This window comes from Oncorhynchus mykiss, chromosome 30 (genome assembly GCF_057628025.1).
Source record: "Oncorhynchus mykiss isolate SJ-2025 chromosome 30, ASM5762802v1, whole genome shotgun sequence".
Taxonomy (NCBI): Eukaryota; Metazoa; Chordata; class Actinopteri; order Salmoniformes; family Salmonidae; genus Oncorhynchus; species Oncorhynchus mykiss.
In genome coordinates this window covers 31,517,251-31,661,429 of record NC_143051.1, presented here as the reverse complement: position 1 = coordinate 31,661,429, position 144,179 = coordinate 31,517,251, and the positions used below count along the sequence as shown (strand labels likewise).

The 144,179-nt window shown below is 43.5% G+C and overlaps 5 protein-coding genes and 1 long non-coding RNA gene across 12 annotated transcripts; 4 read left to right on the top strand and 2 right to left on the bottom strand.

The window, feature by feature from the left end:
- Nucleotides 1-15,354: 15,354 nt before the first annotated feature.
- Nucleotides 15,355-24,166, top strand: crdh (cone RDH). Of its 6 annotated transcripts, XM_090228393.1 has the most exons (9): nucleotides 15,866-16,076; nucleotides 16,367-16,391; nucleotides 17,078-17,212; nucleotides 17,511-17,702; nucleotides 18,103-18,264; nucleotides 18,356-18,475; nucleotides 19,954-20,010; nucleotides 21,816-22,020; nucleotides 22,278-24,166. In XM_090228393.1, the coding sequence occupies exons 2-9, from the start codon at nucleotides 16,379-16,381 to the stop codon at nucleotides 22,381-22,383; spliced, it is 990 nt and encodes a 329-aa protein (XP_090084519.1). In that variant the 5' UTR covers nucleotides 15,866-16,076; nucleotides 16,367-16,378; the 3' UTR covers nucleotides 22,384-24,166. The 6 variants fall into 6 exon arrangements, with proteins under 6 accessions (XP_090084518.1, XP_021416141.1, XP_021416140.1 ...); XM_090228392.1 differs by lacking the exon at nucleotides 16,367-16,391 and having other exon boundaries at nucleotides 15,355-16,076; XM_090228394.1 differs by lacking the exon at nucleotides 19,954-20,010 and having other exon boundaries at nucleotides 15,859-16,076.
- Nucleotides 24,167-24,350: 184 nt separating this feature from the next.
- Nucleotides 24,351-45,869, top strand: LOC110488294 (vacuolar protein sorting-associated protein 45). Its single transcript, XM_021560464.3, has 15 exons — nucleotides 24,351-24,650; nucleotides 25,102-25,236; nucleotides 25,786-25,846; nucleotides 27,998-28,077; nucleotides 28,350-28,418; nucleotides 28,603-28,740; nucleotides 28,817-28,927; nucleotides 29,533-29,667; nucleotides 34,078-34,191; nucleotides 34,433-34,600; nucleotides 36,752-36,910; nucleotides 37,272-37,379; nucleotides 37,500-37,621; nucleotides 37,834-37,965; nucleotides 45,128-45,869. Exons 1-15 carry the CDS (start codon nucleotides 24,558-24,560, stop codon nucleotides 45,210-45,212), a joined length of 1,710 nt encoding a protein of 569 aa, XP_021416139.1. The 5' UTR covers nucleotides 24,351-24,557; the 3' UTR covers nucleotides 45,213-45,869.
- Nucleotides 45,870-49,464: 3,595 nt separating this feature from the next.
- Nucleotides 49,465-74,626, top strand: plekho1a (pleckstrin homology domain containing O1a). Its single transcript, XM_036971632.2, has 6 exons — nucleotides 49,465-49,741; nucleotides 50,372-50,518; nucleotides 58,533-58,673; nucleotides 68,836-68,940; nucleotides 69,593-69,694; nucleotides 69,845-74,626. Exons 1-6 carry the CDS (start codon nucleotides 49,673-49,675, stop codon nucleotides 71,141-71,143), a joined length of 1,863 nt encoding a protein of 620 aa, XP_036827527.2. The 5' UTR covers nucleotides 49,465-49,672; the 3' UTR covers nucleotides 71,144-74,626.
- Nucleotides 74,627-86,847: 12,221 nt separating this feature from the next.
- Nucleotides 86,848-97,787, bottom strand: LOC110488287 (acidic leucine-rich nuclear phosphoprotein 32 family member E). Its single transcript, XM_021560455.3, has 7 exons — nucleotides 97,502-97,787; nucleotides 92,094-92,243; nucleotides 91,797-91,919; nucleotides 90,844-91,006; nucleotides 90,625-90,758; nucleotides 90,470-90,515; nucleotides 86,848-88,724 (listed from the first exon to the last, which is right to left on the bottom strand). Exons 1-7 carry the CDS (start codon nucleotides 97,553-97,555, stop codon nucleotides 88,633-88,635), a joined length of 762 nt encoding a protein of 253 aa, XP_021416130.2. The 5' UTR covers nucleotides 97,556-97,787; the 3' UTR covers nucleotides 86,848-88,632.
- Nucleotides 97,788-106,173: 8,386 nt separating this feature from the next.
- LOC149970264 (uncharacterized) lies at nucleotides 106,174-140,343 on the bottom strand. The gene is made up of 2 exons (XR_016493712.1): nucleotides 140,101-140,343; nucleotides 106,174-106,973 (listed from the first exon to the last, which is right to left on the bottom strand). It is a non-coding gene; the product is annotated as an uncharacterized LOC149970264 (long non-coding RNA).
- Nucleotides 125,141-143,544, top strand: LOC149970263 (uncharacterized). 2 transcript variants are annotated; one of them, XM_090228385.1, is made up of 5 exons: nucleotides 125,141-125,300; nucleotides 139,423-139,506; nucleotides 139,653-139,789; nucleotides 141,643-141,764; nucleotides 142,418-143,544. In XM_090228385.1, exons 1-4 carry the CDS (start codon nucleotides 125,228-125,230, stop codon nucleotides 141,715-141,717), a joined length of 369 nt encoding a protein of 122 aa, XP_090084511.1. In that variant the 5' UTR covers nucleotides 125,141-125,227; the 3' UTR covers nucleotides 141,718-141,764; nucleotides 142,418-143,544. The 2 variants fall into 2 exon arrangements, with proteins under 2 accessions (XP_090084511.1, XP_090084512.1); XM_090228386.1 differs by having other exon boundaries at nucleotides 125,143-125,300; nucleotides 141,643-141,720.
- The last annotated feature ends 635 nt before the right edge of the window (nucleotides 143,545-144,179 follow it).

The window sequence follows — 144,179 nt, the reverse complement described above, 5'->3', positions numbered from 1 at the left end:
TTGTTTGTTCTTAGTCCTTCCTCTATTTCTGATGTCCATCCAGTTTGATTTCTATTTGTAACTATGCTAAGACAGCAAGTTTAGTTTACTTGAGTGGCCTGGTCAGTCCTTGGACCTCAACCCAATAGGGGTGAGATGGATGGAATGGGTTGCTCGCAGCATGAATATACCGCCGTCCAATCTGCAGTGATGCCATCTCGTCAGCATGGACCAACATCCCTGTGGAACATTTCCGACACCTTGCATAATTATCCAAAAAGTTCAGGCTGTTCTGGAGGCAAATGGGGGTTTGACCTAGTACTACATGGGTGTACCTAATGAACTGGTCGGAGAGTGTATATGGACTTAGAGACAGTATAAATAATGAACAAGGGGCCGATTCCGATCAGAGTTAAGTGCGCTTAAATGGAAGGCAATTCCTTTATGCACTTTTCTCTAAGGGTTTTATGACCATGAACTTAAAGGAAAACTCTACCAATTTTTTTGTTTTTTTTGTTTCAGTAAACCATTTTTGATATAGTCCCAAAATGTTTTGCATGTCAGCAATCACATTTTGAAGATCTATAACTTGCAAAATACAGAAATAACCCGGTATAACGCATTTTGCTGCATTTCGCATGATATATATTATATTGAGTCTGCAGAGAATTCTAATTTTATTTAAAGGGATGGCTTTTGATAAATGTACTGAAATCCCTATTGAATGAAAAATGGTTGGCCAGCAAGTGGGAGTGTTTTTAGCAGTTTAATCAAATTTAAGCCACAACCAACAAAGCCCGTTACACACCTGCATATGGTAAGTCTGAATACCAACTACTGAAAAGTGCTTCAATCAAAATGCGCAAAAAAGGAACAGATTTCCTACGTCTGAATCGGGCCCCAAGTGGGCACTGTTTACCTGGCAAATGTAGGGCATCTCTCCCGGTTTGTGGGTGTTCTTCATGTGCTGCAGGAAGGCAAGCTCGCTCTCGTATGCCCACTCGCAGATCTTACACTTAGCTGTGATAAACAGAAAAAAGGCCAGAGAGTCTGTGCTCAGTCCTCTTGTTGTATGCACGTATTGAAAGTCACTGAATAAGAGTGACTGCTTACTAGAGTGGCAATGAAATTCTAAACTCTTACATGAACTTGTTTTAAGATGGTCATGCCAAGGATCATTTAACTATTTGGTTTTTAATTTTAAGACCCCTTAAGGTATCAAAAAAGAACATGAAACATTGAATTTGCATTACTGCTATTAACCAATAGAAACGTATTGAATAACAGATTCACTACATGGAAGAACAGATAGTCCAACAAAAAATCTAAAGGAAGTTTGTTCTGAAGTGACGGTCCTAATATCTGAGAGATAAGAAAGATCAGGAAACAATTGTTTCTTTTTTTACATGTATTTTAGGCACTAAACTATCTCCATATACACTTCCATTCATTTTTTAAACCGGGAACCTTGAGACAAGTCTTGTGAGCGACCTGGAGCATGTTCACGAGAGTCTCAGCTTTCAACAGAGGGGTCATATTAGTGTGTAGCCAAAATCATTCGGACGCTACATACGATTTCGTAACAAGACAGATTATCGGGATGTCTCATGGTCTGACATTCACCGCAGATATATCAGTGAATACGGTGGATAGAGCTGCAGCCCATGCAAAAAACAAACAACAAAAAAATGGATATTTCGAGTTTAAACAGACGGATTTTGATGGGGATTTATGTTCATTTGATTTCTGCGGTGGGCGTGACCATCATAGGCAAAGGGTTCAATTCACCCAATTCCCAACAAGGCAATATATCAGCATCTAGTGCTGATAATGTGCTCTGACTACGTGGGAGAATTTTGGTGGGACGGCAATTGCCGATAGATTCACTTTGTTTTAGCGACAGTGACTGTATGTGGTATGACTGAATGGTTGGTGGGCGAGTGGGGAGCTAGCTAGTCCTTACTGGTGGACTCCAACTGGCTGTGGACGCTCTCCACGTGGCACTGCAAGCGGAAGGGCGTGGCCAAGTTGCGGAAGCAGTGCTGGCAGGCGGTGTGCGTGTCCACCTCGCCGTTCTGCTGCGCCGTCATCTCCACGTGGTGACGCATGTGGTTCATCAGCCTGGAAGAGAGTGAGGAGTAGAAGATGGAGGACAAAGCGGGTGAGAGGGTAAGATTTCAGTCAATTCAGTAAAACGTGAACATGAATTCCTGTTTCCCCACACTACATCCACTCACTTGATGTTAGTCTTCAGGGTCTTTTCACAGTGGACGCACTTGAAGACGCCCGGCGGCTTCTCCACTGGTGCACCACTCAGGTTGCGGCCCTTGTCCACGCCGTAGTAGAAGTCTTCCACCAGCATGATGAGCTTGCCCTGCTGGTCGGTCTCCACGACGGAGCTGCCACCCTCGGGCACACACACCGGTCGCACCGGCGTGGTGATTGGCTCCTTGGAGGTCTTGGAGAAGGACAAAGAGGAGGAGGAGGGAGAGGAGGCGGTGGATTTGGAGGACTTGGAAGATTTGGAGGAAAGTGTGGCATTGATAGCATCCAGGCTCAGGGCGATCTGCTTGCTGCAGAGCTAGAAGAGGGACCAGCATGGTAAATATCAATATTCACACTTCTCTATCTATTACCATTATCAGTGTTTAACACTTCACAGGACGCTTCTAGAGAAAATGACATAATAGCAGAGGATTTTGCCACATAAGGACGAGCTTTCCACAACAGTCCTTCACGGTCGGGCCTGGGCTAATAATATCTATATGAACGTCAACATCCACTAAAAAGTTATATCCATTTCCCAAAGAGAGTACAAAAAGTCTACCTAAGGCACACTTACACACATGAAGCCCCGGAGGGCGTTGACCAATTTGTACTCTGATCCACAGCGCTTGCACATCTTGGGGCTGGCGGGGGCTGGTGCAATCACTGCAAAACAAACACCAGTACACTGGGTATGAAAACTATTTAATGTGCCAAATCACAGTACACAATGGGGGGCTTGGTCAGTAGTAAATTACCTTTGACTTCAATAGGATATTCTATTAGTATAGACAATGTCTTGTTTGGAGTGGTGAAACAGCAACAGGCTACACAGTAGTAATATCTGAACGATGTATGCAGTACACCATCCTATTTCTGTTAGCTGTTACAGGAAAGCTGTGTGTTCCTGGAGACTACTAACCTCTGAGGGGTGCACTAGGCGAGGGAGCCGTGCTCGGACCACTGGTAGCAGGGTTAGTGCTGGGAGCTGGTTGCGGGGTCGGATGCTGTTGTGCTCTGGGTGAGATTGTGAGGGGTCTCACAGCATGGCTTCCTGCTGCACCTGAAAAACTGGCTGAAACAATCCCCCCCCCCCCCCACACACACACACACCAGGATTAGTGTCCAAGACAATGATCCATAACAGAAATCAGAAGGTGGCTTTTTTTTAACAATAAAGTTTACCCTTTGAGATTAGACTTAAATTCATACTGACAATAATTGGTTTGCTAAGACTGTAATTTAACTTACAATCCCTGTGTTCAACTTGTGGAGAGACTGATGGCCCACAAGGAATAGAGCCTTCCTTACCTGTGACAGATGGAGCGGTGGTGTGGAGGGTCGTGGGGGAGGATGAGAGGGTGACCCCGGCGGAGGCCAGAGTGCTGATGGTTTGGACTCTGTTAGTGGTGCGGATGGTGAGGGTGACGGGGATCCGCACTGTGGTGAAGCCGCTGGTGGACGGTCTGCCCCTGGGCTGAGACGGGACCTGCTGGGGCGCTAGCTGCAGCTGGGTTCCCTGGCCTGGAGGAAAAACAGTAGTGAGTCGCTCACAATAGGAAGGTTTATTTGACAAAAGCAATGTCGCATAAAAACATAACATTGCGACGGAAGCTACAGGAGAAATGTTCTTAATGGTCGACAACATTTTTATCTGTGCGACAGAGGTGGATTTTTACTTTTGTCAAACTGAATAAATTATTATTGCCAAATCATTTTGATGGCATGCGGGGGTACGTGATGTTATCTATAAAGCTCTACTCCACATTTAATTTGAAATGCTGACTGTTTGCATGACAAGGATTGTCCTGACTTTCAAGAATGCCTAAAATTGCTACGCTTTGTTTTTCTGCTTGGCTGGATGCAAGTTTCACCATCAAATGATGTCAGATCTACAGGAGTGCAAGTCTCACCATGGCGCGGACCGTTAGGATATGTTGGCATATAACAATTATTAGAATATGGCAAATATTAGTCAATTCTTGCATTCTACCCATGCTGGCTTTTGCAGCCTACCTAAGACATGAAACGGATGGGTGGGAGGGCATGCAGCCGGTTGCCAATTTATGAACCACTTACATTTCTATTTGACACAAGGTTTTTGCGAGGTGTGACATTATTACATCCAGCCGTTTTTAAATCGACACAAGACAGTTTAATGGAAATGCACTGTAGCAGGCAATTGTAGCATCTATTTCTATGCAAACTTGTAGACAAAAAAATGTAGACAAAAAAAAAAAATGTATCACTGGAATAATAATGGAAATATAGCTATTGTCTATTTGCACTTTACAAAACACTTCCCACTGGAAAAAATATATCCATTCTTTTATGACCCAAAGTTTGCATGACACAATTACAGAACACAAAACACTCCCTATCACATTTCTCTGGATCCCACTAAAAAGGTGGTTACTTCTAGGTTTCCGGTGGGCAGTGAAATACTTGGGTTATCTATCAGGACATTGATAAGATAACAAGAACAGACATGTCTAATGGTTAGCTACTTACCACCAGGCAGCACGGTGATGGGCTGGCCATTCAGGATATATCCTACCGGTTCGGCACTTATGGTCTGTGTCCCCCCTTGAATGTTCTGCACCACAGAAAGACAAAAGATCCTAGCAATGACTTAACCTCATTATTCCTATAGAAAAACAAATCTGTGAAGCGCAGCCTGGCCCACTGTCATCAACCTAAACGTTCGCTGCTCAGCAGTAATCTAATTGAGAACAATCAGGGCAGGGTTCAGTTAGAAATATATGATATAGGCCTCCCGGGTGGCGCAGTGGTTAAGGGCGCTGTACTGCAGCGCCAGCTGTGCCATCAGAGTCCTGGGTTCGCGCCCAGGCTCTGTCGTAACCGGCCGCGACCGGGAGGTCCGTGGGGCGACGCACAATTGGCCTAGCGTCGCCCGGGTTAGGGAGGGCTTGGTCGGTAGGGGTGTCCTTGTCTCATCGCGCACCAGCGACTCCTGTGGCGGGCTGGGCGCAGTGTACGCTAACCAAGGTGGCCAGGTGCACGGTGTTTCCTCCGGCGCATCCAACCCGGCTGGCTTCCGGGTTGGATGTGCGCTGTGTTAAAGAAGCAGCGGCTTGGTTGGTTGTGTATCGGAGGACGCATGACTTTCAACCTTCGTCTCTCCCGAGCCCGTATGGGAGTTGTAGCGATGAGACAAGATAGTAGCTACTACAACAATTGGATACTACGAAATTGGGGAGAAAAAGGGGTAAAATTCAAAAAAAATTAAAAAAAGAAAAAAAAGAAATATATGATATAGAACGAACACTTCTGAAATTCAGAAGAAGCAATCACGTCTGCTCGATTCAGGATATACCCCGCTGGTTTGACACAAAAATGACACCGCAATCAGTACGTTTACATGCACACTAATAATTCAATATTAAACTTATTATGGAAATAGGCCAAATAGGCCACAGAGGTCGATCGATTATGATTTTGCAATGCCGATACCGATTATTAAAAAAAGCCGATACCGATTAATCGGACGATTTTAAAAAATATATATATATAAAAATTGTCATTATTACAAAGAATATATATTTTTGTAATAATGACAATGAACACTTATTTAACTTAATATAATACATAAAATCTATTTAGTCTCAAATAAAGAATGAAACATGCTCAATTTGGTTTAAATAATGCAAAAACTAAGTGTTGAAGAAAGTAAATATGTGCCATGTAAGAGAGCTAACGTTTAAGTTCCTTGCTCTGAACATATGAGAGCTGGTGGTTCCTTTTAACATGACCTTCAATATTCACAGTTAAGAAGTTTTAGATTGTAGGAATTATAGGACTATTTCTCTCTATACCATTTGTATTTCATATACCTTTGACTATTGGATGATCTTATAGGCACTATAGTATTGCCAGCCTAATCTCGGGAGTTGATAGGCTTGAAGTCATAAACAGCACAATGCTTGAAGCACAGCGAAGAGCTGCTGGTAAATGCAGGAAAGTGCTGTTTGAATGAATGCTTACGAGCCTGCTGCTACCTACTACCGCTCAGTCAGACTGCTCTATCAAATCATATACTTAATTATAATATAATAAACACACAGAAGTACAAGCCTTAGGTCATTAATATAGTCAAATCCGGAAACTATCATTTAGAAAACAAAACGCTTATTCTTTCAGTGATATGGAACCGCTCCGTATTTTATCTAGTTAAAAGAAATTCATGTTTGCAGGCGATATTAACTAAATATGCAGGTTTAAAAATATATACTTGTGTATTGATTTTAAGAAAGGCATTGATGTTTATGGTTAGGCACATTGGTGCAACGACAGTGCTTTTTTCGCGAATGCGCTTGTTAAATCATCACCCGTTTGACGAGGTAGGCTGTGATTCGATGTTAAATTACCATGCACCGCAGGACAATCAAGGTAACTACACATGGTTGATGATATTACTAGTTTAACTAGTGATTATGTTATTAAGATTGATTGGCTTTTATAAGATAAGTTTAATGCTAGCTAACTTATCTTGGCTCCTTGCTGCACTCGCGTAACAAGTGGTCAGTCAGCCTGCCACGCAGTCTCCCTGTGGAGTGCAATGTAATCGGCGTCCAAAAATGCAGATTACCGATTGTTATGAAAACTTTAAATCAGTCGACCTCTACTCTGCATATCTTAAATTGGCGTACGGTCATAATCAAAGTAAGCATACGCTGATTAAAACAACTGGTTTTCTGAGCAATCTTTTGAAATTTTAGGACAAGCAAACGCCTTAAATCAGCATTCTAGATTTGCATTTGATCTGCACATAGGCTTGCACGAGTGTCAAGCCCTGACCATAGAGAGCGTTTTATTCTCTGTTGGTTAGGTCGGGGTGTGACTAGGGTGGGTCATCTAGGTGATTATATTTCTATGTTGGCCTGGTATGGTTCCCAATCAGAGGCAGCTGTTTATCGTTGTCTCTGATTGGGGGGGAAAAAATCATATTTAGGCAGCCATTTCCCCTTTGTGGGATCTTGACTATGTTAGCACTATTGTTAGCTTCACGTTTCATTTAGAGAATTATTGTTTTGCTGTTAGTTTCACCTAGTAATATATGTGGAACCCAGATCACGCTGTGCTTTGGTCCACTCATTATAACGATCGTGACAATGAGCTTCCTTCTTTTGCGCGAGTGAAGTTAGTTCAGAAAAACTAAAATGTGTATCTTTGAAATACAGACTGTACAAAACATTAGGAACACGACAGACTGACCAGGTGTATCCAGGTGAAAGCTGTGATCCCTTATTGATGTCACCTGTTAAATTCACTTCAATCAGTGGTTCCCAAACTTTTTAATAGTCCTGTACCCCTTCAAACATTCAACCTCCAGCTGTGTACTCCCTCCAGCACCAGGGTCAGCGCACTCTCAAATGTTGTTTTTTGCCCTCATTGTAAGCCTGCCACACACACACTATATGATACATTTATTAAACATAAGAGTGTGAGTTGTCGTCACAACCCGGCTCGTGGGAAGTGACAAAGAGCTCTTATAGGACCAGGGCACAAATAATAATGTTGCTCTTTATTTAGCCATCTTACATATAAAACCTTATTTGTTCATCAAAAAATGATAATAACTCACCACATGTTAATGACAAGTGTGTGCTTGAAAGAATACACATAACTCTGCAGTGTTGGGTTGTATTGGAGAGTCTCAGTCTTTAATCATTTTCCACACACAGTCTGTGCCTGTATTTAGTTTTCATGCTAGTGAGGGCCGAGAATCCACTCTCACTTAGGTACGTGGCTGAAAAGGGCATCAGAGTCTTAACAGAGCAATTTGCCAAGGCAGGATGCTCAGAGCGCAGACCAATCCAGAAATCTGTCTGTGGCTTCTGATTACATTTTCACAGAACCGCTTGTTGCAATTTCGATGAGGCTCTCTTGTTCAGATATTGGTAAATGGACTGGAGGCAGGGCATAAAAGGGATAACAAATCCAGTTGTTTGTGTCATCCGTTTCGGGAATGTACCTGCGTAATTACGCACCCAACTGACTCAGGTGCTTCGCTATATCACATTTGACATTGTCCGTAAGCTTGAGTTAATTTGCACAACAAACAAAAAAAATCATACAATGATGGAAAGACCGGTGTGTTGTCCTTGTTAATGCAGACAGAGAAGAGCTCCAACTTCTTAATCATAGCCTCATTTTTGTCCCACACATCAAATATAGTTGCGGAGAGTCCCTGTAATCCTAGATTAAGATAATTCAGGCGAGAAAAAACATCACCCAGATAGGCCAGTCGTGTGAGTAACGTATCATGCACGCGGTCTGACAAGTGAAAATGACGGTCAGTAAAGAACTAAGCTCGTCTCTCAATTTTTTTAAACGTGTCAATACTTAGCCCCCCCCTCTGAATTTTTTTGGAAAAAATAAATACATTTAAAAAAACTCACCCAAATGTATAGCCCCGTTGGAAAACATAAATGGACTGTTAATTTGGCGTACCCAGACAGTATTGCGCATACCCCCTTACCCCAGTTTGGGAATACCTGGTGTAGATGAAGGGGCGAAGACAGTTAAAGAAGGATTTTTTAGCTGTGAGACAATTGAGAAATGGATTGTGTATGTGTGCCATTGAGGATGAATGGGCAAAATCTGACATTTTCTGCATTTATCAAAGTCCTATCCCGAACCCTGATTTCAGATGTGTCAACCAGAAACGTGCTGCTGCTCATCAGCAATCTACTAAGAACAATCCCTCCATCACTAGTTCATATATACATTTTTGATGTAGAAACATGATTTTTGATGTACAAACATGATTCTGAATGTCAGAGAAGCATGTCTGTGTACCTGTGTGGTGAATATGATGTTCTTCCCAGTGGTGCTGCTTGTGCTAGGCAGCATAGTGGCCGGCATCTGCAGCACCTGAGGCATGGAGGTCTGAAGAGGCTGCAGCACTTGAGTCAGGGCCACTGGTTTGGGTAGTAATGGTGCTGCAGAGATGGGCAAAAGTCAATATACTCCCTATGAGGCTTAAACATGTTGGTTGCATGTGTCCATTGAAACATGTTTTATGCTACAGGTCAGTAAGTCAACAAAAAATAAAGTAAGTCAAAACAGTTGCCAAGCGTATATGTGTAACTGCCAAAATAATGGAAACACTTGAGTAACTGAGGGATACAGAGTATACTGTTAAAAAATGTAAACGCAACATGCACAATTTCAAAGATTTTACTGAGTTACAGTTTATATAAGGAAATTAGTTGATTGAAATAAATTCATTAGGCCCTAATCTATGGATTTCACATGACTAGGCAAGGGCGCAGCCATGGGGGGGGGCCAGGCCCATCTACTGGAAAACAAAAACCAGCCAATCAGATAGAGTTTTTCCCAACAAAAGGGCGTTATTAGAGACAGAAATATTCCTCAGCACCCCCTCAGACAATCCCACAGGTGAAGAAGCTCGATGTGGAGGTCCTGAGCTGGCGTGATTCCACACAGTCTGCTGTTTTGAGACTGGTTGGACATACTGCCATATTCTCTAAAAAAAATGTTGGAGGCTTATGGTAGAGAAATTAACATTCCTGCAGTCAGCATGCTAATTGCACGCTCCCTCAAAACTTGAGACATCTATGGTATTGTGTGACAAAACTGCATATTTTAGAGTAGCCTTTTATTGTCTCCAGCACAAGGTGCACCTGTACATTTATCATGCTGTTTAATCAACTTCTTGATATGCAACACCTGTCAGGTGGATGGATTATCTTGGCAAATGAGGAATTCTCACTAACAGGGATGTAAACAAATTTGCACAAAATTTGAGAGAAATTTGCTTTTTGTGCACATGGAACATATCTGGGAACTTTTATTTCAGCTCATGAAACACCACTTTACATGTTGCATTTATATTTTTGTTCAGTATATATTGAAGGCAGGTGCTTCCACACAGGTGTGGTTCCTGAGCTAATTAAGCAATGAACATCCCACAATGCTTAGGGTCATGCATAAAAAGGCAGCCAATATTTAGGCTACCATGGCTACGCCCCCATAGGATGACAATGGACCCACCCACAGGTCACTGAATGGTTAGATGATTATGAAAACAATGTAAACCATATGCCATGGCCGTCTCAGTCACCAGATCTCAACCCAATTGAACACATATGGGAGATTCTGGAGCAGTGCCCAAGATAGTATTTTCCACCACTATCACAAAATGCTGGAATATCTTGTGGAAGAATGGTCGCATCCCTCCAATAGAGTTCCAGACCCTTGTATAATCTATGCCAAATTGCATTAAAGCCATTCTGGCTTGTGTTGGCCCAACACCCTATTAGGACAACGTAGTTTTCCTTCATTTGCCAGTTACCTGTATGTTCCTAAAAAAAATAAAAATAATATCATGCCAGAGCACTCCCCAAGGGCAGGCATGGGTTTGGTTGTGATGTTACTGCGGAGGATTAGGTGCATCACCGAAGTGTCATCGGGAGGTACTGGGAAGGCAATTTAAAGAACCGTGAACTGACGAAGATAGAATGATACTGATGAAACTGTTGCTATTGAGTCCCAAAACATACAGAATGACATGACCGGGGGAAGCAGGTTACACTGAGTCTGCACACAGCACGCTCACCTTTACTGGGTCCCTTGCTTGTTTCTTCCATTTCCTCATCTGGGTGCTGTTGCCACGGTGTCAGATCCTCCTCCACACACTCCATGTGGAGCTCCGAGTCTGTGGCGTTGACCTCAGAGTCTGTCATATTGACGTCTGAGTCCGCCATGCTCATTACTGTAGATTAGTTGATATAATATGGATGTTATGATGATATCTATGATCATGTTTTAGAATATTGGCACATGACCTGGACAAGGCATTGTGGCAATCATGCAAAGTCAGAAAGTGGAGCATCAGCTCTTGCTCCTTGTGTATTTTATTCACTGCATATATGTTGTCCAGTTAAGGGGGAAGCTGGTGTGGTTGTAGTTAGAGGAAGAGAAAATGTATGTTATTTTTATTGCCTTTACCTAATTTTGTGCATGAACTGTGTGTATAAATGCCATTAAAGATGCACTATACAGAAATCACTGTTCCATTTCCTGGATGCTAAAATTCTAATAGTTTGCTTAATTTCAGTTTGTGACAAAACAAGAATAGTGTAGAGAATCATTGTACCATCTAAACCGCTATGAAATATATTTTCCATAACCAACAATATTTTATTTTCAGCTGGTGTACAAAACTGAAAGTAAAAGATGCAAAAACGAAACTTAAGAACGGAAACATAGACATGCTTTCAAAGCGAATGACAGATCTATAAAAAACATTTCTGTCAATTTGGTCTGGTCGCCCAAAAAGGTGTGAAGAGAAAATGCTGCTCATGAACACTGGTCCAAGATCAGTTTCCAGTCTTCTAATCTTCACATTTCCTACAACTAGCAATACAAACTAACTTGTCCTGGATCAGTAGTGACATTCGGATAGTGCAGTGTGCATGGCTTCCTGCAGCCCACTCTGCAACGACTCCATGCAAACAGCAAGACTTGAGCTAGCACCACTGCTAACTAGCTAGCAAGCTAACTGAGTTCAACAACTGGCAACATCTACATCTATTCACGAAGCATGCAAATTACTTACCTTGTTCACTCTTTTGCCGAAGTTAAATAAAAAGTACAACAAACCGCGGAGAAGTGAAGTGGAAAACAAATATATGTAGATGGTGACTGCTATCGTTTTTCCCTTTTTGGCTCGCGTAGGAAGGCGCAAGAAAATCTCTACGTCACTTCCAGTTTTGATGTAGACGCTCTGATTGGCTACGATCTTAAAACAAGGGCGGGGTGACCATCTCCATCATGAAAAGCACACGATTACAACTTTTATAATGTTTCCATCTTCCAAAAATGTACTTTGTTCAACTCCTAATACACGCGCAGATATATTTTGATAAATTTGTGGATGTTGTATGACTATCTCCACATCATGCATATTCAAATTCGATGCGTTTCTCCATGGTACAAGTTGTCAGGCATTTTGTTATAATGTTGCAGCCATGCATGTGAATGTCAAAATAATCAAATGTAAAAGGCTCACTCACCACTTTTGCTTTCAAAGAGTAGTTTTATATGTAGCTCTATTTACCTAACTACGATTACCAGAAGCAATAGTAGTATGCTAATATGCCATATAGTTAACATTCATTTTGTCAATCTGCCATTTCTACATGTTTTGAAAAAGTGTCTGTAAACTGCACGATCATGTGCAAGTAATACCGACGTTGCTCTCAAACGCCAACCCGCTATTTAAGGCCCACAACCGAACTACATAGCTAGTTGATATTTCTGAATGTCTTTCTTAATTTTGGGGGGGATTTGTGTATTGTTAGGTATAACGTCACTGTTGGAGCTAGAAACATAAGCATTTCGCTACGCCTGCGATAACATCTGCAAAATGTATATAATGTAAGCAACCAATAACATTTGATTTGACCTAGGCCAAACCATTAAACAAAAAGTAGCTAGCTCGTGCGTGGGACAGGTGTTGGCTAGATAGCTACTAGCTACCTATCCTATCATCCGACCGTTGCCCCTCCCGTTTCCGATCGGAATCTCTTGCTAGCTAGCTAACGTTAGGTAGCTGGTGTTAACTAATTTAACTAGCTAATAATCGGTATGTATCCTTGCGCACCAGTCCAGCTACCGGAGGAGGCCAGCGTCGAATGACAACTGGGGGTATTAGCAGTGGCTAACAAACTGACCAAGCTGGTTAAAAAAACGGCTAGCTACCTAACGTTACTGTAACAATTAACGAACGTTAGCTAGCTAGTAGCTAGGTACCGGTAAGCAGAGTATTAGAGTATTTCGCTGTAACCGGCGGCGCCGGTATACATAAAGGAGCGTCCCCACTGGTAGATGATGGGTCTAGCTCAGCTAGCTAAATGACAAAATTCACATGCGCATATATTTTTTATTAGATTTTTTCCAAATTCACTAGTTACTAACTCAATATTGATTCGAGTTCAGCCTGTAGTGGCGACCCGTCATTCAGGGCAGGGGGGTGTTTAGCATGTTATTTTGGCATTAATGCTTGTCACGTATCAGTTTGCAAACAATGTAAATAAAATTAATACAATAAAAAATCATTGAGTTAATAAAGATGCATACAAAGATGGTCTCTTTTTTTGCTTTCTGGAGTAAGGCAGTTCCAAACTGCAGGTGTTTCAGCCTAGCTCAGTACTTTCTATAGTGGTGGGGCAGCCAGCGGAAAATGTTCTCGGGAACAAATTCTACGGGGAGAGCTCGAAAATTCAAGACCTTGAATGCTGCTTTTGAGTTACATTAGAAGTGCCCATCCAAGGCGGCTCAAGGTCATTGGCCACAGATAAAAGGACGTCAAATCACGTTATATCTACAGTAGCTTTGATTGGACTGATCATGTCAACATCATACTCATGTCAACATCATACTTTCAAGATGGTCATCATCATTAATCAAGTCGACAACCTACTGGCAAATCCTTGTCATATGAAGAGAAATTGTAGATACAATGTATCAGTGTTGGACATAAACATTACAGAACAAGTTGGAAATCGCAAATTCAACAATGAGTGGTTTGGAAGGAATAAGTGGCTAACTGCAAGAATTGCAAAGCAATCACTAGCCTGCTATTCATTGAAGTGGATGTGTTGTCCAAGTCTGGGTTTAAGGGTCTCTTTTCCAAGCTTAAAAGGATAAACATTCAACATTGGCCATGCTGTCAATCATGCTGTCAAACATTGGCCATGCTGTCAATGCTGTCAAGCATGACTTCTCCCGCTTTCAAAACAACTTGGAACTGGGAAATCTCAGACTTCAGTGAGTTCAAGGCAACTGGGAACTCAGAAAGAAACGAGCGCCGACTGGGAAAATACATTTTGAACGGTAATTCAACTCTGATTTTCAAGTCTGGAACTCTGGCCTCTTTCTAGAGCTCTGACTTGAAGATGATTCAACCGTGTTTTTTTTCAAGTTCCCAGTTATCTTGAAAGCATCATAAATCCAGAGAATGCCAGACTTTGATTAAAAAATGTGCCCACAAAGGACCACCTTGCCACCTTCATGTTCAAGTGAGCACAGTTCAACATGATGAGTCCAAAAATGTCTTGTATGCTGCTGCATAAATGATGTGATATGCCAGGGAGATATGTATAGTGTAAAGCAATACAAAGTGTATGTTGTGTAGTAAGCTGTTAGTAGCCCATGTGCCTAAACCTAAAAATGTGGTTCCTTTTCCCTTCATGTAGTCCAAAGTCTGTTTATAAGAAATGTCATCATCGAATATTGTAAGAGCTTTCATTGTGTGTTTATATTCCCCCTTTTATTTATCCTACGGTTCTGACTTGGTGTACAGGGAGAATACTGTAAGAACGGCCTATGCTCTGAATTCTGTCGCTGTACATTTCAAAAGTGCTGAACAAATAGTTATATTGATTATGTCCATCCTAGCTCGCTCATGAATGTCTTAATCGCAATTACGAATTGCCTCTTATCCACTCGTCATCCCCTTATGCCATAGTTTGTACATCTCAATTGTCATTAGAAACCACATGTGTTTACACAAGTTAGCCATATCAGCTATGTTTTTTTAAAGGCAGTAAATTAGGCTGAATGAACTGTTTCGCTGCCAGACAAGGCTCTGCTGATAGCCAGGTGCAGTAGTGGTAAGGTGTTGGGACTGCTGTTGGGACTCTGCTGTTGGGACAGTTTTATGTAGGCCCATAAGTTTGTGGGCACAGTTTGTCACCGTTATAGTCCAATTAATGTATTGTTTAGTGTTCCGTTGGGTTGTGTATTGGCTTTGCTGGAGTTTGCCCCACCTAGATTTACATGCTAATTTAAAACCACTGGTAAACATCAACAATATGATTACCAGATTTTTTGTAGTAAAATAACTTGCATTCATTATGAATAATTAGCCAATGCAAAATCTAGCTACATCTTTTTGTCCTATTTTCCTTCACTATTACTATTTTAAAATGGTAGCCCTACAATAGGCCAGTAGGTGGCACTTTAGGTCCTACCCATACCTCAGTGGGACCTACCCATAGACTAGGTCCTTTCATGTGTCATCATAACAAAAGTTGAAGTATTAGTACACTCAAATACACAGAGAGCATGCTGTTCCCCTGAGAGACAGGGACTATGCCACTACTGCTACCAATGTCGAAATTGAGGGGGAGCAGCTGGACCGGGGCTTGGATAATCTCACTGGACCAGACAAGATCTGTCTTTAAGGTGTTCTCTTGACAAATACAGAGTATACAAAACCTTAAGAACACCTGCTTTTTTCATGACATAGACTGACTAGGTGAATCCAGGTGAAAGCTATGATCCCTTACTGATGTCACTTGTTAAATCCACTTCAATCAGTGTAGATGATGGGGAGGAGACAGGTTAAAGAAGGATTTTTAAGGTGCAACTCAAAATTAGTGTTTGGTATAGTCAGTGTTTAAAGACATCACACAATCACACTTTAAGGAATTTTCAAGAAGGAGAACCATACTAGTGTGCCATACTTGTGGTGCACCATTGACTGTTTAAGGAAGTAGTTCTGGTTTAATCTGGCTATAAGACTAAACCTCCTATATAAGATACTTAGACCTATTCATAGCCACTCGATCTGTATCACTGCTTGTGCTGTAACAACATTCAAAGCAACACAGTTCAAGAAGAATAGCCAGACTCGCTAAGCTCGGGATTTACTAGGCTAAGTTGTCTGGTCTGGGGTAGTCAAACTGTTCTGGCAACAAGAGTTGATAAGATGTGGAAAGAGTTGAAGAAAAACCAGCTAGTCAAGTACGGCGCTGTGACCACAGTGACAACCATCAGTAAGTCACAGCTCTACTGCTATGCATGTTATCTTGATGTATTGTGGGTCTTAGATCTCCTTTCAATTACTTTTACAGTTTTCTATAATGGTAATATTGTTCTAACATTTCTACATGGAAATATATGCTAGGGGAATAGTAGCCTAATTTCAACAAAAGTTAACACTACTAAACCACCAACAAAGTATATCAAAACTGACTGCATGAAGTATGTTGTGCCGTGTTGTAACATTCAGGATGTAAAAGTCTTCAGATTGTACATTTTTCTTGATTTACATGACAATCCACAGAATCACTGAAGCATGACTGACCGTGGTATGTGGTAATGCTTGATTGTAGTGTCTATTTAAGGTTTGTGATTTGTAACGTGTTCACTCCCTGTAGCTCCAAGATCCCGACATATACTGTTATGTGTGTAAAGGCTTTACAATTGCACATACAGTATATGCGATGTTAACAATTCCTATTTCCACAAGAAAGGATCTTTTACGCAGACTTGAAAAAATGTTAAGCCAGGATTAAATCTTGTTTGGTTGAGAGATTTTAATTGTGGTAGATTAGGGCTTGTGAAATTCCTCCCATATGGAACCAGTCCAGTACCTTTTGAACTGTTGTCTTAACAGCACTTCTCTATTGGACTGTAACTGTTCACTGTCCCTGTATCGACCATAGACGTTTACACAATGCCAGTAATAAAGGTTGTGCCCTCAGTTGCTATGTCTTTCCCTGTCCATGGATTGATCACATTGGTGCTCCAAAATAAGGATGTTTACTCTTCCACATGTTACACATATAGTCCCAGGATTAAAAGCGATGAGTAACAAAAGTATTGTGGGCCAATGTGACCAATGAACATGCTTTCTATTCCCATGAGAGAGGTGGCCAACCTGTCAGTACTTACACAATCAACAGATAGGGTGCCTCTAGTGGAAGGTTCATAGGTCAACATAAGAAGAAGTAAGAGTGATATTTTGGCTCAGTGCCGTTTGTCTCCAAACCAGGCTATGTTTTACTGCGAAAGTGGATCGCCGGTGGGATATGCCGCAGCCGTGCCAAACTGCATGGAAGGACTGTGGTGATCACTGGTGCCAACACTGGCATCGGCAAGGAGACGGCCTGGGATATGGCCATGAGAGGTACAGAAGGCCTATGGCACTTCTCTATTGGACTGTACTCTAACTGTGTTGTGATTTACATGACCTTTCATGGGGTCCCTTTTGGACACAAACAAGTTCCAATGCAATCTGAGGAAAATGTGGATTTAAGGGCAACTGTGGGGGCTTTTCAATGGAAGGCCTGAGTGTAGGAGGCTTAGTGACGGGGTGTGATAGATTGTGGATGTTGTTCAGCTGATGATAGGGCTGATCCTATATATTCTATTGGAGGGGAATGTGATGAGGGTGTTCTCAGACTGACGGTACTGCATGCTCTCAGGAGCTCGGGTGATCATGGCTTGCCGAGATCTTACCAGGGGAGAAGCAGCTGCAGCAGAGATCCGCAGTTCCACAGGAAATACTAACGTGGTGGTGCAACAACTAGACCTGGCCTCCCTCGGTTCAGTACGTCAGTTTGCTCGGGAATTCATTGCCACAGAGACCCGTCTGGACATACTTATCAACAACGCAGGTGAGACTGATGCAGCAGACTGGGGTGACAGGTTGCCTAGTGGTTAGAGCGTTGGACTAGTAACCGAAAGGTTGCAAGACTGAATCCCCGAGCTGACAAGGTACAAATCTGTCGTTCTGCTCCTGAACAAGGCAGTTAACCCACTGTTCCTAGGCCGTCATTGAAAATAAGAATTTGTTCTTAACTGACTTGCCTAGTTAAATAAAGGTTTAAAAAAAAATTATACAAAAAAAATGATTTTACCCAACATGCTTTGAGAGCCTGAATTGTGTTGGTGTTGTCATTGAAGATCCTTCTTACTCTGGATTTGCTTTGAAATAGAGCATGTTTTTTATAGTCAAAGTTGTGGGCTTGAGCTTTTTGAACCATCCTTTAAATACTCTCCCTCTACTCCTCACAGGTATAATGCTGTGTCCCAAAAGCCTCACAGTGGAAGGTTTTGAGAGTCAATTTGCCGTCAATCACCTAGGTCACTTCCTATTGACCAATCTGCTCCTGGACCTGCTGAAAGCCTCCACCCCCAGCCGGGTCATCAATGTGTCTAGCATCGCTCATCAAGGCGGTAAGCCCATCCTGTTCAGATATTTTTGTAATAAAATAAATATAATCAATTGAGTTATATTTTTATCTGGCTCTACCTCATCTTCTTTCAGGGAAAATCCACTTTGAAGACCTTAATTTTGATAAGAAAGGTTACAACTCAGTAATCGCCTATAAGCAGAGTAAACTGGCCAACCTCCTCTTCTCTAGGGAGCTGGCACGAAGGACCAAAGGTGAGGGGTTGCCTTATTACAGCTCTATTACTACTCATATACATGTAGTTAGAAATGAGACAAATTCAAAAATGAATTAACCTAGTTATGTGTAGGAAATGTATTAATGTATCTAGGGGATTTTTACATTTCCACTGCATATCATGTTCAATGGCTAAATGTACAGTAATCAAATTAAATCAAAGTTTATTTGTCACGTGCGCCAAATACAACAGGTGTGTAGACCTTACAGTGAAATGCTTACTTACAGGCCCTAACCAACAGTACAATTTCTAAGTAAAGTAAAAATAACAGTAGCGAGACTATATGCAGTAGCGAGGCTATATACAGGCACCGGTTAGTCGGGCTAATTGAGGTAGTATGTACAGTTGAAGTCGGAAGTTTACATACACCTTAGCCAAATACATTTAAACTCAGTTTTTCACAATTCCTGACATTTAATCCTAGAAAAAAATCCCTGTCTTAGGTCAGTTAGGATAACCACATTATTTTAAGAATGTGAAATGTCAGAAAAATAGTAGAGAGAATGATTTAATTCAGCTTTTATTTCTTTCAACCACATTCCCAGTGGGTCAGAAGTTTACATACACTCAATTAGTATTTGGTAGCATTGCCTTTAGATTGTTTAACTTGGATCAAATGTTTCGGGTAGCCTTCCACAAGCTTCCCACAATAATTTGGGTGAATTTTGGCCCATTTCTCCTGACAGAACTGGTGTAACTGAGGCAGGTTAGTAGGCCTCCTTGCTCACACCGATTTTTCAGTTCTGCCCACACATTTTCTATTGGATTGAGGTCAGGGCTTTGTGATGGCCACTCCAATACCTTGACTTTGTTGTCCTTAAGCCATTTTGCCACAACTTTGGAAGTATGCTTGGGGTCATTGTCCATTTGGAAGACCCATTTGTGACCAAGCTTTAACTTGAGAGATGAGATGTTGCTTCAATATATCCACATAATTTCCCCTTCCTCATGATGCCATCTATATTGTGAAGAGCACCAGTCCCTCCTGCAGCAAAGCACCCCCACAACATGATGCTGCGGGGTGGCGTTCTTTGGCTTGCAAGCCTCCCCCTTTTTCCTCCAAACATAACGATGGTCATTATGGCCAAATAGTTATATTTTTGTTTTATCAGACCAGATGATATTTCTCCTAAAAGAACGATCTTTGTCCCCATGTGCAGTTGCAAACCGTAGTCTGGCTTTTTTATGGCGGTTTTGGAGCAGTGGCCTCTTCCTTGCTGAGCGGCCTTTCAGGTTATGTTGATATAGGACTCGTTTTACAGTGGATATAGATACTTTTGAACCTGTTTGCTCCAGCATCTTCACAAGGTCCTTTGCTGTTGTTCTGGGATTGATTTGCACTTTTCACACCAAAGTACGTTCATCTCTAGGAGACAGAACGCGCCTCCTTCCTGAGCGGTATGACGGCTGTGTTGACCCATGGGTGTTTATACTTGCGTACTATTGTTTGTACAGATGAACGTGGTACCTTCAGGTGTTTGGAAATTGCTCCCAAGGATGAACCAGACTTGTGTAAGTTTCCAATTTTTCTCTGAGGTCTTGGCTGATTTCTTTTGATTTTCTCATGATTTCAAGCAAATGGGCACTGAGTTTGAAGGTAGGCCTTGAAATACATCCACAGGTACACCTCCAATGGACTCAATTGATGTCAATTAGCCTATCAGAAGCTTCTAAAGCCATGACATAATTTTCTGGAATTTCCCAAGCTGTTGTGGTGGTTAATTTCTGTATTACCAAATGAGGAGAGACAAACTTCACACACCAATGATGCACCATCTCTAATGAACCATTGAAAGTGACAACACAAAAATACAAATATCTTTTATAGCCATGATACACCCCTCTCAACCTACATGACGAACAACAGATACATAGAATGGTCACAAGGTTAAGATTTGTCTGAAAGGTATCTATAATACATAGCAGACAGTTACTGCTGTGTCAACAGTTTTCATTGTATAGACCAGTGTCTGGTCCTCCTGCTCCAAACTGGAACCGTCTCACCCTGGTACGGTAGAGCACAAAAACACCAACTCATCCAATGGCATAACTCAATTGTCAACTCTTGATACTCCCAACTCAAGTAAAGCCCCTTCTCGACCCCACTCCTGGACAAGCTCACTGAGGGGAGTGAGCCTCTAGGTCATACACTATCCCAGGATAAATGCAACATCAGAGGGGACATACATTGGTTCCAGACACCACCATACACCTCCCCCCAATGCCAAAGGAGGGAGTGACTAGTGCACAGACATTGTGGAGACAAGTAATTGGTTCCACATGAATCACGCCATCCCTTCACATGGTTTAAGAATAGGTAAAGACACATTCACATATGAAGACAATGTTCCATCCTGTCCTCTTCCCTTTCTGATATTCTGCATAGCACCAGGGATATGTGAAAGACAAGCCTGACCTCTCCCCTCTCTGGGCCCCAGGTGACTGAGCAACAGCTGAGGGAAGAAGTGCAACTGCCAACACTAGAGTCCAAAGAAATACATTCTAATAGACAAGTATATCACATAAGCATATTATGCAGATAAGACATCTTAATTACTTATATTACCCAACTAATTCTGATTCATCCACCACACTGTTTAAAGACACAGTCAACCTAGTGTATGTTAACTTCTGAACCACTGGAATTGTGATACAGTGAATTATAAGTGAAATAATCTGTCTGTCTGTCTGTTGGAAAAATTACGTGTGTCATGCACACAGTAGATGTCCTAACCGACCTGCCAAAACTATAGTTTGTTAACAAGAAATTTGTGGAGTGGTTGAAAAATGAGTTTTAATGACTCCAACCTAAGTGTATGTAAATGTCTGACTTCAACTGTACATGCATGTATAGTTAAAGTGACTATGCATGTATGATAAACAGAGAGTAGCAGCAGTGTAAAAGAGGGGTTGTGGACCCCAGCTCTTTACATGGAAATACATTACCAATGGGCCATAACTTTGTGCGGGGTCAGAAAATAGATGCTCCAACACACAGGTCTACATTTAGTTGTATTTTACCATAGTTATGGATGGATTTTACTGTATACTATTATGGTTTAGCAATGCATGGCTAAAGATAAGGTAACTAATGTTTACTAGTGGATTAAAGCCCATACATTTGAGGCCTTTGTCAAAGAGTACTCATCAAGTATCATGACCTTTGCAATTACTCAGGATTCTATTATACAAACAAATAATGTTGCTTCAAAATCAGGTTATAACTGGTGTACAGTGCAGTGCTACCCTGCCACATGATGTCTCTGAATGTCCACATTCTAAGGTTAGTGGCCCTATCCCTACACTCACCCCATCAGGTACTGGAGTGACGTCGTATTCCCTGCACCCCGGAGTTATCCGGACAGAGCTGTGGCGCCACTCGCAGTCAAAGTACCCCACGTTGAGTGCAATGCTGTCAGCCCCCGCCTGGCTCCTAATGAAGACCCCCAGGGAGGGTGCCCAGACCACCATCTACTGCGCCGTCAATGAAGGGCTGGAGGAGAAGAGTGGCTGCTACTTCAGGTACCACTTTGACTTTAGCATCCCTGTATGTATAGTGGATTAACCTGAATCAGTCACTCTGTGTCTGTGTGTTTGGGTGTTAATTGGAGTTGGATGATTTACATTTACAAGAGGAGTGTATTTTGTGTGTGTTTATGTGATGGTTAAGTATCCAATCAAGATTATGTTTGTACAATGTGGTGTTTATTCTGAGTGTAGACAGTATAAATAACTAGGCGTTTAGGTGAGCTTTAAGTTAACATGTTTTTGTTTCTCAGTGACTGTCAGGTAAAGGAGCCAGCTCCTGAGGGAAGAGATGATCTTGCAGCACTGAGACTATGGGGTGTTAGCGCCGGGCTAGTAGGACTCATTAAGAACAACTGAACAACTCGCCTTGCAACAATACTGACATATTTTTCCATGTTGGCTCTTAACTTTCATATCAGAAGGGTAATTGTAAGATATCCTGTATTCTATATATATATATTGTGGGAAAATACACATTTTCTATATTATACATTGTGGGAAAATACACATTTTCTGTACTATAACCTCAGCAAAAAAAGAAACATCCTATCACTGTCAACTGCGTTTATTTTCAGCAAACTTAACGTGTAAATATTTGTATGAACATAACAAGATTCAACAACTGAGACATAAACTGAACAAGTTCCCCAGACATGTGACTAACAGAAATGGAATAATCTGTCCCTGAACAATGGGGGGGTCAAAATCAAAAGTAACAGTCAGTATCTGGTGTGGCCACCAGCTGCATTAAGTACTGCAGTGCATCTCCTCCTCATGGACTGCACCAGATTTGCCAGTTCTTGCTGTGAGATGTTACCCCACTCTTCCACCAAGGCACCTGCAAGTTCCCGGACATCTCTGGGGGGAATGGACCTAGCCCTCACCCTCCAAGCTAACAGGTCCCAGACGTGCTCAATGGGGTTGAGATCCAGGCTCTTCGCTGGCCATGGCAGAACACTAACATTCCTGTCTTGCAGGAAATCACGCACAGAACGAGCAGTATGGCTTGTGGCATTGTCATGCTGGAGGGTCATGTCAGGATGAGGGAGGAGGATGTCTTCCCTGTAACACACAGCGTTGAGATTGCCTGTCATGACAACAAGCTCAGTCCGATGATGCTGTGACACACCGTCCCAGACCATGACGGACCCTCCACCTCCAAATCGATCCCGCTCCAGAGTACAGACCTCGGTGTAACGCTCATTCCTTCAACAATAAATGTGAATCCGACCATCACAAATGGTGAGACAAAACCGAGACTTGTCAGTGAAGAGCACTTTTTGCCAGTCCTGTCCTGTCTATTGCGGACAGTCTGAGCACTGTTGGAGGGATTGTGCGTTCCTGGTGTAACTTGGGCAGGTGTGCAGGTGTGATGTTCGGATGTACCGATCCTGTGCAGGTGTTGTTACACGTGGTCTGCCACTGCGAGGACGATCAGCTGTCCATCCTGTCTCCCTGTAGCGCTGTCTTAGGGGTCTCACAGTATGGACATTGCAATTTATTGCCCAGGCCACATCTGCAGTCCTCATGCCTCCTTGTAGTATGTCTAAGGCACGTTCACGCAGATGAGCAGGGACCCTGGGAATCTTTCTTTTGGTGTTTTTCAGAGTCAGTAGAAAGGCCTCTTTAGTGTCCTAAGTTTTCATAACTGTGACCTTAATTTCCTACCTTCTGTAAGCTGTTAGTGTCTTAACGACTGTTCCACTGGTGTATTTTCATCAATTGTTTATGGTTCATTGGACAAGCATGGGAAACAGTGTTTAAACCCTTTACAATGAAGATCTGTGAAGTTATTTGGTTTTTCAGAATTATTTTTGAAAGACTGGGTCCTGAAAAAGGGACTTTCTTTTTTTGCTGAGTTTATATTGTGGGAAAATACAAATGCATCAATGCTTGTATCATGTTTTATTACAATACTGTATGTTTTGATCACATTTTTTTACTGTATTGAATTGCATTGCAGTTTATTATTGTTACAATGGTCTTCATGCTGTTGAATAGACTGACGAATGTAATAAAATTCAGTATTTTTCATGTTTAAAATTTTTACACCACAGTTATTTTGTTTAGTTAAATTACCTTTAAAATGGTTACTTACTTTAAAGACTGCAATAAATTATATGCTATTTGTACATCTCAATATTTAGCAATGTGGTTCATTTGAATGGTTTGCCCTTACCAAAAAGGCGTCCTCGTCTTAAACAATTGGAGGTGCATTGTGGGATATAACAAACATATGCTGACTTCGGATCAGTGAAATGCATGCTCAGTTAATGCTTTTGCCTGAGCGTTTGCTCTACGAACTGGTTCTGGATCAGTTAACCAATTCTTCACCCGGAAATGTATCTCGAGGTTCATTTCGAAGCAGACAGCTGTAACCAACCTCAGCTGAGCTGAACATTTGTCAACAATAGGTTAATTTGACCAAACGAAGTGAAGCGTTACCTGGTATAAGAGACCTTTACCGAATATAATTCGGCCTTTGTGTATTTTTCAAGCTGCCATCATTAGCATTTTAGAACATTGTCAAAATGAATGTGACACTTGCTGTCAAGCAGTATATATCCAAAATGATAGAAAACAGCGGACCAGGGATGAAGGTTCTGCTCATGGATAAAGAGACGGTAAGTAATTGTAGCTAGAATGGTTACAATGTAGTAGTTCTAACGATGTAACGTTACAGTGGTTACAATGTATCAGGTTACTTTTGTTGATATCCATTGTCTATCAGAGACAGACACGTTGAAGGGACATAACCTTGAGTTATTCGACAATTCCTGGGAAATGTTAATAATATAGATAGGAGAACCAAGATGTGTTGATAATGTAATATTGTCTGCATCTATTCCCATTGGAAGTTGCATAGGAAAAAGATCAGAGAGGTGGATACACAAATGTGGATAGGCCTGCATCATTTGGACTCAAGACCATATTCAGGACTGTAACCTTTCAGCTGTCACAACCAGTGATGGAAGGAAAATATTGAATCTCATTCATCTCTCAGCAAAATCTCTGGCTCAGGTAAAAAGGAATGTACTGCACCACATGCCTATTTGTTTGTGTTTGTCTCATCAGACCAGCATCGTCAGTGTGGTCTACACTCAATCTGAGATACTACAGAAGGAGGTCTACCTGTTCGAAAGAATCGACTCGCAGAATCGAGACAACATGAAGCACCTCAAAGCCATCTGCTTCCTCAGGCCAACCAAGGTGCCCCAGTCACTGTATACACATTGTAGCCAGCCTTTGCTCTGCATTAAAGGTCCAATTCATCTGTTTTTATCTCTATATCAAATCATATCTGGGAAACAACTAAGTCACTTTCTATGATTGTTTTCATTTAAAATTGTAAAAAAAATAAACAAATAGCTTCTTGGCGATTTCACCATGGAAGGCCAAAACAGACTCAGGCGGTCTTTTCAAACAGCTCTTACACTAAAAGGGATAATCTTTTTCACAAATTCACAGTATTATTCCAACCTCATAGTGTGGAAATATATATTAAACACAGGGGGAATCATGTTTTTGACTGCACCAGGCCTTTAAGACTTTTGCCTACACATTCTGTATCTACTGGATTGTGTCCATCCATAACTGTATAAATGCATATTTCAACTGCTTTATTGTACCTATACCAAATGTACACTCCATATTGCATTGCATCCATACACTGTGCACTATTTGGAGGCAAAATACTTTAGTCGTGCTCAATTTTGGATTTGTATGACACCCCTGACTTTCTCTCTGCCCTCATTACAGGAGAATGTGGAAAATCTGATACAGGAGCTCCGGCGACCCAAGTACAGTGTCTACTTCATCTGTAAGGATTTCTGCACTGTTGTTCAAATCATATGGTTCAATGTTCTGATTCTTGTGAACGTTTTTAGATAGTCCTTGTTATCTGTATTTGATCTAAGATCTTATGTCTCTGGATCATTTATATGTTTTAGACCTATAGACTCAAAATTGATTGCCCATGCATCAACAGCGAATTATGACAACTCAGTAATTTCATGGTGACGGCAATTGCCCATACAGAAAAAATAATATATTGACAAGTTTTTTAACAACATGTACAGTGCCTTTTTGGAAAGTATTCAGACCCCTTGACCTTTTCCACATTTTGTTAGGTTACAGCCTTATTTTCCCCCCTCATCAATCTACAAACAATACACCATAATGACAAAACAAATACAGGCTTTATACATTTTTGCAAATTTGTAAAAAAATAAATATAAAAAAAAAAAAGGTTAAAAAATAAATATATATTACATTTACATAAGTATTCAGATTCTTTACTCAGTACTTTGTTGAAGCACCTTTGGCAACAATTACAGCCTTTAGTCTTCTTGGGTATGACGCTACAAGCTCGGCACACCTGTATTTGGGGACTTTATCCCATTATTCTCTGCAGATCCTCTCAAGCTCTGTCAGGTTGGATGGGGATCGTTGCTGCAAAGCTATTTTCAGGTCTCTCCAGAGATGTTCGGTTGGGTTCAAGTCCGGGCTCTGGCTGGGTCACTCAAGGACATTCAGAGACTTGTTCTGAAGCCACTCCTGCATTGTCTTGGCTGTGTGCTTAGGGTCGTTGTCCTGTTGGAAGGTGAACCTTCGCCCCAGTCTGAGGTCTTGAGAGCTCTGGAGCAGGTTTTCATCAAGGATCTCTCTGTACTTTGCTCAGTTCATTTTTGCTTTGATCCTGACTAGTTTCCCAATCGCTGCCGCTGAAAACCATCCCCACAGTATGATGATGCCAGCACCATGCTTGACCGTAGGTATGGTGCTAGGTTTCCTCCAGATGTGACGCTTGGCATTGGGGCCAAAGAGTTCAATCTTGGTTTCATTAGATCAGAGTATCTTGTTTCTCATGGTCTGAGAGTCCTTTAGGTGCCTTTTGGCAAACTCCAAGCGGGCTGTCATGTGCGTTTTACTGAGGAGTGGCTTCTGTCTGGTCACTCTAACATAAAGGCCTGATTGGTGGAGTGCTGCAGAGATGGTTGTCCTTCTGTAAGGTTCTTCCATCCCCACTGAGGAACTCTAGAGTTATGTCAGAGTGACCTATGGGTTCTTGGTCACCTCCCTGACCAAGGCCCTTCTCCCCCGACTGCTCAGTTTGGCTGGGCGGCCAGCTCTGGGAAAAGTCTTGGTGGTTCCAAACTTCCACTTAGGAATGGGCCACTGTGTTCTTGGGGACCTTCAATGCTGCAGACATTTTTGGTACCCTTCCCCAGATCTGTGCCTCGATACAATCCTCTCTCGAGGCTCTACGGACAATTCCTTCTACCTCAAGGCTTGGTTTTTGCTGTGACGTGCACTGTCAACTGTGGGGCCTTATATAGACAGGTGTGTGTGCCTTTCCAAATCCAAAACATCTCAAGGATGATCAATGGAAACAGGATACACCTGAGCTCAATTTCGAGTCTCATAGCAAAGGGTCTGAATACTTATGTAAATAAGGTATTTATGTTCTTTATATTTAATACGTTTGAAGATGTCCATAAATGAAGATGTCCATAAATGATCCCCAACCAAATTTACTGAGCCTGAGCAATTTTGACAAAAATTGTGATTGACAGCTCGGGAAAATAGATTTACATACATTCTACATTCAAGTGTCATTTCGAAACACCTCAATTATTTTTTACTATGTTTCATAATTGGCAGGTAGCCTATACCTCAAAAGCTGCAGAATTTATTTTCAACTACAACTCAATGATCCAACTTTTGCTTGCAAAACGCCATTTTGGTACTTTAGCATTAGGTTCCCAGAGGTCAATAGATACTCAACATTATCATTGAGGTAGAGAGGGTTGTGAGGTGTGAATGTGTATTTTTTTTCAACTATATGTACATGTATTTTATTTATTTATATATTTGATCAATACATTTCCCAAATATATTCAGATTTTATCGAAATATATTCTAATATATTTTTCCGTATGGGTGACATCCTCCTCATAATCCTTTTTAGACTTCAGCAACGTCATCAGTAAGAGTGAGATAAAAGCCCTGGCCGAGGCGGATGAACAGGAGGTGGTCGCAGAAGTGCAGGTAAGTTAACACTAAGGGCAGTACTGTAGGACAGGAACCATGCTTTAGGTACCCAACTTTTATTTTTTACTATTCTGGACTTTTATTTGTATATTTTTTGGGGCAGAATGATGCTCCATAGGTTTAACCTACTTGTCCTAAATCTAAATGTTGTATCATTTCTAGTTAGAACCCCTTCACGCTACATATAGTCTTGTAATAGTAGAAATGAGTATGAGATATCTTTTGACATTTTAAACTGGAAATTAATAGGTTCTCTCATATGACTGCAGGAGTTCTATGGAGACTTCATTGCTGTGAACCCACACCTTTTCTCCCTCAACCTCAGTGGTGTGGCAAGGGTAAGACATGCAAATAGGCCATGACGCTTTAGATATGTGACAGTTTATAAAGTGAACCATTATTCATCTGCATTGATTTTAGATTAACGTTTTCTATTTGTCTCTGCGTATGTCATATTCCCTCTGTATTTTGGATCTATTTACAGAGTGCATTCATATCTCATTGTGTGTGTGTGTATTGCAGGGTCGTAGCTGGGAGCCAACTCTCCTGCCACGTACCACCCAGGGTCTGACCTCGGTGCTGCTGGCCCTGAAAAAATGTCCCATGATCCGCTACCAGCTGTCCTCAGACATGGCCAAGCGACTGGGAGAGAGCGTAAAGGTGACTAATATCACATGCACACCTATCACACGCACATACACACACACGCAATCTCACTACCCATCTCCTCCCCCAGCAAATAATCACCAAGGAGTATGAGCTGTTTGACTTCAGGAAGACAGAGGTGCCTCCTCTCCTGCTCATCTTGGACCGCAGCGATGACGCCATCACCCCACTACTCAACCAGGTCAGAACTAAGAGTCAGAGTGATGACTCCATCACCCCACGACTCAACCATGTCAAAATTAAGAGTCAGGGTTGTATTCAGTATGCACAACAGAAGTAAATGCTCCAAAACTAAGTGAAACTAAGTATTATCTGAATTTTTTGGGGGAACTAGTAGAAAATCATTTCTAAGATAATCTACTTAGATAATATATGTTTGGTATACATGTTTTCTAGCCAGGGACCAGACTGAATGTTTTATCAGCCGGGAACCCAGGCTACATTATTACAAAAGATAGGCAATGACCAGGTCATTATAGTCATACTATGTACAGACAGTATATTCACATCATTCTGACGTGTACTGCAGCCTCTGATCACTTGGGGGCAGCAGAGTCTTGTACTTACATTTACCAAGCCTGCAACCTGCACTGTAAACTAGGTCATGTACTCATGGCCCTTTGTGTCACAGCTAATGAACCAATCTTTAGCTCATTAGACAAGCTAATCAATTGGTTAAACTACATATACTCTTCATCGCTGAAGGAATTTAGAGATGACATTAACTTTATTTAATTGTAGGTTTCATTGTTTTGGTTTCATTGTTTGTTTCCCTGCTCCATCTAGTGGACGTACCAGGCCATGGTGCACGAGCTGCTTGGCCTCAACAACAACCGCATTGACCTGTCAAGAGTCCCAGGGATCAGCAAGGACCTGAAGGAGGTGGTGCTGTCTGCAGAGAACGATGAGTTCTATGCCAATGTGAGTCTCTAGGCCTGGTTCCAATTCTTTGGCTTTGAAATGGTCCCATTGGGCCAGCTGGCTGGTAGCCTAGAGCAGGGTTATACAAATTTTATTTTCTTAATGTTGGACATAAATGATTGTAAAAACACCAGTATTATAGCACCAAGCGATTTTTAATTTTTGAAATCTGTTCCAAACTATTCCCATGCATAATAGATAAATATGTGATCATGTACAAATGTAAGCAAGATTTGAAATTATTATGTTTCCGTCAAATGTTATATCTATTTGGGCTTCTTGCAGGACAATTTGCAGTCTACACATTTTTTGTAATTTATTCCGGCCCCCTGACCATCCGCTCAAGAATAAATCGTCTGTGGCTTTTTATTTTTTTATTTAACCTTTATTTAACCAGGTAGGCTAGTTGAGAACAAGTTATCATTTACAACTGCGACCTGGCCAAGATAAAGCATAGCAGTGTGAACAGACAGCAACACAGAGTTACAAATGGAGTAAACAATAAACAAATCAATAACACAGTCAATTTTTGTTTTATATATATATATATATATATATATATATATATATATATATATATATATATATATATATATATATATATAAATAAATAAATAAAAGTCTATATACATTGTGTGCAAAAGGCATGAGGAGGTAGGCGAATAATTACAATTTAGCAGTTTAACACTGGAGTGATAAATGATCAGATGGTCATATGCAGGTTGAGATACTGGTGTGCAAAAGAGCAGAAAAGTAAATAAATAAAAACAGTATGGGGATGAGGTAGGTAAATTGGGTGGGCTATTTACCGATGGACTATGTACAGCTGCAGCAATCGGTTAGCTGCTCAGATAGCAGATGTTTAAAGTTGGTGAGGGAGATAAAAGTCTCCAACTTCAACGATTTTTGCAATTCGTTCCAGTCACAGGCAGCAGAGAACTGGAAGGAAAGGCGGCCAAATGAGGTGTTGGCTTTAGGGATGATCAGTGAGATACACCTGCTGGAGCGTGTGCTACGGGTGGGTGTTGCCATCGTGACCAGTGAACTGAGATAAGGCGGAGCTTTACCTAGCATGGACTTGTAGATGACCTGGAGCCAGTGGGTCTGGCGACGAATATGTAGTGAGGGCCAGCCGACTAGAGCATACAGGTTGCAGTGGTGGGTGGTATAAGGTGCTTTAGTAACAAAACGGTTGGCCCTGTGATAAACTGCATCCAGTTTGCTGAGTAGAGTATTGGAAGCCATTTTGTAGATGACATCCCCGAAGTCGAGGATTGGTAAGATAGTCAGTTTTACTAGGGTAAGTTTGGCGGCATGAGTGAAGGAGGCTTTGTTGCGAAATAGAAAGCCGATTCTAGATTTGATTTTGGATTGGAGATGTTTGAAAAGGAAGGAGAGTTTACAGTCTAGCCAGACACCTAGGTACTTATAGATGTCCACATATTCTAGGTCGGAACCATCCTGGGTGGTGATGCTAGTCGGGCGTGCGGGTGCAGGCAGGTAACGGTTGAAAAGCATACATTTGGTTTTACTAGCGTTTAAGAGCAGTTGGAGGCCACAGAAGGAGTGTTGTATGGCATTGAAGCTCGTTTGGAGGTTAGATAGCACAGTGTCCAAGGAAGGGCCAGAAGTATACAGAATGGTGTCATCTGCATAGAGGTGGATCAGGGAATCGCCCGCAGCAAGAGCAACATCTGATATATACAGAGAAAAGAGTTGGCCCGAGAATTGAACCCTGTGGCACCTCCATAGAGACTGCCAGAGGACCGGACAACATGCCATCCGATTTGACACACTGAACTCTGTCTGCAAAGTAGTTGGAGAACCAGGCAAGGCAGTCATTAGAAAAACCGAGGCTACTGAGTCTGCCGATAAGAATATGGTGATTGACAGAGTTGAAAGCCTTGGCTAGGTCGATGAAGACGACTGCACAGTACTGTCTTTTATCGATGGCAGTTATGATATCGTTTAGTACCTTTAGCGTGGCTGAGGTGCACCCGTGACCGTCTCGGAAAGCAGAGAAGGTGCGGTGGAAATCGAGATGGTCAGTGATCTGTTTGTTGAAGTGGCTTTCAAAGACCTTAGATAGGCAGGGCAGGATGGATATAGGTCTGTAACAGTTTGGGTCCAGGGTGTCTCCCCCTTTGAAGAGGGGGATGACCGTGGCAGCTTTCCAGTCCTTGGGGATCTCAGACGATATGAGAGGTTGAACAGGCTGGTAATAGGGGTTGCGACAATGGCGGCGGATAGTTTCAGAAATAGAGGGTCCAGATTGTCAAGCCCAGCTGATTTGTACGGGTCCAGGTTTTGCAGCTCTTTCAGAACATCTGCTATCTGGATTTGGGGAGGCTTGGGCGAGTAGCTGCGGGGGAGGGGGGGGGGGGGGGGGGGGGTGGAGCTGTTGGCCGAGGTTGGAGTAGCCAGGAGGAAGACATGGCCAGCCGTTGAGAAATGCTTGTTGAAGTTTTCGATTATCATGGATTTATCGGTAGTGACCGTGTTACCTAGCCTCAGTGCAGTGGGCAGCTGGGAGGAGGTGCTCTTGTTCTCCATGGACTTTACAGTGTCCCAGAACTTTTTGGAGTTAGAGCTACAGGATGCAAATTTCTGCTTGAAAAAGCTGGCCTTTGCTTTCCTGACTGACTGCGTGTATTGGTTCCTGACTTCCCTGAACAGTTGCATATTGCGGGGACTATTCGATGCTATTGCAGTCCGCCACAGAATGTTTTTGTGCTGGTCGAGGGCAGTCAGGTCTGGAGTGAACCAGGGGCTATATCTGTTCTTAGTTCTGCATTTTTGGAACGGAGCATGCTTATCTAAGATGGTGAGGAAGTTACTTTTAAAGAATGACCAGGCATCCTCAACTGACGGGATGAGGTCAATATCCTTCCAGGATACCCGGGCCAGGTCGATTAGAAAGGCCTGCTCTTAGTAGTGTTTTAGGGATCGTTTGACAGTGATTAGGGGTGGTCGTTTGACTGCGGACCCGTAGCGGATACAGGCAATGAGGCAGTGGTCGCTGAGATCCTGATTGAAGACAGCGAAGGTGTTTTTGGAGGGCCAGTTGGTCAGGATAACGTCTATGAGGGTGCCCTTGTTTACAGATTTAGGGTTGTACCTGGTGGGTTCCTTGATGATTTGTGTGAGATTGAGGGCATCTAGCTTAGATTGTAGGACTGTTTGGGTATGGACCTGGAAAGTATGACGTTACTTTGCAGGCTATCTCTGCAGTAGACTGCAACTCCTCCCCCTTTGGCAGTTCTATCTTGACGGAAAATGTTATAGTTGGGTATGGAAATCTCAGAATTTTTGGTGGCCTTCTTAAGCCAGGATTCAGACACAGCAAGGACATCAGGGTTGGCAGAGTGTGCTAAAGCAGTGAGTAAAACAAACTTAGGGAGGAGGCTTCTGATGTTGACATGCATGAAACCAAGGCTTTTTCGATCACAGAAGTCAACAAATGAGGGTGCCTGGGGACATGCAGGACCTGGGTTTACCTCTACATCACCTGCGGAACAGAGGAGGAGTAGAATGGGGGTGCGGCTAAAGTCTATCAAAACTGGTCGCCTAGAGTGTTGGGGAAAAATAATAAAAGGAGCAAATTTCTGGGCGTGGTAGAATATATTCAGGGCATAATGCGCAGACAGGGGTATGGTGGGGTGCGGGTACAGCGGAGGTAAGCCCAGGCACTGGGTGATGATAAGAGAGGTTGTATCTCTGGACATGCTGGTTGTAATGGGTGAGGTTACCGCATGTGTGGGAGATGGGACAAAGGAGGTATCAGAGGTATAAAGAGTGGAACTAGGGGGTCCATTGTAAACTAAAACAATGATAACTAACCTGAACAACAGTATACAAGGCATATTGACATTTGAGAGAGACATACAGCGAGGCATAAAGTAATCACAGGTGTTGATTGAGAGAGCTAGCTAAAACAACAGGTGAGACAAAAACAGCTAATCAGCTAACACGACAACAGCAGGTAAAATGGCGATGACTAGGCAGAGAGGGTCGGATTAACTACACACAGAGCCTGAGTTCGCGGCTGGGGCCGACAGATAAAAAATAAATAAACAGAATGGAGTACTGTGATTAATGGACAGTCCAGTAGGCATCAGCTATGTAGCCAAATTATCGTAGTGTCCAGGGGGCAGCAGTAGATGGAACAGGGGAGCCCCACTATGCCACCGACACAGCGTTTAAAGTTAGTAGCGTCTGCTCCGGCTTAATCTAGCTGATGATCCCTTGCCTAAAGGTTAGGAACGCTAGCCAGCAAACCTCTTTAAGAAGACTCGGAATGAAAAAAATGGCAGAATGTGTAGCGGCCGGTCAATGGGGAAGTTTAAGAATTCCGACAGGGCCAGATGTTGGCTAACAACTTCCAATTCACTCTCACATTCTGTTATTCAGAATCTGTACCTGAACTTTGGAGAGATTGGCACAAACATCAAGAACCTGATGGAGGACTTTCAGAAGAAGAAGCCCAAGGAGCAACAGAAGCTGGAGTCCATCTCTGATATGAAGGTGAGACCTGGGCACTGTTGTCCCACAAGAACTCAATTTCCCAGCATGTCCTGTAGCAGTTGTAGCTGTAGCATTTAGAACCACTAATACTTCTCAGCCACATTGGTTAATAACCACTCGGAATGAGATAAATTATGTCTTAATTCCAATAATGATACAAACTACAAATAATAATTGCTGCAAGTTTAAGAAATCATTCTGTTTTCTTCTTTTTAATCATTCCCTCTGTTTTTCTCTGCAGGCGTTTGTAGACAACTACCCCCAGTTCAAAAAGATGTCGGGTACAGTGTCGAAGCACGTGACTGTGGTGGGCGAGCTGTCTCGCCTGGTGAGCGAGAGGCAGCTGATGGAGGTGTCAGAGCTGGAGCAGGAGCTGGCCTGCCAGAATGACCACTCAAGTGCATCACAGGTAAGACTCTGCTCTGGAGTTAAACGGATATTTTGGGATTTTGGCAATGAGGTCCTTCATTTACTTCCTCAGTTATTTCTCTGTGTCCAGTATGAAGGAAGTTAGAGTTAGGTTTGCATGCTAGCAGATACCCATAGATTTCCAGACATTGCACTAATGCTAGTTAGCGTTGGCTTGAGAAACTACCTCTAACTTCCTTCATAATGGACACAGAGACAAAAATGGTATCCACAAGTTCATCTGACTCTGGGGGAGTGGATAAAGGGCCTCATTGACAGAATCCTGAAGTATCCCTTAGTATTCACTTTGTTACGTTACAGCCTTATTTTAAAATGGATTAAATTGTTTTTTTTACTCATCTACACACAATACCCAGTAATGACAAATCAACACCAGGTTTTTAGAAATGTATTAAGAATTCAACATTGATATGACATTTCCATATGTATTCAGACTTTGTTGAAGCACCTTTGGCAGCGATTACAGTCTTCTTGGGTATGATGCTACAAGCTTGGCACACCTGTATTTGGGGAGTTTTTTTCCATTCTTCTCTGCAGATCCTCTCAAGCTCTGTCAGGTTGGATGGGGAGCGTCACTGCACAGCTATTTTCAGGTCTCCAGATATGTTCGATCGGGTTAATGTCCGGGCTCTGGCTGGGCCACTCAAGGACATTCAGAGACTTATCCCAAAGCCACTCCTGCGTTGTCTCGGCTGATGTCCTTTTGTAAGGTGAACCTTCACCCCAACCTGGGCCTGGTTTCCTCCAGACGTGATGCTTGGCATTCCGGCCAAAGAGTTAAATCTTGGATTCATCAGACCAGAAAATCTTGTTTCTCATGGTCTGAGAGTCTTTAGGTGCCTTTTGGCAAACTCCAAGCGGGCTATCATGTGAGCTCTGTCAGAGTGACCATTGGGTTCTTGATCACCTCCCTTACCAAGGCCCTTCTCAGTTCAGTTCAGTTTGGCTGGGCGGCCAGCTCAATGAAGAGTCTTGGTGGTTCCAAACTTATTCAATTTAAGAATGAATGAGGCAACTGTGTTCTTGGGGACCTTCAATGTTCCAGAAATGTTTTGGTACCCTTCCCCAGATCTATGCATCGACACAATCCTGTCTCTGAGCTTTATTGACAATTCCTTCGACCTCATGGCTGGGTTTTTGCTCTGACATGCACTGTCAACTGTGGGACCTAATATAGACAGGTGTGTTCCTTTCCAAATCATGTCCAATCAATTGAATTTACCACAGGTGGACTCCAATCAAGTTGTAGAAATATCTCAAGGATGATAAATGGAAACAGGATGCATCTGAGCTCAATTTCGAGTCTCGTAGCAATGGGTCTGAATACCTATGTAAATAAGGTATTTCTGTTATTCATTTTTAATAAATTTGCTAACATTTCTAAAAACCTGTTTTTGCTTTGTCATTATGGGGTATTGTGTGTAGATGAGGAAAAACAATAATTTAAACAATTTTAGAATAAGGCTATAACGTAACAAAATTGGAAAAAGTCAAGGGGTCTGAATACTTTCCGAATGCACTGTATTTTATTTTTCAATTTACCTGTAGGAAACATTTCTGTTATTACCAATTGAGTTTCCTGAATTGGCTGTTGAAATGAATCAACACTACAACCCTGCTCTGCACTGACTTGGTGCCAGAGACGGACTAGAATCACACTACTAGATTCTGTATGTAGATGAAACGCATGTCAAATATGAACCAGGCAGAGACTAGACACTGACCAGACACAGGCCTGAAATAGACATGACATGTGGTAGACCGGTAGACAAAGAGCAGGCACCAGACCGAACTGCCCAGTATGTAAATGTAGGGGTCCTATCACTGTCAACAATGAACATGTGACATCACATGTTTTTTTCTGGAGGGTGCTTACAGCTCAATGCTTTATTATACCATAACACACACAGTTCACATAAAAGCATAAAAAAATACAAAATGTTCCCTGTTTGTTGAAGAAGAATACAGCCTACTGCTGTATTGTATATTGACTTGGCCACTTGTAATAATAAGTGACTTTCAGAAAACAATAAAACACTGCACATAGAAATCATAGTGAAGTGTTATTGAAAATAAATCATTTAAGTCTGTATTAAAGGCTATGGAAATTATAGTCCCTGTTGTTCTGCAGAACGTGCGTCGGCTGCTGCAGAACCCGCGGGTGAGCGAGATGGACGCGGTTCGCCTGGTGATGCTGTACGCACTGCGCTACGAGAGACACAGTAGCAGCATCCTGCCGGGCCTCATGGAGGAGCTCAACAGGAAGGGCGTGTCAGAGAAGCATTGCAGGGTAAGGGAACATTCTATACTGTACCACTACCTGGCCCTTGTCAATATGAGGACTGTATACTACCTGGCCCTTGGCAATATGAGGACTGTATACTACCTGGCCCTTGGAAATATGAGGACTGTATACTACCTGGCCCTTGGCAATATGAGGACTGAATACTGTTGTTGTACCTGTCTATATATTATGTGGAGGATGTTATTATTTTGGGATTTGTCAATGCCTCTGAGGATAAATAAATATACGTTCAACTCAACAATGTACAATACAGTATGTTTAATGTATCTGTCTCACCAATCTAGGTGAAAACCAGGTTAGAAGAATCAACGTATGCCTGTTTATCCTGTTTAATCTTTTACCTCAGATGGTAACGTCCATGGTGGAGTATGGAGGGAAGAGGGTGAGAGGAAGTGACCTCGTCAACCCCCAAGATGCAGTCGCCATCACCAAACAGTTCTTCAAGGGGCTGAAGGTACACCGTTCTCTCCACAATTTAGACAGATACTAGCTGGAGTTGTGTGTCCATCTATCCATCCTCGATCAGTTTCTAATAAAAAACCTTTGTTTTGTGTGTGTGCGTGCGTGTCTCCAGGGAGTTGAGAATGTGTACACGCAGCATGCACCGTTACTGCAGGAGACCTTGGACCAGCTGATTAAGGGGCGGCTGAAGGACAGTCATTTCCCCTACTTAGGACCCAGCTCCCTTAGAGACAGGTAGAGTGACACACACACACACTTAGACACAACCTCAGACCCTACACCTGTATAGCCAAACACACACACTGTTACTGATGCATGTGTTACTGATACGTAAAAACACATATTCTGTGTGTATGAGCACAGATAGGCTTACGGTTCATCACCATTATTGGATTACCCCAACCAGATGATAGCCTATCAGGGGTAACCATGTATTTCCTCTTCAGGCCACAGGATATCATAGTCTTTGTCATCGGAGGGGCCACCTATGAGGAGGCACTGGCGATCTATAACCTGAACCGCACCGTGCCTGGGGTTCGGATCGTACTGGGCGGCACCACCATCCACAACACCAAGAGGTCAGAATCATCAACCACACCTCGTGACCTTTTCGCCTCAGTCAAATTACATCCAGACATAGCCATTAGACATCCATTATTTGATACCAGGTCAACACATATGATAAAAATGGCTTAACCCCTTAGTCAATGTTCCCGCCCTGCGGAAATCTAATTAGCATAATAAAAACATCCCTGTTAAAATACATCTTTGTAAGATAGAGATATCTGTATTTTGCATGGGATGCGTTGCAATCCACTGCATCCGCCAATCTGCGGCATCCGCATCTGCCAATCTGCGGCATCTGCGGTGGAAGGTGGCTGAGCTACAGAGGTGTTTGTCAGACCATGAGACATCCTGAAAATCGGTCTTCTCTTTTTTTTTTTTTTTTTTTTTTGAATTTTAGCCTTTTTTCTCCCCAATTTCGTGGTATCCAATTGTTTGTTTTTTTAGTAGCTACTATCTTGTCTCATCGCTACAACTCCCGTACGGGCTCGGGAGAGACGAAGGTTGAAAGTCATGCGTCCTCCGATACACAACCCAACCAAGCCGCACTGCTTCTTAACACAGCGCCATCCAACCCGGAAGCCAGGCGCACCAATGTGTCGGAGGAAACACCGTGCACCTGGCAACCTTTGGTTAGCGCGCACTGCGCCCGGCCTGCCACAGGAGTCGCTGGTGCACGATCAGACAAGGATTTCCCTACCGGCCAGACCCTCCCTAACCTGGACGACGCTAGGCCAATTGTGCGTCGCCCCACGAACTTCCCGGTCGCGGCCGGTTACGACAGAGCCTGGGCGCGAACCTAGAGTCTCTGCTGGCGCTGCAGTACAGCGCCCTTAAACACTGCGCCACGGTCTTCCATCGGTCTTCTCAAGAATACTTCTGTAGCGTCTGAATGGTTTGGCCTAACTAATATGACCACTCAATGGACAGATGAGACTCTCCCAAATACGATGGTGTTCTCCGTTTTGCTCTACGACCCCACAAGCGTCACGGGACTCGTCTGAAGTTGGTACCTACAATCTGCTAACGTCTGTAGCATCCGAACAGTTTGGGCTACACACAAATATGACCCCTCTATGGAACGGGGAGACTCTCATAAATGTCAATTTCGTTTTGCTTTGTTCTAGGACGTCGACAAGACTAATCTGAAGGTAGCACGGTACCAGATAAATATTAATGGAAGTATAAACTGAGTGTACAGAAAATATTGAGTTGCACCCCCTCTTTGCCCTCAGAACAGCCTCAATTCGCCAGAGCATGGACTCTACAAGGTGTCAAGTGTTCCGCTGGGATGCTGGCCCATGTTGACTCCAGTGCTTCCTACAATGTCAAGTTTGCTGGATGTCTTTTGGGTGGTGGACCATTCTTGATACACACAGGAATCTGTTCAGCGTGAAAAACCCAGCAGCGTTGCAGTTCTTGACACAAACCGGTGCGCCTGGCACCTACTGCCATACCCTATTCAAAGGCACTTCAATATTTTGTCTTGCCCATTCACCCTCTGAATGGCACACACACAGAATACATTTCTCAATTGTCTCAGGACTTCAAAATAGTAATTTTAACCTGTTTCCTCCCCTTCATCTACACTGATTGAAGTGGATTTAATAAGTGACATCAATAAGGGATCATAGCTTTCACCTGGTCAGTCTGTCATGGACGATCCCTTATTGATGTCACTTAAATCCACTTCAGTCAGTGTAGATGAAGGGGAGGAAACAGGTTAAATAAGTGTGTGCATAATGTTTTGTACACTCAGTGTATATGGAAGTAGTTTAGTGCCAATTTCTTTGTTAAATATGTGTAAAAAATATATATATATAATAATTCCCTGATCTTACTAATAGCACTCAGATATAGGACAGAGAATTTAAAATGAACTTCCTTTTTATTAAATTTTTTTACAATATTTTTTTCCCATGTATGAATCTGTTATTCAATGCATTTCTGTGGGCTAATGGCATTAAGGCCAAATTCAGAGTTTCATCAGATATATATACAGTACCAGTCAAAGGTTTGGACACACCTACTCATTCCAGTTGTTTTTTTGTTGTTGTGAAGAATCAACAACAAGTGGGACACAATCATGAAGTAGAACGACATTTATTGGATATTTCAAACTTTTTTTAACAAATCAAAAACTGAAAAATTGGGCGTGCAAAATTATTCAGCCCCCTTAAATTAATACTTTGTAGCGCCACCTTTTGCTGCGATTACAGCTGTAAGTCGCTTGGGGTATGTCTCTATCAGTTTTGCACATCGAGAGACTGACATTTTTTCCCATTCCTCCTTGCAAAACAGCTCGAGCTCAGTGAGGTTGGATGGAGAGCATTTGTGAACAGCAGTTTTCAGTTCTTTCCACAGATTCTCGATTGGATTCAGGTCTGGACTTTGACTTGGCCATTCTAACACCTGGATATGTTTATTTTTGAACCATTCCATTGTAGATTTTGCTTTATGTTTTGGATCATTGTCTTGTTGGAAGACAAATCTCCGTCCCAGTCTCAGGTCTTTTGCAGACTCCATCAGGTTTTCTTCCAGAATGGTCCTGTATTTGGCTCCATCCATCTTCCCATCAAGTTTAACCATCTTCCCTGTCCCTGCTGAAGAAAAGCAGGCCCAAACCATGATGCTGCCACCACCATGTTTGACAGTGGGGATGGTGTGTTCAGCGGTGTTGCTTTTACGCCAAACATAACGTTTTGCATTGTTGCCAAAAAGTTCAATTTTGGTTTCATCTGACCAGAGCACCTTCTTCCACATGTTTAGTGTGTCTCCCAGGTGGCTTGTGGCAAACTTTAAACAACACTTTTTATGGATATCTTTAAGAAATGGCTTTCTTCTTGCCACTCTTCCATAAAGGCCAGATTTGTGCAATTTACGACTGATTGTTGTCCTATGGACAGAGTCTCCCACCTCAGCTGTAGATCTCTGCAGTTTATCCAGAGTGATCATGGGCCTCTTGGCTGCATCTCTGATCAGTCTTCTCCTTGTATGAGCTGAAAGTTTAGAGGGACGGCCAGGTCTTGGTAGATTTGCAGTGGTCTGATACTCCTTCCATTTCAATATTATTGCTTGCACAGTGCTCCTTGGGATGTTTAAAGCTTGGGAAATCTTTTTGTATCCAAATCCGGCTTTAAACTTCTTCACAACAGTATCTCGGACCTGCCTGGTGTGTTCATTGTTCTTCATGATGCTCTCTGCGCTTTTAACGGACCTCTGAGACTATCACAGTGCAGGTGCATTTATACGGAGACTTGATTACACACAGGTGGATTGTATTTATCATCATTAGTCATTTAGGTCAACATTGGATCATTCAGAGATCCTCACTGAACTTCTGGAGAGAGTTTGTTGCACTGAAAGTAAAGGGGCTGAATAATTTTGCACGCCCAATTTTTCAGTTTTTGATTTGTTAAAAAAGTTTGAAATATCCAACAAATGTCGTTCCACTTCATGATTGTGTCCCACTTGTTGTTGATTCTTCACAAAAAATACAGTTTTATATCTTTATGTTTGAAGCCTGAAATGTGGCAAAAGGTCGCAAAGTTCAAGGGGGCCGAATACTTTCGCAAGGCACTGTATTTGTTTCTTGAACTGTGAGGCATTTACTTGGGCTGAAATTTCTGAAGCTGGTAACTCTAGTGAACTTATCCTCTGCAGCAGAGGTAACTCTGGGTCTTCCTTTTCTGTGGCGGTCCTCATGAGAGCCAGTTTCATCATAGCACTTGATGGTTTTTGCGACTGCACTTGAAGAAACTTTCAAAGTTCTTGAAATTTTTCGGATAGACAGACCTTCATGTCTTAAAGGAGTGATGGACTGTCGTTTCTCTTTGTTTATTTGAGCGGTTGCTGCTGGAAAATAATGTTTGCTTTCCCCAATTTGTGATTGAGGGGAATTCCTTCTTATGACGTGAATATCGACTCGGGGTCACCTGGGAGTCAGTGTTCTGGTAGTCAGTGTTCTGTTCTGTACGTACAGTGTAGGCCACATTTGAATGTAATCTTTTGTAATGACTTCACTAATGTTCAAGTTTCGGCATTTCAGTTTTTGTTAAATTTACTGAAATAACTTCAATGTTAAAGGGGAATTTTACTCGATAACCATTTCACTCATTAAAATGTTGTTTTTTGAGTAAAATGTCCCTTTCTGTAACTTTGTAACTTTTCTACTCATGGGGGCGGCAGGTAGTCTAGTGGTTAGAGCGTTGGACTAGTAACCGTAAGGTTGCAAGATCAAATCCCCGAGCTGACAAGGTACAAATCTGTCTTTCTGCCCCTGAACAAGGCAGTTAACCCACTGTTCCTAGGCAGTCATTGAAAATAAGAATTTGTTCTTAACTGACTTGCCTAGTTAAATAAAGGTAAAATAAAAATGGGGGTAAACTTTTTAGATGACGACTAAGGATATTAGTTGTGTTCTGTATGGTTTACTATGTCCATGTTATCCCTTGGTTGCAATGGAGTCGCCTGAAGGGTAATTCAACTTGCATTCCTCTTAGTTGTTCTTTGTGTTGTGCGACGATGTAGAATCAAGGCCCTTTCTCTGAAAAGCAGTTCTTTCTTGACTCTCTCTCTATTTCTCTCTGACTGTTTTTGCTGAATGAAGGTTCTCTCTACACACAGCCTCTCTCAGCCTCTCCCCCTCTCCCTTTACCTCTCTTGCAACATCTCTCTCCCTCTATCTTTCTCTTTTTATCTCTCTGTCTGACTGGCTGTGTTGGCTGAATAAATAATTGTATACATCTATATATCTTTCTCTCTCAGGCTGAGCTGAATAGAACATTGTGTGATTACGTAACACGGTGGTGCTCAGGAGATGCGTCCGTGCTCTTTTTGTGATGCCCCTTCTGACACTCCTGTGTGGGATCGCCCCTCTTCTCTTTCATCACGGGGTCTGGACACACACACACACACACACAGATGTCAAACCATACATTTTTCTCCCGGTTATATGACAACTTAGTGGTCCTCGTCAACTGTTGATGAAATTCCAACTCGAGCAGGGTGAGATTGACCAGGTGTTACCTGAGAAGTGATTTAGCTAAGAGAGACCAACGTTCCCTGTTTGCAGTGCTATTACATCACCCGGGTTCCTAAGCAGCACCTACTGTATGTGCTGAGTGATGATGCTCCTTGGCCCCGTTTTTCACATTTTATCGCGGAGCGCTTGCTGATGCCCCTCAGGTGAAGTGTCTCCCACACCGGTTTATGTAAAACCGTCTTAAACTTTCCACTTCTGGGAGTTCAACTTCCAACTGTCTTTCTCTGGTCCTGAGGCGTTTTGTGTTGTACTGCAGCAGTCACTGTTGTGCTGTTAAGGTCATGGGTGCACCTGTGTTGTGAGGTTTCTTTTTTTAGCGTGCCGTTGCTGTCCCATTCTAGTGAAATGCTGATTCTCGCTGTATAGGAGTTTACATTTTAGTGTCGTGACATTCTCTGTTTTGCCTGTCACAAGCAGGCTTGTTTATATAAGCGGATGTTGACATAGTGTCAAGTGTTCATATTTCACATCTATGCTGCTAGCTGTATTTTCATTACGTTTTAGAGATGTAAAACATTCTGCCAGTTTTATAGTTTAGCTCTGAGGGCAGATTCTAGGTATGCAAGATAGATGCTATCTAGATACCGTCTCCTGCCGATGTGACATTGAGTAAGGCACTTAACCCATAGGTTGCAGAGGGGGTGGCTGGCCCTGGCTTCTAACTCTTCTGTGTGTTTGTGTGTGTTGCTTGGGAGGTTTGTTTCAAGCGAAAAAAAGTCCATGATCTGAAAATAGCAATGCACATTAATTTTTCTTTTATTCATTTTTTATTTAACTAGGCAAGTCGGTTAAGAACAAATTCTTATGTATAATGACGGCCAAACCCGGGCGACGCTTGGCCAATTTGTGCACCGCCCTATGGGACTTCCAATCACGGCCGGCTGTGATACAGCCTGGATTCGAACCAGGGTGTCTGTAGTGACACCTCAAGCACTGAGATACTGTACCTTTGACCGCTGCGCCACAAGTAGTCTTCTTCTGACATCTACATACACGTTATTTAATAACCCTTTAATGGCTGTGACGGCACGTCCCATGCTTTTTTTTAGCTCATAGCCGCAGTGTGTGGTACATTTGAACCATGATCTACCCCTTCACCCAGAGGCACTGTAAGCCAATATGAATGGGGCTCTTAAATGCGTCTTTTAAGCTTCTTCCCCCCTTTTGTACTGCATGAGTCACTCGCTGCCCATAGGTACTCACGAGCTGTTTCATGATAATGCTCCCTGCAACCAGCCACACAAAGACACAATAAACACATTTGGGGGATTTGTCCAGGCCACCCTGTACTGCTGTGTGCTGCCCCACTGGGCCAAAAGCTGGAGATATATGCCTCCAATAAAGGACCAGTACCATCGTCACTGCAGGGGTCAGTATCTCCCTTTGAAACCAGGACTGGTATTGAATTATAATATGGCTGATTGAATGATACCACGTTGCACTCTTGTGCCGTTTGAACTTTAACCTCAGGATACATTTTTTTTTTAATGTGTAGATGGGTGGATAGTAGGTTATCTGACCTAGGTCCTAGACAATGTGTTTAGTCACTCGTTGATATAGGCTAGTTGCCCAGAGCAGGCTGTGTTAATGGAAACCCACTGAGAACAGATGAATATTGGCAAATGTCACGCTGGTATCCCTGATATATCACTGCAATACTTTGAAATTACTGCTCTGTCAAAAGTCAAAATGACGGTCTTTCATTGGCAGAGGACTGTAAGAGAGACAAGACGGCTGCTCTTTAGAGCCTTGCCTTTCAGAGTGAGAAGAAGCCTAAATGTCTCTCGTGTCGTTTGCAATCACACCCTAAAATGTCTTGGCTTGATCAGCTAAAAGAAATAGGTATTTTGACATTTCTCTAGTGGGTCTTTTTTGTGTGTTTTTTTTGGGCCATGTCTCAGCCATATCCTTTGTTTACAGACCGGAACCCTAGTGACACACACTGACACTGTGTGTGTGTCTGTCAGTGTCACAGGGCTGGGACTGAGGTAATCGTGTCTGTCATATTGGCTTCTGTTTTTAGATGAAAATGTATTTTGAGAGTCACAGAGATGTTGATGTACTGCTCATGCTTCTCTCAGCTCGTGAGGAACTAACGGAATGATATGTTCCTTTTCTGCCCTCTCGCACAGCTTCCTGGAGGAGGTGACATTGACGGCGGGTGCAGGCCAGGCCGAGAGGCTGCAGAGGGCGGGTGGTCATCCAAACAGACGCTGAATGTTTGACGTCACCCCCCCACACACACACACACACTCTCACGATATCTTGTGTCCGTTCCTTATTGGTATCACTAGCCCATGCTTTAGTTCATGAAGGTGTCCCACTAAAAACATTCCAGTGTGTTCAGCTGTCACCACCACACTGCTGGACTCTTTATCAACCCCTTAAAAACTTGTTGTAACTGGGGCAATTAACTCCAACCAAATGAACATGTAACTCAATTAGACAGTCAGGTTACCTAACCCTGGGAACTAAAACGATCTGTTCCCCCACTTAACTAGGTTACCGAGTGGCTGACTTGTGACTGGACGGAACACTCTCAATGTTAGTGTCTAACATTTGAACCTATTGCAATGTCACATTTCCTCTTAAATTGAAGTAGAAAACTCCAGTCTTATATTAGACCTTATTTAATTACTGAAAACAGAAGTGACACGACCTTTGAGTCTTGTTTATCTTAAAAGTGAATATATATGGGCCCAAAAATGTCAAACATTTCTCTCTAAGATTACAATATGTACCGTGTATGTTTTTCTTCTTTGCCTATGTACATTTCCACATGCTATGTACATGTTGTTCAAACATACTGATTTTGAAATGAGTGTGAATATTTTAAAGAAAATACCAATAAAGAGTGAAATGTTGTGTCCCTCATTTATCTTTGGGATTGTACAAATTTCCTGTTATGGTGTAATCGATTTTCCTTTCCATCACCCATTTCTTGTGGCAGTTGATGGAAATGGCCCTGACTGTTTTGATTTCATTCATATGTAGTGTTATTGTGCACAACTTTCTCCCTTAGATCAATAATGATAACCTAATCCTGTTCCCCCATCCAATTCCATTATGCTAAGCCACACGCTCTCTGAACATCTTATGAGAAATGCCCCTCTGTTGTACTTTTTGTTTTTACAGTATTTCCTGCACCGTGTTTCTGCTATGACATGAAAGTACAGATTGTAAACTGTATCTACTGTTGGATGTGTTTGGTCTTTGATTGTGGGTTAGTATGATTGCTCTGGTTCAACACCCCCCCCCCCCCCCCCCCACCCCACCCCACAACAAACAACCCAAACATGTTTGGCAGCCAATGTTTGGCAGTTGTTTCTTTGCCAAGTGCCTACCTCCACTGCCAGCCACATGGGCCACAGATATTCAGCCTGCCTCACTATAAAACCTCTCCAAACCCCCCCCCCCCCCCCCCATCACCATCCCCAAATCAGATCCTCTAATCCTCCACAACAACAACCAGCATTGCTTGGGTTATGTTCATAAGTAATACAGCAGAAAGCGTTTTCAACGGGGAACGGAAATGTGCATGTCTTATTGTACTCTCCCTGTTTGAATCCATTTCATTCATTTTAATACCAAATAAACCAGAGCCTGTTCACCATTACACAGTAGCAACTGCACAGTCCGGGTGCATCCCCTGGAGATTCTGACTGTGTGTTCTGAGAGATCTGGGGATCAGGAAAAGGCTCAGAGTGTGTGCTCTGAGCAGCTTAATTCAGAATATTTACACAACACTGCTTTTTCTTATTTGAGGTTAAAAAAATGTGGTGTTCAGTTGTTTCAGTTTATTTAGAGGCTAAGTAGATGGGAATATGACTACTAGGAATGTCGCCCCAGGATGTCTCTAATTTGCCAACAACTTCCATCTGAACCCAAGAGACATGAGTCGTACGACAGGATAATTTGCCCAATTTGTGTTTGTAATGACTAAGGTGAATGTGATGGAGTCAGTCTGACTCAGATATGTACAGCATTTGTCTCTTCTCATTTGTGTATCTGTATATTGAGGAGGGGAGAGGGAACATGCACAGCTGAAAATAGTCAAGAAATAGACGACAACTACAGTCGTTGCCAAAAGTTTTGAGAATGACACTTCTATTCATTTTCACAAAGTTTGCTGCTTCAGTGTCTATATATTTTTGTCAGATGTTACTATGGAATACTGAAGTATAATTACAAGCATTTCATAAGTGTCAAAGGCTTTTATTGACAATTACATGAAGTTGATGCAAAGAGTCAATATTTGCAGTGTTGATCCTTTTTCAAGACCTCTGCAATCCGCCCTGGCATGCTGTCACTTAACTTCTGGGCCACATCCTGACTGATGGCAGCCCATTCTTGCATAATCAATGCTTGGAGTTAGTCTGAATATGTGGGTTTTTGCTTGTCCACCTGCCTCTTGAGGATTGAACACAAGTTCTCAATGGGATTAAGGTCTGGGGAGTTTCCTGGCCATGGACCCAAAATATCAATATTTTGTTCCCTGAGCCACTTAGTTATCACTTTTGCCTTATGGCAAGGTGTTCCAACATGCTGAAAAGGCATTGTTCGTCACCAAACTGTTCCTGGATGGTTATGAGAAGTTGCTCTCTGAGGGTGTGTTGGTACCATTCTTTATTCATTGCTGTGTTCTTAGGCAAAATTGTGAGTGAGCCCACTCCCTTGGCTGAGAAGCAACCCCACACATGGTCTCAGGATGCTCTACTGTTGGCATGACACAGGACTGATGGTAGCGTTCACCTTGTCTTCTCTGGACAAGCTTTTTTCCGGATGCCCCAAACAATCGGAAAGGGGATTCATCAGAGAAAATGACTTTACCCCAGTCCTCAGCAGTCCAATCCCTGTACCTTTTGCAGAATATCAGTCTGAGCCAGATGGTATTCCTGGAGAGAAGTGGCTTCTTTGCTGCCCTTCTTGACACCAGGCCATCCTCCAAAAGTCTTCACCTCACTGTGCATGCAGATGCAGTCACACCTGCCTGCTGCCATTCCTGAGCAAGCTCTGTACTGGTGGTGACCCGATCCCACAGCTGAATCAACTTTAGGAGACGGTCCTGGCGCTTGCTGGACTTTCTTGGGCACCCTGAAGCCTTCAATCGAACCGCTCTCCTTGAAGTTTTTGATGATCCGATAAATGGTTGATTTAGGTGCAATATCTTTGCCTGTGAAGCCCTTTTTGTGCAAAGGAATGATGACGGCACGTGTTTCCTTGCAGGTAACCATGATTGACAGAGGAAGAACAATGATTCCAAGCACCATCCTCCTTTTGAAGCTTCCAGTCTGTTATTCGAACTCAATCAGCATGACAGAGTGATCTCCAGCCTTGTCCTCGTCAACACTCACACCTGTGTTAACGAGAGAATCATTGACAGCTGGTCCTTTTGTGGCAGAGCTGAAATGCAGTGGAAATGTTTTTTGGGGATTCAGTTCATTTGCATGGCAAAGAGGGACTTTGCAATTAATTGCAATTAATCTGATCACTCGTCATAACATTCTGGAGTATATGCAAATTGCCATCATACAAACTGAGGCAACAGGCTTTGTGAAAATTAATATTTGTGTCATTCTCAAAACTTTTGGCCACGACTGCACTAGCCTACTGTCTGTAGTGCATGTAACAGTCATTTAAACATCTCCAACATGAGATAAAACTTTGTGGTCTCCTAGAAATATTACAGAAAGAATAGATTATATTTCTATGTTGGTCCCCAAATAATCACCATAGAAATAGAATAGAAATAATAAATTATATTTCTTTGTTGGTCCCCAAATACTCATCATAGAAATAGAATAGAAAGAATAGATTATATCCCCAAATACTCTAGAAGAAAAAGAAACGCACACCTATTTAGGCGAGGTGCTGGCTAGCGGAGTAGAAAACGTGAATATAAAGGAGAGCAGCACACTCTAGGAAATAAAGGAGAGCAGCACACTCTAGGAGCTCAGATGCAAAAATGTAATATCCAACTTTTCGACAGCCAAGCTGTCTTCATCATGCCCTGATGAAGACAGCTTGGCTGTCGAAACGTTGGATATTATATTTTTGCATCTGAGCTCCTAGAGTGTGCTGCTCTCCTTTATTTTCAAGGTCCCCAAATACTCACCTTCTCCTCTGTAATATGGTTCAAATTGAAATATTTTGGGTTAACCTCCCCTCTCATCCTCTTGGTTTGATGGATAAATCTAGTAGTCCTAATTATTACAATAATGTATAGGTTCTATCGAAAATCAATAATGGCATATAAAATCATTCTCATAATGATATAAATTGTGGATTTTTGTTTATAGGCCCCTATATGGGCAGGTTATTGTTGGCTTCCTCTCAACTGACCCTTGCTCTGCTATTTTCCTAAACGACGAGCAATTTGACATCAGCCGTCTTGGTGACATCACGCCGACAGCGCAATAGATGGAGCTGTCGAGCGCTATAGTAACGGGAATACCCTTTCAGCCCGCTTGTTCGAGATCAGTGTAGCCTACCTACAGAGGTGGAGGGACGATGCCACCGTCTCGTAATAACGGACAGTGCACGACCTGACCGCGTCATCGAAATTAAGAATATACACCGTTATTACGACATATTGGGGCAGTAGAAGAAAGGGAAAGACAGTTTATTCGTTTTTAAAAAAGATCTTATTAGAAAGAAAGGAAAATACTTGAAACTGGATGAACTCCCTGACTCACATCCACAAAAGTGATTCTGTCATTATGAAGAAGAGCAATTTAGCCAAACGGGTAAGATATAGCTTTTTTCTTCAAGTATTGGGTGCATATTTTTTGGTCATGCATCTTTGCATTAGGCTATACATTTTCTAGGATATAACTGGTTCTTTGCCCAGAATCGGGCATTATGCGCGCTTTGATACCACAGCTCACATTGGCGGCAATATCACACACATTGTCTAGATCACACATTTGATAGCCTATAATTCCTAAACAATGGTCTTTTGGCACCTCCTTACGCGTGCCACATTCACTGTGTAGCCTATCAGTTTGCTTGTACGAATTTCCTCAACATACGGCTTCAATCTTCCAGTGAAGAAAGAGTACAATGTGTTTTCTTGTTATTAGTGTACCATTGCCAGATGCTCGTTGTGCTGTATCGGTTGGTAGCTTTCATATATTTTATTTGCCACACCCTGGATGGTATAAGACCTGCATTTAAATGTAACGCACAGAAGAGCGCACCGTTATCATTTTTGGGGAAAGACGCGAGGAGACTCTTAGTTCCTATGTCTTACTGAGAATGAGATTGAAAATGCATTTGCCTTTGAAAGAGCTCTTATTTTCTCAGAACTCTCGCGAACATCTTGTTACGTAAACTTAACTAGGTTTTAACGGATTTATTCCACTTTGAACATGCAGGGTCCCCAAGATGTCAACCAGCTGTCATCGCAGCCAGACAAAGTCGGCTGGATCCGCAAGTTCTGTGGTAAAGGGATTTTTAGGGAAATATGGAAAAACCGTTTCGTGATACTGAGAGGAGACCATCTGTACATCTCCGAGAAAGAGGTACGCACTTCTCTTTTACCTCCAATAGCATGTGTAGGCTGTAATTCTGTCTGTCTGTCTGTCTGTCTGTCTGTCGCCTTTCATGTAACCTGTCAACCTGTCAGACCTGTTGGTCTGTTGTTTCCAACAACAAATTTAACCAAGATTCCTTAAGTTTTGAAAACCAGCTATTGTTATAAGTCTGGAAATCGAGGCTCGCCATGGAAAGGGGATCAAATCTGACTGAATTTCCTTGGCTGTTGAAAATAAATAGGCTAAATTGTCAAATCTCAGCACAAATCACCATGCAAGCAAAAAAACATTATGCGCTGAATTCGGGTTACTTTCACTGGCTCAAACATGCCCAACTTTTGAGGTCAACAAAATACCCACTGGGCACAGAAGTAAATTCAACGTCTATTCCACATTGGTTCAAAATCATTTAATTAAAATGTTGTGGAAACAAAGTTGATTCAACCAGTGTGTGCCTAGTGGGTACAACTATGGCCATTGGTGACTCAGTAGCATCGTTGGGAAAATGTAGAATACTGTCCGTTACAATAGAACAAGGTTTTGGCCATGGCGTAGAAATATAACTATTTTGTTTGGCTGAATGTAATGGCTTATGTCCAAGTGCTTTTATGACATGAAAGGTTCCAGTGAACAGCCTCATTATCAGCACAAGTTTCAAGATCACATGACCCAGATGTTAAACCTTGAGCTGTAGCGAATTCACACCCTTCATCTACTGTATTCTGTCGAAAGGCATTGAACCATCACCAAGGACAGGGCGTGGACAGAATCACCTGTCCATTTCTGTATTCTCTTCTTTTTTGGAGGAGGGTCAGATTCTGTTTGATGTCGCTGTTTCAATACTCCTCCCACAAGCAGTAACCATGGAGATTGATGCTACTGACAGCTGAGAGGGCACATGTCTTTCTGAAAGCTGAATAATGCCCTTTAAATGATTCCTGGAAAGGATTCCCAGAACAGCTGAATGAAAGTTCCACATAAGGGCTGCATCTCTCTATTGCTCTAATGAAAGAGAGAGTGGGACTCAGGGCTCCAGCTGCACGCAATGCCAGTTTCCCCGATCCTTTTAGAACCAGAGTTTTAAAATTATTTTTTTTCATCTGTGCTGCACTCCCTTACAGCCTGCTGGATGAGCAACAAACACGTGTCAGAAACTGAAAACACCACGGTTGACACAGCTGCGCCTCACGCTGTGCCTGAGGACCCCCAAGCATCTAAGGCCTCCAACCCCCCAACCCTACCGTTTATACACACACACACACACACACACACACACACACACACACACACACACACACACACACACACACACACACACACACACACACACACACACACACACACACACACACACACACACACACACACACACTCAGCTGAGGTTCAGTTGCTTTGTAATGAGTTCACCTGTGGAACAGAACGCATCAGTTCAGCGTTGTTCTCTTTCTCTCATTATCGCGTCTCTCACACATGTTCTGTAATTTGTTGGATTTTATAGTTATTTTATGTAACGCACCTATTGTTCGTTTTACACATACCATTCAATGTTTGTTAAGGAGCCATTGTTATATCGTGTATATTGGTAAGTGGTGTGCTACCTATTTGTCAGGTGAAGGTAACTGCAACCCCAGTGAGAACTATTTGACCTGCGTGTACTTGCGTGTGTTATGTGCTCTGCTGCAACTTCTTAACCACTTGATTAATGGTGGTGCGTTATTCAAATGAGAACTTTGAAAAGACAGGCACGCTATTCATGAAGTAGGCCAGAAGGCTAAAAAGAACACAGAGACGTGCATCTCTGACGCTCGGCGTAACCACAGCCGAACCACCTCATGGGGCCCCGGGATAGTCTTTCATCTAAAACTCCCATCTTTGAGTTTGATTTAATGTTTTTTAGACATTGAGTGATATCATGTCGTTAGCGAGTTTGTGCACAAATTATGTTGTTGACCCATATTCACTGAATGAATTGCCTCAATCATTTTTTATCAATCACAGATGAAGGAAAATCATACTGTGGGTTCACTTTGAAAAATTATTCTGTATTTCATGTCAGGTGTGGTTTGGAATCAACATACTCAAGCATTAATATCCACAAAATATACAGCCTGCGGCTGTTAAACACTTGCGTTAAGACGTGACCAACATGGAGGTTGAATTCTATCTGCAATTGATTGAATTGTGGCATGAGTGTGCAAACTGGCATTGATAGTATCAAATTGTCTGCTAACTCATAAGATTAGCTACATAAACTAGGGAAGGGCAGTAAGTAGATACAGTGGGGCAAAAAAGTATTTAGTCAGCCACCAATTGTGCAAGTTCTCCCACTTAAAAATATGAGAGAGGCCTGTAATTTTCATCATAGGTACACTTCAACTATGACAGACAAAATGAGAGAAAAAAATCCAGAAAATCACATTGTAGGATTTTTAATGAATTTATTTGCAAATTATGGTCAATAACAAAAGTTTATCTCAATACTTTGTTAAATACCCTTTGTTGGCAATGACAGAAGTCAAATGTTTTCTGTAAGTCTTCACAAGGTTTTCTCACACTGTTGCTGGTATTTGGGCCCATTCTTCCATGCAGATCTCCTCTAGAGCAGTGATGTTTTGGGGCTATTGCTGGGCAACACGGACTTTCAACTCCCTCCAAAGATTTTCTATGGGGTTGAGATCTGGAGACTGGCTAGGCCACTCCAGGACCTTGAAATGCTTCTTACGAAGCCACTCCTTCGTTGCACGGGCGGTGTGTTTGGGATCATTGTCATGCTGAAAGACCCAGCCACGTTTCATCTTCAATGCCCTTGCTGATGGAAGGAGGTTTTCACTCAAAATCTCATGATACATGGCCCCATTCATTATTTTCTTTACACAGATCAGTCGTCCTGGTCCATTTGCAGAAAAACAGCCCCAAAGCAGGATGTTTCCACCCCCATGCTTCACAGTAGGTATGGTGTTCTTTGGATGCAACTCAGCATTCTTTGTACTCATATGTACAGACCTGTACTCAGCATTCTTTTTTTACCAAAAAGTTATATTTTGTTTTCATCTGACCACATGACATTCTCCCAATCTTCTTCTGGATCATCCAAATGCTCTCTAGCAAACTTCAGACGGGCCTGGACATGTACTGGCTTAAGCAGGGGGACACATCTGGCACTGCAAGATTTGAGTCCCTGGCGGCGTAGTGTGTTACTGATGGTAGGCTTTGTTACCTTGGTCCCAGCTCTCTGCAGGTCATTCACTAGGTCCCCCCGTGTGGTTCTGGGATTTTTCCTCACCGTTCTTGTGATCATTTTGACCCCACGGGGTGAGATCTTGCGTGGAGCCCCAGATCAAGGGAGATTATCAGTGGTCTTGTATGTCTTCCATTTCCTAATAATTGCTCCCACAATTGATTTCTTCAAACCAAGCTGCTTACCTATTGCACACTCAGTCTTCCCAGCCTGGTGCAGGTCTACAATTTGGTGTCCTTTGACAGCTCTTTGGTCTTGGCCATAGTGGAGTTTGGAGTGTGACTGTTTGAGGTTGTGGACAGGTGTCTTTTATACTAATAACAAGTTCAAACAGGTTCCATTAATACAGGTAACGAGTGGAGGACAGAGGAGCCTCTTAAAGAACAAGTTACAGGTCTGTGAGAGACAGAATTCTTGCTTGTTTGTAGGTGATCAAATACTTATTTTCCACCATAATTTGCAAATAAATTCATTAAAAATCCTACAATGTTATTTTCTGCATTTTTTCTCCTCATTTTGTCTGTCATAGTTGAAGTGTACCTATGATGAAAATTACAGGCCTCTCTCATCTTTTTAGGTGGGAGAACTTGCACAATTGGTGGCTGACTAAATATTTTTTTGCCCCACTGTATGTTGCTCTATTACCTCTAAGCATCCTCACACGTGACACCAGTTCGATGTGTGAGAGATTCTCCAAGAGGATTTGCAACCATGCAACTGGGACTTTGAGAAGTTAACTGCTGATGATTTACCCCAGTTACCCCAGATGATTCAAATTTACTTCATCCTTTGACCACTAAGAAGAGCACAAACATATCTGTTCTCCTGTCTTATTTTCTTATGCTTTTATTGTGAAGGAAAGGTGATATTTTAGAGGGAAGTTCAGAGAGAGAACTCCTGCCGCTGGAGGGCATATAATCTGGAGGTCAGTAGCGCTACCACAAGACTTGGGCGCAGAGCACAAAGATCATTTTAAGACTATTGGATTTCATCGCCTGCCGGTTACTTAGTCGTGTCAGGGGAAATTACTCAAGGAACAGCTACAGTATTTTTATGTTGAAAATGTCAAGTTATCATTAAAAGTTCCATCATCTCAAAGAGCCCGCTAACTGCGGCTTATTTTTCGTAATATGCCGACTCAGCTACTGCTCACAGTGAAAATCTGTGCAAAACCAGGATTTTTAATCATTTTCTTTATCATCGTCAGCTCAAGCTTCCCATAATAGTCTACAGAGCCATAGCTCTGAGAGCCTTAATTGGCTGGCCAGACAGACACGCTGTAAGAACATGCAGTACACAACACATGAACTGCATAGACGCGTGAGTTACATGGAGGCCTGTTCCTCCATAGAAGGCCATGTGTTGTGTATGAAAAGTGCACAGTATGTTGTCATAGTTGAGAATAGTGCTGAGAGTGTATGCCATGGAGGCGTGTGTTCCTGTGCAGAGGAGTGTGTCCTGTCTGCTCCGAGGATATCACCCCTGCATATTGCTCTGCTCTTATCGTACTGCTGTGCTATTGGCTGCAGGTTACACACATCATACATCTTTCATAAGAGAACTCTCTGTTCTCTTCTCAAGTCTTGTGATGATAGGAGGCTTTACACGTGCAGACAGAGATGCTCCTGTAGAATGCTCAAAGTGCTTCCACTCAAACACTACATCTATGATCTATGTGAATAACTGCTGGGAGTTCCACCCATATATATATATATATATATATATATATATATATATATATATATATATATATATATATATAGAAAGAGAGAGAGAAAAGTCTTTATGGTTCTCAATGGTGACGTGCCCGGCTTATGAATGAGGACACTCCAACAAAACAGGATTTAGAGCGAGAGAGTGAAGCCTGTATTCGTCAGACACTGTATAACCTAGACCAGGGGCTACTTTAGGTAACATTTTAGGCCATGCATGGAAGAAATGTGTTGACGCAGTTGGGCAAAGTGTTTTGTAGTTGGTCAAGGTCTTTGTGATTGATGTAGTTTACAGATACTGTTGCAATGGGATTGGCATAGACGGCGAATGTGTGACCAAGTTTTGTGGATTGATAACAGGAGCCCTGTGACTGGAGGAGCCTAGCATAAAATTGGACTAACAAACCTCTAAAATTGGTCAAGGACCACACAAGTGTTGTTACTGGTCCAACGGATCAACGTGATCAGTGGAGAACTGGCTTGTCGGTGAAACCCGTATGTACTGTAATTTGGAAATAGTGCAAGATGACTGGTCAAGCATACCACATGGTCAATGTAATAAAGCTGTGTGATTGGTGCAGGGAGGCCATGGTGGTTTAGCTTTCCATACTTGTTATGCTAGTTATTTCAGGAAAGCCTACTGGTCAGTTCTGGGGAATATCATATTTATAGTATTATATTATAAATAAACCAGCCTCTTTATACTCCCCAGCTCTAAACTACATCACATTTTCCGCACTGATTGAAAATAGGATTTTAATCCACTTCCCCTCTTAATTCCAACCTGGTTTATATAAACATAACCTCTCTAGGGCTTGATTACAGGGTATTAACGGCATGTCAACCAGATTTTGGAGTGTGACCAACCGGACATCGCCTTTCCATTCGCTCTAGGGTTTTTCCTTGCACTGTACTGTTTGATGGGCTTCTGCCGGCTAGTATAGACTTTCTCTATTTTTGCGTTTCACGGCGGTATGTTGCTGGGTTATTCTTAGTGGTGGGTATTTTACCCCCACTACCACCCCCAACTCTGCTTTTCCATATACGTAGCAGGAGGGGAGTGAAATATTGATGGGATGGTGGGCGTTCCAGAATGGATCCTCAGGGCTTCTTTTGCCCCATATTATAGTTGTGAGCCTCTCTCTCTCTCTCTGTCTCTCTCTGTCTCTCTCTCTCTCTGTCTCTCTCTCTATGTCTCTCTCTCTCTCTCTCTGTGTGTCTCTCTCTCTGTCTGTCTCTCTCTCTCTCTCTCTGTCTCTCTCTGTCTCTCTGTCTGTCTCTCTGTCTCTCTCTCCCTCTCCCTGTCTCTCTCTCTCCCTCTCTGTCTCTCTCTTCCTGTCTCTCTCTTCCTGTCTCTCTCTCTCCCTCTCTCTCTGTCTCTCTCTCTGTCTCTCTTTCTCTCTGTCTCTCTCTGTCTCTCTGTCTCTCTCTCTCTCCGTCTCTCTCTGTCTCTCTCTGTCTCTCTCTCCCTGTCTCTCTCGCTTTCTGTCTTTGTCTCTCTCTGTCTCTCTCTCTCTCTCTCTCACACACACACACTGCAGACATGCACGCACACACATACAGCTCTTGTTTATCTTTTACATTTTAAATGCAATTTGGGTGGTTAATGAATGTGTAGCAACATGCGGTGGGGTACAGTTTGGATCTGTGTTTTGTCAGGAAGAAATTGGACTACACTGATGTATGTATTGTCCTCATATACTGTATCAAATGTAGGACACAACTAATAACAGCCCTAACAAGTGGATTTCAGGCTGCTTGTGGTTTAATGGGGGTTGATACGAGGCTGAGACACATTATTTAATTATACTGTATGTGGTTGTTTCTTTGATCACAGAGTGGCTCCGTGTCTCGTTCTAAAGTCGGAAGATTCCTCTGATGCGCGGCTCTATTTATCCAGATGAAAGTGGAACGCCCCTGCCCCTTCCCAACACACAGTCACATCCACCCCCACACACCATTGCTGTGTGTACCAATGGCGTTCAACCATGTATCTCTGCGTCTCCTTCGGTTCTCACAACAGACCTACACGTAGACTTGTATCCATGTCAATAACCAACCCCCCAACCCCTCCAAACACACACACACACACACACACACACACACACACACACACACACACACACACACACACACACACACACACACACACACACACACACACACACACACACACACACACACACACACCATGACCCCCCGTGATCCTGTTGCTGTGTTGAAGCTAATGGGGCCCTCTGAGAGGTCCCACCACCATTGACCTGTCAGTCAGGCTGAATGGAGGGGTCGATGTCTCTGCCCCAGCACTGTTGATTACAATTGATCTGCGTTTAAATTATACACTTTGCGGCGGGGCAACAAGACCAATAATGGGAGACAGAGGAGTAACACATGAACACCTGCTCCAAGACTACAGTTTCCTACCTACCTATTTTTTCTGGCTATTGCGTTTTGGTGGCATTGGGAAGCAGGTTTTTGAAAATAAACACATTTTTCAATGCTCTGGGTAAAAGTATGATCATAACATGGTAACATCAGGCCTGCAATGGATTTTTTTTTATAGACATTTGGACATATCCTTAAAATACCTTCATTACAACTACAGAAGATCTTCTGTATGGGCATGTAAAGGCCTGATATGCAAGATAATTCCATTTGAAACCTCATTAACATCCTAAAATAATGGATGATACGAATGTGAGAAAAGGTTTTATTTCAAACGGCTGAGTTTTATCCAGGCACCGTGGTGTGTCTCTGTGCTGTCGAAAGCTGCTGGATAGCAGAGAGTGGTAATTAGTATTTTCCCTTGGGTTAAACTCAAGATGTCCTGCTGTAATGCACAGTAGGTTGTTCTCTCTCTCTGTGTGTGTGTGTGTGTGTGTGTGTGTGTGTGTGTGTGTGTGTGTGTGTGTGTGTGTGTGGGTCTATTTTTGTGGTAGACAGATGGTTTAAGGTTCAAAACAAATTGACAAAGCTCATTTGCCAGTGCCATCTTGCACAGATGTACAGACCTGAGTTGTAACTACCTCCTGTTTTCTCTGTGTGTTTCCAGGTGAAGGATGAGAGGAAAGTCCAGGAGTTGTTTGACCTGGCTGACTACGAACGCTCTGAGGAGCTGCGCAAGGCCAAGAGCCGCAGTAAGAAGAACCACAGCAGGTTCACCCTGCTCCGCTGCAAGCAGCCTGGGAATATAGTGAGTCCTTCTTCCCAGGGAGAGTGAAGGAGTCAGGCAGGGAGGCTGCACTGGGCCTGGGGTGTGTAGGCCTCAGTGGGAAGTTCTTACTGCAGGTGTTGATTTTAGCTGAAAATGCATTTGAAGTTTTCTTTTGTTAAAAACTGAAACTTGAGGCAAGCTTATCGTCAGACATATCTTTTGGTTTTCTATAAAGAGAGAGTATGAGACAAAGTACAAGCTTATCATCAGACATAGTTTGTGGTTTTCTATAAAGAGAGAGTATGAGACAAAGTACAAGCTTATCATCAGACATAGTTTGTGGTTTTCTATAAAGAGAGAGTATGAGACAAAGTACAAGCTTATCATCATACATAGTTTGTGGTTTTCTATAAAGAGAGAGTATGAGACATAAAGTACAAGCTTATCATCAGACATAGTTTGTGGTTCTCTATAAAGAGAGAGTATGAGACAAAGTACAAGCTTATCATCATACATAGTTTGTGGTTTTCTATAAAGAGAGAGTATGAGACATAAAGTACAAGCTTATCATCAGACATAGTTTGTGGTTCTCTATAAAGAGAGAGTATGAGACATAAAGTACAAGCTTATCATCAGACATAGTTTGTGGTTCTCTATAAAGAGAGAGTATGAGACAAAGTACAAGCTTATCGTCAGACATAGTTTGTGGTTCTCTATAAAGAGAGAGTATGAGACAAAGTACAAGCTTATCATCAGACATAGTTTGTGGTTCTCTATAAAGAGAGAGTATGAGACATAAAGTACAAGCTTATCATCAGACATAGTTTGTGGTTCTCTATAAAGAGAGAGTATGAGACATAAAGTACAAGCTCAAATCAAAACAATCAAATGTACATGTTTCATATACAACAGGTGTAGACTTACAGTGAAATACTTACTTATACAAGTCCTTTCCCAACAAAGCAGAGTTAAAGATAATGGAGTGGCTACGGATACTGAGTTTTTGTATCCCAATAGAGATAAATAGTAATGGCGTCTTTATCTAGGCACTAATTCCGCCATGGTTCATTGGACAAAGCCTTTGGGAAAATGAATGGCGTTTTTGGATAAATGCCGAAAATAAGGTCTGTGGTAAACACAGGCGTAGGAGATTTTGAAGCATTTATGTCATTTAAAAAAAAAGCACTTAAAGGCTTCATAATTCATAGGAGGTCATGTTAACGGACTGATATTATCTCATAGACCAAAAATGTATAAGATCTCCTAAGCCTGTGTTAACCTCAGACCTTGTTTTCTGCTGTGCACACTCCGGTACCTACGTAGGTGCTGTGCTGACTGCTTCTCTGCTGGTGTAGCCTACAAACTTCATGTTGTACACAAATCTGTTCAAACTATTGCATTCCATGCATCAGTAAGCGTAAGCAGGATTTCATGTTCTTTTTCAGGGGGTAATAGGCTACATCAAATCAAATTGTATTAGTCACATACACATGGTTAGCAGATGTTAATGCGAGTGTAGCGAAATGCTTGTGCTTCTGGTTCCGACAGTGCAGTAATATCTAACACGTGATCTAACAATTCCACAACAACTACCTAATACACACAAATCTAAAGGGGGAATGAGAATATGTACATATAAATATATGGATGAGCAATGGCTGAGCGGCATAGGCAAGGTGCAATAGATGGCATAAAATACAGTATGTACATATGAAATGAGTAATATAAGCTATGTAAACATTATTAAAGTGGCATTATTTAAAGTGGCATTGTTTAAAAGTGACTAGTGATCCATTTATTAAAGTGCCCATTGATTGGGTCTCCATGTAGGCAGCAACCTCTCTGTTAGTGATTGCTGTTTAGCAGTATGATGGCCTTAAGATGATAGCGGTGTGAACAGGCAGTGGCTCAGGTGGTTGTTGTCTTTGATTATCTTTTTTGCCTTCCTGTGACATCTGGTGCTATAGGTGTCATGGAGGGCAGGTAGTTTTCCCCTGGTGATGCGTTGTGCAGACCTCACCACCCTCTGGACAGCCTTGCAGTTGAGGGTGGAGCAGTTGCCGTACCAGGCTGTGATACAGCCCGACAGGATGCTCTCAAATATGGATCTGTAAAACTTTGTCAGAGTTTTGGGTGACAAGCCACATTTCTTCAACCTCCTGAACCCGCACCCTAGCGGGGTCCCAGTTTTGAGGGTCAGCGAGGTGGAGATGTTGTTTCCTACCTTCACCACCTGGGGGCGGACCGTCAGAAAGTCCAGGACCCAATTGCACAGGGTGGGCCTGAGACCCAGGGCCTCCAGCTTGATGATGCGCTTGGAGGGTACTATGGTGTTGAATGCTGAGCTGTAGACAATGAACAGCATTCTGGCATAGGTATTCCTCTTGTCCAGACGGGATAGGGCAGTGTGATGGCGATTGCGTCGTCTGTAAACCTGTTAGGGCGGTATGCAAACTGAAGTGGGTCTAGGGTGGCCGGTAAGGTGGAGGTGATATGATCCTTGACTAGTCTCCCAAAGCACTTCATGATGACAGAAATGAGTGCTACTGGGCGGTAGTCATTTAGTTCAGTTATCTTTGCCTTCTTGGGTACAGGAACAATGGTGGCCATCTTGAAGCATGTGGGGACAGCAGACTGGGATAGGAAGCGATTGAATATGTCCGTAAACATACCAGTCATCTGGTCTGCGCATACTCTGAGGACGCGGCTAGGGATGCCATCTGGGCCAGCAGCCTTGTGAGGGTTAACATGTTTAAATGTTTTACTCACGTCGGCCACGGAGAAGGAGAGTGGGTAGGGGGGTAGGAGGGGGCACAGTTCTTGTTAGATGGTGGCACTGTATTATCCTCAAAGAGGTGTTTAGTTTGTCTGGAAGCGTGACGTCGGTGTCCGTGACGTGGCTGGTTTTCTTCTTGTAGTCCGGGATTTCCTGTAGACCCTGCCACTATTTATATGTTTTACACAAAATACATTATCCACATATACAAACTTTGTTGTCAGTATTGCAAACATAAGCACGACACACACATAAACCTTAACAAAGAGGTTTCCAGAGGGGCGGGTGTAGGCAGGGCAAGTCAAAATAACATGGCTATATACAGGGAGTACCAGTACCAAGTCGAGGTGCAGGGGTACGATGTAATTGAGGTAGCTATGTACATGTAGGTAGGGGTAAAGTGACTAGGCAACATAATAATAGACAGTAGCAGCAGCGTACACTCAGTTGGCAGTTTATTAGGTACATCACCCAGTTAACAAAAATGGAGTCACATGCACCGGTTCCACTATCTCAGAACTGACTGGCCTCCTAGGCTTTTCATGGACGACAGTGTCTAGGGTTTACCAAGAATGGTGCAACAAACAAAAACAGCTTGTTGATGAGAAGTCGAAGGAGAATGCCAAGAATTGTGCAAGCTAACAGGAGGGTCGCAAATAATGGGGCAGTGGGGTGCAGAACGGCATCTCGGAACGCACAACTCGCCTGTCCTTGTCACAGATGGGCTATTGCCGCAGACAACCACATCGGGTTCCACTCCTATCAGTATCATGATACAAGGCAAGATCCACATGCAGACACAGGAGGCAGATGGTTGGAGTCTTACAATATTTATTAATCCAAAAGGGTGGGGCAAGAGAATGGTTGTGGACCAGCAAAAGGGTCAAAACCAGTTCGGAGTCCAAAAGGTACTGAAGGGCATGCAGAATCAAGGCCAGGGGACGCAGGATGATCAGGCAGGCGGGAAAGTAGTCCAGAGTCAGGCAGGGATCAAAACCGGGAAGACTATCAAAAAGAGAATAGCAAAAGGAGAACGGGAAAAACACGCTGGTTGACTTGACTAACATACAAGACAAACTGGCACAGAGAGACAGGAAACACAGGGATAAATACACTGGGGAAAATAAGTGACACCTGGAGGGGGTAGAGACAATCACAGGAACAGGTGAAACAGATCAGGGCATGACAGTCCCGCCACCTGGCGCATAACTGGCTGACCAGGGTGTCGGTAGTGTAAATCAGCGATGAGGGCCGGGTCCAAGATGTCTTTAGCAGGGACCCAGCACCTCTCCTCCAGGTCATAACCCTCCCAGTCAACCAGGTACTGGAAACGCCTGCCCTGCGGTCAAACCTTCAGGAGGCATCTCACCATATACGCTGGCTGGCCACCTATAACCTGGGGGGGAGGGATGGGCCTGGAGACAGTAGACAAAGGACAGTGAGACATAGGGGCAGATCCCGAGTGGAAGGAGCAGATCCCGAGTGGAAAGCCATACCCTCTGCCCAATGTGGTAGCAGGGAGCTTGGGTCCGGCGACGGTCCGCTTGTCGACTATACCTGGAGTTGGTCTTGAGAATAGCCGCCCTGGCTCTTCTCCAGGTACGTCGACAGTGGTGGACAAACATCTGGGCCAAGGGTACGCTGACCTCCTGCTCTTGTTCAGGGAAGAGTGGAGGCTGATACCCCATGGAGCACTCGACTCTTCTCCAGGGGAGAGTACCTTGGCAGAACTGGGAAGAGTGTTCCGGGCATACCCCACCCAGACCAGTTGACGGCTCCAGGTAGTGGGGTTGGTTGAGACCAGGCACCTTAAGGTGGTCTCCAGGTCTTGGTTGGCTCGCTCCGACTGACCGTTAGTTTGGGGATGGAATCCGGATGACAGGCTGGCTGACGGCCCAATAAGGGTGCAGAATGCCTTCCAGAACTGAGATGAGAACTGAGGACCCTGATCGGAGACCATGTCTACCGGGAGTCCATGGATCCGGAAGACATGCTGCACCATAAGCTGGGCCATCTCCTTGGCAGAAGGTCGTTTGGGGAGAGGGTGAAATGGGTGGCCTTGGAGAACCGGGGAAAGGTTTACATTTTTTGAGCACACACAGTGCATGCGGTGACAAAGGCAGAGACATCAGGGACCATTGTGGGCCACCTGAAACGTTGTCGAAGGAAGGCTAGTGTACGACAGGACCCTGGATGACAGGTCAGCCTGGAGGAATGAGCCCATTCCTGGATCCGGGACCAGACTGGGTTAGGGACAAACAGCCGGTTAGCCGGGCCCCCTTCAGGTCCAGGCTGGGAGCGTTGCGCCTCGCGAATCAGGTTTTCAATACCCCAATCCACGGTGGCAGCAAGGCATGAGATAGGGAGAATGGTTTCGAAAGTAGAGCGTGTGGCAGAGGAACTGTATAGGCGGGAGAGAGCATCAGGCTTCACATTTTTAGACCCTGGACAGTAGGAAAGGTTCAAGTTTAATCTGGTAAACAGGAGGGCCCACCGGGCCTGCCTTGAGTTGAGGCGCTTGGCTGAACGGTGATATTCCACATTTTTATGGTCGGTCCAGACCAGGAATGGCTGTTCTGATCCTTCCAGCCAGTGCCTCGACTCCTCCGACGACATTTTCACCGGCAGGAGTTCTCGGTTGCCAACATCGTAGTTCCTCTCAGCAGGACTGAGACGTTGGGACAAGAAAGCACAGGGATCAAATCAAATGTATTTATAATTATAAAGCCCTTCTTACATCAGCTGATGTCACACATTCCTGTACAGAAACCCAGCCTAAAACCCCAAACAGCAAGCAATGCAGGTGTAGAAGCACGGTGGCCAGGAAAAACTCCCTAGAAAGGCCAGAACCTAGGAAGAAACCTAGAGAGGAACCAGGCTATGAGGGGTGGCCAGTCCTCTTCTGGCTGTGCCAGGTGGAGATTATAACAGAACATGACCAAGATGTTCAAATGTTCATAGATGACCAGCAGGGTCAAATAATAATAATCACAGTGGTTGTCGAGGGTGCAACAGGTCAGCACCTCAGGAGTAAATGGCTTTTCATAGCCGATCATTCAAAGTATCTCTACCACTCCTGCTTTCTCTAGAGAGTTGAAAACAGCAGGTCTGGGACAGGTAGCACGTCCGGTGAACAGGTCAGGGTTCCATAGCCGCAAGCAGAACAGTTGAAACTGGAGCAGCAGCACGGCCAGGTGGACTGGGTACAGCAAGGAGTCATCAGGCCAGGAGGTCCTGAGGCATTGTCCTAGGGCTCAGGTCCTCTGAGAAAGAATGAAAGAGAGAGAATTAGAGGTAGCATACTTAAATTCACACAGGACACCGGATAAGACAGGAGAAATACTCCAGATATAACAGGCTGACCCTAGTCCCCCGACACATAAACTACTGCAGCATAAATACTGGAGGCTGAGACAGGAGGGGTCGGGAGACACTGTGGCCCCATCCGACGATACCCCCGGACAGGGCCAAACAGGCAGGATATAACCCCACCCACTTTGCCAAAGCACAGCCCCCACACCAGGGATATCTTCAACCACCACTTACCATCCTGAGACAAGGCCGAGTATAGCCCACAAAGATCTCCGCCACGGCACAACCCAAGGGGATGAAGCTTCTGGTCCCGGGCAGATCGCTGTGACAGTATGGCCCCCTCTCCAACATCTGAAGCATCCACTTCCACCACAAATTGACACAAGGGGTCCGGATGGATGCGGATGGGTGCTCTTGTGAACCGATGCTTCAGGTCCACAAAGGCTTTGTTCGACAGCTGGAGACCATTTGAACGGTACCTTGGGGGAGGTGAGTGCCGAGAGGTGGGCCGCCAGGGTGCTGTATTCCCGAATGAAATGGCTGTAAAAGTTTGCACAACCAAGAAACAGTTGCAGCTGCACCCTGGATGTTGGTTGAGGCCAATCCACCACTGCTTTCACCTTTCCAGAATCCATCTGAACATTTCCCTCAGCCATGACATATCCCAGAAAGGTGATAGAAGAGCGTGGAACTCACACTTTTCGGCTTTCACAAACAGTTCTCCAGGAGGCGCTGAAGGACCTGTCTGACGTGGAGTACATGTTCTTGGGCAGATCGGGAAAAAAAACTGGATGTCGTCCAGGTAGACTAACACAAACCAGTTTAGCATGTCCCGAAGCACATCATTGACCAAAGCCTGAAAGACAGCGGGGGTGTTTGTGAGTCCAAATGGCATGACCTGCTTCTCATATTGTCCACTGGCTGTGTTGAAGGCTGTCTTCCATTAAATCGCCCTCGCGTATCCGAACCAGGTGGTAGGCATTCCAAAGGTCCAACTTGAAAAACATGGTAGCCCCCTGGAGAGATTCAAACGCCAAGGAGAGGTAGGGGATAACGATTTTTGACAGTGATATCGTAAAGTCCTCGGTAGTCAATGCATGGGCGCAGGGTCTTGTCCTTCTCCACAAAGAAAAACCCTGCGTCGGCAGGAGATGCAGACGGAGGGACGGCCAGAGACTCATCTATATACTCCTCCACAGCAATGGTCTCTGGTCGGGACAGAGAGTTCAACCGACCCTAAGGTGGTGTAGTGCCAGGGAGAAGATCAATGGCACAATCATAAGGACTGTGCAGGGGCACGTTCCTTGCTAAACACTTCCAGGAGGTCATGGTATTCCGTCGGGATAACAGTCTTGCTAACCTCCTGAGGAAGACGACTAGGGGAAGGCTGTGCTGCTTGAAGGCAGTGGAAATGGCTAAATGGGCTCCAACCCAGGATGGAGCTTGTGGTCCAGTCAATCACAGGATTGTGCTTTTGGAGCCAGGAAAATCCAAAAACAGCTGAGCTGGAACATGGGGAGATGCAATGAGGAGGAACTGTATTGTCTCACTGTGGTTACCAGAAACCCATAATTGAACGGGCACAGTACTATGGGTGACTTCCCCTATAGAGAGGTCGTCCAGTGCCCTAGCATCCATAGGCTGCGTGGGAAAACCAAGATCCGAAGCTATCGTGCAATCCATAAGACATTCATCAGCCCCAGTGTCAATGAGAACTCAGAACAAGAGCAAAAAGGGGTGTGCGGGTGATGGGTATTAGGGAACTCCCAGTCTGACTCACCATAGTACTGGTACCCACTTGAGACAAGGGTTTCCTAATAGGGCAGGTAGCAATAAAATGTCCTGCCCTCCACAGTACAGACAGCAGTTATTATTCATCCTCCGTGAGCGCTCCCAAACTGATAGCCTAGTTCTTCCCAACTGCATAGGCTCAGGAGTATCCAACTCACCTGTCGTAGATTCACGAGAGAGCTCGGGTGACTTCAACTCCTCTCGGAAGAGCTGCCTTCGGAGACATCCGGTTTCCATAGTAGGTGAACGTGCCATATCGAGTGCACGAGTGTGCCCGAGACCAGACCTCTCATTCTTGCGTTCCCTTAGGCGTCCATCAATTTGAGTGGTTAAGGCGATAAGAGAGTTGAGGTCCACTGGCAGTTCCCGAGCAGCTAGCTCATTCTTTACCTCCTCAGATAATCCGTGCAGAAAAGTAGCAAAAAGAGACTCCGGATTCCAGGCACTCTCGGCGGCCAACGTGTCGAAAGTCCACCGCGTAGTCTGCCACACTACGGGAGTTTTGACGTAAGTCAAGCAGTTTGCTGGCCGCCTTTCTTCCAGATACCGGAGACTCAAAAACTTTTCTCACCTCTGCCATGATTTCCTGCAAATGACCGCAAATGGCAGATTGTTATTCCCAAACTGCTGTAGCCCAGGAGAGCACCCTTTCCGACATTAGCGTAATTATACACGCTATCTTTGATCGGTCTGAAGAAAATGAAGATGGCCGTAGCTCAAAAATAAGCGAGCACTGAGAAAGGAAACCCCGGCAGGTACCAGGATTCCCCGAATATTACTCTGGAGGAAGTAAGCGGGGTTCATGGGGAGTCAGGATAAGCTGTACAAACTCACCACAGATAGGGAAACAATTCCTGGGTGATTGAGGTTTTTCAGAGGTGGCAGACAGTCTCTGAGCTAACTCCCTGATTTGCTCCATAATAGTCTTTAACCCATGGTCATGGCATTCCGTCAAGGAACTGAGCCCTTCCAAAAGGCCCTGTAGCAACTCCTGATGTCTCCCAATGGTGGCTCCCTGCAGGGAGACAGCATGGCGGAGCTGGTCCAAGTCTGCTGGGTCTGTCATGGCCAGTTCGTACTATCAAGGCACAAGGCGAGACCCAGATGCAGACACAGGAGGCAGATGGTTGGTGTCTTACAATATTTATTAATTTAATAATCCAATCAGCTAAAAACAAGAAGAAGCGGCTCCAGTGGGCACGCAATTCTACCAGCTCTCACAGTCTCACATCAGAATTGGACATTCATGTTTCTCAAACGTCAAATTTCGAAGTTGTTCCAAACGTCAAATTTCGAAGTGTTTAAGGGTAAGTTTAGGCATTAACTCTGAATTTGCAAGTTTAGGATTAAGTTCAGGCATTACCTCCAAATTCTTAAGGTTTGGCATTAACTCCGAATGGTTACGGTAAGGGTTAAGGTTTGGGATAAGCTTAAAACAAAATGATCAAAAGCAACTTTCGATCGCTGGATTCAAACTTGCAACCTTGGAAATCAGAGGTAGGTGCCTACACCCATCTGCCATCCCCAGCCACAATGACCTAGCAAAACCGAAACCTACTTGAAGGTGACAACCCTCACTGTTGCCCCTAGTGGCCGGTTTCCACGTTGTCTCCTGACGTCCTCAGATACGAATATACGTTGAATACTGACTTGTATCACAGGTGACCTGGCTGCGCGATCACCAACACTGGACAATTGAGGAGTAAAAAAACATTGCCTGGTCCGACAAATCCCAGTTCCTGTTGCGTCATGCTGATGGCAGAGTCAGGATTTGGCGTAAGCAGCATGAGTCCATGGCCTCATCGTGCCTGGTGTTAACGGTACAGACTGGTGGCGGTGGTGTAATGGTGTGGGGAATGTTTTCCTGGCACACGTTAGGTCACTTGATACCAATTGAGCAACGTTTCCTTGCCCTGAGGAATTCAGGCTGTTCTAGAGGCAAAGGGGGACCGTCCGACCTGGTACTAGATGGATGTGCCTAATAAACTGACCAATGAGTGTATGTGGTAAGTGTGAGTATGCATGTGTCCACGTGTGTGTGTATGTGTGTGTTGGGGTATCAGTGTAAGTATGTGTGAGTGTATGGGTAGAGTCCAGTGTGTGTGCATAGAGTCAGTGCAAGAGAGTTAGTGCAAAAAATTAAGCTTTCTGTGCCCCTCTCCATCTCTCACAAATCCCTCTAACCAATGCTTACACCAATTTATTATTTTCAAATCCATGATGGGAGTGTGCAAGTGCCCACTTAAGAAGGAGGGGTGGAGTAGCCTAAACTTTCTCATCTTCTTTCAACCAACCAATTGATTCTTTACTTTTTGTCTTCAGGTTCCCAATCTTGTGTTTTTGGCTGTTAGCCCCGAGGAGAAGGAGTCGTGGGTCAATGCCCTCAATACAGCCATCATCAAAGCCAAGAACCGCATTTTTGATGAGGTAGGTCAGTCACTCTTCTCCTCCCCTTCCCTGTCTCTATTTCACTAGCTCTCAGTTCTCCCCAGCTTTCTAGAGCTTTTCTTATTTTTCTCTCTCATTAGCGTGTCTCGCGTGCACATTTATGAATGAAACCTCCAAATGCCCCCACAGCCAGCCCTAAAAATGTTTAACCTTGCAGTTACTAAGCACACTGTAAAATTGGTGAATTTGGACAAAATCACAGCCTACATCTATTAATACGGGAAACACGTAAATTCAATCTCCCCAGGCGTGGATGAGAGATCAAAGTGTTTATATCTCGCTGACTCATCCATCTTCATCGGGAACAGAGTCCTTGTTAATGCTCCGTCCCTGCCGACGCCCGCATGTTTTCCCAGTGCCTCGCGATCAAACAGTGGCTCACTCCCCATCCCACACTATGGGGTGAAAATCCATCTACCGTAGCTAGAGTTCGTCAAGAAGTGAGAATGAACTCTGCATCATGTCTGCCGCCCTGATAGTAAGAATCCTCTGTCAACACCCTACAATGTACTCTACTCTAATGTACATCATGTTCTGTACATTACATTCCCATAACTCTCCCTCCACAAATATACATTTATGTTTTGCTGACTGTCAAAACATTACTCTCTCTTTCTGATTGTCTCCTTAGGTTACAATTGAAGAGGACAGTGTCCTGGTGCATCCTACACGTGATCGTGCCAAGATTCCCCATGCACGGCGCTTGCCCACCCGGGGACATCTCTTGGCTGTGGTGGGTGTTGCTACCTTGGCTAACATTGACAATTCAGTTCCAAGTCAATATTATATTTTTGGAAGGCAAACAAGGAATTATACTGTTTGTATTATAAGGATTATCCTGGTCTGTTCCGTTGAATGCTAAACTCTCTTGTGCTCCCCCTAGGCATCCACCTCATCAGACGGAATGCTGACCCTTGACCTTGTCCACGAGGAAGATGACTCCACCCCAGAAGATGAGGAAGAAGGCTTCTGGGAAAATAACTTCAGGGTTGACCTAGACAAATGGACCACATGTCGTCAGCGTTCTGGCACAGACGTCTCCAAACTCTGTGTCACCACAAAGGACCTAAAGGTACCCAAGACGGGCAGCCTGCCTTGCGGGAGCGAGCTCTCCTGGGACCGGGTGCACCATCTTGAGGCTCAATCCCGTACCCCTCAACCAGGGAAGAGGTTCAGTGCCCAAGGTAGGAGCCGCTGCGCCTCCATGGATGAGGTCCTTTCCTTGCGGCCAGTCAGGGGTGTCCTTCACCCTCAACCCATAGGTGAACCTGTCCAGCCTGTCGGACCACTGCAGAGTCTTATTGCCCAGAAAATGCAGAGGGCTCAGGAGCTGCTGGAAGAAATGCGATTGGAGGAACTGCAACGTGCAAAAGGCTTAGACTCGCCCTATCTAAAGGGCATTGACTCACCCCGTTTGTACCATTTAAGAGGCTCTGAGTCTCCTCACTCCAGGGCCTCAGGTTCACCTCGCAGTAAGAGTAGTGACTCCCCTCGTTTGAGGGTGAAAGACTCGCCTCGTTTGAGGGGGAAAGACTCACCTCGTACGAAGGGCAAGAAGTCCCGCTCAAAAGGTACAGACTCACCCCATTCAAAGAGGGCTGACTCTCCTAATTTGAGGGGTAACAACTCTCCCCGTCTCAGGGTTACTGACTCACCCTGTATGAAGGGTTCGGATTCTTCCAGTTTCAAGGAAACAGACTCGCCAAGTCTGAAGGGTTCTGACTCCCCACGTCTCAAGAACATTGGTTCACCCTTTTCAAAAAGTTTTGACTCATCAAGTCTGAAGGGTTCTGACTCGCCTCGCAGCAAGGATACTATTCTGAGGGGTATTGACTCACCAAATATAATTGGTAAGAACTCCCCAAGTCTGAAGAGTATCGGCTCACCTTCCCTGAAAGGTGCTGACTCGCCCCGTCTGAAGTGTAATGACTCACTCCATAGTAAGAGTGCACACTCACTTCTCAGTGACTGTGATTTGGAGAGTAGACGGGCGGAGGCGGAGCGACTTCTGCAGGAGGCCGTCTCCTCCTGGCGTCAGGCTAAGGAGGTGCTGGAGGAGGTGAAGGAGCTGCAGACGCAGTCACTAAACCGCCGCTCTGAAAAGAAGACAATAGACAGTCCCCCAACACCGCCACCAGACTATAGGCTGGAGGACGCATGCCTCTGTCGCCACCACAGCTGAAAAGCACGCTGGGTTGTCTCCAAACAAAGAGAAAATAAAAGAGCATTAGGGGCATGGAGTAAATACATTTTTTGTCACATTTTGTTGTCATAACATGCCAGTGTTGAAGTACAAAGCGTTTAGGCTGTATTGCTCCCTTTGCACTTTCCTATCTTGATCCTTGCATTCAGAAAGTATTCAGACCCCTTCACTTTTTCCACATTTTGTTACGTTACAGCCTTATTCTAAAATAATGAGAATTGTTCAAATGTATTATTTAGATAAGTATTTAGACCTTTTGCTATGAGACTCGAAATTGAGCTCAGGTGCATCTTGTTTCCGTTGATCATCCTTGTTTCTACAACTTGATTGGTGTCCACCTGTGGTCAACTCAATTGATTGGACATGATTTGGAAAGGCACACACCTGTCTATATGAGGTCCCACAGTTGACAGTGTATGTCAGAGCAAAAACCAAGCCATGCGGTCAAGGAGCAAGATTGTGTCGAGGCACAGATCTGGGGAAGGGTACCAAAAAAATGTCTGCAGCATTGAAGGTCCCAAAGAACACAGTGGCCTCCATCATTCTTAAATAGAAGTTTGGAACCACCAAGACTCTTCCTAGAGCTGTCCGCCCGGCTAAACGGAGCAATGGAAGGAGAAGGGCCTTGGTCAGGGAGGTGACCAAGAACCCGCTGGTCACTTTGACAGAGCTCCAGTTCCTCGGTGGAGATGGGAGAACCTTCACGAAGAATAACCATCTCTGTAGCACTCCACCAATCAGGCCTTTATGGTAGTGTCCAGACGGAAGCCATTCATCAGTAAAAGGCACATGACAGCACGCTTAGAGTTTGCCAACATGCACCTAAAGGACTCTCAGACCGTGAGAAACAAGATTCTCTGGTCTGATGAAACAAAGATTGAACACTTTGGCCCCAATGCCAAGCGTCACATCAGGCACCGCTCATCACCTGGCCAACACCATCCATACTGTGAATCATGGTGGTGGCAGCATCATGCTGGGGGATGTTTTTTAGTGGGAGGGATTGGGAGACTAGTCAGGATCGAGGGAAAGATGAATGGAGCTAAGTACAGAGAGATCCTTGATGAAAACCTGCTCCAGAGTGCTCAGGAACTCGGACTGGGGCGAAGGTTCACCTTCCAACAGGACAATGACCCTAAGCACACAGCCAAGACAACGCAGGAGTGGCTTCAGGACAAGACTCTGAATGTCCTTGAGTGGCCCGGCCAGAGCCCGGACTTGAACCCGATCTAACAAATATCTGGAGAGACCTGAAAATAGCTGTACTGCGATACTCCCTATCCAACCTGACACAGCTTGAGAGGATCTGCAGAGAAGAATGGGAGAAACTCCCCAAATACAGGTGTGCCAAGCTTGTCACGTCATACCAAAGAAGACTCAAGGCTGTAATCACTGCCGAAGGTGCTTCAACAAAGTACTGAATAAAGGGTCTGGATACTAAATGGGATATTTTCATTTTTTTATTTTATTTTAATTTTAAAAATCAAAACCTGTTTTTGCTTTGTCATTATGGGGTATTGTGTGTAGCTTGACGATGATTTAAAAAAAAATCAATTTTAGAATAAGGTTGTAACGTAATAAAATGTGGAAAAAGTGGAGGGGTCTGAATAGTTTCTGAATGCAGTGTACTGTATACTAGTCAAATAAAGTTGAGCAAGTAGTGAAATAATAATTTCATTATCACTGCTGTTTGCTTTCTGATTTGAATAGGTTGGATGGACCTTAAACCCATAATATATTTTCTGTGCACTCATTTTTGTTCCCTTTGTCAATGTCTCTGTGGTCCACTGTGAATGGAGGGATGGACTTCTGGGTTGTAGGAGCAGACCATGGCTCAATCCTGGTTCGTGGATGAGTGGGTGACAGACTGAGAGGCATTAACAGGGCTAAGAGCAGAGTTTCCGTGCCTCTGTAACACTGACAACACCAGGGAAAGTAATGCTGCTCGTGTATTTACATGCATTATCCGCCAGAGGTGGGTTAGGTTTCATTGGAAAATGCTTTGTACTGTAAACATAAACATTAAATGCTTTTTTTAAATTATGGACGAATGGAATGAGAATGTGTTTGAGCGGAAACAGTGTATAAGGAGCATTATTTCCTTGCGAAATTCATATGTGGAGAAGCTGCCTGGGATTGCTCTCTTTCGGTTAGCTTCAGTTATTGACAACTTGCAGTCAAGTCCAATGACCTTCAAACATCAAGAATTTCCCCAGTCTCTTGGTGTCAGAAACCTAGTATTGTAGTTGTTGGTCTTCTCAGAGACCGAATACAAAGGCGATCTTTCTCTTACTGTGAGCGTGTCAGATAATGAGCTGTTTCCTCATCCCTTCTCTGTCCTAAACTGAGCAATAGTATTCCAGGGACAGACTCAAGATGTCTGTTTACATCATGCAATGAAACTGATTAATGTCACCAATTGGATTCCCAACAACACTTATAGCTGAAACTCACGGACCACAAGGCCACTTTGATTGCAAGGATATTAAGTAGCTAACCACTTCGCTCTATTTCATTTACTTGTATTATTCTGGTCATGTAACATGGTCTCCTGCTTGTACTCAGAATGCCTCTATTGTTTTGGTTAATTGAAGTTCTATGATCTACAAAAGCCTGCATGTGAGTGATTCGGTGGCAGAGAGCAAGAGAAAGTGCTCATTAACTCTGATCAGCTTCTGAGGAGAAACGCTATTATGGGATTATAATTGCAGGCGTCATGTTGAGTCTCTGTAGCGTTCGTTGCAATTCGAATTAAGTGGGCAGATGATTTCAACAGTTCTTCTGTCTCTTCCAAAAAGGTGCACAGGGTAATCTCACATTTCAGAGGCTTTCACTAATTATTTCATGAGGATCAATTATTTTATGAGAGAGGGGATAATGAAAGCTTCTGAAACATTTTCAGGGCTCAAAGATGTTAAACTTGGAGATATGAAGATGGGTTGGTCACACTGCACTATTTTATACCAAAAGGGTGGAAATCCATGTTCTCAGTATCATGTCCTTGTTAGGTCACATGGTTAGCATTTCCCGCCATGTCATTGGCTGCCTGCCAAAACATGATTCATAGGTCACTGAGTTGAAATTCAAATGCACAGTGCATCTAGGACAGGACAAACATCACTCCATTACACCAGGCTCACCTTACATTCGGTTAAAATCAGTCATGTATGATTGCGGTTTATTGGTTTATTTGATTATGTGTATGTGTCCCTTCAGCAGCAATTATATGCCCTTGGTGCACATGACAACATGCAATATAGTAGGCCTAATGTTGATAACGAAAGAGATCTCTACCACTGCTTTGTAATCTGAGCTAAGCCATAGACCAGCGTATAGCAACTCTGCCAGATAGAAGTGAAAAGGCGTTAACATGTCTCAAGCAATTTGCATAAATAGATTGTATTAACAGTAATTGTGAAATGACTAATGTATGTATAAGTGAAATAAATTATTTACACTGAATTCCCTTTGTCTTTCATCACTTTTAACTACTGGTTTGAGTCCCTTCGGTGCAGAATTTCATTTTTGTCATTTTACCCATTAGGACTGAATTAAGTATTCAAATTTAATAATACATTATTACGAATGTGACTCACGGCTCCATCTTTACTGCTGTGCAATTCATTTTACCCCCCATCCATTTTGTATTAGAGGAGTGTTACTGCATGTTCTTGCCAGTAGCCCTGTTTAAACAGAGGGATTAACAGTTTAAAGGTTGTATGGCAGAGCAGATGTGACGGTGGAAGAATCATATCACCAGATCCCTTTGTGTGTGTGTGTGTGTGTTTGGGGGGGGTGGGGGGGGGTAGATGAGTGTGGGATGTGGGGGGAGTGGCTGCTCCGTGCTCCATTGTGACTCAACAGCCTTGCAGCATCTGGCTATAGCTTGGCCACTGAATCAAATGTATTAACAATGACGCTCCAGTTATGGCATTAGTAATATTGGAGCCTGGAGCTAAAGTGCTACTGCCTGGCCCCCGTTTTCATCAGTTTATTCTATAGGAGAGGACTTCATAATAATAGGTCATATTTATCTATGTGAATGGATGCAAAATGACAGCTAGAGTACAGTAAGAGTAAACATAACAACATCAGACAGGTAGTTACTGTATGCTATTGGAGCCAACAAGAGCAGGAATACTGAAGCACAACATCAGGCCTCAGCATGTAGAAAAGACCCCAACAACAACATTGGTATGCAGGAGAGAGAAACATAATTTCCTCACGCAGTGCTCCACGTTGCCATGCTTGCCTCGAAGGAGAACGTGTTCGTTTGGAGCAGGGAGGTTACAACTTGCTCCTTGTCATGGCCCAGCGAGGGACGTTAGCAACAGCACTAAAAATACATCCTGCTTATTACAACCACAACATGACTAACCAACGGCACGTTCAGAAGCTGTATAGGAGGAACCAAAGCTCTGAAGCTAATGCGGCGTTCCTTTGCAGATGAACGCACCGCGCACATGGTTGCTTATAAAAATAACATGACAACGAAAGGCTTTTAGGGACACAAGGGACTGAATATTTCAGAGGCAGTAAAGTGGGACTGTGGCGACAGGATAGCATGGTATCTCTGGAGTTATAAATCCCTTGATGTGGCTCAGCTGTGGGTCTGCTCAGCTGGCCGGTCCAGTCACTTCAGACGAGCTAAGCATGTTCTAGTGTGCATTGGCTAGTGTGCAGTGGCTGACACTAGGCAAAAGGACTGAACTGAACAAATTGGATGGACACATTTTACATACAGTATTTTATGGAAATGTTAAATGAGCCCCATTGAACACAAATTAAGGCCGGTCTACACACCACATGAGGGACAGAGTTTTACTGTGTGTGTGTTGCAAATGTATTTCTTGCACTTGATGCATGTGCACTGTTTCTTCCTGTCCTTCTTTGGTCACACACACATCACAGTGCTTCTTGTTGCTATCGGTTGCAAACTAGAATGATGAAAACACTTGGTTCAGGAATTTTACTAACATCTAACTCACTCACATATATAGTTACAGAAGGCCAAGGTAGGAGAGTCAGACACCCGCACACGCAACAACATAACTCACACTTACTTCCAGTATTGGAGTTGTTGGTTTTGTGGGTCAGGTGGATGGGCACCAGCATTCTCCTCCTGAATCCTTCTCACAATGGCTGCAGAAACTGGGGTCATTGGGATAAGTTGCCTCCTCTGGATTTGAGGTCTTACCAATGCCTTGCCCAGCTCCTTGAGAAAGAGCTGTCTCCTCTGGAGGTTCCCTCTGTTTCAATCTGGGTTCAACGCCATCCAGATGACAAACACGTTGTACGCCGAGATGTGCAAGATGTTGAAGAATATCACGAGTGGCCAGCGTAGGGTTCTTCTTTTGCAGGTGTAGCCAGTCACCAGCATTGTCCGCCCCTCCTCTTGTGGCATTGTAATTCATTATGATTTCTGGTTTTTGATGTCCTTGACCATAGATTATCCCATCTCTATGCAGCATACTCATGAGTATCACATATATACCTTTCTTTGGCACGTAGGACACTAGGGACGTGTCGGCAATGAACACAAACTTAAAGGAATTGATAGGCCTGTTAGGTGTATTCAACATCCAATTTCACATTTTTTTTACATCCATATTTCTCATCCTGCAGACTGCGGATGAGCTGGTTGCTGACAGGCTGGCCCTGGGGCTGGCTGAATCTACCAAAGTGGAAGATGTACCTTCCACACTAGTTTCTCTCTCTGCAAAAATGATTTCTAAGGCCCTCTGAGCAGAGATTATTTTTGCCATACTGATGGATTGTGGTAAGGAGCCACACACGCAAAGCTATTAATTTGTTGTGTGCCTCCTCCAATGTGCACCTGGCTGGGGTAGAGTGTGGGAAAATACTGCATTTTTTACAATGTATTGAAATAATGTATAGAAATAATGTATTGTAACAACATTGTGCACTCAATGAAAATGTGTTATTTTACATGTTCATGAGTCTCAGGTTGAATTAGAATGTTTTATTTTAGTACACATTGAAGATGGGTCCCACAGACAGTGGTTAAGGGCGCTGTACTGCAGCGCCAGCTGTGCCATCAGAGTCCCTGGGTTCGCGCCCAGGCTCTGTCGTAACCGGCCGCGACCGGGAGGTCCGTGGGGCGACGCACAATTGGCCTAGCGTGTCGTCCGGGTTAGGGAGGGCTTGGTCGGTAGGGATCTCCTTGTCTCATCGCGCACCAGCGACTCCTGTGGCGGGCCGGGCGCAGTGCGCGCTAGCCAAGGTTGCCAGGTGCACGGTGTAGCCTCCGACACATTGGCGCGGCTGGCTTCCGGGTTGGATGCAGAAAGGTTGGTTGGGTTGTGTATCGGAGGACGCATGACTTTCAACCTTCGTCTCTCCGGAGCCCGTACGGGAGTTGTAGCAATGAGACAAGATAGTAGCTACTACAACAATTGGATACCACGAAATTGGGGAGAAAAAGGGGTAAAATAAATAAAAAAGTTATTTCTGCACAGTAAAATCGCAGTAAAACTGCTATGGAGTCAGGGGCGGCAGGTAGCCTAGTGGCTCTTTGTAGTGACTTGTGTATTATTGATACACCATCCAAAGTGTAAAATGAATAACTGCACCATGCTCAAAGGGATATTCAATGTCTGTTTTTTTTAAAACCCATCTACCAATAGGTGCCCTTCTTTGTGAACCATAGGGGGGAGGGGGGGGGGGGGGGGGGGTACTGAGATGGAGTAGTCATTTAAAGCATATTTTAGATCAGTGACACACAATATTTGATCCATTTTCATTTCAGGCTCAAAACGTGGAAAAGTCAAGGTGTGTAAATACTTTCTGAAGGCTCTGTTCTCATCAATGTGTAGCATAAGATCAAAAACAATCAATGTACATGTGAAAACACAGATATTGTAACAAACTATTTTTTTAAAATTAACCTGCAACTAATGAGGCCCCTCCCACATCAGTGGATAACTCCATAGATGTCACTCCATGGCTCTGCTTACTCTTAATGGAGTTAAAAATAGTCTGTCCCAATGAACTGCAGATATCAACATTGACTCCAGGGATTGTATAACTCTCTTGAGGGTTAAAATAACTCCCAGTAGAGTCAATTTAACCCAAAACATTTTCACACTTTTGTTAGCAGTTGATGTTACTCTTCAATAACACAAACCCCAAAGCAAATCAGGGGGAGGAAAATAGGTTTATTCAAAGAGGATAAATCACAGATGTTATGCTGAGAGGTAGATGGTCATTCTCCCCTGTCCTCAGTGATGCTCTCTCAGTTATTCTCTCCAGTGGTTCTCTCCCCAGAACAAAGGGACAGCATGTAGTTTTATAACCCAGCTCTAGCCTGTGGTTGACCAATTAGAATTCCTTGCATTAAAACTAGCCAACGGCCAAATAAAAAGTATCCTATTTCAGAAGACGTATTCCTCCCATGCCTCTAAACCATTGATCAATAATTCCCTATTACAGAAAAAACACAATTTCCCTTAATTGTTATTACCCTATTGACTTCTCGTCCTGTTGACCTCTCGTCCTCTGTCTCCGCGCTGTGTATTTATCTTCCAAATATTCTTACACTTTGATTTCAACTATCCTTTATTCACTGTGTGTTTAAGGCATTTTCTGACACAACTGGAGTGCTCAACTCCCTATCCACAAAGTTCTATTGTGCAGATAGATTGATGTATATGAATGGGCATTTAGTCACCGGTGCATTTATGGTGCACCTTTTAGAGCATGAACAAATATCAAATACATCCGTTTGCGTTAACAATTTGTACTTCACTTCACTTCTAATTTGTACTTCACATATTATGCCACATTGCACTCACATGCAACGCACCACACTATCGGTTTCACACCAAGGTATAATGGGTCATTTCGTTATCCCCGATCTTCTCCCCATCGTCATAATGAAATAGTTAACTACTGGTTAAATCCAATAATAAATCAAAAATAGTCATCATATTATATTCTCTCAGGGATTTCATAGAGGTTATTATGCTTCATAGGCTGATTTCCCCATCCACCACACCCCGAAATGGAGCACATCCTCTACACACTGAAGGGGTCCACATCCTCTACACACTGAAGGGGTCCACATCCTCTACACACTGAAGGGGTCCACATCCTCTACACACTGAAGGGGTCCACATCCTCTACACACTGAAGGGGTCCACATCCTCCACACACTGAAGGGGTCCACATCCTCTACACACTGAAGGGGTCCACATCCTCTACACACTGAAGGGGTCCACATCCTCTACACACTGAAGGGGTCCACATCCTCTACACACTGAAGGGGTCCACATCCTCATGCACTCCAGGGTCCACATTGAGTCACAGAGAAATCAAATGTGCTTCTGGAGCGTGGCGGTGGATCGATTGATAATGAGAGACTGGCTGCAAGATAGACAAACTAGTCCCAAGGTTCCTTAGACTCTTTAAGCTCTTCTCACATGGCGTCTCTTATCATTCACATAAACCTATTTCATAGCACACAAAGAGGCCCCCTCCTGCAATGGCTCCAATGGCAAAAACCCTTGAGTTGTGCATTTCATATTACTTCTTTGATACATAGGTTGAACAATGATAGTACTTCTGGTGCTAGCCTTGAAGTTTGTAGCACAGCTTTTGTCACTGAAATGTACAGGCTTTAAACGCAATCCTCTACAGTCAGCTGAGGTCCTGTCTCCTCATGTAGAATTCACGAGCTACAGATGGCCTTGTCTGTAACTATAGGTTTACCATTGAAGAGGCAGAATTTCGCATGGCTTACTATTGGTAGTTGTTTATTGACTAGAGAGTTGCTATCCCTTTTAAATGAGAAGTCTTCACCTCACCCGACTTCCCTATGTAAATACGTCAATCTCTGATTAATGTTTTGTTAATCCCTTTTCCGAAGTGGCTGGTAGCAGGTCTGGGGAGATACCAGGTGGGGTCCAGTGTGGTAATTGGGTGTGGGAGGGAGAAGAGCGTAGTGATTTCCCTGGGAACCCCCTGGTGTAATGGTGGCAGGGGACTCTTGGGGGAAGTAATGGAGGGGGGGGGGGGGGGTCACGTTGGATCATGTTGACATTTTGGCTGTGATTAACATACCCCTAAGTGGTATCTCTAATCACTTTTTGCTGCTTTTTTTACATTGCTATAAGCATTATGTATTACAAGTCTTTAGATTTAATTAACCATTATCTGCTTGAGTGCAGCTTGAGTGCAGTGTGCATTAGGGTACACTTACATGTACGTGTGTCCATATGAACAGCAGTCTTCAGGATTAGTAATTTACGTTTTATCCACTGTTAAACAGGAAAACAGTTTGGTCTTGCTATGCTGTGCACATCACGATACAAAATCATCTCTAATTTTCAACTGTAGGTCTATGGTCCGTGTATCTCTTGGTACTGAAATAGGGATTGTGTAAGTGAAAGAAAAATACAATAGTTAATTGTAAATGGATTGGATTGAATGTTAAATATACTTGCATTCTGAAGTAGGCTACTTACCAGGCAGACAAATTCTGATATTTGTTTGACTAATTGGTATATTGACCAATCACATCAGATCTTTTTCAGAGCTGGTCTGATTGGTCAAAATTATTTTATGTAATTTTTTACATCAGCAGTTGTTATACAGGGCTTTACAGATACCCAGCCTAAAACCCCAAAAAGCTAGCAGTGCAGAAGCACATTGTCTAGGAAAAACTCCCTAGAAAGGCAGGAACCTAGGAAGAAACCAGGCTCCTACGTTCAAGTGTTCAGAGATTGACCTGCAGGGTAAAATAATAACCACAGTGGTTTTATAGTGTGCAGCAGTTCAACACCTCAGGAGTAAATAACAGTTTGCTTTTCAGAGAGAGCGAGAGAGAGAAGTAAGTCGTAATTTATATTTTATAAATGTTTATTTCTATTCATATTCTTATTGTTAGAATATGGTTCAGTTATTGTCTGGACATTGAGTTGGCAAATACAAGGTATCTGTTTTGATCCCAGCTGCTATCCCCCACATTTGCTACAGTTTGGAAGAATGTCATGCCATGATAAACCATCTATACCAAAAAAATAAATGAATAAATAAACATCTCTACAGTACCTGAACCTCAGGTGTTGAGCCTCTCTCTCCTTCATCCAACAAACCCCAGAGTAAGACAGGAGGCAACAGTATGGTTACAGTGCCCCCCATGGGTTAAGACAGTACAAGCATGCCAGTGAGCTCAGGCCTCAATACACATCCCTAAATATAATCTTCACACAAACAAATTTAGGCAATGGCTATATAAGTGTACAGAAACCCAACCAAAAAAAGTTAACTTTTGAAAGTAATTAGCCTAAAAACCAACCTTCACTATAGCAATCAAAACTCAAACAATCTCTGGATGAACAGATGTTTCTGTATAATTGTACATGCACACAGATGTACGATCTTAATTTGATCCCCCTGTTGCAGGAGAACTTTCCTACAATGCAGGAAATGTTTAACTGGTAGTGTACAAAGGCTTCTGAAGTTTGTAATTTCCACTTTCAAATGTAAGACTTGATATCCTTTTCGAAAAAGGCTATCAAGCCCGACATTAAACATAGTCCACATAATATTTCACACTTCTTGTTGCGGCAGGATTATTTTCCTACCGTGGCAAACTGTCTCAAATGAAGATCCTACATCTGTACACAGAGAGGGTATCGTTTCACTGGATGCTTACGTTTGTTGGAAGACAGAAAGTTAAAGGGTCTGACCGGTCAGCACAGCAGTGTATTCAACTGGCCTCTGGTTGTCTGATGCAGCAGCTGGGCCTTGCAGCTGCCTATACATTGTCCGGATAACATTACAGAGAATAGCAGGTTTATCCAGTGTGCCTACGATGCAGGAGGCTGTTACATAAGCCCATTCCATCTTCAGCTTCATAATGTAGCAAAACTGGCTATATATGGTGTAGTTTTTGTGTATGTGTATTTGAGTGCATTGGTGTGATTGAGTGTGTGTGTGATTGAGTGTGTGTGTGAGAGAGTGTGTGTGTGTGAGAGAGAGAGTGTGAGTGTGAGTGTGAGTGTGAGTGTGTGTGTGTGTGTGTGTGTGTGTGTGTGTGTGTGTGTGTGTGTGTGTGTGTGTGTGTGTGTGTGTGTGTGTGTGCATTAGTGCACAGTAGTGTCCAGGCGTGTGTAAGTGGAATGCGTGTCAAAGCCATCAACTAAGTAGATGTTTTTCTTCCTCTGGACAGGCGTTTTGCACGTCTGGATTGTATTCAGAAAAAGGGATGATGACTCCTGATCCTTTAAGACCCACTTCACTGAAGAGGTCGTCTCCTCTGAGAGGTCAAAGGTTCAAGCTGTTGTTCCCCTGTTTTAGAAACAACAATCAGCCTACTGTGCTTAGGTTTATGTAGTAATTCATGTGGGAATTTACAGTATGTGTGTATGTATGAATCTAATACAGACTGTCTGCAAATGTTTTTGGCAATACTGGTGTGTGTGTGTGTGAGTATGTGAGTGTGAGTGTGTGTGTGTGTGAGAGAGAGAGAGAGAGAGAGAGAGAGAGAGTGCTAAAGCCTCTGTTACTCAACCAGATGTGGCTGATCTGAATATGGACCCATTTTTCACTTCTTTAGCTGGGTCAAATCAGGCCTTAGATAACACAGGAAAGCAAAGCAATCATCTTTTACCAGCGCGGGTTCCAATGAGCCAGTGCTGACTGACGCAGTCATACCAAAATAAAGATTTAAGCTGAAGATAATGTCATATAATAGGCTTAAAAATAGTATTGGTAGCTATAAACTTAAAATATCTTTCATGTGTAGTGCCAAAGAAACCCTTACATGATTTTGTTCATCTCTACTGGTGAGATGCTATTGGGGCATTGACAGGCAGACATTTTCCCACTCCCCTCAGACAGTCCAAGGGGATAAAAAAACAAAACAAGAATCACGGACAACAAGCAAGGGGGAGCAAAATACATCAAACAAATTCATTTGGACTGGATAAAGGAGAACCTGGGATGACCCACATCACCTTTCATGTCAATATTGTTTATCAAGCCTGAGCAGCAAAACCCAAACACCTTTGCACTTGTTTATGGTCACAAGTTCACTACCCTTTACACAGACAAAATTACAAAACCGAACGGATGCTATTTGAGTTCAATTTAGGCAAAAACACCAAGGCAAGGCTTATCACCAGCTGCTTTGATATCAGAAGTGGAAGCCATCAGACACAGCACTGACCATATTGCCATCTAGTGGGACAGTAAAGACAGTGCTATATGCGCTTCACTCTGGATTCAGTTTAGTTTGTTTTTAACATGGAACTCACTCCACAATTTTCAACATGGTTTAGCAATACTGCATTTCACTTGCTGTTATGGCGTTTCGGAGAAATGCATTTATTAAATTAAATATACTGTTACACTTCCTGAAATGTGTGAAATGAATAGAAGAACTGTAGAACTGAATCAATTAACTTGTCAGTTGCGTCAGGAGTCAGCTTTAGTCTGGGCTATGTCTCATTGAGACTGACGATTCACAGATACAGTGCAGACTGTTCCTAGGAAGTGCTGATGGGGGGGTCGGAAAAAAATTGCTGTTATATGACACCATGGCGATGGCTGCCAACATACTCATGTTTGCAATACAGAATTGATCGGAATGCCATGAAGAGGATGCGGAACCTCACTTCAAAGGATTTGGTGTTTATGAAGTCAAAGTGTCAAGTCTAAAGAGGAGTCGGCACTGAAAATGTGACTGATAGGAATACAAATTCCATACAAATCTTATCAACTAGTTCATGTTTAGATGTCTAGACATGTGCAGTTGTTATCAGTGAGAAACATTGTTTTTCTAATTCTGGGTGGCCATCCAAGGACATAGACTCAATGTTAAAGGGGGGCTGGACGTCCTGATTTGGCCTTATTTTTCAACTTGGTCATTAAGAAATGCAGCGGCCATGACTGAAGCCAGTCATGTATCTTGTGTGTGTGTTTACACGTGGCCAGCCTTTGTATATTCACTCTGCCAAAACAGTTCACAATTACAGTCACTCACCCTTGTAGATAACTTGAAACAGTCTAACCAGGTCTTGATGTCTTGATGTCGCTTAGGGTAGCTAGTGCTAGCCAACTTCTTTCGCCAATTAGCTTCAGCAGGCTAGTGGTGATCATGGCAAAATTGGTTTGACATTGGATAGCCTCTGGGGCAAGTTACGGACCGTCAAGAAATTACACAATGTAAATGGGACAATATTTTCATGTTGCACATCTTTTATGCTTTCAATATTTATAGATGAATTTCTACCATTTATAGTTGGTTTGAGGTTTTAAAGTCATTGAAATGTGGAGCTATTGACATTTTTAAATATTGTCCCATGTACGTTGTGTAATTTACTGATGGTCCCTTACCAGACCCATAGAGATATTGAATATCAAGCCAAATGGACCATTGCATTACAGTCAGGTATCTTGCAGCTTCGCTCAGAATTGATGATTACTTGGGTGCTGCCAGCTGTGGGTATTGAAATAACCCAACCGAAGGAAAACTTGTTACAGTACCCTTCATTCCGTGACATACACTACATGACCAAAAGTATGTGGACACCTGCTCATTTTTTAATATATTTTTTTAACCTTTATTTAACTAGGCAAGTCAGTTAAGAACAAATTCTTATGTTCAATGATGACCTGGGAACCATGGGTTAACTGCCTGTTCAGGGCAGAACGACAAATTTGTACCTTGTCAGCTCGGGGATTTTAAACTTTCATTTCAAAATCATGGGCATTAATATGGAGTTGGTCCTCCCTTTGCTGCTATAACAGCCTCTACTCTTCTGGGAACGCTCTCCACTAGATGTTGGAACATTGCTGTGGGGACTTGCTTCCATTCAGCTACAAGAGCATTAGGGAGGTCAGGCATTGATATAGGGCGATTAGGCCGGCTCGCAGTCAGTGATCCAATTCAACCCAAAGGTGTTTGATAGGGTTGAGGTCAGGGCTCTGTGCATGCCAGTCAAGTTCTTCCACACTGATCTCGACAAACCATTTCTGTATGGACCTCGTTTTGTGCACAGGGGCATTGTCCTGCTGAAACAGGAAAGGGCCTTCCCAAAGCTGTTGCCACAAAGTTGGAAGCACAGAATCGTCTAGAATGTCATTGTATGCTGTAGCGTTAAGACTTCCCTTCATTGGAACTAAGGGGCCTAGCCTGAATCATGAAAAACAGCCCAGAACATTATTCGTCCTACACCAAACTTTACAGTCGGCACTATGCATTGGGGCAGGTAGCGTTCTCCTACATCCGCCAAACCCAGATGGTGAAGCGCAATTCATCACTCCAGAGAAGGCGTTTCAAATGTTCCAGAGTCCAATGGCGGCGAGCTTTACTTTACACCACTTCAGCCGACGCTTGGCATTGCGCATGGTGATCTTAGGCTTGTGAGCAGCTGTTCGGCCATAGAAACCCATTTCATGAAGCTCCTGACGAACAGTTCTTGTGCTGACGTTGCTTCCAGAGGCAGTTTGGAACTCGGTAGTGAGTGTTTCAACCAAGGACATATGATTTCTACGCACTGCAGCACTCTGCAGTCCCGTTCTGTGAACTGTGGCCTGCCACTTCAAGGCTGAGCTGTTTCCAGTTCACAATAGCAGCAAGTACAGTTGACCGGGGCAGCTCTAGCATGGCTGAAATGTGAAATCCTATGACAGTGCCACATTGAAAGTCACTGAGTTCTTCAGTAAGGCCATTCTACTGCCAATGTTTGTCTATGGAGATTGCATGGCTGTGTTCTCAAGGAAATAGCCGAATCCACTAATTTGAAGGGATGTCCACATACTTCTGTATAAATAGTGTAAAAAAATTCCTATCATCTGGCAAATCTAGGTTTTGGACAACACTGGCTTTATGACCAAAATGATCCTTTTTACACATATGTTTCTGACTCATATTGATGTCACTAAGGCCGTTTTCAAAAACAGAAGTTGCTTTTTAGGATCAGTCTTTACATTTTCTGTGAGTCAGATGATTTCTGTGGCTTCTGTTATTGATAGAGGAACATCTGAGGTGTTTCTTACTGTTGGCAGTAAAACAGCTATCCCCCTAACAAGTCTTTAGCAGTGTGCCTAAATTATATGAATTAACTGGAAAGGTGAAAGCAATATGGCGTCCTCCCCAACACTAGCCATGCCACAATAAGGCTTGGAAGGGATAATAGCAGTACTAATCCCCCACTCCATCTGCACAGCACTAAGCAACCTAAAACCAGTATAATACATCGTTAATGGCATGTTCCACAGTGGCCCTGTCCCTCCATCTCTAACATAACCCGTAAACCCCACCCCCTTCATGTCCAGTGTGCTCCACCTACCAAGACCTCTCTCATGAATTCTTAATGCCCGTGATGCCCAGCAGATGGCAGCTGTGGGTGATATTAGAAAACAAAGCCAGCAGACTGTGTTCGTGAGGAACTGTAACTCATACGCCATAGTGGCCCAAGGCCTTATGTGTTCCATTACACTCACACTCCTCACATCTCACTGAATACCTTGTAAAAATATTTAGTTTTGTGAGTTCTGTGAGTTTGGTCCAGCCAATGTAATATGCTGACATTCTCACTCCTTTGGTCACTTGTTGGTAAATTGTACATCATTGCTACATGTGCCTAGCAGTGAATGATATTTGTGTAGTTAGTTTGTCTTCAGAAAATGATTACCTATCAACTACCAAAGCATTTTATTTTTCTGTTCATCATTTTTTTTATTCAAAACCCCTCTTTTAAGATGTTTACAGCACACAAAACAACAAACACGTAACTTGTCACAACAGCCAAGGATGGAAAATAATCTATATTGAGTGTGTTGGGTCAGACTTTGGCCCCTTGACCTGTGCTTTATATTAAAACAAAATGACAAAAACTTTTATTTAAAAAAAACAAACATGAAACACCAAACAGTTGGAACTGAAACTATTTACATATTGCCTTACAAATAATAGATAGTTCCTGCTATGTAAAATACCAGTACAATTATAAACTAACTTGCATCAACAGCAAGACAAAGTTAAAAAATGTACTTAGGGATGCGACTAAATCCTAAATCCGAAGCAGTTTGACCTTAACTTTAAAAACATTACGGCCGTGCCACTGTCACTTTTACCGCAACAGCAGCATTAACAGTCAGGCTACAGTATTTCAAGCTGTAAACAGATATGTCCTTGTTGACCCATCTGTTATGGATAGATGTTAAGGCCAAACCGCTAGGTTTGATTTAGACTAGAGATTACCGGCCCCGGTCCTAGAACGCCACAGCTCAGTGGCCCTCAGAAATGTTTTGGGGTCTGTTTGCACATCAGTTGGCAGTGCACCTCTCCAGGACTAACGCTGGTATAGAAACTGTTAGACTACTGTTTTGGACCTCCCCGTCTCCCACTATTTTTAAAATTCCTAAAACAAGTCATATACTGTGTGAGGGATTAAACAGTCTTTGCTATGCTATCTTACGCGAGACAGGACTTTCATTGATGGGTGGAAACTATCTGGTACAAAATGCATTGAGGGGAAAGAGGAGACCATTTGTGGCAGACAACGATGACGGTAGAGGTTCCTGAACTTCCTGTTGCCTCTTTTCTAGCCTGGTATCCCTGGCTGCCTGAGTAGTGAGCATGGTGCTGTGTAGAGTGCTGTCCTGTAGGGGGCATTCTTTCCTCACCGTGGCCCAGAGAGGTAGATGAGACTTGGCTGGACCATAGAGAACGATAAGAGGCCTCTAGTGGCCAAAAGGTCATATTAGCATGGGCAGCGTCATTGAGGGCTTCCAACATTTTAATTTAGTCAACTGCGTGGAACTTCCAACTTCATTGGCTGATCCCTCCTGATGACCCTGTTGGAGTAATGTCCAACTGGGTCATCAGGCAGAATCAGCCAATAGTAAAGAAGACAATTGACTACTTCAAAATGGAGATTGCCTTAATGGTGCTGCTCATGCTGTCACAGACACTATAATAGCACAGATACAAAGAGGAGTCCTCTATCTATCTCTATGGGCTGAACTGGACTGGACTCTGGGCTGCATGGCCTGTCATGGGTCTTGGAACGCCATTGGATGTTTGTTGAACACTGACGTCAACGAGGGACAGTGTGGGCCACTTCTGTTGTGCTGGTCATTGTTGCGACAGCCCTTCTTAAATGAGTCCATAACACACCTCTAGTTGCAACTGATCATATCATTGGCAAGCCATTCGAGATAAAACCAGCCCCCCCCCTCATCCATTTATTTTAGAGCCCTTACACATTGAAGAGATTTGGGGTGGTCGTTTAACATGGAATGATTAACAAATTAATTGTCGATAAAATCTCATTTTCATATTGTATCTCATATATATAAAAACGGGAAAAAAACAGCCTCTATAGTGATATCTATGGTATACAAAGAGAAACAATCTGCAAGATCACACTTTTTTGTGGTTATTGTTCTACAGCTTGGATCTGGATCCAGAGGTTCGCTGGGGAAAGACAAGCCTAGTCATCATCATCGTCGTCATCATCATCATCCTCCCCTTCATCCTCAGCATCCCTCTTCCTCTTCTCAACTTTGACTCCTGCCTTCTCCTCTGCACAGGACAAAAGCCAATCAAAACGTCAGAATTTGTCTGATAAAATGAAAAAGGAGGTGACAATCATTTCTAATCAGGACCAAGTAAAAATTAACAATGGCAATCAAATCCAATTGGCATTTGCCTTCATTCAGAATTCGATGATATCATATCCACAGGCTGTGTGGGAGTTGATGCACAACCCACTGTATGTTCCGCACCCACATACCCATCTCAAAAACACCTGAAGGAAAACAAACACAGTACCACCAGTATACATCTGTTCAGTCACGTAACAAAGTTCACCCTGTAGACTGAATTACCATTAGCGAAACACTGCAAGAGAGGCCAACGTGCTGACCTTAACAGTCTGTGTAAATTTTATTTTGCGACGCTCACACACACACACACACACACACACACACACACACACACACACACACACACGTTATTCAATCATTGCACCCACACTGCTTGCGAGCGTCTGTGTTGCCAGGCGCTAAATAGAAGTTGATTCTATTTGTGACGCAGAACACGCTGCAAGTCCTGCCTCTCCCATCTCCTCAATGGTTTTTAGAAGCATATACCCAAGTGCCATCTTCTCATTGGGTTTTAGGAACATATACCTATGTGGATGATTGAAAGATGAACTGAGGTCGGTTGCGGTACTGCACCTTATTATGAAAGTTAGTTGCCAATCACCATATAAAGTCCAAAGAAGAAAAAGAAGCCTGGAAGGAGGCAAGATGACTAGAAACGATTCGGTTTACCTTTTATCTGTGGATTAATTGTCAGAGTAGAGGACCTTGTGCATTTAAGGTAAAATAACAACTCAATGTTTATATCCCAGGACAAATTAGCTAGCAACAGCAAGCTAGCTAGCTAAATTGTCATAAATGTCTAATGCTTTTTGACCTGTCCCCAAATTAATATAATTGATTCAGATGTTGTTTTGATATTTCAACCTGCGTATTGCGTTTGGTGTGGGGGGGACAAAATCAATTTGGCATGTGGTTTGGGCATGGTGTAAGGAATCCAGTTTGGTTTCATGTTAATGTAGTTCTCTTGCATCAAAGTACACTTTCAAAGGCTCCCCAATACCTCAGATCTAATGTGTACATATAAGATAGTAGCTAAGTATTCTTGCTGACAATTTATATAGCTAGGCTTGAGGCCCATGCAATTTCCACAGAGTTGGGTATGGCTGCCTTTGGCTGCCTTGCCTATGGAAAAGCCTGCAGACTAAACTTAAACTTGAGTCTCTCCCCTGTCGCCCATTTTAAACATTTATTGGAGGATTTGTATTTTTGTATTGCTTGTAACAGTTTCGGGTAATGCAAGATCTTGTGCTGTTAGGGGAATAACCTGTGTGGAAATGTAACAATCTGCTGCTGTATTTTTTTGTGTTATCTGTGATCGTTTTGTTTGTCTCGTGTAGTTTCTTAATCACTGTACCTAAATCATTGTACCACCTCCCAAAGGACATCCAGCCAACTTGACAACTGTAGGAAGCATCCCTGTGGAACGCTTCGACACCTTGTAGAGTCCATGTCCCAACTAATTGAGGCTGTTCTGAGCACAAAATGGGGGAGTGCCGTGCAACTGAACATAAGGAAGGTGTTCCAAATGTTTGGTATACATGGTGTATGTTGACTACATCAATAGATCTGTGTCAGACAAACATATCTGACCCTTTCCAGGCTAGAGTCCATGTACTTGGGTTTGATTACTAGTGACCGGTCAATAACAATTATTGTCCTCACCTTTTCCCTCCTCCTCCTCTGCGTAGTCATCATCATCCTCTTCATCCTTAGGAGTGGGAGGAGTTCACATTCTTTAATTAAGCATAGACTCGAGTCTTCGGAAATAAAACGAAGATGTTCTGAAAAAAACATGACAAATATTCCAGTTGTCTCACCTGGATCTTTTCCTTCATTAGGTAAGAGAGCCCAACCTCTCTTCCTTCCGAGACCTCCTCTTCCTCCTCCTCCTCCTCGTCATCTTCATCGTCATAGTCCCCTGTTGGTCCGGTTCCGTCCTCCCCCTCATCATCTATGATGAAGAAGCATTTCGTTCGAGAAAGTTCAGCTTAAATATCACTGACACCACGTTGTTGTGTTGTGGTAGACATACTCACCGTCGGCGTCTGCCTCTGAGTCAGGGGCCTCGTTGTCCTCCTGGTCGAAGCCATCCAGGTAGGTGACCTGAGGCAGCAGCTCAAAGATGCTCTCACGGTACTCCTCCAGTGTGGTGATTTCACAGTTAAACAGGTCCAGGCTCTTCAGGTTCTTCAGATTTTGCTGTGGTTTTAGAGAGAAGGGGTGAGAGCACACCCTATCACACAATCCTTATTTAAAAACCCTGTCAGTTGTTTGCTCTGGAGCTCAATCTCTCTGTAAATGCCATGTCTGTAGATCTCTCTGTTTCACCCTCTCCTACCATGGATCTCTATCTCTCTTTATGTATTGAGCTCTCTTTTGTTTGAGCACCTCCATTTCACTTTGTCCTCACCTGTGAGTATTGTTTTTGGTTATGGTGTTTGTGTTTGTTTGCTGGTGGGAAAAGGGGGAACTAAGACAAGTCGCCCATGGGCATACACTACCCGTAGGTAAACTTTGTTAAATACCCTAGTTAGAACTGGGTGGACCACCCACTGTATTTTTGGTTAGTTAGCCGTTGTTGAAATAGGCTAGTCTAGCTTAGGGGTGTTTTGGATGCTTATTGTTTCTTTCCCTGGGTCCAGCTCAGCCCCTTTTTTTTTACATAAGACAAATTGCTGATGCACAACCAAATGTTTTACTTGCACCTTGTGTATTCTACTATATACTAAGTCTCAACAGTGAGTTATCCTTATTCATTGTGTATTTATTCCTTTGTTATAATTTGTCTTATTCCTAGTGTTATCATTTTTCTATTTTTCTGTGCTTTTTTTTCTGCATTGTTGAGAAAGCACTTCACTGTTAGTCTACACAGGTTGTTTCCGAAGCATGTGACAAATACAATTTGATATAAGACCATGACTGAGTCCCAAAAAACTGCTTCTGCCTGGAACCGCAGAATGCTACAACTGTGGCATTAACGACTACTCACCAGGGCCTCAACGTTGCTCAGCTCCTTTATCTTGTTGCCACTCAGGTTTAGATACGTCAGGTTGGGGGATTTCTCTGAAAGTGTCTCCAAATGACCCGAGATATTGTTGTCACTCAGCTCCAACTGTGAGGAAAGAATATAATACGTTTCTTGATTAATCATTTAGGGAAAAAATATGTAATCCTGCATATCAAATATTGGTAATTGGGAGTGAAGCCAGAGTGGCTTATAATTCCGCTAACTAAATTATTGTCAGTGAGAATTGATTGCTCAAAAAGATCCGGCTTCCCTACTCACCTTGCGCAGTTTGGGCAGCGAAGGTAGCTTTGCCAGGGAGGTGAGTCCAACGTTGACCATGCTGAGGAATTCCAGCTCCTTGAAGTCATCTGTCAGGCCCTCTACTTCACCATCACTGGTGCGACAGTTATCCACCACCATCTCTGTCACCTGTAGGAATAGTCATCACCATACATTGGACACTCTTGAAAATGAGATGGTGCATCTCAAGAGATTTCATCCTCCAATGTTAAATAATCAAATTAATTCAACCAAATTAAAATGCTTAGCTAGTTTGTTGCATTTTTATTGACAAAGGCAAACATTTGATTTGTTTGGTTTAATTCACCATTTTGTAATCTTATTGCATGTTGATTGGAAAAGCTGACCCTTGACCTAAAGTCAGCTGTTTCCTGTGAACACATGCCTTTTCAAAAATGTTCTGCTTGAATGCCTTGTGTGGACAAGACTGAAGCCCTGTCTGGAAAAACGCCACGGCTGGAGTAGCTGACTAGCTTCAAGAGGTAAAAATATAAAATGTGCTAACCAATGATGTGTATAACCCCTGGATGACTGACAGGGGGCACTGTATTGAAGCCACTGCACAGTCATCTTCACACTCCTCCAATGTAAACATTTTTTGGGGGAAGCTATAGAAATACATTTAATGTCTACATTCTTTGACATTTATTCTATTACAGACACGTTCATGCATACTTAAATTATATTAATTTGCGCTATAATGCTCTGAACAAAACATGAAACATTTTCCTTAATGTATTTTTTTTTTGTACTAATGTTACTGTCCCCACTATGACGACAAAAATACTTAAATACATGTAACTTTGTCCTTTAAACATTTAATTGAAATACTGTAGAATTACATTCATTCCTATGGAGGATTGGGGAGTACCAATATGGCCGACTGGTGGCTTCAAAGCCTCAATGGTCAATACATACACTACATGACCAAAAGTAGGTGGACATCTGCTCGTTGAACATTCATTCCAAAATCATGGGCATTAATATAACAGCCTCCACTCTTCTGGGAAGGTTTTCCACTAGATGTTGGAACATTGCTGCAGGGACTTCAGCCACGAGCATTAGTGAAGTCGGGCACTGATGTTGGGCAATTTGCCCTGGCTAGCAGTCGGCATTCCAATTCATCCCAGAGGTGTTCAATAGGGTTGAGGTCAGGGCTCTGTGCAGGCCAGTCAAGTTCTTTCACACCGATCTCGACAAACCATTTCTGCATGGACCTCGCCTTTGTGCACGGGAGTATTGTCCTGCTGAAACAGGAAAGGGCCTTCCCCAAACTGCCACAAAGTTGGAAGCACAGAATTGTCTAAAATGTCATTGTATGCTGTAGCAATAAGATTTCCCTTCACTAGAACTAAGGGGCCTAGCCCGAATCATGAAAAACAGCCCGCGACTATTATTCCTCCTCCACCAAACTTTACAGTTGGCACTATGCATTCAGGCAGGTAGCGTTCTCCTGGCATCCGACAATCCCAGATTTGTCCGTCGGACTGCCAGATAGTTTAGAGTGATTCATCACTCCAGAGTCCAATCGCGGTGAGCTTTACACCACTCCAGCTGACCCTTGGCATTGTGCATGGTGATCTTAGGCTTGTGTGTGGCTGCTCGGCCATGGAATCCCATTTCATGAAGCTCCAGTTCTTGTGCTGACGTTGCTTCCAGAGGCAGTTTGGAACTCGGTAGTGGAGTGTTGCAGCTGAGGACAGACGCTTTTTACGTGCTTCAGCACTCGGCGGTCCAGTTCTGTGAGCTTGTGTGGCATACCACTACGCGGCTGAGCCGTTCTTGCTCCTAGATATTTCCACTTCACAATAACAGCACTTACAATTGACAGGGGAAGCTCTAGCGGGGCAGAAATTTGACCAACTGACTTGTTGGAAAGGTGGCATCCTATGACCGTGCCACGTTGAAAGTCACTGAGCTCTTCAGTACGGGCCATTCTACTGGCAATGTTTGTCTATGGAAATTGCATGGCGGTGTGCTCAATTTTATACACTTGTCAGAAACGAGTGTGGCTAAAAAAAAAGCTGAATCCACTAATTTGAAAGGGTGTCCACATACTTTTGGTGATGTAGTGTAGCATCAGCAATCCAGGGATTACAGTGCATTCAGAAAGTATTCAGACCCCTTGACTTTTTCCACAATTTGTTACGTTAGCTTTATTCTAAAATGGATTAAATAAATAAAAATCCTCAATCTATACACAATACCCCATAATGACAAAGGGAAAACAGGTTTTTATAAATGTTTGCAAATGTATAAAATAAAAGATACCTTATTTACATAAATATTCAGACCCTTTGCTATGAGACTCAAAATTGAGCTTGAGTTAATCCTGTTTCCATTGATCATCCTTGAGATGTTTCTACAACTTGATTGGAGTCCACCTGTGGCAAATTCAATTGATTGGACATGATATGGAAAGGCACACAACTGTCTATATAAGGTCCTACAGTTGACAGTGCATGTCAGAACAAAAAACAAGCCATGAGGTCGAAGGAATTGTCTGTAGAGCTGAGACAGGATTGTGTCTAGGCACATCTGGGGAAGGGTACCAAAAATGTCTGCAGCATTGAAGGTCTCCAAGAACACAATGGCCTCCATCATTCTTAAATGGAAGAAGTTTGGAACCACCAAGACTCTTCCTAGAGCTGGCCGCCCGGCCAAACTGAGCAATCGGAGGAGAAGGGCCTTGGTCAGGGAGGTGACCCAGAGTTCCTCTGTGGAGGAGGGAGAACCTGCAAGTAGGACAACCATCTCTGCAGCACTCCACCAATTAGGACATTATGGTAGAGTGGCCAGACGGAAGCCTTCCTCAGTAAGAGGCACGACAGCCTGCTTGGAGTTTGCCAACAGGCACCAAAAGGACTCTCAGACCATGAGAAATCAAGATTCTCTGGTCTGATGAAACAAAGATTGAACTCGTTGGCCTGAATGCCAAGCGTCACGTCTAGAGGAGACCTGGCAGACCTGAATGCCAAGCGTGGTAGTGGTAGCATCATCATGCTATGGGGATATTTTTTAGTGCGAGGGACTGGGAGATTAGTCAGGATAAAGGTAAAGATGAACGGAGCAAAGTACAGAGAGCTCCTTGATGAAAACCTGCTCCAGAGCACTCAGGACACCAGACTGGGACAAAGGTTCACCTTCCAACAGGACAACAACCCTAAGTACACAGCCAAGACAATGCAGGAATGGCTTCGGGTCTCAAGTTTCTGAATGTCCTTGAGTTGCCCAGCCAGAGCCTGGACTTGAACCCTAACGAACATCTCTGGAGAGAACTGAAAATAGCTGTGCAGTGACGCTCCCCACCCAACCTGACACAGTTTGAGAGGATTTGCAGAGAAGAATGGTAAAAACTCCCCAAATACAGGTGCGCCAAGCTTGTAGCGTCATATCCAAGAAGACTCAAGTCGAACGCTTCCAAAGGTGCTTCATCAAAGTCCAGAGTAAAGGGTCTGAATACTTATGTAAATGTCATATTTCCATTTTTTTTTTTTTTTTTACATTTGCAAAAAAAATCTAAAAACATGTTTTTGCTTTGTCAGTATGGGGTATTGTGTGTAGATTAATGAGGGGGAAACTATTTAATCAATTTTAGAATAAGGCTGTAAAGTCACAATGTGGAAAAAGTCAAGGGGTCTGAATACTTTCCGAATGCACTGTATTATCGTACCTAATAAAATAATAATACGCTCCTCAAAACAAGAGATGGTAAAGGAGGCTGGTGTTGTCACAGCCTTAGTCTGGTTTAATCTTCACCTAATGCCTCTCGTTTGTAAAGGACCAGTTCTGTGCACATCTTGATATCGTCATTGAGTGAGAAACAGTGGCGATGTAGCCTACATCCTATTAATGGACTTCACTACTGAATGCACAGCAGTTATGCAACTACAGAAATGGTAAGATAAATAGGTTTGTCGAAGGCTAGAGTCACTGGCATACATGACTGGGGACCTGGTTTGTCAATCCTCAAACAAGCGCCGTCTCTGAGGGTTGGGGGATTTACTGTAGCATAATCTACTAAATTGGGGGGAGGTCTGAGCCCCGCACGCCATCTGCCATATTACTTAAATTCATAAAATGCAGAACAGGACCGCAAACGCTGCTACACTTGAATGTATACATATACGTTTTACAGAGACATCGTCGTCGTTAATGTCCCGAGGAAAAGCCTGTCGTTACATAATCACTACATCATGGAGGCAAAATAGACCATTTGCTTTCCGATGAGAGTACAAGTAGGCTGTTTAAATGGCCGGCTGAGTGAATCGTATATTCGCTTGGAAGTAGACTTTCTAAATGTTGATTTAGGCCTACATGTAACGTTAGCCGTATAATACGAACAATGTATCAATTTGCTTATCTAAATCGAGTTAAACTGGTTATCGCCGTTAAAATGTGCTCGTGTATAGATGTAACAAAATGACTTCCACTCCCCGCCCGTCAGAAACAGGGCTCAACAGCCTGTACTGTACAAAAAAAAATCCGCTACACTGACGCCACCGTAGACAGTGACTGCGCGTCTCGCTCCGAGAACGGTCAGCTTGCGTGCATGCTGGTTTTATATTGCTTATACATTCTTTCAGGCGCTGTTCATTCGAACTTTTAAAAATGCTACGGTAAAATAAATGGGTCTTAGCTAAAAAAACAATTCGATTAGTAAAATGTCCGCTCAGAGAAACCAACCAGCTTGTTTTGACATTTCGTTAACCTGCTAAGATCTGTCAAAAGCCTCTTTACGCATGGAAAGCTTGAGTTTTTAAATTCGACTGAAATAGTTATTTGCATCAGCATTCATATGGAATAACATCAGGCAACTTCCAAAACAAACCAATTAATCGCTTCCCGAGGGCTATCAAAAGTTATTTTACATTTCCATATCAGTTGTGAATTCTCTATTTGGATTAGCTTGCTATATTACAGGAGTCAACACGACGTCAGCTGAACCCTATTAAGATGTTATTGGCTTTTCACAATTGTAATAATTCTCACAACAATAGCATAATCGGAGCGGAATGTGTTCTTCATAATTATGCCCGCTCCGCCACCTTGAACATCCATCCAATGGATCTCTGGCCGGGCGCAAGACAAGGAGGATGATGGCAAAGACAGTGTTGCAGATCTATAACATGCTATTAGAATCACAAAGCGATCTAAATTGCTTTGTGGATACTTCCAGTTCGTTTTTGTACAGCAACCAACATATGTTGTGATCGGACGAATAATCAGAATCCAAAACAAAAAAAAAACTTAAACCTAATCGGACTCGCATCCTCTGTTGTCAATGTGCAGAGCGGAGGCTCGTAAGAAATCCTGCTCTTCTCTGGGTTATCGGCTCGCATAGTTATCACCTCAAATGTAAGATAAATAATGGCAAGATAACTTACCTCCGCTGGTGTCCTATTCCTCAATTCTAAACTGATCCTCTTTTTCATCTCCATTATTAGTAAAATATAAAACACTAGGTTAACGTAAAATAAAAATAAAAAAAATATGGCAATACAATGTTCAACTCCAGAGTTTGGACCTACAGCTCGGGTTTCTTGTATGGCCACAGTTCTCCTACTGATCCTCCATGATACTTAGCACCCAGCCCCCTCTATCAAATCACGCCCTATGGAGCTCTTGGATAGGCCAGTTCTCTATTCCTTCATCTTAATCGGATGATTGAAACGCCAATCAAACAGATCATGCCGTTCACCATAATCCGCCTCTTACGACGGAGGTGATTGGTTGTGATTGCGCGCGCAGTAGATTTAGATGGGTCAACGCGAACGTCAATATCATCGTTTTAAACCACCCTGTCTTCCTTCTAAACCGTCGGGGGCGTCACTAGTTAACACAGCCACAAAGTCATAATTATGGCTGAACCCCGCTAATTAAAAAAATGTATTGTCTTAAAATCTGATTTAAAAAAATAACCGTAACTTTAACCACACTGCTAACCTTATGACTAACCCTAATCTTAAATTAAGCCCAAAAAGCTGCCGATCCGATTTTACTCGAACATTTTTTCTCCGGACTAAAGATCCTGAAATTTCTGCACATGTGTTTATGTTTTACTTTAAACACAGGCCATGTTCGAGAGAATCTAAACATTAATGTGCCATTGGTAAATTGTGACAGACTGATCTACAAATACATCAGTAGGCTACTAGTTATTTATGATGTAAGGTTTGTAGATCAGTCAGTCACCTGCACTGTCGAATAACCCTATAGTCTCTGCTCTACCATAGATCTGTATATAACGAAGAGATGCTTATATCTCCGCCATAACAATGGGAGTCGTTTATTTATTTTTTAAATTTAACCCTTATTTTAACAGGTAAATTGACTGAGAACACATTCTCATTTACAGCAACAACCTGGGGAATAGTTACAGGGGAGAGGAATGAGCCAATTGGAAGCTGGGGATGAATAGGTGGCCATGATTGTATGAGGGCCAGATTGGGGGGTTTAGCCAGGACACCAGGGTTAACACCCCTACTCTTACAATAAGTTCCATGGAATCTTTAGTGACCACAGAGTCAGGACACCTGTTAACATCCCATCTGAAATACATCACCCTGCACAGGGCAATGTCACCAATCACTGACCTTGGGATCTTTTTTTAGACCAGAGGAAAGAGTGCCTCCTACTGGCCCTCCAACACCAGCAGCATCTGGTCTCCCATCCAGGAACAAACCCTTCTTAGCTTCAGTTGCAAGCCAGCAGTGGGATGCAGGGTGGTATGCTGCTTGTCCCAAAGGTGGGAGGGCAAGTTACAAGTTTAGGTCCAAAATAAGTCCATAGAAACACATTGGTCTTATTTTGGACAGATTCTAGCCAGAGTAACCCTTCGCTTCGCCTTTTCATCTCTGGCTCCACAGTCTACTCTGGCCAATGGCGTTCAAAGTTGAATAAAGTTAGATCAAAGCTGAATCAATGAGCGCATTCGAGCAGATCACTTTTTTTCAAGTCGATGGTCACCGCCTTCCAAATTGTGTTGCATTATAGGGATAAAAATGATCAGACTTGCAACTACATGAACGTTACAAAAACCATGTGATCAAAGGTCATGAAGTTCGGACTGCAGTGGACTGCAAATCTCTGTAGTTGCTCTTCACCAACTACATAATGCAGGCATTACCTGCATTGTGAGAGCTTCTATTGTCAACCAATCATTAGGGTGTTTTTGTTTGACCCAAGTGAATGTGACCAAAGACATGACTAACTTTGCAGCGATTCATGTATACATTATATATGTACAAATGAATGTGATTTGATTCGCTCTCTCACCAATTGATTGTACAATGTACACACATTTACAAGTTTATTTCAACATTACAAAGACAAATGTTTTAGAAACAATTGCAACACTGCCATGTTGCTCTGAGCCTTGCTGCTGCAAAACCACAACAGTGTCCGAGTTTCGGCTGTTGAAGATGCATCTCCCCCTACTTCACTCCACAACTTTTCGTCTACAGTTGGTTGCTTTTTCCTTACCACTCAAACAAGCCCAATGTCTGCAAGATCACATAACTATAGTATTGTACAGAACCGAATGTAATAGCCTAGTATTATTTTACTGTAAGAAAAAAACACCACTGCATTTTTCTCTCACATGGCCAAAACTCAACAGCATGTGCCACTAGGCAAAATACAGAGGTAAACTAATCTACAGTTTAATTAACACCATCTGCTCTAAAATTCACTCACTGTACATAATTCAAAACAACACTACAGTTTACTTTGAAACAACACAACAAGAAGATCTAATGCATATCCTCATGAAACTGGATGGGATCCAATGGTTGGTATGCAAATGCTGCATGGACGTTTCACCGGTAAAACGTGGATGATTATAATTCACGATTGACAGTGGGAAATGTGACGGGAAGGAGACCACAACAAATGTGTGAGTAAAGTAGAGGTGAAGAAACGCATGCGCAGAACCTGAAAAGTCTGATCTGCAGACATGGCTTTAAACCATAAATCCACCTGGTCTTTGTTGTCATTGGCACATTTATCCAATAGCTACAGCCCTTGTCACCCCCACCACCCTTTAATTCCCTCACATTTTATGTATCAGTCAGGAACTTGAGGTTCAAGAATGCAAAAATGATTCTAAGGCATTTTATATACAAGGGTTTGAGTTTCATAAACCCCCACAATATGTTTTTAAATCTAGAGTCCAAGGCTTAGGCAGCTAACAGACTTGCTCTACCATTCGATATGCAAGGCAGAATATCCAGTTGGAACTGTAACAAAATGGCTGACCATGTACCACACCAAGCATGGTGGCTTAAAGAGGAGAGGCAGTAAGCCACACCATCTGTGCAATGTAATGGGTTGTCGACCGCTCAGCTGCTTTGCTCTCATAGACCAAAGTCCTTTGCACTCAGTCTTACATCATATCAAGCGTGTGGTATTTAAAAGCTATTCTTGCAGTCTAATCTTTCATTATTGATCCAATGGGGATGGAGACTCCGTTCGAAGGTATTACTATGAATCTGAATAGGCCTATTTGTGTATTTGTCTTGGATAAGCAGTGTGGTCTTATGATGCAACATTGCAGGCAGCATACTTTTAAAGAGTTCCTTTCATATGTATTACTAAACATACACATTCGGCCCAATCTTTATTGATTTAGTATTTCACATTAGGATAAAAAAATATCCTTTAACCCATTGTAAAAAAACAACAACATGATTACACGATTAATGCAATGCCTCAAGGTGACCACAAGAGGGACAACCCACAATGACCTCTGAGAGAGGTGAATATCCTGACACTCAATCACTAAGCTGATTTGTTCGTTAAGTTACCAGAATGGAGGTTGATATCCACCATTGCTGTGCTTGTCTGTCTCCACAAGCGACTTTTTTTGTGTGTCACTTATGAATCGGTCCACAGATATTGTACACCCAGTCTTGAGAAATAGAATTGTGTAACTCATTATTACTACATTTACAAACTCTGTTATAACACCTGTTACTACACAAAAGTTGCAAATACTTTTTTTTCCCTTATAGAAATTTAGACAAGTGTAGCAACTCCATTTGGTTTTGGTGAGGCCTAAAACATGCCAGACTACAAACTGTGGAGCAGTACAATTTTTAGGGAAAAGCTAGGAGGGATAGTTAAGGCTGGTTCGGGACAGACTTTTAATTAAAAAAATTGCATGATTCTTTCAAAGAAAGACATAGTTTGAAAAGCAACAGGTTAATTTAAGAACCATATATTTATTACGTGTTATATTGTAAATCATAACTTTGGTGACTGTATAGCAAGTTATCCCCCCCAAAACAGTGTGCTGTGCTATCAGTGTCCACAAGATGGCAGACGGCGCAAGGATGAAGTCAAAACCAGATAAAACTGGATATGCGTAATCACCCATACACATACGTTGCTGTGCCTTGTATCCTGGTACATTTGTTTTCAATGGCAAGTCGCTAGAGGGTGCAACAATGCTTCAACCAACGAGTTTATCTTCCTTGTCTTCTTTGACTTTGAATAGAGGCTTACTAATGCGTTATAACAGTCACATTTTTTTTAAAACCACAATTTAGCAGTTATTGTAGCTACTAAAACAGTGTTTTTTTCTCAACCATTGCACCTCATTGAGTCCTTGTCAATAATCTTGATTGATTAGTGTTCTAGCACTGATTAGGCTATACATGCTTTGTGACCCTAAAAGATTCACAAGTACTCAAACGTTCAGGATAGTAAGATTACATCGACCTATTGATTTGTGTCAAATTGAAGGACTCATTGCTGGGGAATTCCATTCATGGGGGAACCCCAGTGATTGTCCTCTTTGAACCTGGTAGTGGATTGTTGTTGCAGCGTTTCCTTTTGTCTGCCGACAACATTGTGACCTAATGCTGTTCATAGACAGTGGGGGTTGGGGTGGGATCAAACTAGAACAATAATAGACACACAGTGGGGGAATACCTCGGCAAGGAGCAGCTGCAACAATGACCCTGTCTGGACTCTCTTGGGTCCTCAATGGGAATAAAATGCATTGAGACCAGTGGCGATTTTGGCATGTAATCTTGGTGGGGCAAACGCAAAAATGATTGTTTTTAGATGCATGCCAGCAAAGCCACAAAACAACACTAAACAATACATGAATTGCACTATAATGGTGAGCAACGGTGCCCATAAACTGTTAGGGCCTACATAAAGCTGTCTTTTCAGCACCATGGAGTGAATCCTATATCTATACTTGTATTATTTTTTTAATCCCAGGCCCCCGTCCCTGCAGGAGGCCCTTTGCCTTTTGGTAGGCCGTCATTGTAAATAAGAATTTGTTCTTAACTGACTTGCCTAGTTAAATAAAGGTTAAATAAATAAAAATATGTCTGTCTGCCTTGCTTAAACAAATGTGGTTTCTACTGACAATTGAGATGTACAAACTATGTCATAAGGGGACGACGAGTGGATAAGAGGCAATACGTAATTTCGATTAAGACATTAATGAGTGAGCTAGGACGGACGTAGTCAACATAACAATTTGTTTAGCACTTTTGAAATGTACAGTGACAGAATTCAGAAAATGAGCTGTTCTTACAGTATTCTCCCTGTACACCAAGTCAGAACCGTAGGACAAAGGGGGCATATAAGCAGACAATGAAAGCTCTTACAATATCAGATGATTACATTTCACTAAAACAGGCTATAGGCTACATGTGCACCACCAAGTTAGAACAGTAGGCTAAGTTATGAGGGGAAAAGGGACCAAATTATTAGGGTGAGGCACATGGGCTACTAACAGCTTACTACACAACATATACTTAGTATTACTTTCTCAGCTACCGTATACATATCTCCCTGGCATTTTACATAATTTATGCAGCAGGATACAAGACCTTTTTGGACTCACCTTGTGCTGTGCTCACTTGAAACAGGAATGTGAGTCGGTGGTCCTTCTTGTGGGCAAATTTCATCATCAAACTTTGTCATCAATGTCTGTCATTCTCTGGATTTATGGTGCTTTCAAGACAACTGGGAACTCTGGAAAAAAACAAGGTTGAATCATGACATCAGTGATCTTCAGGTCAGAGTTCCCGACTTGGAATTCCGAGTTGGATGAAAGTTCAAAACGTATTTTCCAGTTGGAGCTAGTTGTCTTGAGTTCCCCAGTAGTCTTGAATTCCCTGAAGTTCGAGATTCCCCAGTTCAGTGTTTCCAGTTGTTTTGAACGCGGCAGAAGTCATGCTGGATGGACAGCTTGGCCAATGTATTCAACCTTTTCTGGCCCATGGTGTGTTGCGAGTGAATTTTTATCCTTTTAAACTTGGAAGAGAGACCCTTATTCCCAGATTTGGACCACACATCCACTCCAATGAATAGCAGGCTAGTGATTGCTTTCCAAAGCTTACAGTTAGCCACTGATTCATTCCAAACCATTCATTGTTGAATTTGAGATTTGCAACTTGTTGTGTAATGTTTATGTCCAATGGCCGATGAGCACCGATACATTTTATCTATAATTTATCTTCATATGACAAGGATTGAAAAGGATTTGCCAGTAGATTGCCAATTTGATTCATGATGATGACTGCTTGTCTATTTTGCTAGCTAAGTTTTTTAAAAGTATGCTGTTGAATAGAGTTCCTTGTATTCATGACTCTATGTAGTACCGTAGTCTGTTCTAGACTTGTGAACTGGGAAGAGACCTCTGGTGGCATGTCTTGTGGGGTATTCGTGAGTGTCTGAGCTGTGTGCCAGTAGTTCAAACAAACAGCTTGGTGGATTCAATATGTCCATACCTCTCACAAATACAAGTAGTGATGAAGTCAATCTCTCCTCCACTTTGAGCCAGAAGAGTTTGAAATGCATATTATTAATGTTAGCTCTTTGTGTACATCCAAGGGTCAGCAGTGCTGCCCAACAAAACCGCCCCCACAATCTTTGCATTATCAGTTTCTCTCACCATTTTTTCTAAAAGTTTACTAAAGGGTTGGTAACAGGCTGATTGGTCGGCTATTTGAGCCAGTAAAGGGGGCTTTACTATTCTTAGGTAGGGGAATAACTTTTGCTTCCCTTCAGGCCTGAGGGCACACACTTTCTAGTAGGCTTAAATGAACAAATGGCAAATAGGAGTGGCAATATCATCCTATAATATCCAGATTTTTTTCCACACTTTACAAAATTCAAAATTACAATGCTTGTCTTTCATAATTTGGTCAGATATACTTGGATGTGTAGTGTCAGTTTGTTTCTGGCATGTCAGGCCTAAATTTGCTAATCTTGCCAATGAAACATTTTTTTTATTAAAGTAGTTGGAAATATCAATGGGTTTTGTGAAAAAATTTCATTTAAAGTGCTCCAAAGCTTTTTACTATCATTCTTTATGTAATTTCTTTGTTTCATAGTGTAGTTTCTTATTCTTTTCATTCAGTTTAGTCACATGATTTCTCAATTTGAAGTACGTTTGCCAATAGGTTGTACAGCCAGACCTATTTTCCATTTTCATTTGTCATTTCAGACCAACAAATATCCCTCTCAACGATAAAATGTTTAAATTCCTCATCAATCCACGGGGAGTTAACAGTTTTTACAGTAATTTTCATAATGGGTGCATGCTTAATAGTAACCGAGATAAGCAATTTCATAAATGTGTCAAGTTCACACACCACATTACACACCACAGACCAACAAATATTCTTTACAACATAGGTATCACTACCCTGGTAGGTTGATTGATAACCTGAACCAGGTTGCAGGCACTAGTTGCAGTTTGAAGCTCTCTCTTGAGTGGGCAGCCTGATGAAAGCCAGTCAATATTGAAATAATCCAGAAAATATACCTCTATTGATATCACATACATTATCAAGCATTTCACATATGCTATCCAGATACTGACTGTTAGCACTTGGTGGTCTAAAGCAGCTTCCCACCAGAATGGGCTTTAGGTGAGGCAGATGAACCTGTAGCCATATTACTTCAACAGTATTTAACCTGAGATCCTCTCTAAGCTTTAGAGGAATGTGGTTCTGAATATAAACAGCCACACCTCCTCCACCTTTGGCATTTCTGTAGATATTAAAACCATGTATTGCTACCACTGCATCGTCACAGGTATTATCTAAGTGAGTTTCAGAGATTGTTAGATATGAATATCATCTGTTACTGGCAAATTATTGATTTCATTAACCTTGGTCCTTGATTTATTTTTTGCTTTACTGGGAAATTTAGCAGAGGTAGACATGCTCGGTTATTTGTTAGTGCAGGGTGAGCTGCACACAGTGGACTTCCTGCTAGTGCACACCACCACAGTGCTAACAGTAGAACTCTGGTTCATAGGCACATGATTACTGCATACAATAGCTGTAGGATCAGCAGAGGCATTCAGGGCAGTAAGAGGGACATAAATGAGGTTACTTACATTGTCTTCCAACGTCCCTGGGATAATGTACATTTGCTGAAACATTATGACAACTCAGCGACACAATGGTAGGGATTAAATGAGCTGGACTTGGGTCATTGATAAGTCCTTGTCTCAACTCAGCCTTTTAGTGCTGTGAAAGGATCCAGGAACCCAAATGATTTGGGTGGTGAATCCCATCCTTCTTAGAATACAAGCTTTGATTCCAGAGGGTATCAAAATTGTCAATAAATGTTACTCCCATAAAGCTGCAATAGTCTAGTAGCCAGTTAAGGAGGGATAAAAGTCTGCTGAACCGTTCAATGCCACAATTTAGGGAGGGCAGAGGGCCAGATATTATTGGGTGTTTGTTGCTGTCAAGTAGTGACCCAATCAGTTCTTTAAAATCCATCTTCGGCTGTTCTGAGCTGCCCTTCATGATGTCATTCGACCCCACATGAACCATGACAGTATCAGCCCCCGGTGACTGACGCACGGCCTCGGGAGGCAACCTGGTGATATCCTGAACTTTTGCCCCAGGAAAAACACAAAGTCTGGGTTGGCTTCTTCACCTGCGGGATCATCTGATACCAGCCACCCAGACAGCTGATGAAACTGTGGGTGTGCGTAGGAGTCAAAATAAGAATACTGAAAGAGATTGAGACCCGCACTGTCAAAAAAAAAGAATACATCCAAAACTGAGCCTGAATGCAAAATAAAGCTGTTTATTAAAACATCATAGTGCATAAATGAAGGGTGAAAACGAAACACGAACGTTTTGGCCTCAGGCCATCATTGGTGAGAATGTCGGCACACACACCTGGCTTCTATTTCAAGGGTAATTGCATGTCACATGATCAAGCAAGAAAACACATCAGGTAATCTATAAATCTGTGCATAGTAGAATAGAATGCATGATACAAAAGCGGGCAGAGAAATATCATCAATTATTGCTTTTACATGTGAACATTCCTCAGAATAAAAAACACGGGATTGTAGAGTAGGGTGCTAGAGACACCACTAGATGGGGGTGTTGAACACCAATGAGGCAATATACCAGTTACATAAAACCCTTCAATAACAATTCTTCATTCATGCCATTCATGCCTGATGGGTGAAGAGTTTTTAAAAAAAATAGAACATCCACCTGCATTCTGTCTGGAGAAGACTAAGTACAAGCTTTTACCACCCCTACTTGAATGTTTCATCTGTTGTATTGCACAGAAGGACATGGAGGAGACGCTGTGACCAGCCTCTGAGAAATGACTTGCAATAGGGGATTTATTGCATGGACAGGAGATAAGGAATATCACATTAGAAGAGCTGCATGTAAGCGTTTTGTTTGCCAATGGCAGAGCTGCTGAATACACTCACTTTGTTACAGGAACCTTACATGCTGCACAACTATGGCAGGGATAGAAGCCAGTCACCTCGTCCAGTCCAGTCTTACGTCACTTATTTTCAGAGGGACAGCCCGAACAATGAAGTCCCTGACATTCCTGGCCCTGTAGTGTGAAAAGAGAGGGGGGACAGAGAAAATAGCTTGTCAAGCAGGATCAGGCGTTTCGTAATCGCTCCCTTGATGTGATGTCATCACTCAGAGGACAATATTTAGTGGCGCAGAGACATACATGTTTGTTTTTTAAATTACTTTTATTCATTCCGGGTTGAGGTCTCACCAAGGGTATGAACTCTACTGAGAGCATCATCAAGCCATTCTTCAGGGGTACGAGCGGTCGTCAGACTGTCTATACATTTTCAAAGTCTCATCTTCAAACTGCTGTATCAGTACAAATGCGCTAGAGTCTCAGAAATTGTGTGTACGCTAATCCCTTTAGAAATGTGGGATGCGCACAAGAGGCATGTAGAATACCGTTCTTGTCTGTAGGCTTTGTATACAAAGTAGTCCACAAGGACCCTGAGGCGAGGTGTCAAGGAAGGATATCCTAGCTATGACTAATCTCGGCTGTAAACTTGATAGATTGAACCATATGATTAAGGTAAGTGAGAAAATCATCAAACGCATTGAGGGGACCATTTCAAACGAGAAACGCATCCTCAATATATATTTTCCACCAAGTATATGTTGGGGGAAAGGGTTATTGTGCCAAATGAACTTGTATTCCAGATAACCCCCAAATTTTCTCAGGAGAGGAAATGGAGCCCATTGTCGCTCCCTGTTTTTGTAAATAGTAACAGTCTTCAAAAAAAATGTGTTATTGTATAGGAGGATTGTCCCCAGGTCCATCAAAAAACCTGTATAGGGTTGTTGTGTCCCATCTCTGTTCCAAAAGGTCTCCAGTCCTTTGTGATGTGGTACGTTAGTATATAAAGAAACAACATCTAGGGCAATGAGAGAGAAATCTAAATAGTCATCACCAATTTCAAGTTCAGATAGCTGTTTAACGAAAATCACCAGTGTCTCTCAAGTATGAGGGCAGTTATACCACAATAGGACGTGGATCCGGTCAACATAATGGGAAATAGGTTCAGTTAAACTGTCATTACATGCTACAATAGGCTGTCCAGGGGGGTTCTCTAATGATTTGTGAACGTTAGGAAGGCAGTGCACAAGAGGGACTGAAGGGAAGTCTTTTGTAAGAAACTTAAATTCAGATTGGGAGATGTTGCCCTCTACCAATGCGTTTGAGAAAATATACCATTTCTTCCTGAAAAATGGTGGTAGGGTTGCTTTCCATCTTGGTGTAACAAGTCCCATTAGAGTTGGGACATGATCTCAAAGTCATAATTGTCTTTATTTAACAATACTAAGCCGCTTTCCTGTTGCTGCTGCTCAGGGACGACAGTGTATCGCGTTTCACTTTCCCAATGTCTCTGTGTTTAGACGACTGCAGGATTAAGTCAACATTCACCAGATTACAAAAAAAATGTCAATATTGACATTGTTTACTGGTGGACAAAAGTTACAAAAGTTATTCAGTAGTGGGATTGTACACCTGCACATTGTCTTTGTTGTTGAAATATTTCAACTTGATGGATCTCTAGAATTTGAACATCTCAACTTTTATCTTAAATAGATTATTTGGTAGAAGGGGGGACATAGGACAAACCTTTGTTAAGAAGGCATTACTCAGCCGGTGTCAGGTTGTTGTCGGACAGATTGAAGATTAGATTCTAGTCCTGCTGTTCGGTCAGTGCTGAAATCTTTCTCCCCATTCTGCATCGACCCCTCCTCGTTGTCTTTGTCTGGTGTAGTAGCAGTACTGTTGGGGTCTTGATCCTCCTACAGGGCTGTGTCGTTCTCCTTCCCTTTGAAAACCTTAATCAGAGTCAGATTGGAAATCGGAGGTGCTAGAGCCAAAGGTGTAGGATGTCTTTTTCTTCTAAACCGACTTGCTTCTTAGGTTTTCCATAGCCCTGTGATGGTGCGTTCAACCTCAATGGGTACACCCTGTCATCGCGGTTGTCCATGGTATCTCTCCTCAGTTTGCTTATCTTTGTCTTTTGTAGGTTATCATGGATATTTTGAGATCTTCTTCCAGAGCTTTAAAAGGTTCTGGTTTCATAGATCTCTGTCTTAGTTTTGGTCAGTACCCAATGAGTGTGTTCAAGGATAAGAACCTTAAGGTCCAAGGAGGCTTTATTGAGGACCTCCCACCACTTGATGCAGAAATCCTCATCTTTGCGACCCAGAGTAGCTACTTTCTGAATACGGAAGCCTCTTGGGATCCTCTTTGACCTTACATACTCACTCAGTGTCATGCCATGTAGTTGAGGCCTGGTTTCCTTGAGGTAGAGAGATTTCAGTTTGCAGGAGAGGTTGTCAGCTGAGGGAGCCAGCATTTGGAAGGGGCCCGTGTTAGGGAAAAAAATAGGTTTTAAATATCCACCTCAGTGTAAGTCCGTGTGTGTGCTTGGGCATCAGTTAAGCCTCCGATTTCTGCAAAGGACAAAATATCCACTACAATTCAAAAGTGGTGGCTGCAGACGGGGAATAAATACATAAATGATGAGGCCATCTGCGCTCTTTTCTGGTCCTTACTACTGAATAGTGTCTGTTCTAGGTGAGTAGGAGTCTAAATAAGAATACTGGAAGAGATGAAACCCGCACACTGTCGAAATAAATGAATACATCCAAAACTGAGGCTTGAATGCAATATAAAGATGTTTATTAAAACATCATGGTGCCCAAAAAATCCTAGCGCAAAGGTGAAAAGGTGAAAGGTGTTTTGTTTTCACCTGTCATTTATGTACTTTCTTGCACTATGATTTTTTGAGCACCATGATGTTTTAATTCAATTTATTTATTTATTTCAATTGACTGATTTCCTTATTTGTTTTATGTTTTATGTTTATGTTGCGTTAAATGTTTTGTTTAGCCTAATGTTGCTATTTTTCCTTTACTCAGAATTTTCTGATTTCTTTGTCTGAAAACAGTGTAGTACTCTGATGTGTAGTACTACTGCACTTGAAGATGTTTACTGACTAAAGCTAACGCTAGTTACATGGCTACGCTAGTTACATGGCTTACGCTAGTTACATGGCTTACGCTAGTTACATGGCTTACGCTAGTTACATGGCTTACGCTAGTTACATGGCTAACGCTAGTTACATGGCTAACGCTAGTTACATGGCATGGAAGTCCATTCGAGGATCCAATACCTAAATAAAGTCTGTGGCTTCAGTCAGCACTTGAACACTCCCCTTCATGAATTCAGCCATTCTTGCACCAATCAAATCCTTTAAATGCATGTGGGGGAGTGAACGAGTGCAAACTTCTGGGTGAAGGGTAGAGAATTGTAATATACAATTTGCATGCCACACCCCTCCCTTTGTAATGTGTGATGACTTTTCAAACAATGGCTTCATAAAATGCTCTGGTACTTACAAACACAAAAGGAAAGGTTGTGGTTGGCGCAAGCCATCACAGGTGAGTACACAGCTCTTTTACTCTGAGCTTTTATGTCAACGACTCACCCTGAATAGAAACATTCAAACCCAACAGAAAATATACATTTGCATCAGCTTGGCCACTGATTTACTACTTTACAATGTGTCAGACAGTGCTCAAACAGAGGTACTACGGCTCCTCCAAAATGTCCCCACGCGGTCCCTTTAACTGAGCCAGGTATCAGCTGATTAGATTAACTTCTGTATAGAGGGCTACATGAACACCTGAAAGAATTATCCTAAGAAGTAGTTACATTTTGACGACTCCTTAGTGTAAATGTTTTAAACAGATTCCAGATGTGGTTTCATGTCTTGCATCACATGTGAAGAGAGACCTGTGTGCTTTAAATCACGCCAGGAATCAGCATGGGTCAAGAAGATGTGCCATTCTGTAAAATGTACTACTATTACCATAATTCATGAAGAGAGGGATTTCTGTACTGTACAGACTATCTTAAAATCAGTATAGCCTAATGATGAACAGTATACAGTACGGTGAGCATAGAGGAGTTCTATATCAATGATGGTGACTCAGTCCTTTCAGGCTGTCTGTGTGTACCTTAACTTTTTCAGGAGGAGGAGATGGCCGCCGTTTTACGGTCTCCTAACCAATTGTGCTATCGTTTCTGCAACCGTATCTTACGGAAGAAAAGAGCTTCTGGATATCAGGACAGCGATCACTAACCTCGGATTAGACAAAGACTTCTTCAACAACAACAACAAGCAGGACTCATACGATATTCTCCAAACAACCCACAGGGCAGACATCCCAATTATTCGCAAAAGGAAGCGACGCAGAGGACGAAGAGCCGGATGCCTCGTCCGGACCCGCAGAAGACAACTAGGAAAGCTGCCATTACCGTCAATATTACTTGCCAACATGCAATCATTGGGCAATAAACTAGACGAGGTACGATTACGAATATCCTACCAACGGGACATCAAAAACTGTAATATCCTATGCTTCACGGAATCGTGGCTGAATGACGACATGGATATTCAGCTAGCGGGATACACGCTGCACCAGCAGGATAGAACAGCACAGTCCGGTAAGACGAGGGGCGGCGGTCTGTGTATATTTGTAAACAACAGCTGGTGCATGAAATCTAAGGAAGTCTCTAGATTTCGCTCGCCTGAAGTAGAGTATATTGTGATAAAATGCAGGCCACACTACTTGCCTAGAGAGTTCTCAGCTATACTTTTCATGGCTGTTTATTTACCACCACAGACAGATGCTGGCACTAAGACCGCACTCAGTCAGCTGTATAACGAAATAAGCAAACAGGAATCCACTCACCCAGAGGCGGCGCTCCTAGTGGTCGGAGACTTTAATGCAGGGAAACTTAAATCAGTTCTACCAAATCTCTATCAACATGTTAAATGTGCAACCAGAGGGAAAAAGAGTCTAGATCACCTGTACTTCACACACAGAGACGCGTACAAAGCTCTCCCTCGCCCTTCATTTGGTAAATCCGACCACAACTCTATCCTCCTGATTAAATTAAAGCAGGAAGCACCAGTGACTCGGTCTATAAAAAAATGGTCAGATGAAGCAGATGCTAAACTACAGGACTGCTTTGCTATCACAGACTGGAACATGTTCCGGGATTTTTCTGATGACATTGAGGAATACACCACATCAGTCACGGGCTTTATCAATAAGTGCATTGAGGACGTTGTCCCCACAGTGACTGTACGTACATACCCCAACCAGAAGCCATGGATTACAGGCAACATTCGCACTGAGCTAAAGGGTAGAGCTGCCGCTTTCAAGGTGTGGGACTCTAACCCGGAAGCTTACAATAAATCCCACTATGCCCTGCGACGAACCATCAAACAGGCAAAGTCGTCAATACAGGGCTAAGATTGAATCATACTACACCGGCTCCGAAGCTCGTCGGATGTGGCAGGGCTTGCAAACTATTACAGACTACAAAGGGAAGCACAGCCGCGAGCTGCCCAGTGACACGAGCCTACCAGACGAGCTAAATCACTTCTATGCTCACTTCGAGGCAAGCAACACTGAGGCATGCATGAGAGCATCAGCTGTTCCGGACGACTGTGTGATCATGCTCTCCATGGCCGACGTGAGTAAGACCTTTAAACAGGTCAACATACACAAGGCTGCAGGGCCAGGCGGATTACCAGGACGTGTGCTCCGGGCATGTGCTGACCAACTGGCAGGTGTCTTCACTGACATTTTCAACATGTCCCTGATTGAGTCTGTAATACCAACATGCTTCAAGCAGAAGCACCATAGTCCCTGTGCCCAATAACACAAAGGCAACCTGCCTAAATGACTACAGATCTGTAGCACTCACGTCCGTAGCCATGAAGTGCTTTGAAAGGCTGGTAATGGCTCACATCAACACCATTATCCCAGAAACCTTAGACCCACTCCAATTTGCATACCGCCCAAACAGATCCACAGATGATGCAATCTCTATCGCACTCCACACTGCCCTTTCCCACCTGGACAAAAGGAACACCTGTGTGGTAATGCTGTTCATTGACTACAGCTCAGCGTTCAACACCATAGTACCCTCAAAGCTCATCACCAAGCTAAGGATCCTGGGACTAAACACCTCCCTCTGCAACTGGATCCTGGACTTCCTGACAGGCCGCACCCAGGTGGTGAGGGTAGGTAGCAACACATCTGCCACGCTGATCTTCAACACTGGAGCTCCCCAGGGGTACGTGCTCAGTCCCCTCCTGTACTCCCTGTTCACCCACGACTGCATGGCCAGGCATGACTCCAACACCATCATTAAGTTTGCTGACGACACAACAGTGGTAGGCCTGATCATCGACAATGACGAGACTGCCTATAGGGAGGAGGTCAGAGACCTGGTCGGATGGTGCCAGAATAAAAACCTATCCCTCAACGTAACCAAGACTAAGGAGATGATTGTGAACTACAGGAAAAGGAGCACCGAGCACGTCCCCATTCTCATCGACGGGGCTGTAGTGGAGCAGGTTGAGAGCTTCAAATTCCTTGGTGTCCACATCAACAACAAACTAGAATGGTCCAAACACACCAAGACAGTCGTGAAGAAGGCACGACAAAGCCTATTCCCCCTCAGGAAACTAAAAAGATTTGGCATGGATCCTGAGATCCTCAAAAGGTTCTTCAGCTGCAACATCGAGAGCATACTGACCGGTTGCATCACTGCCTGGTACGACAATTGCTCGGCCTCCGACAGCAAGGCACTTCAGAGAGTAGTGCGTACAGCCTAGTACATCACTGGGGCAAAGCTGCCTGCCATCCAGGACCTCTACACCAGGCGGTGTCAGAGGAAGGCCCTAAAAATTGTCAAAGACCCCATCCACCCCAGTCATAGACTGTTCTCTCTACTACCGCATGGCAAGCGGTACCAGAGTGCCAAGTCTAGGACAAAAAGGCTTGGTTACCCGGACTATTTGCATTGTGTGCCACCCCCCAACCCCTCTTTTACGCTGCTGCTACTCTGTTTATCTTATATGCATAGTCACTTTAACTCTACATTCATGTACATACTACCTAAATGGCCCTACCAACCATTGCTCCCGCACATTGGCTAACCGTGCTATCTGCATTGTGTCCCACCACCCGCCAACCCCTCTTTTTACGCTTCTGCTACTCTCTGGTCATCATATATGCATAGTCACTTTAACGATACCTACATGTACATACTACCTCAATAATCCTGACTAACAGGTGTCTGTATATAGCCTTGCTACTTTTTTTACTGTTGTTTTGTTTCTTTACTTACCTACACACACACACATACCTTTTTTTTCGCACCATTGGTTAGAGCCTGTAAGTAAGCATTTCACTGTAAGGTTGTATGTCACTGTTGTATTCGGCGCACGTGACAAAAAACATTGATTTGATTTGATGTAGATGGGCTGAAATGACTGCTGGGCTCTTCCAAGTCCAATCAGCAGTTAGACTGGCCAGGACTACTGCAAGCTTATAAGCATTTTCTAGCCTAAATGAAGAGTTCGGCCTAACTTTTTACATGTTGAACTCTAACTAACACACAACAATGAGTCAACATGACTTTAATTGAATTTGTCTGGATACGGTTCATGATCTGGCAATGGCCATTTACCACCAGTGTACGCGGGCCAAGGGCAACGTGCCAACGACATGCATTCACCATTACACAGATGGCATGCCCCAAAGAGGAAAACATCTTGCCAGCCAAGTGATGCCATTGTCTATACAGGCACTCTTGCTGTGAATGAACACTGCCATTCATTATATCATAGATCGAGAGGAAGGGGAGTAATGTCATTCATAAACACAGTCTGCCGTAGGGGCCGTTCGTCAAAATCTTTCTCAAATGTCTTTGCAGATTTTTTTAATGGAATATCTAAATGGGGCGTACAGAGGCCCATTATCAGCAAACATCACTCCTGTGTTCCAATGGCACGTTGTGTTATCTAATCCAAATTTATCATTTTAAAAGGCTAATTGATCATTAGAAAACCCTTTTGCAGTTAAAACTGTTGTTCTGATTACAGAAGCAATAAAACTGGCCTTCTTTAGACTAGTTGATGATGGAAAAAGAAAAAAGATGTATAGCACAATATAAAACTACAGCACAATGTATGGGGTAACTTTATTTCATGATGTTCGTGGTGCTGCTTTTTGTGAACAACACATTGCACGCCATGCAACCACTACAGATGTAGGATCTTAATGTGATCACCCTTTTGCAGGAGAACTTTGAGGTTTATTAATAAGGCATCTGAAGTTTGTAATTTCCACTTAGAAATGTCAGACTTTATTTTTTCCCTTCCGAATAATGTATCAACCCCTACAAAAAATGTCCATGAACTATAATCAACATAATAATTCACATTTCCTGTTGCTGCACGATTATTTCCTGCTGTAGCAAATTGGCTGCAGTACTTGAAACTCAACTTGGATTATGTGCCTTCTATGTGCCTTCATTTCTGAAACTATTGGGTTTGCTGCTTGATTCCTTCATAACACTGAAATTTAACAGTTGTGACTCTCACTCTACATCGTTCCCCCTCTTCAGTTTTTTATGTAATACTTGTATAATCTCCCTAAATTAACCCCCATCCACTAGTCCTACAGATAGGGAGGGCAAGAATGTAAGCAGTTTTCATCCCATGATCCTTGTAGTGGTCACCAGAGGGAGCAACCAATAATAAATAAGTGAGTATGGGTACATGCCTTGTGGGTAATTGGGAATGTTCTTAATATAAGGTAAAATATAGGCTACGATGGGGGATAGCCAACTGCTATGTAGGTCTATGTGCCAATGGTGGGAAATGCATAGTTTGTGGTCCAGTGACTACTGTGTTGCTGACCACCTCCTGAACTCTACTTGACTCGGGCTGGCATTCAATCGAATCAGTACTGAAACTGTGTTAAAACTGCACTACACATACAATTGTGTCTGTAAACACTGTCTAAGCAGTTAAAAAAGGATTACAGTGTCGTTACCTATCCAACTATCACGTAAACAAACTAGGTTTGTGGACAGTGGCACAATATATTTACACGTCTTTAGTTTCACTGATCTAACATGGGAAAATAACAAACAAATGCCCTGAAAGTGAGGGTACAAAATGAAACAGACTTTAATATTAAGGCATGCATTTGTGTACAATTGTTTCAGCAGCACCTATAGACTGGAGATTGTGGATTCTTACCGTTGTCCTTAGCTGGCTAGTCAATGGACTATACACCACGCAGCTGAGCTGGCAGCTCATTGGAGTGCTGCACTGCTCGCCACAGAGAGGTCTCATCTGAAGCCCCAGTTCCAATTCCATTGATGTGGGATCAGTATGCCTGTTGGTTCTGAACCATGTCGGGCAGGGGACCCTGCGACTATATTTTGGTAGCTCAATGTCAAGTGCACCTCTGTCGTAAAACCATCTGCCAGTGGTTCACCAGGAAACCCTTCACAGTATATGCACATTCCCCACTTCACCGTCCCTCAGAATTGATTTGTAATAAGAGCGGCTAATGTATTAATTCATAACAATAAATAGCTTGTTTGAAATCACAAAAAGCCCAGAGGGACTATTGAGTCATTTTCACAGCTGGGGGATTTCATAAACATTCTCAACATGTCAGACCAAGGACTTAAAAGTCTCACTCTTAAACTATTGGTAAGACAAACATCTGGTAAATTAGTTTAACACTTCCTTTGGTTTATTGTGATACAGCTGTACACTCATGATTCAAAAGTGTCCTCTCGTGTGGGAAAGGACCATTTATTGTAACAGATGCTGCACATTGCAGAATGCAATCTACAAGATACTCCTTTCTTCCTAGAGAAGCCATCAATAATATCTTTTTGTATTTCCTGCCATTATACTGTATTTTCCAACAGTGATTTTCATGACGTCCTACTCAGTGTTTGGGGAGTAGTGAACTTCATGTAGGTCAACTAGTAATTACATTTTTTGCCATGTAGTGGGGTAGCTAACTATTGGAACGACACACTAATCTTTTAGCAAAAATAAAATATGGGTAAAATAGGGAATACATGAATGTTACTTGAAAGTCGTTTTTGTGTTTTAAAGGCTAAATTGCACATTTTGCTAACATATGACCCCAAAGTGATCTGATCTTGGAATTTGTTATCTTTGACATTTCAGATTAACATATGGTACAAAGTCGTTTTTTTCACAATTTAGTTCAAAGTAACTTTAGTTCAGTTAACCATATTTTTTTAAAGGGTAGCTTTAGTGTAGCTTAACTTCTTCCAACAGGAAGTGATTGGTAGCTTGGTGAACTATATTTTCACAGTTGCTTCCCCCACACTCTCCTACTCAAAATATGCTTTAGTCTCCTGTAATGGCATAATAGGTCTATAACTCAAGGGAGCTTCAGTCAAGCCCATTTATGATTCACTAAATGTTTTCTTTACTATAACAATGTTTTAACTTCTTTAAAAAAAAACACGATATAGCCTACGTATCAGAGAATCGATCACAAGTTTAGTGTCTCCTTGTGCTTGAGAGTTTATACTATGCGACACAGACCTTGCAGGTGTCTGAGTCTGGGCCCCCATCCAACTCCCAGTCCCCCGCTTTTCTTCCACTTCATAGCCTCGGCCCTTTGCCTCCGTGGGCAGCTTTGATTAATAATGGGAACAGACATGTCAGTGCCTAACATACCCACGGGCAAAACCCTCCATCAAATTCCATTTGAATCAGATTTGAATCTCACCTAGCTCTTCTATTAAAAATACTGTAGCAATTGAGCTTTATCTACAAAATGATTTGAGAGATTTGTTGAATTAGACCGCCTATAAATGTAAGCTTGCTATGGTAATGATTGAAATAGATTGCCTCAACATTTGGAAATAATTTCCAAGTTTTAGCTTCCACCCACATCAGATGACGGGGATAGACTTGGATCGGGATGGCTGAACAATAGTTCTACAGTGAAGGGAAGGAGTTGCATTCCAATCATGCATGTAGTTGTTTAAAATGAACCCATCTGTATAGATCACAAAATAATCTGAGGGTTCAAGTGAAGGGAAATTCCAGTCTACCTGCATTGAATCTTATTATTGTCTTTTTTTTTTTACGAGACAAGTCAGTTAAGAACAAATTCTTATTTTACAATGACGGCCTACCCCAGCCAAACCCTCCCCTAACCCGGACGATGCTGGGCCAATTGTGCGCCTCCTTATGGGACTCCCGATCATGGCCGGTTGTGATACAGCCCGGGATCAAACCAGGGTCTGTAGTGACGCCTCTAGCACTGAGACCTTAGACAGCTGCGCCACTCGGGAGTTTCACCTCCTTTGTGTTTATGCTTTGCTGGGTCTCCTAGATCATGAGTCTGATGGCTATTAGCAAGATGGCGCCGACAGAGATGGTCACCTCGCTTCAAGTCCTTAGGAAACTATGCAGTAATTAGCTTTTTATGTATTATTTCTTACATTGTTAGCCCAGAAAATCTTAAGTGTTATTACATACAGCCGGGAAGAACTATTGGATGTAAGAGCAACGTCAACTTACCAACATTACGACCAGGAATACAACTTTCCCAAGGCGGATCCTTTGTTTGGACCGCCACCCTGGACATTGGAACTAATCCCACAGGCCGACCCAAAACAAAGTTGTCACCGCAGGAGAGGCAGACGGAGTGGCCTCCTGGTCATACTTAGAAGGCGCGCACACCATCCATCGCTTCCGAGCATATTACTCACCAGTGTCCAGTCTCTAGACAACAAGATGGATGAAATTAGGGCATGAATTGCCTTCAGAGATTGTAACATTCGGGATATGTTGTCAGAGTCAGTACAGCCACCAGGTTTCTTAATGCGTCGCGCCGACAGAAACAAACATCTCTCTGGTAAGGGAAGGTTGTATGCCTCATGATTTAAGACTCATGGTGTAATCATAACAGCATACAGGAACTCAAGTCCTTTTGATCCCCTGACCTAGAATTCCTTACAATCAAATGGCGACTGCATTATTTCTCAGGAGAATTATCTTAGATTATTGTCACAGCCGTGTATATCCCCCCCAAGCAGATACTTCGATGGCCCTGAAAGAACCTTACTGGACTCTATGTAAACTGGAAACCATATATCCCGAGGATGCATTTATTGTAGCTAGGGATTTTAACAAAGCTAATTTGAGAACAAGGCTACCTAAATTCTACCAACACATTGATTGTAGTACCCGCTCAAGCAAAACACTGGACCACTGCTACTCTAACTTCCACGATGTATACAAGGCCCTCCGACGCCTTCTCTTTGGCAAATCTGACCACGACTCTATCTTGTTGCTCCCCTCCTATAGGCAGAAACTAAAACAAATGGCAGCACCTGTGCTTCCAGTTCCTAAAACAGGAAGCACCCGTGCTTAGGTCTATCCAATGCTGGTCTGACCAATAGGATTCCACGCTTCAAGATTGCTTCGATCACGTGGACTGGGATATGTTCTGGGAGCCTCAGACAATAACATTGACGTATACACTGACTCGGTGAGTGAGTTTATTAGGAAGTGCTTTGGAGATATTGTAACCACTGTGACTATTAAAACCTTCCCTAACCAGAAACCGTGGATTGATGGCAGCGTTCGCGCAAAACTGAAAGAGCGAACCACCACATTTAATCATGGCAAGCCGACTGGAAACATGATCGAATACAAACAGTGTAGTTATTCCCTCCGCAAGGCAATCAAACAAGCAAAGCGTCCGTATAGAGACAAAGTAGAGTCGCAATTCAACGGCTCAAACACGAGACGTATGTGGCAGGGTCTTCAGACAATCACAGATTACAAAAAGAAAACCAGCCCTGTCGCGGACATCGACGTCTTGCTTCCAGACAAATTAAACAACTTCTTTGCACGCTTTGAGGACAATACAGTGCCACCGACACAGTCCGCTACCAAAGACTGTGGGCTCTCTTTCTCCGTGGCCGACGTGAGTAAAACATTTAAATGTGTTAACCCTCGCAAGGCTGCCGGCCCAGATGGCATCCCTAGCCGCGTCCACAGAGCATGCGCAGACCAGCTGGCTGGTGTGTTTACGGACATATTCAATCAATCCCTATCTGCTGTTCCGACATGCTTCAAGATGGCCACCATTGTTCCTGTTCCCAAGAATGCTAAGGTAACTGAACTAAATTACTATCGCCCCGTAGCACTCACTTTTGTCATTATGAAGTGCTTTGAGAGACTAGTCAAGCATCATATCACCTCCACCCTACCTGATACCCTAGACCCACTCCAATTTGCTTACCACCCCAATAGGTCCACAGACGATGGAATCGCCATCACACTACACACTGACCTATCCCATCTGGACAAGAAGAATAGCTGTGTAAGAATGCTGTTCATTGACTACAGCTCAGCATTCAACAACATAGTACCCTCCAAACTCATCATTAAGCTTGAGACCCTGTGTCTCGACCATGCACTGTGCAACTGGGTCCTGGACTTTCTGGCTAGCTGCCCCCTGGTGGTGAAGGTAGGAAACAACATCTCCACCCCGCTGATCCTCAACACTGGAGCCCCACAAGGGTGCATTCTCAGCCCTCTCCTGTACTGTAACATAATTGCAAAAGGATTTTCTAATGATCAATTAGCCTTTTAAAATGATAAACTTGGATTAGCTAACACAATCCTGGAACACAGGAGTGATGGTTGCTGATAATGGGCCTCTGTACGCCTATGTAGATATTCCATTTTTTTTAATCTGCTGTTTCCAGCTACAATTTTCATTTACAACATTAACAATGTCTACACTGTATTTATGATCAATTTGATGTTATTTAATGGACAAAAAGGTTGCTTTTCTTTCAAGAACAACAACGTGACCCCAAACTTTTGAACGGTAGTGTATATGCTGTGTTTTATACCTTCTATTGCATCTTGCCTATGCCGCACGGCCATCGCGCATCCATATATTTATATGGACATATTCTTATTCCATCTCGTTCCATTGTGTGTGTATAAGGTAGTTGTTGTGAATTTGTTAGATTACTTGTTAGAAATTACTGCGCGGTTAGAAATCGAAGCACAAACATTTCTCTACACTCGCATTAACATCTGCTAACCATGTGGATGTGACCAATAAAATTTGATTTGATCTCATCGCTAGTGAAAGTCCATCAGCTTTAGTTTTAGAAGACGTCTTGGGGATGGCAAACAGGCCCTATTATCTGTGGCGCATTTGTATTCGTGGCTCTAAGAAAAGAGGCAGATATGTGTGACTTCCTCTTTATGGTAGTAGCCATAGTCTGTCTCTAATTGTGAAAAGAATTTGCAAATCTGCACTGTTTAACCCTGCAGTACGGACTTTCTAAATCATATGTTTACTTAGAAATGTAGTGCTCAGTATAGGTTTACTCTCTGATTTAAACCGTTTAATAGTGTTTACTATGTTCTTAAGTATCAAAAAACCTTGTAGTCTCATTTCAAAGAGCCCTGGCTATTAGTTGGGCCACTGTGGGTATACAGTGTATTCGGAAAGTATTCAGACCCTTTCCCTTTCACACATTTTATTATGTTACGGCCACACATTATGTCTACACGCAACCTCATAATGACAAAGCGAAAACTGTTTTTTAGAAAACAGAAATACCTTATTTAAATAAGTGTTCAGACCCTTTGCTATGAGATTTCGGAATTGAGCTCAGGTGCATCCTGTTTCCATTGATAATCCAAGAGATATTTCTCCATAATTCTTAAATGGAAGAAGTTTGGAACCGCCAAGACTCTTCCTAGAGCTGCCTGCCTGCCAAACTGAGCAATCGGGGTTGAAGGGCCTTGGTCAGGGAGGTGACCAAGAACCCAATGATCACTCTGACAGAGCTCCAGTCGTCCTCTGTGGAGATTGGAGAACCTTCCAGAAGGACAACCATCTCTGCAGCACTCCACCAATCAGGCCTTTATGGTAGTGGCCAGACGGAAGCCACTCCTCAGTAAAAGGCACATGACAGCATGCTTGGAGTTTGTCAAAAGGCACCTAAAGGACTCTCAGACCATGAGAAAAAAGATTCTCTGGTCTGATGAAACCAAGACTGAACTCTTTGGCTTGAATGCCAAGCGTCACATCATGAGGAAACCTGGCACCATCCCTACAGTGGAGCATGGGGGTGGCAACATCATGCTGTGAGGATGTTTTTCAGTGGCAGGGACTGGGAGACTAGTCAGGATTGAGGCAAAGATGAACGGAGCAAAGTACAGAGGGATCCTTGATGACAACCTGTTCCAGAGCGCTCAGACTGGGGTGAAGGTTTACCTTCCAACAAGACAATGACCCTAAGCACACAGCCAAGATAACGCAAGAGTGACTTCAGGACAAGTCTCTGAATGTCCTTGAGTGGCCCAGCCAGAGCCTGGACTTGAACCCGATTTGAACATCTCTGGAGAGACCTGGAAATAGCTGTGCAGCGACGCTCCCAATCCAACCTGGCAGTGCTTGAGAGGATCTGCAGAGAAGAATGGGAGACACTATATACAGGTGTGCCAAGCTTTTAGTGTCATACCCAAAAAGACTAGAGGCTGTAATCGCTGCCAAAGGTGCTTCAACAAAGTACTGAGTAAAGGGTCTGAATACTTATGTAAATGTGATATTCCAGTTTTTGCTTTGTCATTATGGGGTATTGTGTGTAGACTGATGAGGGGGAAAAACAATTTAATCAATTTTAGAATAAGACTGTAACGTCACAAAATGTGGGAAAAGTCAAGGGGTCTGAATACTTTCCGAATGCACTGTATTATAGGCTCAGTGCTCTTTCATGTAGATAATGAGCGTTGGGATGATTTCTACGAGGAGATGATTGAGAAACCACGATGGATCAGTGGTGCACATACGGAAAACAGTTGCTGGAACCGTGCCCAGATTCCATTCAAATGTCCAATGGTAAACATTCACAAATGTGTTCTCCCCCTGGGTTGGACCCTCTGCAAGCACAACGGATCCAGCACAGCCCCCCACCTTGAGGGGCCCTCTGGAGCCCTGAGAATTATCTTCTGGATGCTCCCACGGACAAATCCTGTATGATTCCCTCGCACCCACACAAGTTTTTCTGTGGGAGAGAACACAGCGTTAAACGCTGACTTGATCTTCAGGGAGCGCACTGATATTGATAGTTACACAGGGTTTTTAGAGTTTAACGTAGTAATCCGTTTTGATAATGAATGTGTGGATGTTGTGTCGAATGCATTTAAGAGTGCATATGATCCAAGTCTCTAAGAACTTTGATCATATTGTTGAATGCCCTCTAAAATGCCATTCCTAGAGCAAATGCCCTGTTTGTTTTCCAGAGTGTCCATAGGACCATCTATCAACACATACAGTAGATAGTGCCGACAAGGAATCCCCAGAAAGGAAATAACATCTCAGACCTGTCTATAACACATGCCTGACCTGCTATCCAAACACATCATTCAACTACCATTCATTGGCCTGCAGGGGTCCTCTTATCTGCCTTTCATATGTGTACGTTATTGGTGAATAGCACTGCAAACTGGGCTAGGTGACACTGCAAACTGGGCTAGGTGACACTGCAAACTGGGCTAGGTGACACTGCAAACTGGGCTAGGTTACACTGCAAATTGGGCTAGGTTACACTGCAAACTGGACTAGGTTACACTGCATACTGGGCTAGGTTACACTGCAAATTGGGCTAGGTTACACTGCAAACTGGACTAGGTTACATCTGCTCAAAATAAGTACACCCTCTTGCATGATGCTGACCAGCCATATGGACTAAATGAGATTCCTTGGAATTTGTGTGTCAGCCTGCAAATCTGACACTGTGACAACCACAAAACTAGACCAAAAACAAGGCCTTGTACAGAGTTCTGTCCACTTCATTGAACCCTGCCTGTGCTTGTTGGGCATCCCTGCCAACCCCCTGTCCTGACCATGGCTGTTTTCAAAACCACTCCACCCTTCCCCCACTCCTGTCACATATCTATCCGTCAGGGTGTCGAGCAGTGTGAATTGTGTACATGCCTATACGCGCCCCTTTGTTAATGCTCAGGTCAGGGATGTCACTCTCACTCTCCCCCAGCCATCATGCAGTCCTGAAACTGGAGACTTGGAGAATGGCACATTTGTGCATGCTCTGTTCATACCATTTTCCCCTGGCAGCGGGCCATTCCATTAAAAGGTGTCTCTCTGTGCAAAGAAATATCAAATGGGACAGGGAAAAATGGGACACTTCTGGAAGGCTTTGCCAGGCTGCTGGTCTCGCCCCTTGCCAACTAGGTGGGAAACAGACGACACACTCAGGGTTTGGCCGTTCGTTCACAGGAAGAATACAGGTCGCAAGCGTTGAGAGAGGGAGCAAGAAAGGAGTGAGAGTTTAAGGAACTGAGAGACCAAACCAAACTCTGATCAAGAGATGTTCTTTGGAACAGCTCTATGACTCAGTGAGAGTTGGCCTGGTTTCTCTTGTTACTATAAGCACCACCGGCTGTTAACAGGACCGTGGGACCATTTAGGTGACTGGCTTAAATATATCTCACTCCACGACCCCATGCTGACTGGAGAGGATGGGGGCGGTCGAAACCCCCCACCTCTTCTATGTAAAACGCAAAAACATCTGGCATTTGGAAAAGAGCATTTTCTCCACAACAGATACAATAGGGAAAAAGTAGTTGACTGTGTCTTTACAGGCCGGTTCACAGTGAGATGAGCTGTCCAAACAACAATGGCTTTTTAGAGGCACAATTTGAACATATGCAAAATATGCATGAATATATACACTGTTATCCTATGTTATCTAATCATCATGTTCAATTGGAATGTATATGAATTTATTGTGTAATATATAAGAAAGACAATGCTATTTCTCGCCACCCGGTAACCTTTTCACTAATTGTGAAATGCATTTTCTCATACCAAAGTTTGCGGATCCATTTCAGTGCCTTGAGCATTTAGTGGACTCACTGTCTTGACAATTTACCCACCACTCCATGTCCTTTATAACCCAGACTTTTATAACCCAGAATCATCCAAATATAATCCCAAACCCCATCTACAGTTTGTAAAAAGTGGTCACTAGTCACTGACTGAAAATCAGATGAATCTACTGTAATCCCAACCTCAACCCATCAGTGTTAAAAGGCCATGATGGATCCAGAATCAGTTTACCTCACCTTAAACCAGATCACAGCCACTTTGTGTGCCATTGACATTTTTTGGGGTGTGTTTGGTTTATACTCGGCAGATTGAGAAACACATTGAGACAAAGGAGAGTTCCCCTCTTCTGCCACCTCCCTCTTTTCCCTCTTCCCACACCCCTCACCCCTCTCTCTCACACACACCACATTCATTCAGAGCCCAGTTTGGAGTCTAATCACTTCCTCACACACTCACGTTATCTCTTTCTGGAGCAACATGCACAGGCTAACCCACTACCGCCTTCTCTTTGTCTGCTTGACTGGAGTGCTGCTGTTGCCTCTCTGCTGCGGTGAGTACTGCAATAGGCAGGGTGTTTATCTGTGGGGAGATTGAGTACCATGAAAAAACGGAATGTAAGAACTGAGAACCTGTGGCATGTGTATCTGTTTGGATTGACCTCTGATAGAGACAGGCAGGTGTGTTAGTGTGTGTGAGAGTATTATTGGGTGATCTAGAACATTGAGGGAATACTGAGGGGAGTACTGAGGGGGGCAGGTGTCAGAGCTTTCCCACTGGGCACACACTGGTTGAATCACCGTTGTCTCCATGTCATTTCAACTAAATTACATTGAACCAACATGGAATAGATGTTGAATTGACATCTGTGCCAAGTGGGTTGCGTATTTATGTGAATTTTAAGACTGGGAACTTTCTGCAAGATCATTTTTTAAAGTTAACACAAAGTGGAAAGTTTTTCCCCTGAAAGTTTTGCCAGACTTGCACAAATATTTCACAATTGTAGTTACAGGGTAATGGTGGGATGAGGCATTGCCGACTATCAGATTTACAAATCCAGTTAGTTGGTCTGACTTTTCATACAAATATCTTTGATCTAAGTCTACTCAGCTAAAACGCTCCAAAGTGTGGGAAAGTCTGAAAACACACAAGCCAGTGAACCAAGCCGTACGCAACCATGTTCCTCTCTCAAGCCCTGGAGGCAGAACAATCACCCAGCGAGGTAATCCTGCTGCAGGTCCCAGCCAGCCTCCTCCTTCACTCCCTCTAACCCCCCTGTCCACAGTGTGGGCCACATTTGGCTTTCAGGCAGTGAGTGGGAAGCTCGATTGTTCTCAGTATATGTTTGCAAAGTGCCTGTCAAAACACTCAGTCCATCAGGTAGCAGTGGTGGACGCGTTCCAATTCTGAATGAAAGACATGTGCAACTTGCGCATTACATTAACAAAAAAAGGGCAATCTAATTAAATAAGGAAACATCTGAATAAATGAATGATCCTGACCGGCATTACCAGATGCTACTCTTCCACATCTGGGATTGTATCGATAGGGACTTTACATTTTTTTCTATTTGATGAATCATAATTAGAGCAAATGAGGCCACATTTTATGTCACGCTAACCCTGTTTGCCTGTCTCAAATTTTGTTGGTGAGAATATTTTGCCCGTGCTTTGCAATGTTGAGGCTGTGTTCAGCCTCCTTAAAATAAATGTACCTTGACTTGGGCCACCTCCCAGATTGAGGAAATGTCATTATTTTGCAAACCTTGGTGGTAATGACACATAAGAGGATGAAATATAGACCTAAAAACCAAACAAAGCTGTGATTGTAATGCTCCGGGTGTCGTGGGTGTGGAGTCAAATGCAGGAGACAGAGAGTTCAATGCTGCGCGTCCTTTAATCGCACCAATGCACCACAGGGTGCTCACAAAAACGTTACGTTCCCAAAACACAGGGAATCAAAATGTACAAATGGGACACAACGTGCCTATACCACAGAGCCGAAGGTTTACAATGAAATAATCCCGCACAACAACCAGGCGGGCCGGCTGTCTAATAAAGACAAACTAATTACACATTCACAGGTGCTACCACTCAACATACAAGGAGGGGAAGGAAAAACAATCAGTGGCAGCTAATAGGCCGGTGACGACGACCGCCGAGCGCCACCTGCCCGGGAAAGGGAAACACCCTCGGTCGGACTCGTGACAGTACCCCCCCCCCTGACGCGTGGCTCCCGCAGCGCGCCGACACCGGCCTCGAGGTCGCCCCGGAGGACGAGGCGCAGGGCGATCCGGATGGAGGCGATGGAAATCCCTCAACATGGAGGGATCCAAGATGTCCCCCACCGGTACCCAGCACCTCTCCTCCGGACCGTACCCCTCCCAGTCCACGAGGTACTGCAGGCCCCTCACCCGGCGTCTTGAGTCCAGAATGGCCCGGATCGTGTACGCCGGGGACCCCTCGATGTCCAGCGGGGGGGGAGGGACCTCCGGTACCTCACTGTCCTGCAGGGGACCAGCTACCACCGGCCTGAGGAGAGACACATGAAACGAGGGGTTAATACGATAATAGGAAGGGAGTTGTAATCGATAACACACCTCGTTTATCCTCCTCAGGACTTTAAAGGGCCCTACACACTGCGGACCCAGCTTCCGGCAGGGCAAGCGGAGAGGTAGGTTTCGGGTCGAGAGCCAGACCCTGTCCCCCGGTACAAACACGGGGGCCTCACTGCGGTGGCGGTCAGCACTCCTCTTCTGCCGTCCACTCGCTTGTCGTAGAGATTCCTGGACGGCCCTCCAGGTCTCCTTGGAGCGCTGTACCCATTCCTCCACCGCAGGAGCCTCGGTCTGGCTCGGATGCCATGGTGCCAGGACCGGCTGGTACCCCAACACACACTGAAAAGGGGACACGTTAGTAGAGGAGTGGCGTAGTGAGTTCTGAGCCATTTCATCCCAGGGAATGTATCGTGCCCACTCCCCTGGCCGATCCTGGCAATACGACCGCAGAAACCTACCCACCTCCTGGTTCACTCTCTCCACCTGCCCATTACTCTCGGGGTGATAACCGGAGGTCAGGCTGACAGAGACCCCCAAACGTTCCATGAACGCTCTCCATACCCGGGACGTGAATTGGGGGCCCCGATCAGAAACGATGTCCTCCGGCACCCCGTAGTGCCGGAAGACATGGGTGAATAACGCCTCCGCAGTCTGTAGGGCTGTAGGGATACCGGGCAACGGGAGGAGACGGCAGGACTTAGAGAACCGATCCACAATCACCAGAACCGTGGTGTTCCCCTGAGACGGCGGGAGATCGGTTAGGAAATCTATGGACAGATGTGACCATGGCCGCTGTGGAACAGGGAGGGGTTGTAGCTTCCCTCTAGGAAGGTGCCTAGGAGCCTTACTCTGAGCGCACACTGAACAGGAGGAGACATAACCCTTAACGTCCTTAGCCAACGTAGGCCACCAATACCTCCCCTGAAGGCTCCCCACTGTCCTCGTCACCCCAGGGTGACCCGAGGAGGGTAGAACGTGAGCCCACCGAATCAGTTTGTCCCGAACACCAAGCGGCACGTACCTTCGCCCCGCTGGACACTGAGAAGGCGCGGGTTCAGCCCGTAACGCCCGCTCGATGTCCGAGTCCACCTCCCATACCACTGGGGCTACCAGCTTCGATGCGGGAAGGATGGGAGTAGGTTCGGTGGACCCATCCTCCGTGTCATAAAGGCGGGACAGTGCGTCAGCCTTCACGTTCTGGGAGCCCGGTCTATAAGACAAAGTAAATCGGAACCGGGTGAAGAACATGGCCCACCTTGCCTGACGTGGGTTAAGTCTCCTAGCTGCCCGAATATACTCCAGATTCTGGTGGTCGGTCCAGATGAGAAAGGGGTGTTTAGCCCCCTCAAGCCAGTGTCTCCACACCTTCAGAGCTCTAACCACCGCTAGCAACTCCCGGTCCCCCACATCATAGTTACGCTCCGCTGGGCTGAGCTTCCTTGAGAAGAAAGCGCAGGGTCGGAGTTTTGGTGGCGTACCCGAGCGCTGTGATAGCACGGCACCCACCCCAGCCTCGGACGCGTCCACCTCCACTATGAATGCTAGAGAGGGGTCCGGATGCGCCAACACGGGCGCATCAGTAAACAGCGCCTTCAACTTGTTGAATGCTCCGTCCGCCTCTGCTGACCACTGCAAACGCACCGGGCCCCCCTTCAGCAGTGAGGTGATGGGAGCCGCTACCTGGCCAAAACCCCGGATAAACCTCCGGTAGTAGTTGGCAAAACCCAGAAAACGCTGCACCTCCTTTACCGTGGTCGGAGTCGGCCAATTACGCACGGCCCTAATGCGGTCACCCTCCATCACTACCCCCGAGGTGGAAATGCGATATCCCAGAAAAGAGACGGCTCGTTTAGAGAACACGCATTTCTCAGCCTTGACGTATAGGTCATGCTCCAGCAGTCTACCAAGCACCTTGCGCACCAGAGACACATGCGCGGTGTGAGTGGCCGAGTAGATCAGAATGTCATCGATATAAGCCACCACTCCCTGCCCGCACAGGTCCCTGAGAATCTCGTCTACAAAGGATTGGAAAACGGCTGGAGCATTCTTTAACCCATACGGCATGACGAGGTACTCATAGTGGCCTGATGTAGTACTAAATGCGGTTTTCCACTCGTCTCCCTTCCGAATACGCACCAAACTATACGCGCTCCTGAGATCCAGTTTTGTGAAGAACTGCGCTCCGTGGAACGATTCCACCGCCGTAGCGATGAGAGGTAGAGGGTAACTATACCCCACCGTGATGGCGTTTAGACCTCTATAATCGATACACGGACGCAAGCCTCCCTCCTTTTTCCTCACAAAAAAGAAACTTGAGGAGACGGGTGAAATGGAGGACCGAATGTACCCCTGTCCCAGCGCCTCCGTGACATATGTCTCCATTGCCAACGTCTCCTCCTGGGACAGCGGGTACACGTGACTCTTGGGAAGCGCAGCGTCTACCTGGAGATCTATCGTACAATCCCTTCCCGGTCGATAAGGTGGTAATTTAGTCGCTTTCACTTTACTGAAAGCGATTGCCAAATCGGCATACTCGGGGGGAATGCACACCGTGGAACCCTGGTCTGGACTCTCCACCGACGTGGCACCGATGGAAACTCCCAAACACCTTCCAGAACACTCCTCTGACCACCCCTGGAGAACCCCCTGTTTCCACGAAATTTTAGGATTGTGCCGGGCCAGCCAGGGAGTCCCCAGCACCACTGGAAACGCAGGCGAGTCAATAATAAAGAAACTGATACGCTCCCTATGATTCCCCTGCGTCACCATGTCCAGTGGGACCGTGGTCTCCCTGACCATCCCTGACCATAATGGCCGGCTATCTAGGGAGTGCACGGGGAAAGGAGAATCTATCGGCACCAGCGGAACCCCTAACTTAAGGGCGAGTCCGCGATCCATAAAGTTCCCAGCTGCGCCTGAATCGACGAGCGCCCTATGCTGGGAAGAGGGAAAAAAGCGAAGGAAAAAAGTTAAGACAAACATGTGGCCAACAGGGGGTTCTGGGTGAGTTTGATGCTGACTCACCTGGGGTGACCGAGAAGCGTTCCGCCTGCCATCTCTACTCCCAGACGGACCCCCCCAGCACCGATCAGACGTGTGTCCTCTCCGACCACAGTTGGTGCAGGGAAGGCCTCCTCCTCCGGTACCCCTCGGCGCAGCCCCTCCCAACTCCATCGGAATGGGAGCGGAGGGGCTGGGTGGTGGAACGCACAGGACCCTCTCTGAACGCCCGCGGGCAGCCAGCAGATTATCCAGTCGAATGGACATGTCAATCAGCTGATCCAGTGACAGAGTGGTGTCCCGACACGCTAACTCCCGGCGGACATCCTCTCGGAGACTACACCTGTAGTGGTCCATGAGAGCCCTGTCGTTCCACCCAGATCCGGCTGCCAAGGTCCGGAACTCCAGCGCGTAATCCTGGGCGCTCCTCCTCTCCTGCCTGAGGTGAAATAGTCGTTCTCCCGCCGCTCGGCCATCTAGAGGGTGATCAAACACGGCGCGGAAGCGACGGGAAAACTCTGGGTAGTGCTCCCGCGCTGAGTCTGGACCATTCCAGACCGCGTTCGCCCATTCCAGGGCACGACCCGTGATGCAGGAGATGAGGACACTCACCCTCTCTTCTCCTGAGGGAGTGGGTCTGACGGTGGCCAGGTATAGCTCCAGCTGGAGCAGAAACCCCTGGCAACCCGCCGCCGCTCCATCATAAGCCCTCGGTAGCGTCAGACGGAGGGTGCTGGAGTCGGGAGATGGGGAGTCCGGAACCGTGGGTGCCGAAGGTGGAGAGAGGAGCCCACTCCTCTCCCATCTGTCCATTCTCTCCATCACTTGATCCATCGCGGATCCGATCCGATGAAGGACGGTGGTGTGGTGGAGAACCCGTTCCTCCATCGATGGGAGAGGGTTGGCTGCTGCTCCTGCTGACTCCATCAATTTGATAGGTGCGGGATTCTGTAATGCTCCGGGTGTCGTGGGTGTGGAGTCAAATGCAGGAGACAGAGAGTTCAATGCTGCGCGTCCTTTAATCGCACCAATGCACCACAGGGTGCTCACAAAAACGTTACGTTCCCAAAACACAGGGAATCAAAATGTACAAATGGGACACAACGTGCCTATACCACAGAGCCGAAGGTTTACAATGAAATAATCCCGCACAACAACCAGGCGGGCCGGCTGTCTAATAAAGACAAACTAATTACACATTCACAGGTGCTACCACTCAACATACAAGGAGGGGAAGGAAAAACAATCAGTGGCAGCTAATAGGCCGGTGACGACGACCGCCGAGCGCCACCTGCCCGGGAAAGGGAAACACCCTCGGTCGGACTCGTGACAGTGATGCTGTATTGGGTGTCCTACTCATTTCACCTCATCTCATTTTCACCTTCCACCTCATTTAACACGTGATTTACACTGAACAAAAATATAAATGCAACAATTTCAAAGAGTTTACTGAGTTACAGTTTATACAAGGGAATCAGTCAATTGAAAAGAAATCATGAGGCCCTGATCTATCGATTTCACATGACTGGGAATACAGATATGTATCTGTTGGTCACAGGTACCTTAAAAAAAGGTAGGGGCCTGGATCAGAAAACCTGTCAGTATCTGGTGTGACCACCATTTGCCTTATGCACATCTCCTTCGCATAGAGTTGATCAGGCTGTTGATTGTGGCCTGTGGAATCTTGTCCCACTCCTCTTCAATGACTGTGTGAAGTTGCTGGATATTGGCGGGAACTGGAACACGCTGTCATACACGTCGATCCAGAGTGTCCCAAACATGCTGAATGGGTGACACGTGAGTATTTAGGCCATGGATGAACTGGAACATTTTCATGAATTGTGTACAGATCCTTACGAGATGGGGAAGTGCACTATCATGCTGAAACATGAGATGATGGTGGCGGATGAATGGAATGACAATGGGCCTCAGGATCTCGTCACGGTACCTCTGTGCATTCAAATTTCCATCAATAAAATGCAATTGTGTTCATTGTCCGTAGCTTATGCCTGCCCATAACATAACCCCGCCGCCACCATGGGGAACTCCGTTCACAACGATGACATCAGCAAACCGCTCGCCAACATAACACCATACACGTCCCGTACGGTTGAAATCGGGATTCAGAAGTGAGCATTTACCCACTGAAGTTGGTTACGAATCCGAACTGCAGTCAGGTCAAGGCCCTGGTGAGGACGACGAGCATGCAGATGAGCTTCCTTGAGACAGTTTCTGACAGTTTGTGCAGAAATTCTTCTGTTGTGCAACCCCCCAGTTTTATCAGCTATCCAGGTGGCTGGTTTTAGACAATCCCACAGGTGAAGAAGCCAGATGTAGAGGTCCTGGGCTGGCGTGGTTACACGTGGTCTGCGGTTGTGAGGCCGGTTGGATATACTGCCAAATTCTCTAAAATGACGTTGGAGGCAGTTTATGGTAGAGAAATTAATGTTTAAAAACTTCTTAGAGCTAGGGGTCCCACTAGCGGGACAACTCTCGGGGAAACTGGAGCACACGCAATTCAAATAAATAATCTTAAATAATATGGATTTTAAACATTTCGTACATTACGTCTTATATCGTCTGAAAGCTTAAATTATTGTTAATCTAACTGCACTGTCCAATTTATAGCAGCTATTATAGCGAAAACATGCCATGCAATTGTTTGAGGACGGCGCCCCACATCAAAATATTTTTCTACTGGCCCGTTTCATACATTCACAAATAACGATTAAATATTCACTTACTTTTCACTTAATCTTCCTCTGAAATGTCATCCAAAGGGTCCCAGCTATAGCGTTTTGCATTGTTGCCAAAAAGTTCAATTTTGGTTTCATCTGACCAGAGCACCTTCTTCCACATGTTTGGTGTGTCTCACAGGTGGCTTGTGGCAAACTTTAAACAACACTTTTTATGGATATCTTTAAGAAATGGCTTTCTTCTTGCCACTCTTCCATAAAGGCCAGATTTGTGCAATATACGACTGATTGTTGTCCTATGGACAGAGTCTCCCACCTCATCTGTAGATCTCTGCAGTTCATCCAGAGTGATCATGGGCCTCTTGGCTGCATCTTTGATCAGTCTTCTCCTTGTATGAGCTGAAAGTTTAGAGGGACGGCCAGGTCTTGGTAGATTTGCAGTGGTCTGATACTCCTTCCATTTCAATATTATCGCTTGCAAAGTGCTCCTTGGGATGTTTAAAGCTTGGGAAATCTTTTTGTATCCAAATCCGGCTTTAAACTTCTTCACAACAGTATCTCGGACCTGCCTGGTGTGTTCCTTGTTCTTCATGATGCTCTCTGCGCTTTTAACGGACCTCTGAGACTATCACAGTGCAGGTGCATTTATACGGAGACTTGATTACACACAGGTGGATTGTATTTATCATCATTAGTAATTTAGGTCAACATTGGATCATTCAGAGATCCTCACTGAACTTCTGGAGAGAGTTTGCTGCACTGAAAGTAAAGGGGCTGAATAATTTTGCACGCCCAATTTTTCAGTTTTTGATTTGTTAAAAAAGTTTGAAATATCCAATAAATGTCGTTCCACTTCATGATTGTGTCCCACTTGTTGTTGATTCTTCACAAAAAAATACAGTTTTATATCTTTATGTTTGAAGCCTGAAATGTGGCAAAAGGTCGCAAAGTTCAAGGGGGCCGAATACTTTCGCAAGGCACTGTATGTAAACAAAACAAACTAGTAGGGAAGTTTACAGTCGTGTCTAAAAAGCACTATTTTGCACAAAACATATATTTTTTTTACCCTATAGTGAGTGTACTGTATTTTACTTGGGATATCACTTTCTAACAGGAAAAGTAAAACAATAACTGGAGAACATCTTTAAGCTGATGCCTTAATTAAAAGCTCAAACACACCACTAGCTCAAACGTTTGCCTGTGGACAGTACTTAGCACCTCTGAACAGTGCTGGCAGTCAATCTCTTTCGTATTCACACAGCAAAGACCTTGGAAGTCGTCAGCCACTCAGCCTTGTTAAAATACTCAGAACCAGAAGCTGCAGTAGCGTTGTTTGGCAATGGATATCCGTGTGTATTGCGTATGGCGTAGATTCCAAACTATCTACGCTAATGTTGCTATTTTGTAGAAAGCCCTTGTTGATACTAGCCAGATGGCCATAGCTAGATAACTACCTAGATGACGAAGAAACAATTGAATTCACTGTCCATAATCCCATACTCTGAGTACCAGTCCATAGCCAAATGTTTAGCTAGCTAGCTAACGTTAGCATAGTCACTAGCTAGCACAACATAGTTAGCTAGCGACACTACGCTAGCTAAGGACACTGCACTAACTCGGCAGCTAACACAGGCAGCTGTTTCATGGAAACGAACTATTCCGTTGTGATTTAATTATAATTTCAATACTAGCTACAGTGGTTAGCAAGCTTGGAGGAAGTATTTAGTGTTGTGTGGATTGTGTCTGTGCACTTACCTAGCTACCATCCCATAGCCTACATTGCATTTGAAGTTTGACTGGCTCATCCGTGGATGTATGGAAAAAATGCACCAAAAACATATTTTTTTGTTGACTCCCAGTGTTTCATGCCAGGCAACGTTTTGACAGTGTTTGGACAAGCTCGACTTCATTAATGTTCCCTGTTGGAGGTAGACAAGAAAGGACCACTCCTGTTTGAAAACAGTCATTCAACACCTACCCCCAGTTTGCTTATATGGCTGGCGTTACTGTCTTTTTGCTAATACCTTTCCCCCTACGGGCTTAGCATGTGATGTGGTCGGTATTCTGAACATGTTTGTTCAGAGCCCACTATAGGAATCAGCTGAATCTTCAGGATGAAAAGCAATGGGATTGAGATTCCCTTCCCACAGTTCCTTCCCTGGAAAGCACATACTGTGACTGTCACGAACCCGGCTCAAAGCCCGTAACAAAAGGGAGACAACGTGGAGATAAGGAGTAACAAAATATATATTTATTAAATAAGTAACTAAGGACAATATACAATGGTGTGTGTAATCAGTAATCAGTAGTGTAAGTGAGTGTTTTGCATGCATGAATGTGATAATGCAGGGTGTTGAAAGGTGCCAAAGCAAACCACCAAAAGGCCACCAAGAAACACAACAAAATCTAGAAAGGTGTCTGCATGGAGAGAGTCTCCTCCATGAATGTGGAAGAGGTCTATTTATCCTGGGACACACCTGGCCCCAGGTGTTTCCCATGTAGCTGACGACCCTCCCAACTCCGCCCACCGGCATCCTAATAAGGAAACAAGAACAAAGAGAGAATACGGCAGACAGAGTGGGAGGGTCGTCACAGTGACCACAATGGAACCTTTTCCTCCTAAACTGGTGGGCAGTGTTAAGACAAGCAGCCTGTCTTCTCAGATGAAGAATAGATCCACTTACACTCACTATAAAAGGTTTGTGTCATTTACTGTTGTGTATGAGAGCGTTTTTTGAATACTTTCATAGAGGTAGCATTCATCTTGGTCCTGAGAGGAGACTGTGACACACAAGCATTATGTGGTGATCAAGGACAGGAAGATATAGAGGACAGCAGCACACACATTGCCTCATTGCCTCATTTTTTTCTAAGCTGCCCACACAATGCCGGTTACTAGTGAATTGGTGTTTTCTTCCACATAGCACTCCATTGCCAGTCGTGGCGTGTTGACAGAAAATGGGATTGTGTATCTGAAGGCATGATGGCAGACTGCCACAAGCTACAGTTCATCTCTGGGTTAAAAAAAAAAAGAAAAAAAATTCAATGAGAAGCTAGCATCAAAGCCCATCTGACCACCCATGTACCTTGTCATTTTGCACTGACCCTTCCCATTAGGCATCGTAATATGTGTAGGCCATCTCTTCCACTTCAAGGCAGCCTTTATGACTCCACCAGAAACAAATGATCATGGAGCGGGGACTGGTACAGGATTTATTGGGCTCCTGCTCAAGTAGACCGAACTGGAGCAGGAGGAAGTTTGGGGCAATGGTTGCATGTGAAACTGGAATGAGGAGGAAGATGGGCACAATAAAATTATAAACTAGTCCACCCAGATGATCATGATGAGTCTCACTGACTCATGACGGCCTACCCCGGCCAAACCCTAACCTGGACGACGCTGGGCCAATTGTGTGCCGCCCTGTGGGACTCCCAATCACGGCCGGTTGTGATACATCCTGGAACTATAAATGAATCACATGCAACTGATGGATCCCTATTTATATAGGCCTTTTTGGGATAAGGAAGTGGACTCTTGGGGGTCAGTTTAGTTCCCATTCTCTGTTCTTCAGAACTTCCGGTCCAAAGTGCAGGGTCCAGAGTTTCTGTGACTTCTATGGACCAAAATCCACCAGAGCCCTGTAGTGGGTAGGCAGGGTGACCCCTGTCCTGAGGTCTCCCATATCTCTCTTTTTTACCAGCAAATCATGTCCTCTTTTCCTGGACTCTAGCCCTGGTTCACATGGCCTAAGTGATGTGACTTTACAAACTATTTGATGACGATGATGTACTGTGGCTGCCATCGTCTCTCCCTGATGTCCACCCATTAGTAAGGTCTCAGGTAACTGAATGGAAGTCCTGCAGCTTGAATGATGTTATAGAGAGGATTACTGATTCTCTTGAGTAAGTTTAGACTTAGATGCTTAAGGAAGTTAGGCCGAGACATTAAGAAGACACAGCGGCAGAAAAAAATCCAACTGCACCTTTCTTCATCACAAAACCGGAGAGCAACATCTGTCTGGTGGATTCCACAAAGCATATTACATGTAACAAACAGTTACATGACCTACAGCATGGTCGAGTAAGTTAATGTTTCTGACAATTTCAGACCACTAAACTATTTATTTTAGAACCGTGGAGAGTTACCGCAAGTCGCAAAAAGTCGCAAAGAAAACAGCCGATGCCTCCACTATTCCAGCACATTTTAACTTCAACATTTCAACATCATCTATTCACCTCTGCTTAGTCTAATACAGTGACAACTAAAAGATACCAAAAACAATTTAGTCCAATCAACATAAGCTACATTCGCTGTGTCTGTCTATGGTACTGGTTTCTGTGTGTGTGTGTGTGTGTGTGTGTGTGTGTGTGTGTGTGTGCTCGTGTGCTCGTGTGTGTGTATGTGTGTGTGTGCTCGTGTGTGCAAGTAGAAAAAAACATGTTGACTCACTCTACTTGTAGAGAAACTCCAATGCCATCCTCCTCTTTCATGTTACCTGAATGGTCTTATCACTTTGTCATACAGTACATACATTTGGTTTTTGTTGTCCTAGGCTAGCTGGTCAAAATGCTTGCTCGCTAGCCTAACTTCCTTTCATGGGCAATGATGCGCCAGACCAACTGGTTAACATTAGCCAGCCAACTACATCTAACTGCATGTTGAACTTCCATCCTCTCAGTCCAGGGGCACGATGTATGAATTTGTGACAATTCTAGTTTTCTGTTTAATGTGATGTGATTGGTTTGAAGCCAAATACAAACTGGCTACACTTGATTTGTTTTGTTTGGTGCGCCAGGACCATTCACAGCTGAGCTCACTCAGTTTAGCTCAATGCTGATGTTCTGTTTTTAAAAAAACATATCAAGGGAGGCCAAGCCAAATGCTCGCTGGCTCCCTTGCATTCAACGCTACAGGTGGCAACAATAACATACACCTTTTGACAAGACAGCATAGATGGGCGCCCCATACAGTGGGGCGCTATTTCGTTTGCTTGGAAGCTCACTCAGTAAAATACATTCAGCCTCTTGAGGATTGAATGACATTTAAGAAACACAGAGAGACAAAAGATACATTTCTCTTTGTACTTTTTGGGGGGTAGCCTAGCTTCCCTTGGCTTCCATGAATACATGCAACTGCTTTGTAGGCCAGGCACAATTAATGGACGCCCCCCCCCCCCCCCCCCCCTCGCGTGCCAAAACTATGCATGATTTCCCTTGAGTAACTAACTCCCTTGAGTTAGCACTGGACTCTACATCCATTCATCCTAGTAAATTATTAAGACTGCCATTAACGTTCAACAGCCTCTGCTGGATATTTACAGACCATTAGATTATTCAGAATATAAAAGTTCATCACGTAATTTAAGGAGTGTTAATGGGCTGTCTGTAAATACTGATAAAAAATACTTTAATAATGCTTGACGATGAAAGAGCTGTGAATTTAAAGAGAAGGCGAGATGGATTAACCCATTTGAAAGGTTTACTGAGATTTAGTAGATTTGGCACCATGATCTATTTCTCCTTTTTATTAAAAATGTTTATTTGGTGGGGTGGATTGAACTGTCCATATGGCCTCTGAAGTGATAATTTACCATAAAGTTCATCTTTGCGAGACATGCTCAGACCTCTGAAGTCCCAAGCTATCGGTTGTATACTGTAGATACAGCTATATGCCTCAACTCTAAATGAATATAAGATAGGCCCTGTCTAATTTCTTGATTTTTATTTGGTGCCCATCTTTCCCATTATTTCGGGAATTGAGACATATAGCTGTATCTATACAACCGATAGCTTGGGACTCCTCTTGACATTATACCACTTTTTAGGTCTGAAAATATCTGATAAACGATGCATTTTGAGTGTACCATCTCTTTAAGCTATATTGATGCTAGCTGTGTGCCAAACAGCACTTGGGAAATAAAACATTGTAGGTCAGCTTTCCCCTCATCTTTGACCTTGACTTTCGTCAGAAGCTTTTTATTTGTTTTTTTTTTTGGACCCAAGTCAGTTAAGAACACATTCTTATTTACAATGACGGCCTACCCAGGCCAAACCCTAACCTCGACGACGCTGGGCCAATTGTGTGCCGCCCTGTGGGACTCCCAATCACGGCCGGTTGTGATACATCCTGGAACTATAAATGAATCACATGCAACTGATGGATCCCTATTTATATAGGCCTTTTGGGGATAAGGAAGTGGGCTATTGGGATCAGTTTAGTTCCCATTCTCTGTTCTTCAGAACTTCCGGTCCAAAGTGCAGGGTCCAGAGCTTCTGTGACTTCTATGGACCAAAAACCACCTGTAGTGGGTAGGCAGGGTGACCCCTGTCCTGAGGTCTCCCATATCTCTCTATTTTTTTACCCAATCTGCTATTGTCTCACTGCGTTGACATAACCTTCTGTTTCTACTCCATCCCTACAGGCCAAACTGTATATGATGACTACGGTGACACAACACAGACACCGGACTACGACTACAACGCCACCTTTGAATACATCTTTTTCAGTATGTTAAAACACCTTAATTTTGGGGGTTTTGACTGATGTTTTTATCCCCCTGTTTGTACAAAATAATTTAATCTGCTTCATTGTTAGTGTTTAATTCTTTGAACTAAGTACTGGAAAGTACCTCACAAATGTGTTGTTCACTAGGCAACGCTAGTACTGAGGACCTGGACAAGTTTCTAAGAGCAAGTGAAGAGGAGTTTTATGAGGGAGAAGATATGGTGGTTGAGGAAGACACAACCTTCTCGACCACTATGTCGACCACAGACAGCAGCATAGCAAAGGTATCTGTCACGTTCTGACCTTAGTTCCTTTGTTATGTCTTTGTTTTAGTTTAGTCAGGGTGTGAGTTGGGGTGGGTAGTCTGTTCTTTTTTTCTATGTTGTGTTTATGTGTTTGGCCTGGTATGGTTCTCAATCAGAGGCATGTGTTGTTCGTTGTCCCTGATTGAGAATCATACTTAGGTAGCCTGTATTCCCCATTTTAGTTGTGGGTGATTGTTTTCTGTTTTGCGTCTGCACCAGACAGAACTGTTTCGGTTTCATTTTTCGTTCTCTTGTTGTTTTTGTATTTATTATATATCATGAACACTTACCACGCTGCGTATTGGTCCGATCTCTCATACTCCTCGTCAGAGGAGGACGAATCCCATTACAGTATCCCAACATGTTGCTGCAGTCGTCTGATAAGGCTCCCTTTTATCTCCCAAACACTGTAACAGTGCCTGTAGTTCTCCAGCGGTCTATTGTGTATAAAGTTCCCCTTTGAGGAATATATCTTTTAAGATGGAGGCTTAAACCAAAACCACATACCTCTGCCCTGAGAACACTGTAACGCTGATCTTCTGTTCCAAGCTTGCGGAAGTTTACTTGTGTTTTGCGTGGGTGTGTGGATTACCCAGAGACAAACCAACACTGGAGAGATTTAAGACAGATGGGTTCATTTGGAACAATAAATGTACTAGGAATCAGAGCAGTTTTGGAGCCACTTCTCCTGCTGCTACTTCCACTACAGCTGTAAGTGTTTTCAGTTATTTTAAAATAGGCCGCATATCTACATTCAATTCTTAACTGACAGCAAGAACAAACTGACACTTTTGTTAAGTTAGCCTAGTCATACTTAAAAATGAGTGGATAGCTTTACCAAAATGGTAACAGTACTTGATTATTACGATACTTTCTCTGGAAAAGACCATTCAATTTAGTAATGACATCTGATACATACTGCTTTGAGAGTGCTTATTTTAAAAGTACAAATTCAGCACATTTCAGTGGCTTAGTCAATATCTCAACAGGTGGATCCTATTATCAATACGGTTCTGTCTGAAAGCCCCATCTGCTTTTTATCTCAAACTCCAGTCCAGGAAACCATCATCAACAAACACTTTGGGGTTTGTCCAAAACTTCCCAACCATGAGTCTAAACTCTAGGAGGGTTTAGTCTTCGCCAGTTAAACAAACACTTATCATTGGAATCCATGTTTAGATAGAAGCTCTCCCTTGTCTGTGTAACAATAGAGTGCTGGATGGCCATGTGGAGTATCATAGTGGGGGGGGGGGTGCTTCAAACTCACTTGCTCAAGATTCCTTCAGATCCTTTCCAGGGAATGTCAAAGGGTATATATAACACTGAGGTTAAGTAACAATGCTACACCATGTCTTTAGCTGGTGTGTATCCAATTATTTGAACATTGCACATTCATATAGAGTTAATGCTGAAGATGCAGACTATACAATATACTGAATAGATATAGTATATATAGTAATGTATTATGCATACACACATACAGTACATGCTAACACATTCACATAACTGTCGAAATGTTAGAAAGCAGCTGTAATTATTGCCTTCTAGCCAGACAAAAGCATACAGTATTTATATGACAGACTTGAACCATACATCTCTCCCACAAGAAATTCCATTGAATCTTTCAGTTTAACCATTTTTGGGATGTCCATGGCAGTGGTAGACATTGGTGGCAGTGATCGGGTCTTACTCCGTTCTCCTCTGATCACCTTGCCACTCCTCAGTTTATAACTCTGGTTATCTTTTATTTTATCCCGTGGAGGACGGTTGTTGTTTTATTTTATTACGGTTGAGAAAGGACTTACATTGCTGTTGTGTATTGGTTTGTACAGGGCTCCAGGACAGCTCCTCCATGTTTGCTGCTTGCCCTGGCCTTGACCGTGCACCAGCTGGGCCAACTCCTATGAGAGGTACCATCGACGTTATAGGACGCACACATACACACACTCAGGAGGTGGGTCACACACACGCGTTAAAATACATGTACTGAATACACACTTGAAACACACTAATGCATAATAATGCATTCTACAGATTTCAGTGGGATACATTAGAACATATATTAAGCAGAAGATGAATATACTCTTCCAATAATTGTGTACCAGACTTCCAATAATAACACAATGTCTTGTGGTATGTAGATGTAGTGATATTTATATACACTAGATGGCGCTTTGTGCATACTAAATTATGTGGTGAATATGGCTGATTGCTACAGAGGTATTTGCAGCCTATGTGTAGATTATGAGATGAACCCACCATTAGTATAAAGAATATATACCTCTACCTCTACATACCCTGAGTATACAAAACACACCTGCCCTTGACATCGACTGACCAGGTGAATCCAGGTGAAAGCTAGGATCACTTATAGATGCCACTTGTTAAATCCACTTCAATCAGTGTAGATGAAGGGGAGGAGACGGGTTAAAGAAGGATTTTTAAGTCTTGAGACGATTGAGACATGTGTATGTGTGCAACTCAATGTTAGGAATATGTTCCTAATGTTTGGCATACTCAGTGTATGTGTATTACATTGTGTGCAGTGTTATGAGTTCAATATTATTTGGTTGAAAACATGACTAAAGTTTTTCTCTAACATTTCAGATACACATGGGTCTAAGCATGAAGGGAAGCGCAAGAAAGAATGGCGGGACAGGGCTCAACACTCACCGGCAGTGACTCTTGGGGGACTCCTGTGAACTCAAACTTTATTATGCAAAGAACCCCTTCAGTCTTTGACTGCTCCCCCTGTAGGACCTGAAGCCCAAACCAGGGACTCAAACCACTGCTCCCATTGGACATGTCACTACAACATCACCCATAGTATTCTATAGCAGTGGAGAGACGAAAACCACTGAACACTGTAGGATAAATCACTACACAATTGTGTTTTTATGCGTTACAACACACACAACCCTGCTTATGTAGCACACGCCACCACCGCACAATATTCATAGTCATTCCGTGTTGCATCATTCAGGGAGGTAGCTGACCTGTAAGGTTGGTTCAGGCACCATTAGGCTGCTGAAAAGAAATGCCCAATGGTGATTTATTAAAGGGCAGAAGGTCCTAAATGTGAAAGTAGGCCAGGTTAATGAGAGGACTTCAATTTTTTGCTCAAAAAGTAGATACAATACCACAGCAACACATGACCTGTTACATGCTTTGTCCATCGGGGTGGTCATTCTTATTCATCGTCTGTTTTGGAACTACTTTGATTCATGTGGATTTTTATTGAGAAAATTCCGGAGAAAAAAAACTGTTTTGAAAATATTGTGAACCTGTCGATGCCAATAGCACAAATATATCTGATGTTCCATTTCACGCGCGTTCATTCCCAGCTCCGTTACTTCCGGTGTGTCGCATTTACCCTGGTTCCTCTCTGTGTACATCATACACAAACACGGCACAGCGTCCTTCTAATCTAAGCCATGCTGTTTATTGAGCAAATACACAGGCACTTTCCTTTGGCACTTCTGCATCACCAGTCACCTCCTCATAAGGGCAGGTAACCCTCTGCAGCATACCAGTATTTACCATGTTGTGTTTTATACCATTTTACAAGTGTTTTATGAATATTTTATAGACGGTGTATAAATGAACTCTAGAGGGGATCATGCCGACTACTCAAATGCACAGAAGGTTTATCATGTCAACTGATGAATGTTATTGTCAGTGTAGTGTATGCATTTATACATATTGTTTGTTACATAATAAATCATTGAAATACATTTGTTCTCCTTTTTAATGATTATTTGTCTGATGAACCTTTTCATTTTCATTATATCATGCTTTTCTGTCTCCTGAAAAGATTCAACTCAACGAAATTACACAAAGGTATTTGGAAAATGCATTAAAAGAGGATCCATATTAAAAGGTTCTTTGAAATAACTTATAGGGGTTCCCCCACAGTTTCAATTTGAAGAACCCCTAAAGGATACTCCAGGAACCTTTTGTTTTTAGAGTGTACATTGAATACTCCACCTGGTTTTATGTATTCAAGGAAAGCATTTGTGTACTTTCTCGTCATTTGTGTATTCCTCAACTGATACATTCAGCACTCTTGAACTTCAGCACCTTGGCATGCTTGTGCATTCCACTCATGATAACTTAAGTGAAGAAAAGTGGAAAATAGTTGTTTACCTTAATTAACTTGAACATTGTTTTTCTTATGAATATCAGGTTGTGCAAGATTGTACAATCGTGGAACATTTTTGTTCCTTCAGGTCAATGATTGCTTATCTTACTCGTCCACCAAACTATTGCACCATAAATGATGTCTGCATGGGAGGGAGACTTGGACAGGCTTTGCGGAGGAGAACGATGTCTGAAGAAGAGCACACAGGGCCGATGATCGGCTAAACAC

What these genes read in the sequence shown, in the direction of transcription:
- plekho1a (XM_036971632.2), top strand. Translation starts at nt 49,673, where the DNA reads ATGAACTCCCTGACTCACATCCACAAAAGTGATTCTGTCATTATGAAG. An exon ending in TGTACATCTCCGAGAAAGAG is followed by an intron (nt 50,519 to 58,532) that starts GTACGCACTTCT and finishes GTGTGTTTCCAG; the next exon opens with GTGAAGGATGAGAGGAAAGT. An exon ending in GGGGACATCTCTTGGCTGTG is followed by an intron (nt 69,695 to 69,844) that starts GTGGGTGTTGCT and finishes TGCTCCCCCTAG; the next exon opens with GCATCCACCTCATCAGACGG.
- LOC110488287 (XM_021560455.3), bottom strand. Translation starts at nt 97,555, where the DNA reads ATGGAGATGAAAAAGAGGATCAGTTTAGAATTGAGGAATAGGACACCA. An exon ending in TAATGAAGGAAAAGATCCAG is followed by an intron (nt 90,516 to 90,624) that starts GTGAGACAACTG and finishes CCCACTCCTAAG; the next exon opens with GATGAAGAGGATGATGATGA. An exon ending in AGAGGAGGAGGAGGGAAAAG is followed by an intron (nt 88,725 to 90,469) that starts GTGAGGACAATA and finishes TGTCCTGTGCAG; the next exon opens with AGGAGAAGGCAGGAGTCAAA.
- LOC110488294 (XM_021560464.3), top strand. Translation starts at nt 24,558, where the DNA reads ATGAATGTGACACTTGCTGTCAAGCAGTATATATCCAAAATGATAGAA. An exon ending in GCTTCCTCAGGCCAACCAAG is followed by an intron (nt 25,237 to 25,785) that starts GTGCCCCAGTCA and finishes CCCTCATTACAG; the next exon opens with GAGAATGTGGAAAATCTGAT. An exon ending in TCACCCCACTACTCAACCAG is followed by an intron (nt 28,928 to 29,532) that starts GTCAGAACTAAG and finishes TGCTCCATCTAG; the next exon opens with TGGACGTACCAGGCCATGGT.
- LOC149970263 (XM_090228385.1), top strand. Translation starts at nt 125,228, where the DNA reads ATGCACAGGCTAACCCACTACCGCCTTCTCTTTGTCTGCTTGACTGGA. An exon ending in GCTGTTGCCTCTCTGCTGCG is followed by an intron (nt 125,301 to 139,422) that starts GTGAGTACTGCA and finishes CCATCCCTACAG; the next exon opens with GCCAAACTGTATATGATGAC. An exon ending in CTTTGAATACATCTTTTTCA is followed by an intron (nt 139,507 to 139,652) that starts GTATGTTAAAAC and finishes GTTGTTCACTAG; the next exon opens with GCAACGCTAGTACTGAGGAC.
- crdh (XM_090228391.1), top strand. Translation starts at nt 16,010, where the DNA reads ATGTGGAAAGAGTTGAAGAAAAACCAGCTAGTCAAGTACGGCGCTGTG. An exon ending in CAAGGATGAACCAGACTTGT is followed by an intron (nt 20,011 to 21,815) that starts GTAAGTTTCCAA and finishes TCACCCCATCAG; the next exon opens with GTACTGGAGTGACGTCGTAT. An exon ending in AAGAGTGGCTGCTACTTCAG is followed by an intron (nt 22,021 to 22,277) that starts GTACCACTTTGA and finishes TTTGTTTCTCAG; the next exon opens with TGACTGTCAGGTAAAGGAGC.